This window comes from Camelus ferus, chromosome 12 (assembly GCF_009834535.1).
Source record: "Camelus ferus isolate YT-003-E chromosome 12, BCGSAC_Cfer_1.0, whole genome shotgun sequence".
In the NCBI taxonomy this organism is placed as follows: Eukaryota; Metazoa; Chordata; class Mammalia; order Artiodactyla; family Camelidae; genus Camelus; species Camelus ferus.
The window spans coordinates 23,549,889-23,694,067 of NC_045707.1; the positions used below are offsets into that span (position 1 = coordinate 23,549,889).

General features: G+C 42.7%; 2 long non-coding RNA genes across 4 annotated transcripts; one reads left to right on the plus strand and one right to left on the minus strand.

Annotated features, from left to right (window-relative positions):
• The first annotated feature begins 36,029 nt into the window (after positions 1-36,029).
• LOC106729320 lies at positions 36,030-91,498 on the plus strand. Of its 3 annotated transcripts, XR_004324562.1 has the most exons (11): positions 36,030-36,814; positions 40,312-40,420; positions 52,107-52,218; positions 54,498-54,636; positions 55,147-55,223; positions 57,907-57,979; positions 65,933-67,042; positions 68,684-68,849; positions 72,938-73,035; positions 81,866-82,332; positions 91,204-91,498. It is a non-coding gene; the product is annotated as an uncharacterized LOC106729320 (long non-coding RNA). The 3 variants fall into 3 exon arrangements; XR_004324561.1 differs by lacking the exon at positions 40,312-40,420 and having other exon boundaries at positions 36,031-36,814; XR_004324563.1 differs by lacking the exons at positions 36,030-36,814; positions 40,312-40,420; positions 52,107-52,218; ... (1 more) ...; positions 55,147-55,223; positions 57,907-57,979 and adding an exon at positions 58,151-58,203.
• Positions 78,582-85,407, minus strand: LOC116667638. Its single transcript, XR_004324564.1, has 3 exons — positions 85,395-85,407; positions 83,557-83,559; positions 78,582-78,665 (listed from the first exon to the last, which is right to left on the minus strand). It is a non-coding gene; the product is annotated as an uncharacterized LOC116667638 (long non-coding RNA).
• Positions 91,499-144,179: the final 52,681 nt, after the last annotated feature.

Below are 144,179 nucleotides of genomic sequence, written 5' to 3' on the forward strand. Positions count from 1 at the left end.
TGGTACACTTTTTTGTGTGTGGCTGTGTTTTCATTTCTCCTGGGTGTATACCTTGAAGTGGCATTGCAGGGTCATATGGCCAACCCCATGCTTAACTTTCTGAAGAACTGCCAAAGTGTTCTCTAAAGTTCTTGTGCCATTTTACATTCCTACCAACAGGGGATTAGGGTTCCAATTTCTCCACATCCTCCTACATCCACACTTCTTATTACATGTCTTTTTTGTTGTGGCCATGCTTGTGATTATAAAGTGGTATCTCATTGTGGAAATTTGTGACTTTTACTCAAATAAACATTTGCCACACACTGTGCTCAGAAAATTCTGAAAGTGGAGAGTCAAGAACCCCGTCTCCTACGGGGGTGGCAAACACACGGCGTTTGAGCTGGGTCTTCTTGTCCCATTTCGGTTCTTGCACTACCCAAGGAAACATCCGACTCCAGCTGAATTGAGGTCACAGCCCCGCTGCAGCCCCTTGTCTTCTTTTGCTCCTTTTTCCCCCTTTTTGTTCATAGCTAAATCCAGTCTTTATTAGACTGAGGAGGATGAGCCGTGCTAGTGAAATCTCTGTATTAAGCAAAAAGGGAAGCTCCACATTCTTAAGTGAAATGAGACATAATTAGTCCCCGAGAGTGTGCAAATTCTCATCAGAATGGCCTCCGCGCATTTCTCTCTGTTTTCCTGGAGGGACATTCCTTTCTTCATCTTCCTGTCAAACTCCTGCTCATCCTTTGAGGACAGAATCAGAAGTCACCTCCTCTACAAGGACCCTCTTGATCTCCCCAGGTGTGTTCCTCAGCACTTAGGGCATATCTCTAACCTTTTCATAGTCTTTGTTTTCGTGTCCCTTCCAGGCTTCTGTAGCTTGTTGGGGGCACACAGTCAATCTGGTGGTAGCCAGTATGTTCTCATTAAATGAATACTTATTAAAACTGCTTTTCTTTATGCATCAGCATTCAAGAAACTGAACCCTGATACTTTACTTTGGAATGGGTTGCTTTTATATTTTTTCTTAATTGTAAGAATTGCAAAAGTATTGCTGTTGACTATATTTTCTGTAATACCTGTGGCATTGAAGTTTGATCCTAATTTAAATACATTTCTCTAAGTTGTTTTGGCCCCAACCCACTGTTTCTAATATTGTTTCTATGGGAAAAGTAGAGTTCAAGTTCTAAACCACGGATTTACAAAGATTTTGAATACAACTTGGTTGTAACTGCAGAGGTCCTTATCAGTTAAACCAGGGTAAAGAGTGTAATATCCTTTCAGTCGAAAAAGGAGAACCAGTCTTCCAGAGGCTGCACTGGAAATGGCATTTCACTCAGCGAGTTTCCATCTGAGGTCACTGCCGGTCATATAGTGGAAAGAGTATCTCTAAGGACAGGGGTGACCTTGGGCAAGTCACCAGTGCTCTTTGGAGCCCCTCTTCCCTGGCTGTACACGGAAAAAACAGGCTGAGGTGATGTCAAAGCTTCTAGCTCTTCTGGTTCCCACCGGCTACTGTACATAAAAGCCAGAATCACTGTGTTAACTTGTGAGTTTTCATCCCCAGCTCAAGACCTTTTGTTTTAATAATTGATTCTTCATTCCTCAAACAGACTCATAAAAACACTACCCAAGGAAACATCCGACTCCAGCTGAATTGAGGTCACAGCCCCGCTGCAGAAAGTTGGAGCATGTTGGAGATTTTCCATTTATCTGCTGGAAGTGCTTCCTCCAGGTTTATCCTTGAAGTCATCGGACTGCTGACCAAAGTAATTAAATCCAAGTGTACAACTCACCCAGTCTGCTTTTGCATAATAAAAATCAATAGTTCCTTGCCCCATGGATGGACTACTCTGATATATTTACCTCATCCAGGAAAGGGCACTTTACGGATGTTAAGTAAATAAATCCCCAATTTGCAGCCAAGACTGGGGCTCCAGAGCGCCTAAGTACAGTGTGTCAACTTGGGGTGTGGGCTGCTGGTCTTCCTCTGACACTGTGGGTGTTTTCAGGACCTGGTAGAAATTTCCTTTAATATCGTAACCTCGGGAGTAGGAGCCTTTGGGATAAGTTTCAGCTGCACCTGCTTTCCTGTGATGGATGGTGAGGGGATTAGACTTAAGGCGGCTCTCTGTGTTGCAGCTGTGTTTTGTTAACCTTCTGATCATACTCAACTTCTTCCCCGATGAAGTTCCTGGATTTTGGCCTGGCAGGTGACAGTTAGTTTGTCCAAATGTTTGGATGCTTTATGTAAGTGAGGCTGTCTATACACAGATCACATTTCTTGAAAAAGGTGGCATTCAGTCAAACACTAGGCTCTTTGGTGAAATACTTGTTTGTGACCATTCGCATTTTGGTTCTTTGACTCAGTGCATCCATTTCTATAGAGTGTCCTGAAGCAGTGTTTTTGAATTTTCGCAGATGGTCATTCTTGGGGCCTTTTCATTTTCTGGAGTCTTTAGCTCTGGGCACTTGCAGAAAAGCCACGGCGCAGTGGGATATTATGCTTGGCGCTGACCTCCAGTCACTGTCGGAGGAGTTCGGGAACCTAAGGGTTAGATGAGGCCCCGCCCACAGGGCAAGTACAGGCCCCATAGTCCTTGTTTGTTTTAAACAGAGTCGTTGCCCCACTTCTCCAGCCAAATTGTCTAGTCCTGACCCTCCTGTGCAGCTGGCTCCTGCCGCCCTACCCCTGTGACCTACGATGCCCCCACCCTTCCCAGGGAGGCGGGCTCATTCCGCCCACCAGCCTCTGCAGCTATGTGTACCCTGGACGTCTCAAGCCCGTGACATCCTTAAGGTGCTCCAACAATAAAATAGGGCGGTGTGAGCTGTGCTTTGGCAACACTACTCTAGTAAGTGGTATTTGGCCTGTGTGTGTGTGTGTGATCAAAGCGCAGTCTTCTCTGAAACACGTACATCTGCTTTTCACATTCTGAGAATCAGACTTCAGTTACCTTGGCCTTTTCCAGGCCTGCACTCTCGGTGCCAGATCCCCACAAAAGTCAATTCTCACTCCTTTCTCCGTTCCCCTTCCCACACAAGTGGGCTTGATTTCCAACTCTCCCCTGGGATGTTGTTGAGGTACTCAGCACAGGGCTCTGGGAGGGTTCTTCCTTATTAAAAAACCCAGACAATTTGAGGGTGAAATTTTCTGGTTTTCTCTTACACACACACACACACACACACACACACACACACACACACACACACACACACCCTGGGGTAGGGAGGGCTTGTGTCTTCCCGTCTCTGAATGCGGTACAGAGCAGTATAGCTGAACTCGATTTCCACATCAGTGTCATTGTAAAATTATAGGTGATAGTAGAAGTCCTCTCCAGGGCTCACGGGGCTAAATTCTTTATCCTTTTTATCTGCATCACCTCATTTCTTCTCTCCAAGAACCCTGCAAGTCAGGTACTACTAGCATTCCCAGTTTACAGACAAGAAAACTGAGGGCCGGAGAGGTTGTAACTTGCCCCAGGTCACACAGCCAATAAGTGTGTACACAAACTGGCAGAGGACTCCAAACATGTGTGTTTACATTGTGCTCACTGCCTATGAGTCCGCTGAATCCCTAAGAAACCTGGTGCCTCCTTTTTCCTCACCAGTTGACCTTCACCTTCTGCAGGGGAGCATGAGGGGTGGGGGCAGGGAGATGGCGGGGTGTGCAGACTTCTTCCCATTTTCAAGATCCATTGATCCTTTCTCTTGGCCAAGCTCCTGCTACTAACACTTCCTGCCACCACATCATTTTCATTCTTTATTCCTCTGTTTATTTGACTTTGAATGTATCAGCAATTAAATCTTCCAAGGAGGCTGGGTAGGGAGAAAATGACCTGTCAGGTATTGAATCAAGTTTCAGATGTTGGCAGCAGCCTGTGAAGAGGGAAGCAAAGAGTGGGAGGATTGGCCGCTGCATTCATGAACGCAGATCACACTCTGCGGTTTAATTTTGGACCTTTCCACTCAATGGAAACAGCTCTTTCAAAGGTCACCTGTGGGACACAGAATCCTCACCGTGGTGTGCCAGGCCCTCCACAGTGTGGCACCAATCAACAGGATTTCAACCTGCAGCCCCGGAATCCAAATGCCTGTTCTGGAGGATGCCCACCCTTTTATGCCTTTGCTGGCTCCCCGTCTCTTCCTGTTGACATTCCACCCCGTCAGCCTATCCCAGATGGTCCCACAGGGTCCTTGTTGTTACTCTGAGCACGTCAGAATCCTCCTTTGACATGGATGGTGTTACCTACAGATGCAGCGACAAGTGTACTTGCCGTATCTCCCGCCTCCTCTCCCCGACTAGGCTGTGAGCTCTCGGAAGGCCGTGCCTGTCGCCGAGTCGACTGCAGAACTCCAGTGCACCGTACAGGGCTTCGCACTTGCCTCGTGCTCTGGGGCTGGAGGCAGGGAATCAGATGGGGAAGCAGCGCGTTGTCACACGCGTCTGGCGACCTTTTCTTCTGGGACCACGCCCCTTCATTCTCCGTGTGTCCCCTTTCTGCTGGTTTTCGGGGAAAGAACAGGTGTGCAGGTATCGAAATGATGCCCGCGCTCTGTCTCTAAATTTCAGTGCCTGGCTCACCGTCACAGAGAAGGTGGCGCTGTATCAGTCTCAACAGAGACTTCTTTTATTCTATTTTTTCTGTTGCTTCTGCTAGTTGTTCTCAGTAGATAATTGTTCTGGAAAATGCCCTAGAGCTCATCCTATAGTTGGACGAAAAAGTACTGTAAGTCACTTTGTGACTCTGTAATTCCGTGCTAAACTGGATGTTTCGCACATTTTTATCTATGGCATCGTGACTAGGTTGAAGGCTCTAGGATCTTTGTGGGACAAGTGTGGGAAAAGGCGCTGATGATGGCGTCCTGGCTCCTCCCTTCCCCCTCCCGGTGTCACAGTATCTCTGTCCTCACAAACTGGTCAACAAGGGAGGCTTCGTTTAGGGGGGCCACATGGCATGGTGAAAAGACCGTGGCCTTTAGAGTCAGACTCACTATAAACTCCCGCTAAGCCGCTTAGAAAGTCATTCTGAGCCTCAGTTTCTTAATCTGTAAAATAGAAAGAAAAATACTCCCTGCATGTGGTTATGCAATAAGATAACTTGTTAAAAGTGAGTAACAAAATGAGGGCAGTGCTTAGTATCAGTCCTCTTCCTCCTAATCAAAACGAATGTCACTCAGTATCTAAAATGTGAGAAATTCATCTGCTACATTTAAATAGTAACATTCATATGGCCCATCGTGATACTGAGGAGGATTTATATGAGGATAATACAATTTTTTTTTAAAACCCAAGCTTATCTTATGAAGATAGTGTTTAAACCTTTAATAAACGTTTTCTGTGGATGTGCATAAAGCCGTAAATGTGCTGCTCTTTCCCATAGAAAGTGTTGAATATCATGAGTTGCTTGTTCTTAGTATAGAGTAAACTTAAAAAATTGTAATTGTTTATTTTGCAAAGATTTAGCATTTTTTTTTTTTACTGCTTTTCAGATTAATGTCGTCAATCGACATCTGCAACCATTAAGAAGCATTATGGTAGGAATCAGAGACTTGAGAAAATTTTTTTAAAAAAGGGAGAAGCTAATTTAAGTAGCTGGCTGATGTGACTGTAGATAATGAGGTAACATACTGAATTCATTATTTTGGGTGCTTTTGAAGGTGAACACTACACACATTAATCTTTTAATAGATTATAGATGAGAGAAATCTAATCTTCTGGAACTAAACCAAATCAGAAACATTCAAAAAATAGCTATCTTACTGTTCAAAAAATAGTGTAATACAGAAATGATGTTAATTACTTTCATTTGATAACTACATATATTTTCTGAGTCTGAAATGAATTTTTAAGGAAAAATATAGGAAACAAGCGACCTTAGCTCTTTCATTGGAAATATTTGGTAGTGTAGCAACGAAGGAGAAAGCAGTAAAGCTGGCGCACCAGCCACGTGGACACAGCAGAATGGGGCGGACTGCAGCAGTGCCCCAGTGCAGAAGAGTCACTTCTCAGTTAGGAGGAAGCAGCCTCATTCTCATGCTGCCCCAAATTATTTGCGATCATTAGTTCCAGGCTGAAGTCCTTTCTTTAGATCTGTGGAATGTTAGGATGCTGGAAAACCATTCCTTGGGGGAATAAGTTGGAGATGGAGATCTAACGTACAATGCACGGAGTGCCTTAGCTCAGTTTATCCTTGGAACTGGGCTGGGTGTACCCTCTGCTCCTCCTGCCTAGCCAACCTGGGCATCCAGAAGTCAGGCAGCATACACAGTCTGTGCAGTGTCGATGTGTGTGACACACACACACATGCACACACTCTGTGATTTATATAAACACGCTGTGGAGGTTCTGAAGGGGAACGTTTCACCCGTTAGTGAGGGTGTTTACAGAGGAGATGATATAAGAGTTGGGTCTTGAATGGTGGGGACTATTTAGCCAAGCTGTTACGTAAAAGGAAACAAAATCAACAAAGGTAAGGAGATGGGAAAACACTTGGATATTTGGCACAAAAGGTATTTAGAAATGAGAAAGCCACAATTTCATAGAATAAGGTTAGAATTTGTGAGCTGAGTCCTAGAGTGTGTGTGGGGTCGGTGGTTACAGGAACCTTGCGTAGATGCAGGGAAAGCGGTGGGCTCCATGTTTACTGGCTGCACATCCAGAGACTTCTGACGCCTTCTCCTCACCCTCAGGCTCCGGCTTCAGCCCTCAGAGCTGTAAGTTCAGGCAAAGTTGTAAAATAGGTTAAGATTATCAATAGTGAGCCCCGTGTCCTTTCTTTCCAGAGCCTCCTTTTTTCCTTCCTCCCTTGCAGACAGACACCCACTGTTCTGTGGTGACTGTCCAGACCCTCACTCCAGCTAACCCTGCCCTCATGAGCAGTACCGTGTCTTGGATGTTTGGTTGCGGGCAAAGCCATCACTCAGTGACTCGTGTGCGGCAGGCACTGGGGGAGGCAGCTCTGGCTGGTGCGGAGGAAGCCTGTGGGCCCTGGCGTCTTTCACAGGACACCATCCTGGGGCCAGTCATACATTCAGGGGGGTGTCGGGCACCACCCCGGGAGGAAATCATGGTCACAGCCGGTGCTGCTGGCCTCTCCAGGCCACGGGAAGGAGGTCTTGCCTTCCTGAGGGAGAAGATACTCCTCCTCCTGGGTACGGTTAGTGTTCGTGCCTCCCACGTGCAGTCCTCTGAGCCTGGTGGTGGGAGGGGAAAGCCGAGAGCCTGGAACGGAACTTGTCACCTCGAACACCCCATCGTAATTGATAACCGGAGCGCACTTTGTGTTTGAGACCTATTTGATGTTTGAGAGATTTTGGAATAGAAATGTTTTCCAGCTCTTTGTCTTGACAGACTGAGATGATTAATGATGTGTGATGTCTAAGGAGATGAAATGAGCGAGGCTGCGACGTGTGGCATTTTCCTGACAGCGGGCTTTTAGAAGGCATTAGAGAAGCATGGATATGTTTCTTTACCTGACACCTTGGCTTTCTCTCTTTCACCCTGACTGACAAACAAGAGGCCTCCCAGCCCCCCGCTCTCAGGGGGGTGAACCGACGGTGCTGCAGTGGCCGGGGCTTAGGGTCGAATCCTGCTTGCTTACTTTTAAATCAAGTGGAGCTTTAGTTTCAGTTACTTCACTGTGAAAAACTGAAAAAATCATGTTTGAAAAAGATTTCCTCCCTTCCATTGAGATGCCCTTTCTCCTTAAAAGTTCAGCCTGTTATTTTAAAAAGAGATGATTTTCGAGCTTCTTAAAATGAATGCTGATGTTTGCGATGCTATGACTACTTTTGCTGGGGATTAAAATCTTTCATCTTGCAAGGACTTGATTAACCAAAGTAATCTTGGTGGAAAGCTTTTGAGGCACCAGGTGAGTTCATGATGATCAGCAAGAAATTTCCTTTCAAGGCATCAGTCACTGTGGGTGTAGCTGGGGAGAGGAGCGACAACCCCTGTTCATTTTGGGGTTCTTCCAGCTATAAACTGGGCTCCCCATCTCAGATTCGGGAGACTATTACAATATCCTATTTGAGTCTGTTGCTTCTGAGTGGGACGTATGAGGTTCCTGACGGCCTCTGTTCACCACATCTCTTGGTTATATTAGTTATAACCTCTACTCCCCCACTACCCTCTGCCCAAAAAGAATGCTTTAGTGCTGTTTCCCCAGGGAGACTATAAAATTCCTGCGGAAGCTTTCACAGATTCATTCACTCACTGGAGAAATTGTTGGGTGCTTCTGTTTGCTTGGCACTGCATCAAGGGCTGGGGGAAAGAAAGAGGGGCTGGGCACAGATTTGCCTTCAGACTCCTCAAAGACTGGTAGGCGAGGCAGGAGACACACACACACACACACACACACACACACACAGGTGTATCGTATTTACGTAGCCCTCTACTTTATCCTGCACTGAGTCGGACTTAAAGTAGGTGCTCAGTCAATGCTTTCTGGCTGAGAGTTAACTAGAATTTATAGTAATTGGAGTGAAAGCCTGTCCAATTCATCCACATCACTGGGGAGGGAAACACTCAGAATGGTTTAGTGACGTGCCCGAGGCAACACAGCCAATTAGAGGCCAAACCAAAGAGGTCTGTTTCCGAGTCTGCGGCATTTCTGCCTTCTAGAGAAGCTGTGTTTCCTGATTTCGCTGCATCCAAGTTCATACTGCAGATTCATAATCAGCCTTAACTCACTGACTTCCCTTGACAATTTTGCCACACCCAAAGTTAAGTTAGAAGTTAGGAACTCTGGATTGAGTTAACACAAAGAGATCACATTTGGCTTTTGTATGTTACAAAATCTCATTCAAATATGTAATAGATTCTCCATTTCTTCAATTTTTTTTTTTTTGTGTGCCTCTCACCTTTTTGTCTTTAGAGATGGAATTGGTAAGAAGATTGAAGATGTCAGTTTCAGGGCCTGCCAGCCCTGCTACCAAAGCGAATTATTTTTCAGTGTGCAAATAATATGGTTGAGGCAGGGGGAGTATGGAGAGAAGAGGTGGAAAGCATCTCAGGAAATATATTTGTGATCATTTCTACATTTTTTTGCCTTTAATGAAAAATCAGGTAGAAATTATTCCTGGTTTGCAATCAGTCTTTTTCATTGAGCAGTTATTGATAAATTCTCTGGTTTCAACTTATTTTGCTTATGGCTGTCATAGTTGGTCTGATGCTAGACTAATGTGTGTGAAATAGATTTCTGACAACCAGAATACCCAGATCTATTTGGGATAATGTATGTTCTGTATATGCCTGCTTCCCCAAATGTAACACAAAACTTGTATATTTAAAATACATAAAAGACAGCTCAAAAGCACATTGCAAATGTGGAAAGGGGGAAAATCAATACTCTATTAGCCATAACATTACACAGAATTTCTATTCATAGGTAAGGAAAAAAATGCCTCTTGGACTTCATCTTTTGTCAAAATAAATAACTAGCTTTATTTCAAAATCAATTTCTCCCTTTTAAATTTAAGTTCTCGAGCCTTTAAAACTATATACAAGATGACAAAACAGGAACTTAAATAATTAATACCATCAATAAGCTGCAATTATCATGTGCTGCAATTAAAAAAAAATCCATTCTCTAATGCTGTCTCTGGTGGCGTGAAATGCAGAACACAAATGAGCACATTAAATTCAACACAGCCTCGCTATGTGAGAAGTTAATATTATAAGAACTACTTTTCTTTCATTGTCAAAAGAAAGTGGCTACCTAATTAGAGAAGAGGGGACCCAGGGAGTATTGCCAAATTATTGGCTAAATAGGCCTTTGTCTCCTTCTGTCTTAACTCAGATTGTCTTCACAGAGAGGGATGAGGTTTGCGTGTCGGAGGGTAGGAGGGAAATGGTCTTCGGTCCACTTGCATTTGTCCCTGCCCCCTGCTTCCCTCCTGCTCTCTTTTCCCCAGTGTGACCTGGATTAGCAGAGGGACTGCGCTCGGCAGGGAGGGAGAAACAGACGGAACAGCTCGTGGTCCACCTCGTCCTTGGCTTTTCAGCTTTGGGAGGAATGTATTAAAGTAGCTTCTGAAATCAGTTATAAACTTAGAGAAACTCAGTTTTCAGCATATTTCTGCTGCTGATTTCTGCCAAGGCAAACTACCTACAATATATTTGCATGTTTGATGATTTGGAGAGAGAAGTCTTTTAAATAATCATATTTTACTCTTGATAACACTTTTCCAGCAAATGTCTTTCAAAATGTATAGTAATTGGACTGAAAGCCCGTGGATGACAAGCTGTACCCCAGGCCTCAGCTGGACCACTTAGAAGGCCCTGCAGGGAGGTCTGATAACAGGACAGAGGTGCCCAAGGCCGCCGGCTGCGCACGCACCCCACCCCGCGCCCGAGTGCCTTAGAATCCCGTGCAGGAGGAGAGGGGCCGCCCCACCCCCAGGGCCAGCGAGGTAATCAGTCCCCAGCATCGTGGAGTTCCATGCCTACTGCTGCATGAGGACCAGAGAGCCCATGAGAGGGACCACTTAAAATAAACACAGATGCTTCCAGTGTCAGGGAAAAAGATCGGCAGAAATATCCTGAAAGCACTAATAACGCTTTATGTTTTTCTCTGAGTCGGGATCTGTTGCTGGGACTATTTAATCCATCAGTTATTGAGAAAGTGCTTAATGGACTAACAAGCTTTTCAAGGATCTACAATGTTTGAAATTAAAAAATTTTTTCTTGTCTCCAAAATTAAAAAAAAGCAATTTTACAAAATCAAAATTAATTTTTAATTTAAATATCTTTAGAACATAACATGACACCATCTAGTCTACTGCAACTCAACCAAAGTTGTATGTCATTTGCATGATTTAATTTAATATGTTTGATATATTCTGGTGGTGTGCCTCTGAAGTGAGAACTCCTAAATCTTTGAAAGGCCTTAAAATTCTGTGTGTGTGTGTGTGTGTGTGTGTTGAGGGGTGGTGGTGGTGGAGGAGGATGGGTGGGAGTGAGGGTGGCATAGGGTGCAGGGAGGAGAAGAGATTTTCGATGGAGGGAAAGCTCCTTGAAAACTGTGGCCGAAATTAAAAGCAATGGTATTAAATAAGATAATTTCTGAGAAACTCATATGTGACTTCCAAAGATGCTTCTTAAAGACCAAATTGTTTCCTTTTGAACAAAGACGACAACTTAATTTTGAAATGATAAACAGGAGTAAGTAGAAGTTGTGATGTACGACTCAAGTTCCGGAGCTGGCAGTCATCATTCCCGGAGCAGTGGGTCAGAAAATCTGTTCTTAATGACCAGAATGAGCGTGCGGGCAGATGCGCTTTTCTTGGAGGAAAACCTGTTATGCTGAGATTGGAATTCACAAAACAGACATGCCAAGGAGTTGCTCTGTCAAACGATTCTGTGCTTTATAAAACGGGTTTCTTGCAAATTAGGTCATTTTAAGGACATGCACATGCTTGAAACATTTGTTTAGAGACCACTCACTGCCTGCTTGGGGAGATGATTAGAGAGTCGTAAAGCCAAACCCAACCCGCCTGCCTCAGTCTGCTTGGGCGGCTGTGACAGACCAGCGCAGCCGGGGCGGCTTGTCACCAGGAGCAATGTATTGCTCCCAGTCTGTAGGCTGGAAGTCCAAGATCAGGGTGACAGCATCGTCAGGGTTCTGGTGACACTTTGGTGCATTTCCCTGAGTCCTCACGTGGTGGAAGGGGCTAAGGTGCTCTGTGGGGTCTCTTTTATGAGAGCCCTCATGACCTACACAAATTCACCCCACAAAGGTCCCACCTCCTAATGCTTTCAACTTGAGGACTAGGATTTCAACGTATGAATTTTGTGGGGGGTGCAAGCATTCAGGCCACAGCTCAGTCCATCACCATCCAGGATTAAACCGCTTGTCATCCTTCCTCATAGCCTCTGCTCTTCCTGGCCTCCACCTTGCCTTTCCCAGTTCAAGGCACCTTTGGTCACTCAGTTGCTTAAACCAGAAGACTCTCTCCCCCTTCAGCCAGCGCTCTTCTTCTCCCCTTGCAGTTACCAAGTAACTCTGTTACCTGTGACTCCTCCACGGGCTCTGTCTCGGCAGGAGATCTCTTAGTTACATATTTTTCTTTCGGCAATCCGTTTGCCTGTGGGAGGATTTTTGCAATGAGTCAGATGCTCCAGACATTTTCTCTACATCATCCTAAAATCAGTCCTATGGTTCTCTTGCAATATAGGTTATCCAGATTAGGAACCAAGGCAGAGAGATTAGGGAGGTGGAGGGCAGAGATGTGTGAGGAGCTAATAAACTAGCATTCGCCCAGCCCCCGGGGTGAGTCTGGCGTTCTGCTGGGCGCCTCGTATGTTACCTAGTTTCTTACATCCACTCTTGCGGTAGGAATTCTACTCATTTTTAACTAATGAGGTGGAAACTGAGGCCCAGGGGTTAAAGCACGCGTTCTAGCTCACACGAGCAGTAGCTGGTGAAGCCAGACTTGAGAGCCAGGCTGCGTTTTCAGCATTATACCATTCTTCTGTCTCTGCTTTCCCCAGCAAGGGAAAAAATGCTTAAAATTGAAGTGTTTTGATTTCTCTTCTAGTTTCCAAATTTCTTTCTGCTAGTATATCCTTTTAACAAGTTAACATAGCAGACAGAAATGAATAAAATACATGTTTACAATTAGTAGTAGTTTCAATGATAGAGGATTCAGGCATTTTGAAGTGACCTGCTGGCTTTACTTTTTAAAGATCGATCTGTCTATCTATCTATCTATCTATCTATCTATCTATCTATCTATCTATCTATTTTAGTTACTTTTTAAAGGAATCTTGCTTCTCCAAAAAGTGCCCTAATAACTCCCCAGAAACTGCAATTGTTTTTAAACACTTAGTGGAATGTCAATGGATTTTCAGTGGAATTTTTAAACCTAGGAGTTAAATATATGAGGACACAGCCAAAGCTGAGCAGCCCGGACACTTTTCCTTGTTAATCATGGTGCTGAAAACCTGTACAAAAAGGCTGATTCATAATTTTGGACAACATTAATGGAGCTGAGAACTGTTTGACAGTGGGATTTGTATGGCATACAAATAGACAAAAAGTAGATAAATACCAAAAAGTGGCCGAGCTCACAATAGGTAATCAAAAGTCATTTATATTTAGTTTAAGGTCCCATGTTAAGTGTGTTGAAGAGGCCTCTTGATTGTTTAGAAAACCTGGAATTCGGAGAAAATTTTTTGCCCCTCTTTGAGTCAATGAAAAGATCCCTGATTTTGGGAGTTCAAGGGTCTGTACCATCTTTGCAATTAATGCACCAGTAAAGGAGGTTGATTCTCCTAAAAATGGAAGGGTTGGACGAACTCTCTGGGGCCTTTGGCTCCCACATCCCAGTACACACCAAGGCTCACATTTGTTGTGACACCTCATAAAGAGAAAGCTAACAACCCTTTCCATCATGTTCATGGAGTGGTAATGTCATAACAGCTCTCAGTCTTCATGTCTGTTCTCTTTATGAATTGCAACCCCAGAACTTATGCTGCACTGGATTCGTGGAAAAATAAATGACTTTCATGCATAGTGAGCCTCGTACCCTGCTAATCTGTCCTGTAGAGACGAAGTCCCCGACGTATAGCAATCATTCTTAACGACACATTTGTTTACGATTCCTGACATGCAACTGTAGGTATTTAAGAAGAGGCTTATGCTTTTATAATTCTGGAATAAGTCAGTGATTTGTTATTATTACTTCTCTGGAAATGATTCCGTCTATTTGCAACACCACAGTGGAATGGAAAATCACCTGAAGTCGTATCAGTAGGTATCACGGATGAAGGCAACAGTTCAAACTGCCCCCTAGAACATGCCTTCTTTTGCTAGTAAATTGATATTCATATGCCAATTGAGATTCGAGGTCAGAATTGATTTCATAACCCTGGAAAAGAGCTGAGGCATTGCTAGGAGGGCCGACTGCGAAAGGTGAGTCCTGACAGGGACGTGCAGCAGCCTGCCCGCCCCCCCCACCGCCGCCCCCCATCTCGGTCCCCAGGCGGGTCACTGCCGCCCTCCTCGCTCTCCGCGGGGGAGGAGACGGAAGCGTCCCAAGGCCCAGGCAGCCCTGTGGAGGCTGCTTCACAGGACATTTCTGAGGAGATTTTGTTTTTGAGCCACAAAATTGGATCCATCCCAAAGCAGGTGACTGAAGGCAGACAAAAGCCAGACATTTACAGGGCGGACTGAAGTGCTGGAAAATTCTCCGTTGAGGGAGAATATTTTATGAAGTTGCAGGAAGCAGGCTGTAGAAGATCGGTCCATGCAAGACGTTTGAAGCATAACTTGGCCTTATTCAATTTTTAAGACAAACTGATCCCTTTAAGTGTTGGGCAACTAAAAAGAAAGCTTCTCTATAGGCAGGTGAGCCGTTGGCAGCTCCGTCCCAGGGCGGTGAGGCTGGGTCTCTGCGCTGAGGTGCTGGCGGGGTTTCCCATCTCCAGCCCCTCGGCCCTGCCCCGCCGGGCTCTAACGTCCCATCTTCAATTGTTCTGCAGTCTCCTTACTGTCCTGTTTTTCACTGTCGCCCTCTGTGAACATTCCTGATGTTTTACAGTGTATCAAGGAACACTTCATGTCGCTTGCCTGACCGCATGGCGGCCGTGTTATCACCAAGGGAATCTGTTACACCGTCATTGTTTTTTTATGAGGATGACGTGCGGCGTGCAGTCTGTGGAGCAGAAGATAAAGGTCCCTTGAAACTGAGCTCAAGAAGCCTTCTCTGGTAATTTCTCTGGCCTCCCCAGGGAGAGGAGCAGTAAACGTTAACATTTATTAAGGAGCTTACGGTGTGCCAGGCACCATAATTTAAATGCATTAAGTCATCGAATCCTGATGGTGGCCTCCCGGGAGCACTGCAGGTGTAGCTCCTTTTATTGCACTTCACAGACAGTGCTTTTTTTTTTTTCTTTCCAAATCAAAGATTTGTAACTTGGCAACTTGGCATCAAGCAAGTCTATTGATGTCATTTTTCCAACAGCATTTGCTCAATTCACAGTCTCTGTGTCACATTTTGGTAATTCTTGCGGTATTTCAAATCCTCCACCAGCAAAAAGATTATGGCTTGCTAAAGGCTCAGACAATGGTTAGCATTTTTTAACAAGAAAGTTTTTTTTAAAATGAAGGTATGTACTTTACTTTCAGACATAATGCTTTTGCATTCTTAATAGACTGCAGTATAGTGTAAACATAACTTCTCGGGGGGAGAAGCAAGATGGCAGAGTAGAAGGACACTTGTAGCTCACCCTCTCCCACAAACACACCAAAACCCACATCTACGGACCCACCCAGCCAACCAGAGCAGCTGCCAAACTCCGACAGAACATCGCCCTCTTTGAAAGACAAAGACGCCATGAATCTAGTAGGAGAAAAGGAAAAAAGAAAGAAGAAAAAGCAAAACAGTGTGGGACAGGTCCCGCGGGGAGGGAGCGGCAAAGGAGGACTTGCGCTCGCTCGCTGAGTCTCCCCCCTCCAACAGAGAGGCCAGTGGGATGGAGGGGGAGCCTCCAAGGCTCAGATCTGCCCCAAGCATCCCTTGACCGACAGAACTGAGTTAAACACATGCACAGAGGGCTGTGACACCCAGCCTGAGACGTGAGCCGGCAGCTGGGGGCCGGGACAGGCCGCCCGAGCCGGGCGGAGGACGGGGGTGGCTGCGCTGAGGCAGCCCCGGGGGACTGCAGGGGGCTGTGCGCTGGGGCTGGGAGGGGATACGGGCAGAACAACCTCGGTCCCCCATAAATTGTGGGAAAAAAGGCTAAGCAACATGGCTGGTGTGCCCTGGGGTGAGGGGCGCCGTAGCCTTTGTCTCCTCAGACCCGTGGCGCCATTACTGGTGCTTCTCGCGAGAAGAGAGGCAGGCGCGGCCACAGCCGCCACCTCCTCCTGTGCCAAGCACCCGGGCGGCACCCGGGTGCTCTGCAACCTCCTAGATAAGACTGAGACTTGTTTACAGCCCGAGGCAGAGAGGATCTTTCTGCCCTGGCACCTCAGAGAACTCACACTGTCAAGACAAACAAGGAGCTGAGATTTGGAACAGAGCAGGGGCAGGGCCGTTCCACGGTTTTCTCCGAGCCCGCCTTTGGAGCGCCGACCAGAGGTGGAGCGGGCAGCAGCACAGAGCATCAGAGCAACTGGTGCCGGGAGAGGGCAGGCAGCTACCCACCTTCCTGGCAGGAACGCAGCACCTGACCGCGGTGCTGGGATGGGGCGAGATCCACCCACCTGCCTCGCACGAGTGCAGCATCTGACTGCGGCATCGGGAGGGGGAGTGACCCGCCTGCCCACTGGGTAAGAGCTCAGCTCCTGACCCAGTGTTGGGAGGGGGTGCGATCTGCTAGCCGACAGCCACTGGGAGCAGCAAAGACAAGGGTGCCAATAGAGGGCCTCTGGAAACAGCAAGCTGAGTTCGCAAAACAGGACGAAGGCACAAAGACCTCTCGATAAAATCATTAAGAGCACATCCTCTCCAGGAGAACTAGATAACTGATACTCCGTAAGCCACAGTGCCAGAGAGATGTGAGCAATATGAAGAAGCAGAGGAACCACTCCCAATTAAAAGATCAAGAGAAATCCCCTGAAAGCACGAGCAAGGAAATAGACATTGATGGCCTACTAGATCAAGATTTCAAAAAAAGAAGTGATCAAAGTACTGAAGGAACTAAAAGAAATAGAGTTTAGAGATATAAAATATGTCAAAATGAAATAGAAGCTATAAAGAAGAACCAAGCAGAATTAGTAAACTCATTTGCTGAGATGAGAGCTGACCTAAAGGCTGTGCAAAGCAGGCTAGATAATGCAGAGGAACGAATAAGTGACCTAGAAGACAGGACAACAGAAAGCACCCAATCAGAACAGCTGAGAGAAAAACAAATAAAAAAACAATATAAGGGACCTATGGGATAATATAAAGTGTGCCCGTCTATGCATAATAGGGGTTCCAGAAGGGGAAGAAAGAACAAAGGGGATTGAAAAGGTATTTGAAGAAATCATGACTGCAAACTTCACAAACCTAAAGAAGGAATCAGATATCCAAGTACAGGAGGCTCAGAGGGTCCCAAACAGGAAGAACCCAAACAGACCCACACCAAGACATATCATCATCAAGATGGCCAGAGTCAAGGATAAAGAAATGATCCTAAAGGCAGCAAGAGAAAAACAGAGAGTGAGTTACAAGGGAACCCCCATAAGGCTCTCAGCTGATTTCTCAACACAAACACTACAGGCCAGAAGGGAGTGGCAAGATATATTCAAAGTCCTGAATGAAAAAAAGATGAAGCCTAGGATACTCTATCCAGCAAGACTGTCCTTTAGAATAGAAGGAGAGATAAAGAACTTCACAGAGAAGCAAAAACTAAAAGCGTTCAGCAACACTAAACCCATGACAAAAGAAATACTGACAGGTCTACTCTAAATAGAAAAGCAGCAGGATGCTACAGAAATGAGAAACTCATAACTGGAAAGGTGATTACTACCATGAATTCTGAATAGAATAAACACAGAATTGTAAAAGAAGACATCTAAATCATTAAGTGTGGGAGACGGAAGCACGTAAACCACTGTGGAAAGCAGTATGGAGATTCCTCAAAAGACTAGGAATAGACTTACCATGTGACCCAGGAATCCCGCTCCTGGGCATAAATCCAGAAGGAAGCCTACTTCAAAATGATACCTGCACCGTAGTGTTCATAGCAGCACTATTTACAATGGCCAAGACATGGAAACAGCCTAAATGTCCATCAACAGATGACTGGATAAAGAAGAGGTGGTATATTTATACGATGGAATACTATTCAGCCACAAAAACTGACAACATAACGCCATTTGCAGCAACATGGATGTTCCTGGAGAATGTCACTCTAAGTGACGTTAGCCAGAAAGAGAAAGAAAAATACCATATGAGATCACTCATATGAGGAATCTAAAAGAACATAAATACAAAACAGAAACAGACTCATAGACATAGAATACAAACTTATGGTTGCCAAGGGGGTGGGGCGTGGGAAGAGATACACTGGGATTTTAAAATGCAGAATAGATAAACAAGATTATACTGTCTAGCACAGGGAAATATATACAAGATCTTGTGGTAGTTCATTGTGAAAAAAAATGTGACAATGAATATATATATATGTTCATATATAACTGAAAAATTGTGCTCTACAGTAGAATTTGACACAACATTGTAAAATGACTATTACTCAATAAAAATGTGAAATGAAAAAAAAAAAAACTTCTCTAGGCACTAAGAAACCAAAAAATTTGTGTGACTTGCTTTACTGTGGTATTTGCTTTATTGTGGTGGTCTGGAGCCAAACCCGCAATATGTCTGTGGTGTGCCTGTCATTTTGGTTCCATTTTACAGATGAAGAAGCTGAGACACATGGCTGGTAAGAGGTAGAGTCTGGTTGTTCCACTGTGCTGGTCTAGACTCCCTCCCTCTCCTCTGCCACCTGCTTGGTGGACTTAACTCTTACCTCTAGCCCAGTGTCAGCCTGGTGTTAGTGGAAGCTCTTCTTAGTTTTGGTGACCTAGATGAGTGAATTACTTGGCTCCTGGGTCCCATGCACCTTTGGATTTGTCTTCAGATCACTCTCTTGTCTTGGTGACACACTTTCTCCATAACTTGAATGGCCCCATCTTTTCCCCTCCCTCTGCTGCAGTTTATTGCCTGGCCACAGCTGTATAAGGGAGCAAGTTGGGACAGCATCCAGTGATGCCACCTCCTCTGCTCCAGAATACTGGCAGGAGCCTGGCTTCTGAGTTGACCTGAATGACTTAGATTTGAGGACAGCAGCTCCAGTTCTAGAAACTATGTGCCTGACTGAAGGCTCCTTGAGGACTGAGCAGCACACGTCCCCCCCCCCCCCCCCCATATTCCTGGCACCAGCTTGGTGCTTGGCACATGCTAAGAGTTCAGTATGGAAGGAAGGAAGACATGAATCTAAGGAAGGAAGGAACCATACTGAAGGAAGACATGAAGGAATGGCTTAGTAGGAGGAGGCGTCCTGCGTTCTGAGGTCCTTGGGCATTTTCCTGAGCCAGCCTCTATCAACATGCTGTTCAAAGCCCTCACAGCCACTGTGCTTGCAGTCCTGGGGCCTCTCACACTCTCCCCAGGTGTCTTACCTTGTATTTGGTATCCTCAGTGTCTAACGCGGTGCCCAGAGTAGGGCTGGTACTCAAGACATGCTTCCTGAATGAATACGTGAGACATACGACTTCAGCACATACTGAAAAGGTCAGCAGGGCAGGTGCCCAGCATCCTGTAGCTCTGACATCAAGCTGTTGCACACAAAGATCTATCTTTATTTTTAATCGATTCTCCATTTCAGATTTTTCTCAATTGAGTTCTTAGGACTTTTCACTTCTTGTACTTCGTTACTATGGATATATTGTTTTGTGCTTGAATAAGGCAGACATTTAAGGTTTTCACAAGCATTTAAAATTTTGAACTACAATTTTTTAAATGAATAGTGAAGGCTTTGCATCTCACCTCAAGAAATAAACATCTTGAGAGAAAGTCTTGAATGAACAAGCAGAACGAACGGGTCATTTTGATTCTCTCAAAAATAAAAATACTAAACATTTTTATTGAACCTTATTCCCTTGACTTATAATGTTGAAATTATTACACTAAATATTAATTTGTGTTTATTACTATACATTTTTTTCTTTAATTCAGCCTGTATAATGAATTTGGATGATTAAATTGCATGTCTCAATATGAAACATACTCTTTTTTTGTTAAAGGTTTGTAGGCTGTTTTAAAAATTTTTTAATTTATTTTTAATTTTAATTTTTTATTTTTTGTGGGGAGGTAGTTAGGTTTATTTAGTTAGTTATTTTAATGGAGGTACTGGGGCTTGAACCCAGGACCTCCTGCATGCTAAGCATGTGCTCTAAACCACTGTGCTATACCCTCCCCCCCAAACCTACTCTTGAATGTAAAAAATATTGAAGGACAAGAATAGCAGAGGTAACTGAAATGCCCCACAAATCTACACATCTAATTTTAATAAATTTTTTTTCAATCTCACTAAGCTTTTTAGCAAATGGCAGGCAAGCAGAATGACTGAGGGCTTCCCTGCTCCCTGCTCCCTGTTCCCCGTCCCCCAGAAGTCCCGAGCTGCAGTGCAGGGGTCACGAGCCCTGAACGGGGGGGCATACGGAGAAGCAGAGATTCCAGTTAATTCATAGATTGCCCAGTCAGCTCCTGGAGTAATTGAGAGTCAACTGTAACAAATCTAGTTTCCATCCCGGGCACGAATAACGCTAGGCATCAACCCTATATTTTTATTTATTTATTTATTGTCTCAAAAGCATTCCCGGCCATAAGATGCCTTTTCTATTACTTTAAAAATAGTCCAGTAAAACATAAACATGTATCTTTTTTAGCCCCCAATACCTGGCATTTCATCTAGAGAAATAAAAATCTTAAGAGCTGTTCAGCATAAGAACAAATGAAACCTTTTAAAAAACATTTCAGTATGACAGCTGGGATGAGCATACGTATCTTTTTTTCTGATTTTTGTGTGTGTCTGAGAAATGAAGGAACTAGTTCTGATTCGTTACTTGCAAATGCATGGGAGATTTACTGCTCTGTCAGGAAAAAAATATATATACAAAGTCATGGGTATTTGCAATTGTATGTGCCCGTTACCTTCCACGGAGGAACGAGCCTTTGTCCTCTTGCCTTGTGACGGGGCGTCTGTTGGGCTGAATGAGGTGTGGGGTGGGGAGTGGGGAGGAGAAAGGCAGAATTGGAGAATAATTTAGGTTACTCTGTGTTAGAAAGGAGAGGTCAGGACAAGGAGGTTCAAGGGCATAGAGTGGGAGGGAGGGAGAAAGAGAGAGACCGAGTCAGAGAGACAGAGAATAGGAAAGAACACGTCTGGGGTTGGAGGGGAGAGGATGGTGAGCCCCTGGGACGGGAGGGACAGACCTGCTGTGCCCAGTGCTCAGGCTGGATGCCAGGGAGCCCAGTTTTATGCCGGTTACACTGTGAAACACAGAGGGCTCAGCTTTCATAAGTGTTACAGTTCTCACACCTTCATGACTTTGTCTTTGCCAGATATCTTCTCTGTAGCGTACGTTTGCGTTTTCTTTCATTTTTTTGAGCAGGACCAAAACAACATGATAGACATGTTGTTTCTATAACATACAGTTCTACTGAGGGTGAAATTTAATTTTTATAGTCTGGAACTGGAGTGGCTCCTCTCAGGAACTCTTAAGTATACTTTTTCCTTTAACATATTTTATATGCTTATAAATTTTTATCAGTTGAGAAAGCTTCATTGGGAAAATTGACTAAGTCAAGGTCTGTACTCCTAGAATGTTATTACATGTCAATATTAACACGACTTTGATATCATACCAACGTGAATGTCTTTTCCTGTTTTTTTAAAACAGAAACCAGTATTTTTGCACTGGTTCCTAATATAATTTAAAAAATTTATGTTTATCTATTTCTGAATTATTCTTTCCTTGTCATTAATTCTGTTTTATTCATTAGATATTTCTACTTTTGCTGGTGCCTCACATCTTATTCCTTTTTGTAGATTTCTGTGCAGTAAATTAACTTTCCTCTAGTGCATAGCATGGGGCTTTGCATAAAGTAAATGCTCAGGTATTGAATAAATGTAGATTAGTAGAGTTCCCCAATTAGTTTTAGGGGACAGTGGGTATGATGGCTTCTTGATGTGTCAGCTTGGCTGGGCTGAACAGCAGCCCTTAGCTATTCAATCAAGCACTAATTTAGATGCTACCACGAAGAGATCTGAAGTTTAAAGTCCTTAACCAGTTGACTTTAAGTTAATCAAAAGGAAGATTATTCTGGGTGGGCCTGGCCTAATCAGGTGAACCATTTCAAGGCGCTCTTCCCTCAGGTCAAGACTCCAACAGCTGCTGGATCTACATTTGCTGTGCCTCTTCCTTGGATCTTAGGGTGGCAGCTTGCTTATCATTTTCCCCTTCTTAATTACCTGGGGACAATAAACTTCAGCTTTTGCCTATGGGGCTCCAGCCTGCTTGTAATCTTTCTTTGAGATTGCCTGTGGACAGGAGCTTCCACCTATGCCCACAGGGAACAGCTTTCTCATTTCCTCCCTTTTGAGTGCCAGCCCTGGGGACTTCGGGCTTGTGTAACTGGCCTTCACAATTGCACAAACCAATTCCTTGTTAACACATGCAAACAGTCTCCTACTGGTTCTGCTTCCTTGATTGAACTCTAACTGAGTGGATATCTGATTTTTCCTCTTTTATCCCCAGTGATACCCGTTAAGGTTAGTTCTCGTAAATCTTGGCTGAATGATTCCTGGAATCCTTAAGATCTAAAATGGACTTGATTTGAAGTATAATTTTAATAAACATGTAGGTTTTGGACAAACTAGTGTACCTTGAGAAGTCAGTGTTTCCTTTTTTATTTCAAATATTTTCCCTTTTATTATTTATTATTTTTTGCTTTCCCTTTTATTTTGGGGAAAGGAAAATAGCTGAAAACTTTGGAACACATTCAGAGAACAAAGAAACTAATCATAGACCCAACCCAGAAAAGACTGCCCTGTTGGAGCGACTAACAGCTCCATCCCAATTAGCGAAAGACGCTTGAGGCTGAGGGCTGGTTTTATCTGAGGACGCTGAGCCAGGAGGGTATTCAGCACATGCTCTCATTTCCCTCCCTCCCTCTTTTGATTCCTCCCCCCGACCCCCTCCCTCCCTCTTTTTCTTCCCTCTCTTCTTCTCTTCCCTTCCACAAGCACTTACGGTGAGGTAAAATTGAGATAAGATAGGTCAGGAAATACTTCTCATTGGCAGGTTATCAGGGACTTTGGAAGACCAAGCCAGGCCCGGTCGGGGTGGAGGTTGGGGGTCAAGACGTGAAGAAAAGAAGCAGGAAGTGGACAGTTTGATCCTGATTTGATCAGGGGCTGGGCTAAAGGCATTACTTATCTGTATTTCTGCTTGTTTTTCTCTCGGGAAGCTGGTGTTAGGAGTGCCTCGAGCCTGGAGGCACCCTGGGGGAGAAGCAGGACCACAGTGGGGCCCAGGTGGAAGAGGGCGGGGGGCTGGCCATCATCCAGACTAGTGCCAAAGGCAAGGGAGAGTCTGAGGCCCACCGCTGGCCTGGCCCAGGCACCACGGCTGGAGGGAGGCAAGTTCGGGTGTCAGGCCACAACGCACATTTTCCTGGAATGCCTTCTTGCTTGTGTCTGGGGAAATACACACGTGGACTGACCATGGTGCTGGAGAAGGTCACTGCTGTGTGGCTGTCGGGGCAGGCAGGTGGTCCTGGATTTAGGGACTCAGAATCCTGTCTTTTGGACACACAACTAACGGAAAGGTGTCCTGCTTCTGGCTGATGGGCTGGAAGGGTAGGAAAGCCTCTTCAAAGATGTCTTATTTTACTCAGCGTTTGCTTTGTAGAAGCCAACTAAATAGAGGAATAAGAGAAAGAAAAGCTTACTTAGACTTCTTCTGAGGACTTGTTTAATTTGTCTTGTGATAAAGCGTAATTTTGAGGACCATCATGCTAGAGAGATTTAAGGGAGATTATGGAGATTATTAAAATGTTCTTTCTTGGATACAGGAGAGGTTTGTAACACTTTTAAATCACTGTTGAGAAAACAAAAGGACATGTTATTAGGGAGCATTGCATAAAATACACAGAGCAGGATATTTTAATATTAGTCTATGTTTTACCTCCAGGAGTAGCAAATGACGGAACAATTGTATTATGGACCCCCAAATTATAGTTTATCATAAAAGGGTCACATGCTGTATTACAAGAGAAATTTTATTTGAATTATAGTGCATTTCTAAACCTCATGAATGATTTGTAAGAGGTTTAGTCTTTGGTAACTCAGAAGGCTGCTGACTAGAATTACAGCTCCCATTAACAGGAGTATAAGTGAAATAATTTTGTTTCAACAGTCATATCCTAAGGGCAAATGGGTCATAGGGAGTGATTAAATTGAAAACATGAACCCACTAATATTCACTATGTATGTATCCCCTGTGGATGACCTCACTTTTTTTCCCTCAGGACTTTAGCTTTCTCAGACATTTACCATTGGATCAAGATATACTGGTAACAATAATAGGGTGATTGAATATGCCATTAGATTTTTCCCTATAAAAGTATTCTCGGCACAAGAGACAACATATTGATAGTCCTTTCTAAATTGAAATATTATACAGAGGGCAAGAGGACTACATAGATTTAGCAAATAATTTGATGGCCAGAAAAATACCATAGATCAGCAACAATGAGCTTTTGCAGTAAAAACCCAGAACCCTAATGATAAGAACAGTGCTTTGCAAAGTTATAGGGCATATATTTGAATCAGAACAGCTCTTCACTCATAAAATAATGAAAACATTATGAATGTTTACTTAAAGTAGTTCTTCTGACCCCATAATTCTGAACAATTGGCAAGAATCGGAATTTATATTTTAGTTCATAAAAGGGATATATTCTGCTTCAGGAAATTATGTATATCTTCAGAGCAGTATGACTCTCTGAAGACTGAGTATATCTAATGTATTTTTGGCGTTCCCTTGGCTTGGACCACAATGTCGCTCTGAATTTTTAATTCGAGGATTTATATGCACATTAACTGCTCGATACACCCTCTTTGCAGCTGGTGGAGGAGGAACACCTCGCCTGGCAGACTTGGCTGGCTGATTTGTGTAGGTTTCACGCGTGGTAATGGTGCACGAGACCTCTCGTGTGCTTTTGAGGATCAACGTAGGTGTGCAAGAAAAAGCGAGAGCAGGAGCTGGGCATGAGTGGAGAGACAGGCAGAGGCAAGGCACAGAGTGGCTTTTCTGGAGATGGCCATTCAGATTCACGAAGAAACACAAGGCGTGAGATGCAGCAGAATTAAGCCCCAGTCCTTTACTTTGAGTAGTTTTACTGTTCTAAACTGGTAGATACCCTCCTCGACCCGAAAGACACCTGATGTTTTGATCTGAGCTTTGCTGGCCTTTGGAAGAAGGCTCTGGAAGACAAGAAGAGGGTGAGAGGTGGTGGTGGGGCAGCCACAGTGGGGTAGTGCCGGGAGGTGGGGCGCCGCCTTACCTCATCCTTGTGCTCAGCCTTGTTTCCAGCCCTCCCTGTGCAGGGGCTTCCAGTGCACCCCCCGCAGGCCGTGCTGCGCTCACTGAGCGCCTCCACCTGTGGCTGTTTGGCAGCCCCTCTTTTCCATCCTGCACCATTCTCACAGCAGGACAAGGAGCTCTGCAGCATCTCCTCCCAACCCACCTATCCACCAGACAAACTCTCCGCAGAGTAGAAGGGAGAGGTGGTTTCATTCCTGCTGTTTGTTGAATGAATGACTGAGTGAATGAGTGGATGGCTTGTCTTCTCCTGACTACTCATTGCACGTGGCCATTTCCAGACTTCTAACCTCAGTTCTCCCCATACTGTTTTCCTCGGGGGATCTCCTGTTCCTCCCCGGGTGGAACTTATGGTACCACATACACGGCCCCAGATCTTATTCTTCAGGACTTGCTTCTCTCTCTCGAACTTCAGATCTGAATTTCCAACTGTCTGTTGTATGTGCTAAAAGTTTTTCAAACCCAACATGTTCACCTGAAATTCACTTCCGCCCTTTAGTCTGATCTTCCTTCTCCTTTCTTCAGTCAGCCTAAAAATTTTGTCATGCTCCTTACTTCCTGCATTAAGAAACCACACTCATTTTGCGTCTTCAAGATTTCTTGACTCATCCCCTCTTTGCCATTCCCAGGGATACTGCCCTAGTTCAGAACCTCATTATTTCTACATCAGTCATTTGAATTATTTTCTAACACCCATGTCATTTCCCCCCTGAAGTGCTTAGCAGACATGCAGTAGGAGAGAACTTGTCTCTGGTCCCCTGACTCTTTGAAAGGTCCAGAAGAGCCCAGTCTCTGAGGAGAGAGTCATGCTTTACATTTGAAGGTGTTCTACAAAACGCACAACTGAAAAATCCTTTTAAAAATTCAATACATTCTAGAGATGGAAGTTCCTCTGACTTGATTCAGCCGTGACCTAATTGTCTTGGTGAGAGCTATTAATATGTTGAAAGGAATTCCTTCAGGTCTTCTTCCCATAATGATTTTTTAAGGGCAACACTCAAAATCAAGGTCAACTCACAAAGGCATCATTTACCGTATAACAGATAGAAATTTTAAGCCAGTCTGATTCTGAGGTTTAAGAACTTTTTTTTCATGTTAAAACTAAAAGTTGATTAATTTCATTAAAAATCACAGTGCATATCATACAGAGAGGCCTAGTGACATTCATTTTTCCTGTACAAGTACCCACAGGTGTCTGAAATGGAGGTGGCCAGGCACTGGGCACGAGAGAAGGGCTTTCCAGACCATCAAAGAGCTGTCTTCCACCTTTATAATATGTGACAGTTTTTTCTGCTTTTCTCCATTGCCACCGTGGTCCTCTTTGCTTTACCGACATTTTCTTCTTTGTTGGGCTTTCTAGCTCAGATGAGCTTTCCAAACGTGTTTGTTTCAGTGAATTAAAATATTGAGTTGCATTTGACTAGGGCTTTTGAGTTAAGCGAATGTTATTGTGTTTTAATTTTAAGGATATGATACACACTATATATATATATCATATATATATATATATGATTTCAGCAACTCAGTCTGGCATCCAACCCTCAAATTGACAGACATCTAAAAATGTTTGCTTTATGCCTAACAGAGGGTAGACATAGCTTTTTTTTTTTTTTAATGAGAGGAGTTTTGGTTTTGATAAATGGCTTGCTTGTCTTTAATAATTGAAAATACGAATTTAAGAGTAGTAAGGGAACCAGTTTTAAAAAAGCAAGGTGTCCGGGTTCTCATCAGAGTGAGACTGACTCCATTACGGGGTCTGGTTTCGGGTGTGTGAGGTACAGAAACAGGAAGGTTTGCAGAGTTTCCTCAAGCACTAGGGAGGGTGGCGTGGGCTTGAAGAAGGGACCCATCTCTGCCCTTAATTAGGCGTGTAAAACTCTATTCACGTAGTCCCTTAATCCAAGGCATGAGGATGCATATCTCATGGAATCACGAACGTTGATGCTTGCCGTCTCAGAAGAGTACACATTTTATAAAGCAGAATTCTGGGTTCATCCCACCCTAAACATGTCATACATCAAAATCCAGTTTTACAAAACAAGAAAACTACGAGTTAATAATTTGCTTTACAGAAAGATTCATCGTAAGATTATTTAAAATTCAAACTCCCCTAGCCAATTTCAAATGTGTTAGATTTACATAATGCAACTGCCCAGAACTATCAGAAGTCTGCACAGAGTGTGGGGGTCTCTCTAGTAGCGCATATGAACTTGGTGCAAACTTGCGTCTGTGTAACCACAATCTGAACGAAGGGCGTCTGCAGATGATCCTTCAGTCCCACTTGGCTGTCAGTTTAGGTCAAGTTTTGGAAACCTTCAGTTTCCTAGAGGCATGATTTCCATGGTTATAACAGAGCCAAAGGCTGGGAATTAGGGTTCTATCAGCTAGATTTCTCTCTCTTTCTGACATCCAGGAAGGAAATCTTCTTCACTCTTAAAATGAGTGAAAACAGAGGATTTCTTTCCTTTGTCCACTCTCTAGTAAAGATGTGCTAAAAGGAGATAGAGTAGAAGAAAATTTTTAAAAATTAAGGATATATAGTGAGACTGTATAAGGTAATGTGTTTGAGAGCTGCACCTGTTTTCCCTGGGGTATTGAAATATCATTGACCTATAACAGTGCATAAGCTTAAGATGTACAGTGTGTTGATTGGATACACTTCTACATCGCAAAGTGATGATCGCCACAGCATTAGCTAACACGTCTGTCAAGCAACATAATTACTATTTTTTTTTTTTTGGTCTGTGTGTGGTGAAAACATTTAAGATCTACTCTCTTAGCAACTTTCAAGTACATAATAAAGTATTATTAACTGGAATCACCATGCTGTGTATTAGATGCCCAGAACATATTCATCTCATAACTAGAATTTTATGCCCTTTGACCAACATCTCCCCCATTTCCCCAGCTCCTAGCTCCTGGCAACCACCGTTCTAGTCAGTTTCTATGAATTTTGGATTTTTCAGATTCTGTATTAAGTGAGATCATAAGGTATTTGTCTTTTTCTGTCTAACTTATCTCACAGCATAATATCCTCAAGTTCCATCCATGCTGTTGAAAATGGTAGAGTTTTCTCCTTTCTTATGGCTGAATAATACTCGTGTGTGTGTGTGTGTGTGTGTGTGTGTGTGTGTGTGTGTATTAAGTAGCTTGCTCAGAGTTACACAGCTAGTTAAGTGGGGTTTCTGGGTGTGGACCATGACAGTTTGCTGTAGCATCTGTATTCTTAAGCTTTGCATTAAGCAGTGAAAGTTTATCCCTTGCTCAGATCACCAGTCCTATTCCATTTCTTAGAGGCACTTTTCTGTCAACTGGGAAGGTTATAAGCTTCAGACCTCCCTGGATGCAAACATATATTCTGCTACTAGAATCAGACCGTGCCATATGTATTGAATTTTTATATTTTGGCCATCATGTGTTTCATCTCCAAGCACTCTTTCTTGTTCCTGGTTGTTCAGTCTTCTTCGTAGTCAATTGAGAATGCTAACGTAATCTCTCTGAGGATGCTAATTAGACCACTGCCACTGAATAATACATTTCTTCTCTTCCCTGACTTGTTCCTCTTCTGTGCTCCAAACCGTCCCCAAATGCCTGCTGAGCTTTGGTATTCAGCGCGTGGTGAGCTGGCGTGATCAGTTTGGGCAGCAAGCTGGCTTCCCTCCGTGGCTCTGTGGATGTGTCCATTTTACTTGCTTTTTCAATGAGTAGCTTTTAGCTATAAATACTAGCGTTGGTTGTCTTCCCCTTTTCTAATTGGTCAGTTTATACCTTTACCTTTGAATCCCCTCTTCCTGCTTTCCCCGGGTTTATTTCGTTCTTTCATTCTTGCTTCAGAGCTCACTGCTTGTTCTGGCATACAGGCAAAGCACCGGCAAAGTCATTCGGGGCTTTTTCCAAGTGCATCTGTTTTTCTCAAAGACTGTAAAGAAAAAATAAATTTAGTTCTTTGCAACTAGCAGCTGGTATTGTGAAGTAGCATGCAGAATTTACAAATATATTAATGATGGAAGAGGGCCTTAAGGAGGATGAGGGGTTGGCAGATGGGGAGGGGCAGCTCTGGGCTGTATCCCATCTCCGGAAGTGGTCATGTTCCTCACTTATGCCTCTGTGGGCTTTTTGGTCCATACATCAAAACATCTGAAACCAAGTCATTTCACTGGCAGGGCGGAAGGGTCTGGTCCAGCCAAGGACTTGCCTGAATGGTGTGTGTGTGGTGGGATGGCTGGGGGCTGTTTGCTGCAGCTTCTTGGGGACTGTGGAATCTCCCACCGCAGCACCCAGAACTAGAGGATCAACCTTCTCTCCTTTGGTGAGCCTGCTCCTTCCTTCTTGGAAAAAAGCCTTCCTGCTTTCCTCTAAATAGGCTCTCTCCAGGGTCCTACCCCCCTGCTTAGCCAAACTTCATTCGCTTGCAAGATAAATACGGTGTGCTTTTCCTCTCTTGCTGTTAGACTTTGCTTCAGAGCCCCTTTTAACCTGTGTAAGCCTTGGATTTGCAGGAAAAAAATCTCAGAAGCAGCATGTTCATAGGGAACATCGGCCCCCTGCAGAATGAGCTCAGACTTAAGAGGTTCATCTTTCTAGACTGTTAAACTTTTCCTCCAAAGTACGTTCACCCCAAAGAGCAGAGCAGAGAGACCATGTTATGTGCCACCCGCTTCTGGTGGAGCCCAAAGCAGTTAATACGATGTCTGCGTGTGTTTCAGCATAAAAATCCTATTTTGCTTCCCCAGTCTTTGCATAAAATACTTAATAAAGATGTATCTCATGGTTTCTTCTCTTCCCCAGGCTCATTACCCTGGTTTGAGAGGGAGAGCTAATTATAAACCCTTTATATAATAATTTTTATTTTCATTTAGTCTTTCGAACAGACAAATAAAAACCTTAGGGGACCAACTGAGGGGGAGCTTAAGGAGACTGGGGACATTTAGGAGAGGAGGAAGCTGACATTTACTGAGTGCCTGCTGGGCGCCAAGTTCTATGCTTGTGGCTCCATAAGCATCATAAGATGCCTCCGTTTTTACAGACATCAGTGGCTGATGGTGCTCACTTTTCCCCATGCCTCTGGGTAGCACCCTCTCATCTGGCTCTGTACTGGGGTGTCACTCGCTTTGGCCATTTGGAGGTAAGCAAATGCGATGCAAGCAAGGGCTCGAACAAAATCTTACGCCACCAGGTTTTTGCTCTTCTAGTACCTTCACCACATCATGAGAATGAGCCCTGGCTGGCTGGAGGATGGGAGACACACGAAGTGGGGCAAAATTGCCCTAACTGTGTAAGCCGGGGTCACCCTAGATCAGCCAGTGGCAAGTCACAGCCTAGCAGAGCCAACCCACAGACGTGAGCAGGCCAGCCCCACTGCAGACACACACGTGTGCACAGCTAAAGCGACTGAAGCCCACAGACTTACTAGCTAAATACATGTTCACCATTGCCTGCTGTGGAGGTTTTGTGGTTATTCCTTACACAGCATTATTGGGGCAATAAATAACCCATACTGCAAGGTTTTGTTACCAAACATCTTTTTATTGATAAGAAAAATGAAGCTCAGAAAGGTTAATTAATGCACCAGAGGCGGGGCCAGGACTGGGACCAGGTCCTCCTGAATGCCTTGAATTGCACTGAATGGGGATCAGAGCCAGGCAAGGTGACATGTTAAGTTTATAATCTTTAAAGTAACAAGCTTAGGCTCCTCCTGGCCCCAATGCTGATCCTTTAAAAACATGGCCAAATAGGAAAAGAAACCTGAAAGTAGATTAGTTTTGAGGAAAGTAAAGACATTAAAAATGTATTTCTTGCATTTACTAAATTTGTTTTCCTTTTTTACATATTTTAAGCTGAAACTCACTCAAGTGTTCTTCCCTTTCTATGTATATGATATATGCCGTGAAGACTGTAAAAACATAAAAGGAACTCTTACTTTTCTTAGGCGAAGAGAATAAAAGTATTTATGTGGTTTTCTCTGTTGGCATAGATGAGCAGATTAACCATAAGTGGGAGATTCAGCAGATCTCTGTTTCCCCGACACATAAAATAGTGCGTTTGGCCCCTTTTTTGTGTTTATGTACATTTTTGTCAACAATTTTTTATTATATAAAAAAACCCATCTCTACTCCGTACAGAAGTTTTAAAATCATTTCACAGCTGAGTGGAACCCTAAACAGAGCTATCTTAGTGTAATGAAGCAGAAAACGATTGCTTCTTAACAAGGCTGCTATATGGTGACAAACAGCTCATAAAAATCCCATCTGCCACAAAACGCCTCTATTTTAGTTGCCTTAGAATCTAAATAGTATATTTCCTATTTCTTTTCAGAAACAACAGAGGACGTATAAAGCCTTCACCACCATCAAATTATACCCTGACAAGAAAAGCACTTGGTTCCTGATGTGCTGGCGTGGTCCATTCCCGGGCCCACACGTGTCTGGCATTGCCCTTCAGACCTGCAGGGCTTCTGACCACCCCCTCCCAGCGCCCGTTACCGGCTCCCGGAGGGTCGTGCAGTAACGAACGCGATGCCGCTTCTGATGCTTCAGCGTCAGAAGATGGCTTGTGTACCAACTGGCTGTAGGTTTTGTTTAGTAAAGATGAAAGACAGCTCCAGGGCTGGCAGAGACAAAGAAATGGGACTATTTGTAGAGTCACTGATCCTATGAAAACCTGCATTTTGTGGGGGGAGGCATTGCTGCCAACTTCGACTTATGGTTTTAGGTGACAACCTTATCTATCTATCTATCTGTGTGTGTATATATTTATCTACTTTATTTGGGTGGTCTTTTCAAAGTGTTTTCCCACCCGCTACGAATTCCACATACCCGTCTCAACCAAACAGCCTTCCATTTTCAAAACATTTCAGCCTAATAACTTGATAAAAGTATAAATTCCATCTATCTCTAGGTAATCTAGTATGCCTTTAAAATGCAAATATATTCTTTAGTAAAAGAAAGACGCCAACTCCTTCAGTTAGAATATAAAATATAATATTTACAAACGTATTCAAAGACATTTGCTTTTAGAAGATGGTGGGATATCTTCTTGGAAAGGGCCAATGAAAACTGATGTTTAAATACATTTAACTTTCAAGTAGAACGTTATGGAATTTTCTGGTCTGAGGATACGACGGGCTTCTGTGAACTGGCTGCGACCCAGCTCCCTGTCGTTTGATACCAGGTGGAATTTTACCTTAAAGGATGTAACTCTCTTGATTTTCATTGAGCGATTACAGTGCCACCGTCTCCGCTGTCTCTTGCGTGATTTCTTTTACCCTTTCAGCGAATCTCCGGTGTGCGTTCTGTTACGTCTTCACAACACAGAGGGAGGGCCACGGGCTAAGAGAGGTGAGGCCACACAGAGGTCACACGGCTGGTCAGTGGTGGAACCAAGGATTGATTCCAGAGCTCTTCCCATTATGTTGCATTGCCTCATGGAGCAGCAGAGGGACCAGTGCAGTAAAAGAGGGCTGAATTCGGAGTCAGGACGCCGGGGTACTTGCCTGGACTCTGCTGACAGCTGTGTAGCTCCAGGCATGTTGCTTCGTGTTGATGGGAGTTTTGTAGCAAGTGTTGCTGGGGCTTCATCAGGCCCATAATTCTGGGATCTAACTGGACATTTGGACACGAAAAGGTGCAGACCAAAGTGAAGGACTTCAGTACTGCGTGCCATGTACATCAATTAAAATGCTCCAGTTCTTTGCCTGCTTATAATGCACAAAATATTACTCTAACACTTAAAAATCCAAATAGTTTATCTAGTCTCCTGTTGATGGATATATAGGTTGATTCCGGTTTTTGGCTTTTCTGAATAAAGGTGCCAAGTACGTTCTTGTGGAAATCCTTTGCGGAAGTGTGCACTCATTTCTCGTTGGTTTATAAGTGGATGTGACATTTGCTCATTCAATAAGGGTTTATTGAACAGCTTCTCTGCGAGACACGTATGAAGTACTTTACTCCATTGTCTTACTTACACTTTGCAATATTTTATGATATGAACAGTATTGTGTGTATTTTAATTATTAGCAAACAAAGCCATAGAGGAGTTTAGTAAAGTTGCATAGTTTAGTAAGTCATGCCCACTCTGATCAGCTCCAAAGTCTGAGCCTTTTTCTACTGGGCTGCACTGTCTTGCTAATATGTTTTTATGTACCTGTAAACTTAAGTTGGTTTGGTTTGGGTTTTTCAAGCCAAGCCACTCAGTCTCCTTACTTGACCCTGCAATACACCTTTCTCTGCTCAAAAAAAAAAAAAAAAGTTGGCTTGCACATTTTATATTTTATTAGGTGAAAAAATACCTCTAGACATAACTTCAATTTTACAGGGTCATCAGAGTGTTGAATAAAATGACAACCCGTAAAAGAAGGGAGAGCACAATGCAGATAATGATTAAAATTGCCTTCTTACAATAGGCTTAGCCACTAAAGGGTTAAAAGAAGCCAAGCTGTGAAATGTGAACTTGTCGATTCTGTTTAGTAGAGTACATATTTTGATACAGAATATTTAATTCGTCTTGCCTCGCCAATTAGACTATAACTTCTAAAATTAATGTTCTGCACACTGGAAAGGAGAAAGAAGAGTTGTTAGGTGACCACAGGCTGAACACAGACGGGGAGGATCTCATTGGAAAGGAATGAGCGGGGGTAAAAGATGCTTATTTTTGCAAGAACCACCATATGTTCACAAAAATGAATCCAGCTATTCCTTATGTTATGTTTCTTGTTCTCTTTAAAAAAATAAGGAGAGGGATTTTGATCCACAGAGCTCAAATTCCCACTAAGTTTTGTCCCTTTTGCCATAAGAATCTGGCATATCCATAGACACATATGCATATTTTTTCATTTGCTTGCTTGCAGATTTTAGCTCTAATAGTTGCCGTCTTGGAGAGGAGAGCCGGCAGCTGCTGGCCTCTGTAATTTTTAATGATATAATGGGACAGGATGCATAATGTGCTGTGTCTCTTGACGGGTTCCAACCTTGGACTGTTTTCCCAATTTTCTAAAATGGAAAATGTCGTAGGCCCAGAATGCTCAAAAATAAGGCCCAAGTAAATGTCCACACAGATCACAGCCGCTCATGTGGCCGCAGCACCGGCAGCCGAGAAATCGTCGTGGCTCGGAAGCCTGTGTTTTCACCCTTTGTTCAGGGACTGTCTGTGATGCATCCTTCCGGATCTCCCTTCCCGTCACTTCCATCCCCGATCCGCGCTTTCCCTCCGCCTTCCCTTTTGGTGTGTGAAGGCACATTGTTCAGTTCCCCTCGTAATGAACAGGAGGCCGTGTGGTATTAAAACCATTCTTTTTAAGAAAAGAAGGACACCAGATTTCCCTCCCAATTCCTTTGTTCTGTCTGCCGGCTCCCATTCTCGTCTGATTCTCGGTTCCACCTGCCATTTGGAATGACAGGCAGGGTTGGAAGCGTTCACTCTTTTTTCAGAGGCTGCCATTATTTTGATGGGTGTCTTTGGTGGTGTGAAGATTGAGGCATCCATGGTTCGTATTCTGCTGCTTAAACCTAATGTCTTGGAGGCGAAGGAAGCGTCACGCTACCTTCCATCTTTTGTTGGCCCCCAGTATGATTAACTGCCGTATTATATCGCAATACTCTTATGCTGTATTTCTGCCAAAGTTACATGAGTGAGGCAGAAAAGTATTCAAGAGGGTAAAAATGAGGCTTCTTGGATCCAGCTTCCTGCTCTCTGTAAGTGGCAGGAGTTTCCTATGTGTGGCGGTAGTGATAGAAACTGACAGCACATGCTTCAGGTGTAAGGAAGAAGAGGGAAAACAGATCACACTGAATTAATAAAGTGAATTTCTGGCTTTGACACCTCCCCGACAGGAAGGAAACGGGACTGAATGACGCACACAGAATATAGTGGACGGTGCTGGCTACGTTCTCCCGCCCCCCAGTCTCGGGACGTCCTGGGCCTCTCGCTGTGACATCTAGCACCAATTCTTGTTTCTCTCATGGTGAACTCGGGGGGAAGTCTGCAAACTTGGACGTAGATAGCAACGAGGAGGCGGCTTTTAAAGGCTGATTTTGGCTGTATAAGTAAGCAGCTGTTATCCAGATAGGAAAAAATTCAGCCTGCCTGGAGGTGCTTAGTGGCTTTAGTCTGTCTGAAGTGGATTAAACCAAGAAGTAACAGGGTCTTCTCACCGTCCCCTGCTCATGGAATCTGCCAGAAACTCTTCACCTCCACTGTTATTTACAGTGGAATCTGCCAGAAACTTGTCTTTCTTTTCCTTAATAAGCCACCCCTTTTCTCTCCAGAATGAAGACAAATAAACAGCAAGCTCAGAACTCAAATGAGTGGCTTTCATAAGAGCTTAAATCAAAGAAAGGAGGCGTCCTTTCCCGAGAGGACCGCTAAGCGGTGGGAAGACGGCACACTCTGACGCAAAACGCAGAGAGCGCGGTGCTTAAGCAAAGCCCGTGAGAGCAGCTGGTACGTTTCGCATGACATTTAGCTTCGTTTGGGCAAAATGCTGAAGCTGATGGAAATATTCAGTTTAATTTCCATTTTTGTTTCCACAGATGAAGATGTCATCTGGTGTGCGTGCGGTTCAGACACAGGCATCGTCGGTGAGGGGTGGCACTGTGGAGACCAACCAGACCTTGGTACCAGTCAAGGTTATTTGGACGCGAGCCACAGAAACTGACTTTGGCTAAAAGGAGAATTTGTTGGAAGGATGAGGAGAGGCAGCCGAACTGGAAAATTAGGTTCAGAGCAGGAAAAGGACTGAGGGGGGCTCCAGGAATCCATGCGTGCTGCTTATGCATGAGTAGGGGCTCAGCACTCAAGCCCCCAGGAGGGGTATCTGGCTGGATCAGTATGATTATACCTTCTACTGCTTTCCCCCCAGGGTTTGCCAGCAGGGCTCCTTACTCAGCGATCTTGTTCTGCTGAACCCAGTGCAGGAGAGGTAATTCCTTAAAAAGAACACCATGGTGCTGTTATTAAAAGAAGGGAGGAACTCATGCTCATCTACCCAAAGACATAACTGTCCAGGGCACAGTGTAATGTGCTGTTGATTTTATGCCATATTTTCTATGGCTTTTAGTTCGTGGTCTGTGTAGTGTGTCAGAAGAAAGGGAGGGGATAGGGGAGAATGGGAAAATATTTTTCTCATTGTGCATTATATAACCTGATGTGGCGTAAGCAGTGCATGTGGGCACTGGCATAAAGGGTTACACTCTCAAACCTCTGATCTGTTGCCATCAGCAAAGATGTTGAGTTTTAATCCATGGGAAGTATCCTGCCCGTGACTTTCTGCTCCATGGAGAAATCTGTCTTAGCCGGCATCCGAGTTTTAAGATTTTCTTTTTACCAAATAGAGAAATTAACATCCTCTCCCTCCTTGACAAGGATGGGGCAGGACACAAAGGGAACTGAACAGGAGGACCCCCACCCCAACCCCAGGGGCAAAGCCACAGTGTCACAGACTGAAGGGGTACAAGTCCCCGGGTGAGAGTGGTGATTAGTGTCAAGTCTGTCTTGCAAAGCATGTGGGAAGGACAATATTGACGCATACCATGGACTTACAACTGCAGAGGTAAAGACTACCCATTTTATACAAATAGTGCCAAGGCCCAGATACTAAGGTGTGACTGTCCCAGAGCAGGTCGGCAAACGTCAGGAGCAGAAAAGGCTCAAGCAAAACCCCAGCAAAAAAGAAAAGAGGAGGAACCCAGAACACTTCATCCTGGAGACAGTTTATCTCAGGCAACTGTGTAAGAGTTTTTGGGGACTGAGAAAAAAGCATTAATTATACATGCATCTGTCTCTATTCTGCTTATTGTGTTTAGTTTTGCATGGATTAACTATGCAGTAAACAGCTCAAGGTGTTCATTTCATGGTGGTAGCTCAGTCTATCCCAAGTTAGCTTCGTGGTATTTCCAGGTAATTCCTGCAGGATCAGGCAAGAGCTTGGCAGATCTCCAAACGGACCCCGAGGTCTCTGCACTGTCGCTCAATGGGGTCAGAGGAAACGAGCAGCAGCAACTGCAAAACAGAATATGTTTGAGGACAGCATTGTTGAGACACAGAAAGAACAGGATTAGTGAAGCTTCTGGGGCTTTGACACAACTGGGTTTAAATCCTGGCTTTGCTGTTTACTAGCACCGTGACCTTGGAAAACTCATTCAATCTCTTGGAGCCTGACTTTCCTCATCTGAAAAACGGGTATGATGAGACAGTTGTTATCCTGTGGGGACGCCGGGAGGTCAGGCGTGTAAGGGGTCGGCACAGCTCCTGCGCGTAGTAAGAGCTCAATATATGGTAGCTGTTAGTTTTGTACAGAGTCAAGAGTCTGGTTATTCTTAGGGCAAAATAATGGGAAAGTAAATTTTGAGTAAAGCTTTGGCTGTAGAGCTGGAGGATGCTTCGGTCATTGACAGGGTACACGACAAATGTAATAAAGGAACTGTAAGCACATTAACGTGAATTCATGATCAGCGCTTTGTGAGCTCAATGCTTGAGCCGTGCGACTTGTCTGCCCCAAACTCAATGCAATCTTAGTTTGCGTCCATGACAGAATGATGTCCCGACTATAAGGTGGCATTCGCTCCACTGTGCTTGGCACTCCCTAGATGATGTCTGTGGCATTCTGAGCAGTTCTGGGGGCGGAATGCGTTTTAAGATGGTCGCTGACAGAACAGGTTGACAACCGGTAGAGGGTCTGGCTTTCCATGCCAAATGAGACATGTTTGGAGGAATTGGGGATGAGTTGGAGCATTTGAGACTGAAAGGAGATTTTGACTGCTGTCTTCGGAAGTTGAAAGGTTGACTGTGAAACTGCATACAGAGGTTGGAAATGAAAGAGAAGCAAGCTATGGCTGAGAATGAGGAGGCTAATAATTATAGCTGTTCTGTGTTCGGACGGCCCTCTGTGTAAGCTGACTTGGCTCCTGGAAGGTTCACACATGCTGGGACACACTGCCCAGAGATGCTGAGGGGGACATTTTTACCTGGAGTTGGAGTTGTTCATCAGAAAACCTTGGTAGGCTGTTCCAGCTTTTTGACTCCAAAATTAAATAACCATTCTCCATGGACAGAAGGAAAAAAGTAACAGCCGTGAAGCCACAGGAATCCTTAGTGCTTCTTAAGACTAAAGGAAAATTTCCTCAGAAGAGGGCCTGCTTTCCCTGAATCTCAGGGATCAGTGTCCCCGTGTCCAGCTGGACGGTTAGGGGCTCTGAGCATCAGGGGCTCAAAGTAGAACACTTATGAGCAGAAGTGGCTACACTTTCCTCACTGCATCCTATTGACTGTCAGCCTTTTTTATTGTTACTGTTGACTTCTAAAGTCAAGAGCGTTCACGGTGTTAAGATCAAGTTTCTCGATGCTAATTGGATCAGATCTGTAAGGGGCCCTATGTCGTCATGTTTAACCAATTTCTAAATTTCTGAACAACCGTCAGATATGTCGTGTTTTTTTTTTTTTTTTTTTTTAATGGCTAAAGAAGAATTGGGAGAGCATACTGTCTGTGTTCTTAACTACCACGTGGTCCTGCCTGGAGAAGAGAAAGGGGAGGGTCAAGGAGCAACAGTCCTTGGGGTCAGGCAGGCATGGCCTTCTGGAGACCGTGGGCAAACTGCTCCTACGAACGCGCAGGTCCCTCATCTCTCCAGGGGGCGCTGTAATGGTGTCTACTTCATAGGTTAGTTACGAGGACTGATGAAGGCATAATAAAGTGCTCAGAGTACTGCCTAGCACACTGCAAGCCCTCAATGAACGCTGCCTACTGTAATTAACTTTCACCCATTTCTCGTGCTCTGTCATGGTAAGAGTGACACAGATGGTCCACAATTTTAATACAACTTCAAATACTTATTTTTGTTTTTAACCACCTTCTAATTATTTGGGGAGAAATCAATTCAGAATCTGGCAATCTTTCTTTACCCAGAAATATTTACTAAATACTAATTGTTTCTAGCCTTCATAGAGCTCTTCAAGTCTTTGACATCTTTATTAAATCTTAGCACTCCAAATAGTAAATGCAATATTTATTTGCAGACTTTCCTGGAGTGTAATTCCATGTATAGAGCTAAACTGCATAAAGTAATAATTGAGAATTAGTTAGAAATTATTGAAGCTACAGTGGTTACAGCCACCCTAATAATTAGTCATGTAAGCCTGAAAATAAAATGCCTTAAGAATTTCATATGCCCTTAAACACTTACAAGTGAGGAAGGAAAGCACTGAATTTCTTTAATAGCTATTGAAAAATTTGTGTCAGAAAGACCTGTCTCAAAAGACTGATAGAAAAGGGGTCCAGTGGAATCCAATTACGTTTATGTTAAAAATTTCTTGCTTCCTCTCAATAATGTAAATTACTTCTTATAAATGTTATAAAGCAGCTGTTCTTTGGCCTTAAATTCATTATGTCCTTAATTATTACAGAAGAACATATTTCACAACCAAATGGAAATTTCAAGAACTTTCACAGATTATGTTGTATTTTTAAAAATTTGATTATTATTATGCTAAAATTTCTAAGCTTCCATCAAAAAGAATGAATTATACTCAGGCCTGACTGAAACATTTATAATCAAGCAATATGAAGAATTAAAGACAAAAGTTGATTGTTGTGAAATTCCACACCCAAAGTTACTTTGCGTGAGTCATTAATATTTACAACTAAACTGTCCTTTGATTTGCATTCATCATGTACCTTGGGATTACATAAAGACTAGTTTATAAATATTCTGAAAAAGGAGAAGATGCCATAATTAAATCACAGTAATTAACTTGGATATTGGGTTACTATTTGAATGAACCACAGATTCTTACTGTGCAGGTTGATTTTCCATGGTATTCGGAAGGTTAAGATTCAGCACGTGGAAGATATATGAAAGTAACTTTTTAGAAAAATAGCTCTTTTTCAGACCTATACTCACAGTGAATGTGAACTTGTCATTAAGAAAACATAACATGCAACAAAGTTTCATATCCATTTGTTAAATATTTAAGTGGTTTCTTATGGAGCACAATGTTAATTTCTTTAGTGAGAGTTGCAAAATATTGGTCCAGTCAAGTTTCACTGATGTTATGCTTTTTAACTGATTTTTAAAATGCAAATTTAAAAACCGGATATTGACTCATCTATCAAGAAACTGAAACAACGTATTTTAATATTTAATCTTTATTGTGTTTGGGAGTCCTTTAATCTTCAGGCAAAGCAATTTTGTTGAGACCAAATTTATTAATAATTTAATTTTTCTTCTAGACTTGAAAACCTTCTTTGTGTGCTGTTGTTATAGGGAAACTGTGTCAAGCCGCTGAAATGTATTATCGACATTCAAACTATAAACCGTAGCTGGAATTTTGATATATAGGTATTAATTTTGATCACTTCTGTGATATATTTGTATCATACTGGTGAGGGGACTTGGCAGCAGCTGAGATGGTTCCCAGAGCAGCTCCTCCGTCTCTTCCCCCCTTTTACTAGCACCTGCCTCGGCCACCTGACCTTGACGCCATGACTCCTTCCTCACTCCCACCTCCCGCCAGCAAACACAAAGCCCTTCTGCTGTCTCAGCATCTCCTGACAGCTTCCACTTCCTTCCACCTTTCCTCCTGCCAGTCTTGATCTGAACCCCCATGCCCTCGCAGGGTTTCAGCAATGGCCTCCCTTTCTCCAGCCTCCATCCCTCCCAGTCCTTCCTCCTCATTGTGGCTGGAAATTTCTAAAATACGGACCTGATCACAGTGTTTTATCTACTCCTTCTCAGTTCTGAGCACCTTCAACACCCTGTAGATGGCTTAACCAACCCTCTCAGTGTCTTGGCCGTCCCACCCCCACCTAGTGTTCCCTCCACTCCAACTCAGCTGTGCGTTCCCCTCACTCCTCCAATTTTAACATAGACATTTCAGAGTAAATTCGTGTGTCTCATTCTCTGAGCAGGGCCTTACCATTCCTGTTTACCTCCTCAGTCACCTATGAAGACCCTGTGAGCTTTGGCCGACTCTCTCTCTATCCCTCTGCCCTCTTTTGTCTTCATACCCCTCCTCCCCATCCACTCTGAACCCATGATAATTTAATCATATACCTTTTTATATAATGGCATTGTCACATTATCCCCTGGCAAGGCCATGCTCCTGGAAGGCCCAGGCTTCCGCCATCTCCCTGTGTCTGCCCACACAACCAAGTGTTGCTACATGACCGGAAGTTTGGAAAAGTGTCACTTCATGATCACCACCGTCAGTGCAGGCTGAGCCCTGGCACCCTCTCCTGCTGCTTCTCTCTGAAGCTTGATCTTTGATGTGCCCTCTGTGGACTCACATCTAGTTTCTCGAACTTGCACTGAAGACCTTGCTTCAGATTCGTTGGGAAAACAAAAATCAACAAAGGGGACCATCGTCAACCTTTCCTCCTAAACTTCCATGTCTGTATCATTTTATTCTTTTTTGAAACAATAGAAGTTTGTTTCTCCTTCCCTCAAGGACTTGTTTTTCCACATGTGCTGTGAGCCCTTATTCCTTATCAAAGCCCTTTCCTTACCAGAGACTGTTTTTAGGCTATTTCCTCTCTTTCCTATACCGTCCATCTTCCCTCTCATTTGGTTCATTTTCATTAGGTTACAAACACACCCAATGAGCTCCCTTTTTAAATAAAACCTCCTGGACCCCAATGAGTTTTTGACTCCATTGAGTTTTCTTTGCTTTTCATAGCCAGACTTCTCCAAAGAGTGATTTATACACTCTCTCTCTCCAGTTTCTCATCTTCCAGGTATTACTTAATAAAATTCTCAACTGAAGAGAGGTTAAGATTGATTTCTTGAGTGGCTCCAATGTACCAGGCACTGTTCTAGTGTTTTACATGCTTTAACTTATATTATCTAAGCCCAAACAGCCCTATTAGGTAGGAAATATTAATCACTAAAATTTACAGATAAGGACACTGGGACACAGAGAGTGGTGTGCTCAAGATTTGAACCCAGGCCGTCCAGCCCCTGAGGTTGTAGTCTTAATCGTGGTCCATTACTGTCTCTCTAGAAATAGAACATACGTATAAAGCCTTTTCCCAGTCCCCGGCCTCTTCCTCCACTGCCAGAGGCCACCATTATCATTATTTTGGCAAACATCCTTTCAATTTATGTTTTGACATTTTAAGGCATATATATCCAACTATAAATGATATATACAGTTTTTCATGTGTTTTCAGTATTTATGTAAATAAACATAAATTTGTTATACTTATAATTCAACCTCTTTTGTTACTCATTGTACTTTGGAGGGCTGTCATGCTGACATATAGTTCTCAATATTTTATTTTAGCTTTTCTGTAGTATTCTGTTACACATATTTATCACAATTTATCAATTTGTTCTTTTATTTGGGGACATGTAAGTTGTTTGCAGTTTTTATGACATCATAAAGGTGGATCAGTGAACACCCCACTAAGTGTTTATTTCTGCTTTCATAGCACTGTGTTCAGATCAATTTTTTTTCTATCATCAATTATTTGGACTTTGTTAACACTTCTTTTGATTTTTATTACCTGGTCAGTTTAGGTAAATGTATCATGCACCCCTGAAAAGAATACATATTTGATACCTGTGGATGAAGGAGTTCACTGTGTTCTTTCAAACTTCTACACTTGTTTAACCTTTTCTGCTTAATCTGTTACTTTCTATAAGCAATATATTAAAAAGCTATGATGTCAGGTACTTATTAATTCATAATTTTCCCCTTTGATCATTATAGGGTCTCTTCTTACCCTTGTTAATGCCTTTTTCCCTAGCTAATATTAAAATTCTACCTCATCTTTCTTTTGACTCTTAGTATTTTCCTGGTATGTAATTTTCCTTTTTCTGTTAATTTTACTTTAAAGATGTCTCTTATTAGAAGCTTATGCCTGGCTTTGTTTATGTTTTAATTTATCTTGTTTATTACCTTTTAATAGACAGATGTAGTTCACTTCCTCCAGCTGTTGTTAACGCTGTGTGTGTATGTATGTGTGCCATGGACTTGACCACGCTCCTTCCTTGTTTACTCCCTCCCCTGCTCTTTTCTGCCTTTTGTAGTGTGATTCCGGTTTCTTTATTCCTTTCTCTCCATTTGCTGTTTTGGAAGTCATATATTCTGTTTTTACACTTGTTTTCCTTAAATTTGATATTTATCCTTAACTTTATAATATTTAAAACTAATCAGTATCTCTATTTTCCTCTGGAACAATTTTGACGGGGGGGTTAGAAAGTTTTCACTCCATTCCTTAGCTTCCCCCAACAATCATACTCCATTTAAGTTTTGTTTGTTACGTTAGTTCAATCTTGTTTTTTATACTCTGCTTAAATTAGTCAGTTATTATTATAAATAAGTCAGGGCTTGCTTATATTTTCCCACATCTTCATAAAAATTTTTTTCTCAATATTGCTTCATTCTCTTTTTTTCCTTCCTTCTGGCCTTAATTTCCTTTTTGCTGAAATACATCCTTTTGTAGTTCTCTCATAGAAGGTCCTGAATACAAATGCTCTCAGCCTCTAATATTCTGAAAATGATTTTATTGTGCATTAACTCCTTTGTCCTAATTTAGACGAGAATAGCACTTTAGGTTGAGTTAATTTCTGTGAGTTCTTTTACACTATTATTTCCCATTTTCCCCTGGCATCTATTGTTGCAGATTCTCAGTCTAATTATCATTTCATAAGCTGTTTCTTTAGATTCCTCTTAACATCTTTTTTTTAAATATCTTTCAACTACTGCAGTGCCAAAAAGAAATTTCTAATTGTAAAGTTTCCTTTGTTCTTTTTTCTTTTCTTAAAAAGTGTAACTGACTTAATATAATAGTTTCAGATGTACAACATCGTGTTATGATATTTTTATACATTACAAAATAATCACCATGAGAAGTCTAGTTACCATCTGTCATCATACAAAGTTATTACAATATTATTGACTATATTCCCCAGGCTGTGATTTATTTATTTTATAACTGGAAGTTCGTACTTAATCTTCCTCACTCATTTCACACATCCCCCCAACCGCTTCCCCTTTGGCAACCACCAGTTAGTTCTCTGTATCTGTGAGTCTGTTTCTGTTTTGATATGTTTGTTTGTCTGTTTCGGTTTTAGATACCACATGTAAGTGAAGTCAACGGCATTTGTCTTTCTCTGCCTCCCTTAACTCACTTAGCATAATACCCTCTAGGTCTGTCCATGCTTTTGCAAATGGATAGATTTTATTTTTTCTTTTATGGCTGAGTAATATTCCATTGCATAGATAGATAGATAGATAGGTAGGCAGACCGTATCTTCTTTATCCATTTACCTATCGATGGACACTTAGGTGGTTTCAATATGTTGGCTATTGTAAATAATGCCACAGTGAACATAGGAGTGCATATATCTTTTTGAATTAGTGTTTTCATTTTCTTTGGGTAAATACCCAGAAGTGGAATTGCTGGATCATATGGTAGTTCTATTTTTAATTTTTTGAGGGATCTCCATATTGTTTTCCACAGTAGTTGTAGCAATTTACAATTCCACAAACAGTGCGAGGGTTCCCTTTTCTCCACAACCTTGCCAATTCTTGTTATTTCTTGTTTTTTTGATAATAGACATTTTGACAGGTGTGAAGTGATATCCCATTGTGTTTTTGACTTGCATTTCCCTGATGATTAGTGATGCTGAGCATCTTTTCATGTGCCTGTTGGCCATCTGTATGTGTTCTTTGGAAAAATGTCTATTCAGGTCCTCAATCCATCTTTAATAGGCTTTTAAAATGTTGAGTCCTTTGTGTATTTTGGATGCTAACCTCTTATTAGGTATATTGTTTGCAAATATCTTCTCCCATTCAGTTGGCTGCCTTTTCATTTTGTGGATAGTTTCCTTCACTGTGCAAAAGCTTTTTAGTTGGATTTAGTCCCACTTGTTTATTTTTGCTTTTGTTTTCCTTGCCTGAGGAGACGTGTCCAAAAAAACTTTTCTGAGACTGAAGCCAAAGAGCACATACTGCTTATGTTTTCTTCTAGAGGTTTTATGGTTTTAGGTCTTACATTTAAATCTTTAATCCATTTTGAGTTTAATTTTGTGTGTGGTGTGAGACAGCAGTCCAGTTTGATTCTTTTACATGAAGCCGTCCAGTTTCCCCAACACTGTTTATTGAAGAGGCTGTCTTTTCCCCCATTATATATTCTTGCCTCCTTTGTTATAGATTAGTTGACCACATAAGTGTGGGATCATTTCTGGGCTCTGTGTTCTGTTCCGTTGCTCTGTGGGTCTGCTTTTGTGCCTGTGCCATAGTGCTTTGATTACTGTAGCTCTGTAGTAATAGATTACTGTAGCATAGTTTGTAATCAGGGACTATGAATCTTCCAGCTTTCTTCTTCGTTTTCAAGGTTGTTTTGGCTATTTGGGATGTCATGGGCTTTCACACCAATTTTAGATTTGTTGTACTTCTGTGAAAAATGCCACTGGTATTTTGATAGAAACTACATTGAATCTGTAGATTGCTGTAGGTTGTATGGTCATTTTAACAATATTAATCTTCCAATACGTGAACATGGAATATTTTTCCAGTTGTTTGTATCATCTTCAATTCTCTCATCAATGTCTTAGGGTTTTTTGAGTACAATTTTTTCCCTCCTTTATTAGGTTTAGTCCCAGTTATTTTATTCTTTTTGGTAAAATTGTAAATGGGATTGGTTTCTTCATTTCTCTTTCTGATAGTTCATTGTTAGTGCATAGAAATGCAACTTATTTCTGTATGCTAACTTTACTGAATTTATTAGTTCTAATAGATTTTGGTGGCATCTTGAGGATTTTCTATATATAATGTCATCTGCAAACAGTGACAGTTGTATGTCTCTCTTTCCAAGTTAGATTCTTTTTATTTCTTCTTCTTGCCTTATTACTGTGTGGTTAGGACTCCCAATACTATGTTGAATAAAAGTGGTGAGAGTGGGCATCCTTGTCTTGTTTCTGATCTTAGAGGAGAAACTTTCAGATTTTCACCATTGAGTCTGATGTTAGCTGTGGGCGCGTCACACGTGGCCTTTCGTGTGTTGAGGAGAATTCCCGCCACGCCCACTTTGGTGAGAATTTACATCACAGATGAGTGTTGAATTCTGTCAAATGCTTCTTCTGCATCTATTGAGAAGATTATATGATTTTTGATCTTTGATTTGTTAATGTGTATGTCACATTGATTGCTTTGCAGTTATTGAACTATGTGCATCCCTGGGGCTAATCTCCACTTGACCATGGTGTGTGGTTCTTTTGATGTATTGTTGAATTTGGTTTGTCAATATTTTGCTGAGGATTTTTGCATTTATGTTGATCAGTGATATTGGCATATAATTTTCTCTTTTTTTGTGGTGTCTTTGCTTCATTTCGGTATCAGGGTGATGCTGGCTTTGTAGAATGAATTCAGAAACATTCCTTCCTCTTTAATTTTTTGGAATAATTTAAGAAAATAAGCATTAACTCTTTTTTAAATGTTTGGTAGAATTTACCTGTGAAACTGTCTGGTCCTGTACTTTTGTTTGTTTTAATTTTTTTTAATTAATTGATTTTTAAATTTTATTACTGATAATCATTTTGTACATATTTTCTGTTTCTTCCCAATTCAGTTTTGGGAGATTGTACATTTTTAAGAATTTGTCCATTTCCTCTAGATTGCCCATTTTATTGGTGTATAATTGTTTGTAGTAATTTCTTATGATCCTTTGTGTTACTGTGATGTTGATTTAACATTTCTCATTTCTGATTTTATTTATTTGAGCCCTCTCTTTTTTTCTTAATGAATCTGTTTAAAGCTTTATCAGTATTGTGTATCTTGTCAAAGAATCAGCTCTTAGTTTGATCATTTCTGTTTATTTTTAGTCTCTATTTCATTATTTCTGCTCTGATGTTTATTATTTCTTTCCCTCTACCAACTCCTCTGTTAGATGTTGGAGATATAACTGTGAGCAAAGACACAAATAGCTGCTACCTTTGTAGAGCTTTCAGTCTTGTGAGGAATACAAGCAACTGCAAAGTAATGTAAGTGTTTTATTGAGGAAGTGCAGGGTGCTATGGGAGCTCACAGAATGGAAACCATCGCCAATCTTGGTATTGGTGGGAAGGGTCAGACAGCGCCTTCTGGAGGAAGTGACATTGCAGATGAAGCCTGTTGGATCAATAGGAACTTGCCAGATAAAATGTGAAGGGAAAAGTATGTTGAAGATAGAGGTAACAGTATACACACGAGTCGGAGGTGCAATTGAGGAACTTAAAGGAGTTCGTTGAAGCTAGAACGTGAAGTGTAAAGGTGAGGAGGGGTGAGAGGTAAGTTTGGAGAGGTATCAGTCATGCAGTACCTTGAACTGTGTTAAAAAAAATTGACCTATTTTTCACAGAACAGTGAAGAGGATTGAATGATTTTTCAGGAGGTAATGGGTATGATTATATTTGTGTTAAAAGTCTCTGAGGATAAGCTCGATGGCTAAAGACAGGAGATTTCTGCTCAAAAATGGGCAAGATATTATAGGATGAATAATAGGGCAATAAGCATTATCCTCAGGTGGCTAATACAATTTAAAATGCTTACTTAAAATATAGTTATTCACTGGTATTACGTAGAAGTAATAGATTCACTGAAATAAATGAAATTCCGATCTTCATGGACTCCTTCGTTGGGAATAAGCTTGGAGGAAGGGAGAAAGAAGTAGAAGAAGCAGGGAACAAAGAGAGAGACGTTCATAATTTATCCACATGTGAATTTTGGCTCATAACGGGTGACTGCTCAGATTTCAGGTCCCAGGTTAAATGTCTTGCTTCAGCACAGCATCTTTATAGTTTGAAGCATGTGGATAACCAACATTTAGTTGTACTGATAAAGATTAGTCTCTGTCAACCCAGTGAAACACGAGGGCAAGTCATCTATGACTAGAAGGTTTTGTACTAACGACCTGCATCCCGTGATTATCATCCCTGTCTCCAAGCTACCCTGGCTGTCTCAGGGTGGCGGTGGCAGGTAGAGAGAACAGTGGAGGAGCACCGGGGTGGCACCGCTCGCGGTAAGGGACCTGGCTAGAGTGGTGAGGGGAGGTGATGTTGGTGGCGGTAGCAACGCAGGAGAAAATTCCCAAGCAGTGATAGGCTTGGAGGGATGTTCTTGATGAGCTGAAAAATTCTGTATCACTTTATAGTTACATGATGCTTTATAGTTTGAATGTCCTTTCTTATTTACTACTTATTTGAATGTCACAGTGACACTTTGACAGATAGGATTATCTCCATTTCCCTGGTGAGGAAACTAAGATTTCAGCTATGCAAGTGATTTGCCTTAATCCCACAGTTGTGAATGACGGTGTGGGGATTATGTCTTATTCTTTTCTTCATTTTTACCTCGAGAGAGTTTATCTCCATCTTTTTTTTTTTAATTGAAGTATAGTTGATGTACAATTTTATATAAGTTTCAGGTGTACAATATGGTGATTCACAATTTTTAAAGGTTATTCTCCATTTACAGTTATTATAAAATATTGGCTGTTATCTCCATTTTAAAATCTGCTCATAGTCTTTACTCAGATTAACCATATTTGATTAAAGGATCTTGAAAGAAAAACAGAAAGAAAATTACTTTACAAATTTTCATTGTAAGGGAATGAAGCATTCTGCCTAAGCTAATCATCCAAATAAAGGCATTAGAAAATCATTTTAAAGGAAATTTTCCAAATATGCATTTTATCACTTCCTGGTTAATTTATCCTTTTATCTGTGGGGACACAGTGCCCAGCAGATAGAAGGAACTCAGTGAATATCGTCATCGTAAACAACTGCTGTTGTACACCAAGGTCTCCCTGCTGAGATTGCAAGCCTTTCTGCTGAATAACTTCAAGTGACTGTGTTTTTATCTGCTTACTTGTCTCTGTGTTTGCTCTTTTGTTAAGTTGTTACCTGTTACATCTTTGCATTTATAGCAGTATTCCTCAATCCCCTACTGATTTGCTATTTCCAATCTTCTGTGGTCTAGGAAACCAAGTATTCAAATTTCTTGTAAGTAAACCTGCAACACGAATGAATGGGGTCCAAGTAAGAGCCCAGGTGTCTATTCTGCGGTTACAGGGCGTGGATTTATGATAAGCACAGGAAAGGACTCCTTGCCCTGGAGTCTTAAGCTCCTGGATCCACCTTCCCAAAAGTGGCCAAAGCAACGCGTCTGAAATGGAGGTTTGCACATGTCACCTCTGTTACTAAACACCTCTGGTGGCATCCTGTGACCTTTCTGATCAGAGTGAACTCTCTTATTTGCCATTCGAAGGCTTTGATGACTTTCCCTCTCCTCCTCTTTATCTTGTCACCTCGTTCCCCCAGGCCAGCTTATGCTTCACTTAAGCTAAATTGTATGCAAACCGTCTATAGCAGTGACCTGCTAGCTCCTGATGTATCTTTCAAGCTATTTATTTATTTATTTATTTATTTATTTATTTATTTATTTATTTATTTATTTATTTTTGATAGAGGGACTGAGGATGGAGCCCAGGACCCCATGCATGCTAAGCATATGCTCTACCACTGAGCTATACCCTCCCCACCATTTGATATTTTTAAAAATGAATTTCCGATCACAATGATTTATTTTTGCTATGTCTTTGAGTAGTTCTTGTTACTGTCCTTCCTTCTAGCATTATTTATTATTTTAACTTACTTTATTTCCTCTGCTTTTACTGTGCTTGCTGCTCTCATTCTGAACGAGTTTAAAATTTTTGCCTGAGTGTTAGGATGTGGTGATCCAATAAAAGACTCACTCAAATTAGGTCTTGGTATTTAGGCTCCCTGATGGATGCTTAATATGCTGGGTCTGGTTTCTCCTCCGGGGCTGAAGGTTTGGGACCAGAACGTGAGATAAACTTAACCCTAAATTATGTGCTGTCAGTATATTTTAATCAGAAGCCTAAAATCCCTGCAGACTTTGCTTCTGCAAGTCACCGATTTCGAACTCTGTCGCTGTGTTTGATTGCTCATGTAATATTAAATCCTAGCTGAGCCTTAATTTCAAGAAATAGGAACCAAACTCTGTAAATGAAGATTTCAAGAACTGCTGAACTATGGAAACTCATTTCTTTACAGCTGCTGTAATATACAAATAATGAGCGGTTTCTGATAGATGTTTTTGAATTCACTGGTCATATTTAAAAAATGGACAGGAGTTGGTCGTGGTCAGTATACTATTCCACACACTCCATTTATTTCATGATTCTCCATCTGCATGTCTGCTAGGCATCTCAAACATAATGCCAAAACTTCATTTTCACCTTTCCGCCCCCAACCTATTCTCCACAAGTCTTACATCTTAACAGGATCATCAGCCGCCACCCATTACTCCAGCCCCAAACCTGGAAGTCATTTTCAATTTCTTCCTTTCCTTCAGCTCCCATAAGCAATCCATCAGCAAGTTCTATTGTTTCAATCTCCCCCGCCAAAAAAAGTATATGTTCTCAGTCTTTCTTTCCAGCTCCTCCGCCACAGCCTTGGAGCCAGTCGGCACCACTCCTCTCCCGCCTGCTGCCTCGGCCCTCTCTGCAGCTGCTCTTCTGCTTCCCCGGGGCCGTCTGGCTGCGAAGTGTGTGTTTCTCACCACCACAGTTGGCTGCCTGCTGTCTGCTTCTCCCTGATCTTAGAACGAAATGCAAACTCCTTCCCAAGCCATTGCCCTTGGCACCATGGCGCTCTCTAGAAGCCCTGTGAGAACTTTAGTGAGGTTGGGCATGTGAGTGGAAGACTGCTGAGGGAGGAAGAGTGAGGGGTGGTGAGAAACTGTGGCTGGCAAGCCATCTTTTGGGGAATTTTGATGTGAAGAGGAGGAGAGAGCGAGGGGCGCAGTAAGAGAGGTCAGAAGGGATGAAAGAGTGGTTTTTGTTTATTTTTTGAGAAAAAGGAGACTTGAGCAATTTCATATAGGGAGGGAGGTGGAATAGAAAAAGTTGAAATATGGGGTGCAAGAGATGAACTGGCAAAACCTCTGAAGGGGCAAGGAGAGGTGGGTGGTTTAATCTTAGACTCTGCACTAGTAATCTGCTGCTGTGTAACAAATTACCTTAAAATGCAGCAGCTTATATGAGAGACATTTATCATCTCACAGTTTCTGGGGTGTAGGAATCTGGGAGCTGCCTAGCTGGTGGTTCTGGCTCAAGATCTCTCGGGAGATTGCACTTGAGCTGGTGGCCAGAGCTACCGTCTCTGAAGATTTGACTAGAGCTGGAGCAGCTGCTTCCATGCTGCTGGCAAGAAGCTTACGTGGCCTCCCCACAGAGTGCTTGTGACAAGCTTTCACGTAGGGCAAGTGATCCGAGACAGAAAGGAAGTAAAAGCCCAAATAGAAGCTGCCATGCCTTTTGTAACCTAGTGTTGGAGTAAAGCCATCACTTACCACCCCTTCTGTTCATAGAGATGAATCCTGGTACAACATGGGAGGAGCTACAAAAGGGTGTGGGTACCAGGAGGCAGGGGTCATTGGGGTCCGTCTTAGAGGTGTGCTGCCACAGAACCCAAAAAGACTGGTTTGCTCTGTGAAAAAGAAGAAAAAGGGGAAGAGATTGAGAGAGAGGCTGACCTGTGGCTTGAGTTCTCTCAGTGAAGCTGGGGGCGAAGTCTTCTTCTGAGAGTGAAAGAGGGGGAAAAGGGAGTTTGGAAAGAGAAGCTGAGGTTTGGAATCACCACTCGGGAGAACGGGAGAGGTCCAGCAATCTGTGTTTTGACAACCTCTTTAGGTGATTTTGATACCCTCTAAAGTTTGGAAGATATTCGAATAATAATAAAACAAAGACAAAACCGAAAACTAGATAGGAGGATCCTTCACTCTGGATTTTAGTTTCTACTTCAGAATTACTGACGAAAGCTATTTTCTTTTCATTTTGTCACAAATAGCTCAGTGAAAACAATATAAAATCAGAAGATCGCTTGGTAAACTGACCAGTTTGATTTTTCTCTATTGAAGTTCTGTTTAAAACTTCATATATCATACATTTTATAACGTGTTTTTCCTCTAATTAAATAAATGTTTATTGAGCACCTACTGCTTTTCCTTCCTCCTCAGATTCACTGAATGTGAAGCTACACATGGATCAGTTTCCTCTGAGAGAAATCTAGGAACATGTTGACTGAACCCTACACAATGGGCAGCTGAGGAAATACCCACGTTGAACCAGGTAAGAAAGGCTGAGACACTCTCTCACCAGCAACGCCCCCTGCAGGCACGGTGCCTTGCAGTCAGGAGGGAACCAGCCAGTCCCCCTGAGGCCTCAAGGGTTTGGACCACGTGTACAGTGCCCCAACTTTTATGTGCCAGCTACTGCTACGGGGTTTACCTGAGTGCTTTGAACTTGTTACCGTTCATTTTACATGTGAACTATTCTTAGTTGAGAGGACCGATCCCTGACTTTTCCCCTTAAGCACGCTACTTGGCAGGGGTAGCGTTCTGGAATGAAGTGCGGAATTAGAGCCCGCTGCAACCACACTGGGTTTGCTGCTGAATGTCAGCTGCTCGCATTACTGATCCTGCAGGGCTGCATGTGGGTTTGCATAGACGATACCTGCATGTGAACCAGATTCTACATACATGACTTTAAAGGACCCTAACCCTGCTTATCTGCTTGGCTTCAATGCTTTCCCCTACCCGTGATACTATTATTAGCTTGAGACAACCCAGTGTTCTTGAACTTAGTCCAGACATTTTGCAGAACTTTTTAATTTTTTGCAAATTTGCATGATTAGTCAGACCTACTGGACCTGGAGCGGATATGGCAAATTCAGTGCTTCAGGAAAGCCAGGAAATGCCAAATTTCAATCTCCTTATCATCAGAGGAAATGGGGATGGGCTGAACAGATATTGCCAGTGGTGAGAGAGAGAGACATGAACGATGGAATCAGAATTTAAAATTCACAGCATGAGTCTGAATATTAGGGAATAACTTATACGTTGACCCTGCTGATGTTTACCAGAGAGAAGCATTCAATATGCATTTCATAAAATATTAGAAATCAGGTAGGATTTCTATTTCTATTTCTCTCCAGATTTATAATGCAACATATAATAAGTTTCTTATTTATAATGGCTCTAAGAAGTGATCATAAGGGATCAGCAAATGTTAAAACTAGTTTAGTGGATTTCATATGGCATTTTTCTTTCTCTTTCTGGCTTACTTTGCTTAGAATGACATTCTCACTTACATGTAGGATCTAAAAAAAAAAAAAAGAAGACAAATGAACTTAAATATAAAACAGAAACAGACTCACAGACATAGAATACAGACTTGTGGTTGCCAGGGGAGGTGGGTGGGAAGGGACAGACTGGGAGTTTGAGATCTGTAGATACTGACAGGTAGATATAGAATAGATAAACAAGTTTATGCTGTATAGCACAGGGAAATATATCCAAGATCTTGTAGTAGCTCACGGTGAAAAAGAATATGAAAATGAATATATATGTTCACGTATGACTGAAAAATTGTGCTGTACATCAGAAATTGACACAACATTGTAAACTGGCTATAACTCAATAAAAAAAAAAAAGATGATAGAAAAATGGGGGAAAAAAACTAGTTTAGTGGAAAGTTAGCCAGCTTTCATTATAGAGATATTTTACCTATCTTTAGCTCAAGAATGTGTTGAATTCTTGGTTCACAGTTCTTATTTAAGTAGACACATAAAAAAGCCATGTTGCCTGTGGCATGCAAGTAGAATATTGATAGCATTTATTTGTGGTTTCTGCCTGTTTGTTTTTTTTTTTCTTTTCTGTTTCCTCTATCGTTTTTAAAGACTAAGAGATGATTTAAGGATTGTGGAAGTTGTCCTAAATCATTTGCTGGTGAAACATTACTATTCTTGTAATTTTAGTTTTTGTTCTTCTGTTGACAACTTGGTACTGTAAATAAACTGACACTGATAAATTTTATAATTTTATATTTAAATTGACTATCAGAATTTAGATAAATTTGGAATATTTCATAATCATATTTTTATTTTTATATTTATGCTGTTAGCTATATTGTTTGGTGATTTCTTTCATCAAAACTTTCTTGTTCTGTGTACCTTAGCCTAATTCTTGGTCAGTTGACAGTAATACAGTATAATAAACAATTCTAATTTATGTTACTCCGTTAAAGGCCAGAAATTGCTTCTTATTCATCTGAGGCATCCGGTAGCATATGATTTGTTAATATTTTTCAAGATAAAATAACCTGGTTTTGTTGGATAATCCAAAGGATGTCTGCAGTAGGATTTTACAGACCAGTAGAAATGCAAGCTTGTAACACTGCCGATTGATTTAGGATATGTTTCTGTGCAGTGTAATCTCTCTAAGATTATAATATAATAAAGACTATTGTTTACAATAATAGCTATTCTTAGAAACATATTTGATAAATTGTTAGACATTATATAATCAATCCAGTGCCTTTTTTTTTTTTCCTCGCATGTGATGAACCAGACATCTAGGGAGATTAAAATGCCTTGCCCAAGGTTGGACAGCGCATTGGTATGAGAACCGAATCAGCAAAATCCTGAGTTTTCCTTCATTCTGTTTCCGGACAGTGTTCTTACATCTATGGGTTGATATTTTTCATCAGGTGTGGAAAGTTTGTGCTATTATGTTTTAACATTGTTTCTGCCCTTTCCCCTCCTTTCTTTCTGGGACTCCAACGAAATGCACGTTGAATATACGTATTCTCTCTGCTTCGTACACTTGCTTCTGCGTTTTCTATTCTTTTGTCTTCTGTGCTTTATTCTGGTTAGTTTCTTCTGACTTTTATTGCAGTTCACTAATTTTTGTTTGATTGTATCTAATAGGCTACTAAATCTGTTAGTTCATAATTTTGGTTATTGTTTAAATCTTTGCTGTATTCTCTGAGTTTCTTTCTGCTGAAAATGAAATTTTGTCTCTTAGCTCCTTGAACATGGCAAGCAGGTTTACTTTAAAAACTCTGATATCTGGAGCTTCTGTACATCTGTTTCACTCCGTTGTTTTTGCTGGGTTTTGTTCATGTGGTCTCCTAGCTTTGCATGTCTGGTCATCTTTGATTGTATGTACCCCAGGAGGGCTGGCTTACTTACAATTTTCCCTTATGCATACGGTGCAGGTCTTTGGAATTCCAGCCCAAGACACTACGGATTTATCTGAACTCAGCAGATCTGGACTCCTGATTTATCCCACTAGGTGAAGAGACTGTCGACAGTTCTGGGTTGCATTCAGCAGCCTCTTCTGGAATTTGTCCTCAGGCAAAAGTTGATCCAAAGGAAAAGCTCACTTCTTTACATTTACATGCTTTCCAAGATCGGAGTTCAGTTATTCTTCACTGTTTTGTCAAGTCTCTGATGCCTTCAAGCCAATGTTTTTATACTTGATTCAACTTTTTATTGTCCTCAGCAAAGGGGTTGGTTTTAATTACTGAGTTCTCCATTACTAGAACTAAAAGTGGCCTTTCCTTTCCTTTATTTTAAAAAAGATTTATAATTTTCAAATATCATAATTACAAAAAATTTAAATGCCTAAAAATAGAAGAATAGAAACTCTCTCATAAACTCACTCCTTAATTGTATTTTTGTCAATTGCCTCCCAATCTGTTCTCAGTAAGTTTTACATGATATTGTTTATATTATATTGCATTCTGTATGTATATTTTTGTATCTTTTAAAAACTTAATATATACCATATGCATTGCATGCTATTATGCAGTATACTTAAATTACCATTTTGCTTAACTACATGGTCTACTCATTAGATATATTAATTCAGTTTGTGGAATCATTGTTTTATGTTTTGTCGTTTAGGTTTTATTCAGTTTTCACTATTGTAAATAATACATTAGTAAACATTTATGCTCAAATAATTTTGTCTCAAAATTAGAATTATTAATTAGGATACATTCTTAGAAGTTGATTTGCTGGGTCAAGGGAATGAATATTTTTAAGGCTCCTGGAACATATCACTGAATTACCTTTCTTTTTTTTTTTTTAACATTTTTTATTGATTTATAATAATTTTACAATGTTGTGTCAAATTCCAGTGTAGAGCCCAATTTTTCAGTTATACATGAACATATATATATATTCATTGTCACATTTTTTTCTCTGTGAGCTACCATAAGATCTTGTGTATATTTCCCTGTGCTATACAGTATAATCTTGTTTATCTATTCTACATTTTGAAATCCCAGTCTATCCCTTCCCAACCCCTACCCCCTTGGCAACCACAAGTTTGTATTCTATGTCTATGAGTCTGTTTCTGTTTTGTATTTCTGTTTTGTTTATTTTGTTTGTTTGTTTTTGTTTTTTTCAGATTCCACATATGAGCGATCTCATATGGTATTTTTCTTTCTCTTTCTGGCTTACTTCACTTAGAATGACATTCTCCAGGAGCATCCATGTTGCTGCAAATGGCGTTATGTTGTCCGTGTTTATGGCTGAGTAGTATTCCATTGTATAAATATACCACCTCTTCTTTATCCAGTCATCCGTTGATGGACATTTAGGCTGTCTCCATGTCTTGGCTATTGTAGATAGTGCTGCTATGAACACTGGGATACAGGTGTCTTTTTGAAGTAGGGTTCCTTCTGGATATAAGCCCAGGAGCAGGATTCCTGGGTCATACAGTAAGTCTATTCCTAGGCTTTTGAGGAATCTCTGTACTGTTTTCCACAGTGGCTGCACCAAACTGCATTCCCACCAGCAGTGTAGGAGGGTCCCCTTTCTCCACAGCCTCTCCAGCATTTGTCATTTGTGGACTTTTGAATGATGGCCATTCTGACTGGTGTGAGGTGATACCTCATTATAGTTTTGATTTGCATTTCTCTGATAATTAGTGATATGGAGCATATTTTCACGTGCCTGTTGATCATTTGTATTTCTTCCTTGGAGAATTGCTTGTTTGGGTCTTCTGCCCATTTTTGGATTGGGTTGTTTATTTTCTTCTTATTGAGTCGTATGAGCTGCTTATATATTCTGGAGATCAAGCCTTTGTCAGTTTCATTTCCAAAAATGTTTTCCCATTCCATAGGTTGTCATTTTGTTTTTCTTATGGTTTCCTTTGCTGTGCAGAAGCTTGTAAGTTTCATTAGGTCCCATTTGTTTGTTCTTGCTTTTATTTCTATTGCTTGGGTAGACTGCCCTAGGAGAACGTTTTTGAGATGTATGTGAGATAATGTTTTGCCTATATTTTCTTCTAGGAGGTTTATTTTGTCTTGTCTTATGTGTAAGTCTTTGATCCATTTTGAGTTTATTTTTGTATATGGTGTAAGAGAGTGTTCTAGCTTCACTGATTTACATGCTGCTGTCCAGTTTTCCCAACATCATTTGCTGAAGAGACTGTCTATTCCATTGTATACACTCTTGCCTCCTTTGTCAAAGATTAGTTGACCAAAAGTTTGTGGGCTCATTTCTGGGCTCTCTATTCTGTTCCATTGGTCTATATGTCTGTTTTTGTACCAATACCATGCTGTCTTGATGACTATAGCTCTATAGTATTGTCTGAAGTCTGGGAGAGTTATTCCTCCAGCCTCTTTCTTTTTCTTGAATGACCTTTCTTAAGACATAGATATAAGAACCTTTTACTCCATCTCCATGTTCCCACTCCTTTGCCATATTGTTTTTGGGCCAAATTTGTTTTTAACATTCATGTCAAAATAAACATTGCCTTTAGGATAGTCTAATATAATTAAGAATGATATTGAAAGACTATTTTAATTTTTAACTACACTGTGAGGATGACCATAAATGTTTTTTCTTAGTAAGAAGGGAATCAGTTGGATGTTATAGCTTTTTGCAATGACAGTTTAGTGATGACCCTCTGGATACTATTTTATTAAAAATTTTTTTTGTTTTCACATTCTTTTTCTTTATAGGTTACTACAAAATACTGAATATAGTTCCCTGTGCCGTACAGAAGAAACTTGTTGTTTATCTGTTTTATATGTAGTAAGTATTTGCAAATCTCAAGCTCCCAATTTATCCCTTCCTACTCCCTTTGCCCCCGTAACCATAAGTTTGTTTACTGTAACTGTAATTCTGTTTCTATTTTGTAGATAAATTCATTTGTGTCTTTTTTTTTTTTTTGAGATTCAACAGATGAGTGATATTTTATGGTATTTTCTTTCTTTCTGGCTTACTTCACTTAGAATGATGGGATTATGGATCATATGGTAAGTCTTTTAGTTTTTTGAGGAATCTCCATACTGTTTTCTGTGGCGGCTGCACCAAAACTACATTCTCCCGAACAGTGTAGGAGGCTTTTCTCCACAGTCTCTCCAGCATTTGTCATTTGTGGACTTTTTAATGATGGCCATTCTGACTGTGTGAGATGATACCTCATTGTAGTTTTGATTTGCATTTCTCTGACAATTAGCAATATTGAGCGTTTTTTCATGTGTCTATTATTTGTATGTCTTCACTGGAGAGTTGCTTGTTTAGGTCTTCTGCCCATTTTTTGGATTGGGTTGCTTGTTTTTTTTGTATTAAGTTGTATGAGCTGCTTATAAATTCTGGAAATTAAGCCCTTGTCAGTGTCATCATTTGCAAATATTTTCTCCTGCTCCATAAGTTATTGCTATTGTTTTGCTTATGGTTTCCTTTGCTGTGCAAAAACTTATAAGTTTAATTAGGTCCCATTTGTTTATTTTTGCTCTTATTTCTATTCCCTGGGTAGACTGCCCTAGGAGGACATTGCTAAGATTTATGTCAGAAAGTGTTCTGCCTATGTTTTCTTCTAGGAGGTTTATAGTGTTTTATATTTTATGTCTATAAGCCATTTTGAGTTTATTTTTGTGTGTGGTGTGAGGGAGTCTTCTAACTTCATTGATTTACATGCTGCTGTCCAGTTTTCCCAACGCCACTTGCTGGAGAGGCTATTTTTTTTTCCATTGTATATTCTTGCCTTCTTTATCAAAATTAATTGACTGTAAGTGTGTGGGTTTATTTCTGGGCTCTCTGTTCTGTTCCATTGATCCATATGTCTGTTTTTTTGCCAATACCACGCTGTTTGATACTATTTTAGATGCTACATTTATTCGCATCTAGTAGAATTGACTTTGATTTTGACAAATTTCAGAATTCCAATTTTCTTTTAGAAATAATTGTTATGTTTTTGTATTTCCACATTTTTGGCTATTTTGCTTGACTGAACTGAGTAAAACAGGAGATCTTCTCTGTCTGTCTTAGCCATGTGATGGTAGAGAAATCATTTCTTCTCTCTGATCCTTAGTTTCCTCCTTTGTAAAATTGAGATAAACTGAGGTACCTTGTGCTTATAAGTATCTGGTGTTACTTAATGTGGGAAAATCATTAAACTTTCTTCTGACCATGTTTAAGGTGAAAAAAACCTGTTAAATATCTTAACAGCAACAATAACAAAGTATCTTAAGTATTGTGAAATATCTTATGCTCTTAGGATGACTTATTAGGATAAATGCAGGTTCGGGCATGTTAATTATTAAAGTGAATAATATAAAGATTTTGTGCAGAATTTGATGACAATATCCAGAAGTCATGACATTTCTGTTTGATGTGCTGGGTCTAATTTATATGTAAATATAGGCCCTGTAGTATGACCTAGACATTTGAGGACTGTTTTAATGGTTTATTCTGGGAAACCAGTGTATTTCTCTACTTGAACATTATGCTTGAAAGCACTCTGTAAAGGGTATTTTAATATGTACATTTTGAAAAATACAAAGAAGAGGCACAGCTTGGAAACTCTCTGGTCCAAATACGTTCTAAAAATATTGAGATGTGTAAGTATAATTAATTTTCAGTCAAGTCACTTTTGTGCCTATTCTGGAGTTTACAGGACAATGGTCAGCTAGAGGAACAGCAGAGGTCTGTGTTCCTTTGCCCTTTGCCTACCAAGTGAGTTTACAATTCTACACCCTGATTCCACAGTGTCTTGGGGTATGCTGAAGACATTCAGCTGAATTCTGGCCAATTTAAAACAGGAAAATAAAAAAGTAAATTAATAGAGCTTATCAGCTGGGATCCCTTGAGCAGACCCTCACATGCCTCCAAATGTAAAGCTTCAGCTCCGCCGTGCAGTATGACATTTTACCTCGTTCAGTGTTCCTAAACTATTTCATGGTGTGGGAAACTTGTGAGCTTGTCTAATGCTTTCAGTACTCATTATAGCCGGTTATCAGTTCATCCCCCATCTGCCGAAGCATCTGCCTTGTGCAGGGGTGAAAAGCCTGCCTACCAAGGGAGTATTTGGGGCAACTGGCAAAAAGTGTGATTCAGCTGAGGGTGGTTCTCTGCAGGCTTTGAAAGTGCCTCAGCACAAGAACACCTTTGTTTGGGATACACAGACCTGCCATCATAAATTTCAGAAATGCAGTTCTGTGCTAATAGACCACTAATTTTTATATTTTTAAGAAATAGAGCATAATATTATCTACAAATCTTCATTCTAGCAACCATATCCTGAACAAGGGCACCTGTACACGTTGAAAGAGGCCACATATAAAGTTGCAATTAAAGTTGTCTTTGTAGAGTCAAGAAATCTAAACCTGGGGATAAAAATGACACCTGTGCCCTTCGCATCCTTCAGATAGAAAGGAGCAAGTTTCAGAAGTTAGGGGGATAAAGACAGGTATTTCAAAAATAAAGTTTGGGAATATAAAAAACAGAAGGACATTGCGAGCCTGGATGGCCATATTTGACACACAAAGCCTTCCACAGTGACTGCCAAGGACGGTTCTTTTATCTGCAGGCTGCAGGCTGAAAGGAGACAGCTTTGGAGTGCAAATCTAATGATACAAATCTGTAATTTTGGGGACGGCTGAGGTGCTAATCACTCTAGGATTCTGATTGCCACCCGTGGGCTAACCAGGCTTGTTCTTGGTGTCATGCTCCCACAGAACACCTCTCTCTTTTTAGTAAACTTGGAATTTTCTTGGGAAATTGAAAATTGCTGGTGAAACCCCAGTCCTTGATACATGGCCACACAGATATGGAGCAGCTTTAAAAAAAAAGCCACATATAGCAAGCAGATAATCAAGGGCTGATTTTTATTAAAGGATTATTTAGTTTTATGAAAGTTTTACGGTGGAGTCCCTTGGGTTCGTCCACAATTTATCAGAGAGGCTAGAGGAGGGAGGGAAAAGACAGAGGAATTTAGAATTACAGTGTCAGGAATAGTTCTCATTGGAAGACCTATTGGAGATGAAAACAAAATATATCTGGAGCTAAGTGGAAGGACCAGGTTTGACGTGCGCCCAGTTTTCCAGGAGCTCATTTATTTATGAAACAGAGCTCCCCCTGTAGGAAAGGCAGCGCATAACTGACCAGATGACGGCACCTCCTGGGACCTGCCTCAGCCAATGTAGCTGGGGGCGATCATGATTCTTACACTAAGACTATTGTTTAGATTCAAATTTCGCTTTCAGAGTGAATTGTTTTAGGGCAGTAATTACTCATTTTCAGTTGCCTTTAAGTGACAAGGTGGTAGATGAGACTGTTGGTCTGACTGTCCATGACAACCTTTGGTTTGAAAAATCTAGCAAATCTCAAGTAATTTCTCTGAGTCCCACACTGGTGAAGACCAGTTTTTGATAAATCTTTAACAGGAATCAAACGCATAAATCTTTAAACCAAATGAGTATTTGCTTTGTCTTGAGGGCTTCATTACTTCTCTCGTTTGAGGACAGATAATGATCATACTATTTTTTGGAGGGAAGGGAGAAAGTTTTGGCTTTGCTTTTGTGCAAGATGAACAAAAGGCAGAAGCATTTCAAATCACTGTCTCATTCTCTTCATGAAAATACAAACAGAAACATCCTTGAACCAATACAAACACTAATGTCCTCATGCACTTTTGTTTCCCTTACAAATGTTGAAATAAAATGTGGATTGTTTTCTAATTTGACCCAATTTTCTTCACTACTCCTAAGAAGAACTCATATTTCTGTTCTTCCTGTCTTTCCTTTACTCTGTGAATAGCAAAGCAGGGTTTGCATACCTGGTTCTAGACAGTCTCTGGCTTTAGGAAAAAGTATAGAAAAGTTAGTACACAGGTCTTACGCTGTCCCAGATGCCATGGGTTAGTAAAGACAAGAACTTCTTTATTGTTCAACATAGACTTCTTTATTTAGAAGCGAATTTTATTCTTTATGCTGTCTTTTTTTCACTAATGTTCATTAATTGCTCTTCCCTGTACTGTTCATAACACAAAGCTGAAATCCCTCTTTTTATTTAATTGTTTAATTGATGTACAGTTCATTTACAACGTTGTGTTAGTTTCTTGTATGCAGCATATTGATTTAGTTATATATATATATTCATTTTCATATTCTTTATCACAAAATCTATCTTGATTAGATCTATCAGTGCCCATGTGCCCTGTCCACTGAGAACAGGATGTTGTAGGACCAGGGTGGATCCCAATAGCAAGCAAGTCTTTGGGTGATGGAGCTGAGTATCGTTTTAGAGTCTTGCAGGGACTGAGTGCTGATTTCAATGTTATATCCTGAGACCCGCAAGCTAGGATGCTCTGTCCCAGTGTTTGCAGAGGTGAGCCTGGTCTGCAAGTTCATAATCTCAGATCATGGACTGGAGTTAAGTATCAGTGCGTAGTGTTGTTGGGTGTCAAGACAGCACCAAATATTAAATAGCACATCAGGAGAAATGTATCTACACACACGCTGACAGTTCATTTCCAGGCGGGAGCCTCACGTCTGCTCCGTACACTGCAACTTCAATCTTCTGCTGTGAAATTTTAGACAGCTTGTCTTCAGAGGCTCTGCCAGACCTATTAATATTTATACATTCCATTCACACTCCAGTCAGAGTGTGTAAGTTGCAGATCTTTCTGATTTGGAAGCTATTAAGATTCATGACCCTTTAGCTATTTACTCCGTGTGGTCCAGGAGCCTTTGCAATCAGCTTACACTTAAGGAGAAAGCACAAATCATTACTGTTCAAATGTTGTCCTGTATTGTGACCATTTGTAGTCCATCAAAGGGGTGTTAAGGGCTTTAATGCATTCATTTATCTCAGAGACACAGGCTATTAGATGAGGCATTCTTCTCTTGGAAAGGGATAGAGTAAGTGTTACTTACACCAAAAATTGCTTTTTTAATTCCAAATTAGTGACTCTGACTGAAGCTTCATATGTTATTAAGAAGCAATAGCTAATCAGTTTTTCTTCTTGAGAGCAGATGTTGATTGAACCAATGATGGAGGTGATGTATCGAATAGGATAGAACAGAGACAATCCAATATCTAGCTGTGCATTAGACCTGTCTCTGAAGAAGTTCCGTTCTTTTAACATATTAAGTCTTATGTGTCTGTGGCTTACAAAGGGCTTTGCAATTGAAGATCGGTCTCATATTGAATTTGTTTGTGAGATTATTCAATATGGGCTTTAGTGTTTCCCAGACATTTAATCCTTGTATCAAAATAGTCCTATTCAACTGGAAAAAAAAAATGAGAATGCTCAAGGGAAAATGGAAGGGAGGAGAGGAAATTGATATTTATTCAGTGCTTCTTTGGGCTGAGTACTTTACATTTATTCATTATTTCAAACCTTCCAACAACCCTTGAGGTGCGTACTGTTACTCCCATTTGCTGAGTAGACAATGGATCTTAGAGGTCAAGTAGCTTGTCCAAGATCATACATTTAATAAATAAAATTGTAACACAGGTTCCGTTGTAATATTTCCAGGATTTTGTTCTTTGGATGCTGTTTCATCTATGTTTCTCATAGAAATATCATGTTCTAGCTCTCAACAGATCACATTCTGGCTAGACTACCTAGCTCTGCGAAGTGTTTCTAATGCAAAATTTGAGTCTTGTCAATTTCCACAGTAACCCAGGCCTGCTGCTTTTTTTCTGGTTCATTTTCTATTTCCTAACTTTCAAATAAAAAAAAGCCAACTCATTGTTTAAAAACCAGTATCACCACCACCATCACCACCTTTACCGTTATCTCCACCACCAGCTTTTCTGCACTCATCTTACTACTTACAGGGTAAATCATTAAATTCAATTAGACCAAAGCAGTTTTTATTTTCTATCCTTGAGTTGTCAAATAAAAATGTACCATGTATTTTGAAGTCAAAGACCAAAACAGTTTTGTGGCCTATAAAAAAACACCTGCAAACACAACCTTCTGAAAGATGTTTACCCTTGCCCATATTTCAAAATGTTGTTATACAAAATAAAATCAATGGCTTAATTGACATTATTTTTCTTGCTTTGGAGATGAGTCAGATTCAAGTATGTAATTTCTTTAGCCTCGAATTACCTTTGTGCTGATAAAAACAGCAGATGTGTGACATCCTGCTTTCCTGAAATGATTTACCACGCGAGGTGCATGGGGAGCTGCAGCCTCACGGAGGCTAGGCTGGCTTTTCTTTAGGAAGATCTGGGGAGGAGTCAATCCCCCCATGATGAGCACAAGGCCTTAGTACCTGTCATCTCAACTGTCGAAAATAGGACCCTCTGGTAACTCCTAGTTGAATTTATTCAGTGTTTAGTCAGTTTTACAGCACACTGAAATGGGTGAAATGAACTTGAGGGACAAAAGCTCAAGAAAACAAAACAATTCCTTTAATATGAAACAAACAAACAAAGAAAAAACCAAAAACAAAACTCCCCAAACCAAGAGCAAGAAAAGAAAGCCCGAATATCATTATATACCAAAATCAGAATGGGCTTTCAAAGGCTGTTTCTTTCGGGGAAAAGACAAATTATTGATTCTTTGCTGCTTTTTCTTTTGTCCATCTCGTTTTCTGAAAAGTGGGCAGAGGATGAAGGACTGACAAGATTAAACTCTTACAGCCTTGATTTTCCTTTTCATGTTTGCTCGTTCTCTGGCATTCCCTGGTTTGATGAGCAGTAGCTATTTGATGAGGACAAACTTTATTCTTGAGAACCATTCTCTCTCCTTCAAGCCTCAAGTTTAAAGACTCCAGGTGGTTCTGCTTCATTTACATGCTGGCATTCACAGCCCAGGGGGTCCCTTCAAGACAACTCAGGCTTTGTTGTGATAAAGGAAAAACATGCCAGGAATTGTGCACTGCTTGGTCCAAAACTAATTTGGCCATACTTTAGATTTCTCGTCAGTAGGAGGTTAAAGAGGGTAAATGTTTACTCTCTGTTTAATCCTCAAAGTATCTGCTAAGAAAGAATTTCATTTCATAGTCAAGCTTTTCCTCGCATATTTTCACCAGAAAAAGGTTTAAGTGGGATTTTGAAATATCTTCAGTCATCCCTTTATCCGTCTCTGCTGCTCTCATCTCTGGTACCATGTGCAGCTTGTCAGATATGTTCAGGGGCAGAGGCAGGCTCACTGGAAATTTAAAAGTAAGAGAGACATGAGGCAGGCTTTTTCCTTAGTTGGATCATACTTGCGTCTTGAAAAGGTGGTGACACTTCGGAAACAGTAACATAAAGACAGATACCTAGCATATTATTATTAAGAATTGTAATATTGTTCATTTCTGCCACCCAGCTACCACGCAGCAAAGCCGTGATTCTGACTCCAGTCTTTCTGAGCCCAGAGCCCAAGCTGCCTCTTAAGCACCATGTTACACTGTGTCCCTGACTCTCTTCCTCCCTCACCTCTAAGCCACCACTCCAGGGCAGGTGGTGGCCCCATCTCAGCACCTGTCCCCCGGCTACGCATGTTTGTGCCCATTTGTAGCTCTGTGTTTATGTGATGGTCTCGCCCACTGGCCTGTCACCTCTTTGAGAACAGGTGCCTCATATGTTACTATATTTTAGACCATTAATTTATAGTTCCCATTAGCTTGGCACATGGTTGTCTCTTCATAAATATGTATCTAGTGGATGATTACTCTATTTTATCACTTTATGTTTTGATGCATTTGTTCACAGTACAAAATTTTCAGAAATAGAACCAACATCTTTAATGATTTTCAGGCTTGACACGGAAAGAGGAGACGAGTGAAAGTAGCCCATTTCCAGAATGAACGTTTATGGTTCCCCCATTCTGAACCATCATGAAAAACAGAAACAGTAATAGCTCACCGCAAGCATGAAGCCGACCCTGCAGTTTTATGAGACACCTACTGCTAAAAAAGACCACAGTTTGGGGTGGAAATAGTTTTGATACTCAGGTTAGTGTTATTCTGATTACAGCAGGATCGTATCGACAGTTTTTATTGAATTTGCTTTTAAGGAAATACACACATCCCTTTTGGTGCAGGTTCCCTGTAGTATTAAAGCAATAGTCCCATTAGACACCATATTATATTCACCCATTAAAAACATAAGCAGTAGCTTGAGCATGCCGATTTCCACGTGCACCTTTGTTAGCAATTGCAGAGTGGTTACTTGACTTGACGAAGGTCACATGGCTGAGAAGAGGATTCAGTGCCACACCCCAGGCCTTGGGGACCCTAAGCTGTGCACTTTTCATTACACCAGCTCTCTCTGGCTAGAAATACTGAGGTCATGTTTTCTGCTTTCCTTACTTCAAGGGGTGATGGTATCTCATGAGGTTAATATATACAAATGAGCAGTGTTAATACTGAATCTGTAAAAAGCTTTCCTCTCTGTAGGCTCAAGCAGAAAAATCTGGTTTAAGTTTCCTGAATAACTTCCCTCTAGGTAAATGCTACATTAAAAAAATTCCCAAATCCCAAAATCATAAAAATAAAAATCAGGAGAATGCGTGTCCTGTTGACATTCAAGAATAGATAAAATTTTAGAAAAGTCAGTATTGCTAGCAAAACAGAGATTGAAGAGAGATTTGTAAAGCTCAAATTTTTATGATCAACTTTTTTTTTTTTTTTTTTTTTTGCCTTTTAATTTTATCATCCCGCCTCTATCCACAATGGAGCTGTGCCTCTGGGTCCTGAAACAATGACTGTATTTCCAAGTCTCCCATTCAGCGAGGTGTGGCCACGTGACCAGGCACCGGCCAGTGAGACGCGAGGAGCTAGGATGCGTGTGACTCTAAAAATTACTTTTAAAGGGAGGAGGATGCTGCTGTTTCTCGCTCCCTTTCTTCATCTTGCTGCTCAGAAGGTGGGTTGGAGCTGAGCTTCCTTGAGCCATGTGACCGAGGGCGGAAACCTAGGCAAGGCGGAGAAATGGAAAGGGCTCTGGGTCTTCTGATGACTTTGCAAGGCCCTACCAGCCTTCCCCACCTGTGCCTGGAGAGAAGTGAACTTCTGCTTTACTAAGGACACTGCTGTTTTTGACCTCTGGAACATGTAACAGAATCTATATATTCCCTAATACAAAGGCAGAGAAGGTGGGAGATTATCTTCAGACCAGTAATTAGTTTGGACGATGCTTATAATAAACTAATGATAAAATAAGATCAGAAAACTCTCTTGTCCATAGACCAAATATTCTATGGTGGGTAAACTCACAATATGGGCTTGAACATTGGCTGATGGACCAAAGCAAAGAGAGATAGTGTGCAGAGCTCTATAAATTAAGGTTTATTTTATTACATATCAGCACAGAACATATTAGGTACTCTAGTCTTTTACAGTGACGACAGCCAGCTCTCAGGTCTGTGCTTCAAGAAACTGGCGTTGCTGATAGATTGTGTCATCAGCACAGCACTCAGCTCCCCAGCTTCTCTCACTTTCGAGGGGAGAACACTTGCTGGTACTGGGGGATGCTGCCTTCCCAAGACTGAGGCCTTTAGAAGGAAGATCTGACTCATTAATAGTTTGAAAATATCTTAAACCAACGTCAAAGAAGTTGCAGTAGATTTCTCATGTATTATTCAAATTAACAAATGTTCATGCATTAATTTTAATGTGGGTTGTACTGAGAGGTTTAGGGAATGAAAACGACCTGAGGAGATTAGGAGCCAGAGTGGGCACCTGGACCCCACGGAGAGGGAGAGAGCCAAAGCGTGATGATGAAGTCAGGAGGAAGATGCTATAAAGGTGAAAAAATGAAAGCAGGCTTTCTGCTAGATGGTGGCCACTGCACAGCTTCCCAGGGCATTGCTTACAATGCAATGAAATAGGATCTTTCTTTAAAATTTTCTATTTTTAGTGAAGTATAGTCAGTTTACAATGTTGTGTCAGTTTCTGGTGTACAGCACAGTGCTTCGGTCATACATGAACATACATATATTCGTTTTCCGTATTCTCTTTCACCATAAGTTACTACAAGATATTGGATATAGTTTCCTGTGCTATACAGTATAAACTTGTTGTTTATCCATTTTATGTATATTAGTTAGTATCTGCAAATCTTGAACTCCTAGGATCTTATCAGGTTATATCAACCAGGTAGACTGTGGGACATGTGGCAAACCAGCTTTTTAATTTTGTGCATTTCCCAACGTAGCAATTTAGTTCTTTCCCAGTCTGTATAACGGTTCGGGAAGTAAAATCAAATAAACATACTCACTTTGGCAGACACACGTGCACGCCCGTGAATGCACACACGCACGTGCATTTACCTGTAGCATTTACCTGTCTCACCATCTGCTGGACCTCAGGTGCGGTGCCTGTGCACGTCCTCAGGCATTCATCAGTGCGGCTCTACAAAGCCTGGGAGGTGGGTGGTTTGTTACCCTCAACGTATCAGCGAAGAACGAGCAACCATTTCTGAATGCCCTCCCTGCTGCAAAATGCTTCAAATACGTTATCCCATTTGGTATTTACCTCTGCAGTAGTGTTTATACCCACTTTACAGGTGAAAGAAAGCTGCGTCCAGGAGAAGTTAAGGAAGGTTCCCAAGGGTGCACAAAGGGATTCACCTCCACTGTGCTGTGCTCCAAGCTGGTGCCGCTTCGCAACCTCTCTCCTGCCCCCTCCGCAGTCTCCCACGCCCCACCACCCAACACACCAGCTTCACAAAGGTAAGGAACCAGCCCGTCTCGGATTTATCTGACAGTTGAACGCAGGAGTCTGACTTTACCCTGTATCTCCTTTTAAAGACTGTATTGAACTATTTGAAAGCAAGATTCCACTATTGGTTTCAAAAATAACTCAAAATAGAGGATGAAAATAAAGAATCAGTAAATGCTTTGGTAGACTTTGCATACTGAAGGCAGCCTTTGGGAACAATTTTTTTAGTAAAATGAAAATTTATTTTATCATTTATTTTCCATCATTTATTCTTCACTAAGGATTGTACATACATTTGGTCTCTAATAATAGGCACATCCTGAAGAAGTAGGTAAGAAATAAATGAAAAGAATGCAATAGGCATTTAACCCTTGTCCAGTCTTTCTTTGAAATGCAATAGTGTGTGTGTCAATACTGATCTACATATTTCAGGGGAATTACATCATTGGTCCACTTTTTATTTAATTTAGTATACATTAGAATTGAGTACATATTTTGTACATCACATTACATAAACTTGCTGGGCTAAGATCCTATATGACTCACGACTGTAGTTTCCAAGGTGCCCGGCAGAGACCCTTGCAGACTTGCTGGTACCGAGTGAGTAAAGGAAGGGAGGAGGAGAGATGTTCAACTTGCAGAGTATTGGTTCGTTTTTCTTGTTACCGTTAGTTACATATGTGATGTGCTAGAGATATTTGAAATAATTATCTAAAAAATAAATGTTAAATGTTTCTCCTCCCACTTTTATCATAATAGCTAAATTATTAAAGCAGAACGTTTGTTCAACTCTAGTTTTTTTTTTTAGTGGAGGGACTGGGAATTGAACCCATGACCACGTGCACGCTAAGCATGTGCTCTACCACTGAGCTATACCCTCCCCACAACTCTTTTTTATAGAAGAAAATATTTTGCGGGTTCTGCTTTGGTTTTATCTGATCGTTGTGGCAATAGCCTCACGTCTTTGTGTAGATTTCTCGGATGATTCTGAGCATTCCTTTAGCTTGGTTTTGACCAGTGGTAATGTTAGGAGTGAAAAGGAGTTTTGACGAGAGTAAAGGAACACTGAATCATTGCTTTTTGCACACTGGTGAAAATTAAGCACAATTTTTTTTTAACCTATGTTAAAAGCTGCAAAGTAAGGCTCCTGGTACTCCCTTCTTGCCTCGAATTGCATTTGGCAAAGCTAAAACTCATGCATGTCAACACTGTGCTCTATTAATGGCTTTCCGTTCTGAAGTGCAAAATTCTTAAAATTTCAGTCGTGGTACATCCCAGAGCAGACATGGTCCTACATATCATTGTCAACTTGCCAGATATTCCTGAGAAATAGGACTTATGCTGGCAGATTACATTGTGAAGAATAAATTATTCATTTATTTATTCTTGCTGTGGCCCATAGTTGAATTTAACCAGGAAAATCTTGTCAGTGATTTCTTGATAAAGGGCTGCATTGCCTGGACACCCAGGCTTAACCTCTTTGAGAACCTCCTCGGTAGATTTATGCAGAAAATATACACATGCTAAGGAGGTGGAGCTGCAGACACACTCAGTAGAAATCCATTTATGCTTGAGCTCAGGGCCATCAGCCTGACTTAAGTAAGATAAGTGGCGGGCATTGCAGACAAGGTGCTCTTCTGCTCTGAAAATCCTGTTTGCCTTTCTGAAAAATGCCCAAGCCAGGCCTTCGCAATTATTTTTAAGCCTCAGCGGTGTGTCTCAAGACTGCAGCAGGGGGTCTCAAGACCCAGGAGGAGGTGTACCAATTAGACTAATTTTTTTTTCTTTTTAAATAGTATTATTTCAGGTGCTGTGTTGACAACTTTGCACTAAAATCCCCAACGATGAATAAAATTGCAGTAAGATTATTCGTACTCTGTAGCCCCTTATGTATCCACCCCAGGCAAGACAGCAGTAGCTCAGGCACCTGTGTGTGGGGCACACCCTCAAGGTGAACCCTAGTGAGTCATGCCCTCGAGTGTGGGCGGAGTCTATGCCTCTCTTCTAACCAATAGAATATGGCAAAGGGGGTGGGGTGTCACTCCAGTGACTATGATTTGTTATACAAGACATCACCTTAACAAATCAAAGGAAGAGAATCTCCTCCTGGACTTGGAGAAGCAAAACCCACGCTGTGAGCAGCTTACTGAGAGGGCCATGTGGCAGGGCACTGTGCTGGCCTCTTGTCCTAAGGATGCGTGGCATGGTGTCCAGCTGACAGCCAGTAAGAAGCCGGGTCCCTTCGTCACACAGATGCAAGGAAATGAATTCCACCGACAACTAAATGAACTTATAAGCAGATTCTTCCCCCTTTGAACCCCTAGATGAAAATGCAGCCTGGTGGCACTTCGGCTGCAGCTCTGCCAGACCCTGAGTGGAGGATGCAGTCACGCTCTGCCCAGACTCCTATTCATGGTCGCTGTGGGATGATAACTGTGTGTTCTAAGCTGCAAGTTTGTGGTAACTTGTTATGCAGGAAGAAAAAAATGAGTACAGCCTACCACTAAGGTCAAAACATTAAGGATCTAGCTTCACCATATTGATTCTATAACATTAATAAAAAGTTTGATATATCTTGTTACTTGTCATGGAGAGGAATTAAATGTCTTAGGGGCTGACTGAGTTTTTCCTTCTCAGATAAATGCTTTGCAGTCATGTGGTCACGGTCCAAGTCTACTCACTTGAACGCCACGGAGCTGTGGAGAGTAATTCAAACAACTGCCATCGGAGTATTTGTGACATTCAGAGGGAGGCATGGGACTCATGAGGAGCAAAGTTTGAGTAGGGCAGCATTTTGTTGAGAAAGGATGGCTTTTAGGGACAGGTAGCAGTTGTAATGAGAGACTAGAAACAGACTCATAGCAAAGGACATTTAAATTTCATCTCTTGGTTTGGGAGCAGTTCTTTTCTGCACCTAACATGCACTGTTCTAGGAGGTATTCATAGTGTTCTGAGTTGTAAGGAACCTCCTTGGACAATTGTCTTGGCTTTGTAATGTAAAGATCTGTTCCAAAATATACAGGAACGGAAGTGAGAAGGCATCAAACATAGAATTACTAAATATATAAGGGAGAACTTGACCTAAGGGGTTAACTGCTCACGGGATTGAACCATGCGAGAATATTTTTTAAAAAGTACTTTACCCTATAATTTTAAGCCAGTTAAAATATCAGCTAAAACATTTTAAGACTTTGGAAAAGATTCATACTAATATAATTCATAACACTAATGGGAATTTTATTATCCATTATGAAATTATTTGACACCATTACCAATCTAAAGGAAGGAAAAGGTTACTTCTGAAATGTAATTAACCTGTTTTCACTTGGGAAGAACGGGAAGTTAAAAATAGAGTTATGATTCTCATCTGTATCTCTGGGCAGATTCACATCATGAATGAGGAAAATTTAATAGAACAATGAAGGCTGCCGCATTACTAATTTTCTAGTAGAGCTGATCACATATGGATGGTCTGACGTTCTCTTTAGCTGTAGCACTCATAGTGGGATCTGGAGTCCGCGTGTAGTGTTACAGCCATTCTTTTGAGGAAACTTCATTGAGGGTACTAAGGCTGGCTTGGTGGCAGAGCAAGGAGCGGGTCCCGGACAAAGCCGTACTGGGTGCGGTGACAACAGATAATGGGAAAGCACGTAGGGTGGTGGTTTCCTCTCCTTTTCTGCAGGTGTTGAAATTTGGAGCTGCCTGACACATGTTCAATTTCTATCCTAAGGCCATAACGATCTTTTCAAAATGCAAGTTATTCGGTGGAGCCTCTGACTTTATTGTTCAAGTCCACATCCCTTCAGGGTGGCATGTCATCATCAGCCCCTCGGGCTTCGGCCTCTCCCGCTGCGCTGGAGCTTTGGCCATTCCTCGGGCAGTTGTTCAGCCTTCTGCCTCCAGGCTTTCGTGATGCCATCTCTGGCTGTGATGTCTTCTCCATGCTTTTTGTTTGGTCCCTGTAGAAATTCTCCCAAGGCTTTCAGCCTAATTTAAACATTTTGCTCTGTCTGTGCTTCCCCCCTCCCTTTTTTTTTGCAAGATTTTTGTTTTATTTTTGATCGGGGAGGTAATTAAGTTTATTTATTTATTTTTCAAGGGGCTACTGGGGACTGAACCCGGGACCTCGTGCATGCTAAGCACGCGCTCTGAGCTACATCCTCCCCCGGTGCTTCCCTTTGTCATAACACCTGTGCTGTAAGTAACGGCTTCCAGTCTGCTTTCCTTACTAGACTGGGATTTCCCTGAGGGTAGGTTACTTAATCAGTTTTGTATCCCCAAGACGAGCACTATTTATTGAGCATTGTCTGTGCGCTAGGTGCTATCCTAAAAGATGCATGTTAGCTGTTCTAATCCTTAAAATACCCTTGTGAAGTAGGTACTAAGTTAGTCTCCATTGTATCAATGAGGAAACTGAGGTCCAGAGAGGTTAAGTAACTTTTTCCATGCCCCCCAGCTAGTAGCAGGTGGAGCTAGGATATGGTCACATAAGTAGTCTGGCTTCACAGTCTGTTCTCTTAACCACAGTGCTCTGCTGCCTTACCGGTGCTTGGCATATGGTGGGTCCTTAATGCATGATGGTGGATGCATGACTGGTTAACAGAGGCGGGTGACAATGAGGCAGTGACACCTCATTGTGGGCCAGCACACAGGCTCAGAGAGCCGTGACACCAGGTCAGTTAGAGTAGAGACAGTGGAGGAAGAGGAGGTTACCTGGGGAAGCCGCTTTATTCTCTACCAGACTCATAATTTTAGTATCCCGTGGCTCACCAGGGAATGTCCTTGGGTTCAGGAAACCATCTGATTTGTAGAAGGACGTGAATGAAAAACATTTGGAAGAGGGCAGTGTTATCAAGTCAAGAATCACTCGTTTTTCAGATGCAAAGTGTTTTTTACCAGCGTACACACGCTGACGCATCTTGCTGAGCAACAAGAAAATGTTAGATGCCTTTTTGGACCCCAGACTCTTCTAAGTTCTCTGGGAGATGTGCAGAAAAGTAGAGGCAGTGCCCAAGTCTGAGTGCAGGTGTGTCACAGTGTATGAAGAAAATCGTGTTTTCACACAGAGAAAACGCTGTACGTGGATACATGCTTCACAGTCAGCTCTGGGCGCCCCAGCACTGTTAACATTAGTAACAATCCGATGATGCTACAGCCACCATAAACATTTATAATCATTTAAAATAATAAAATTCTGATCCAAATGCTGTAAAAATGGACATAAATGTCCCACGTACTTTGATTGTAGTTGAGGCACTGCTGTTGGATCAAGTATACACATAACACTTAAAAATGTAATTCCACGCTCTCATAAATGTGATTGAAAACAAATATGCCAGTTTTAATTAACACTAAACATTTAAGTAGCGGCAATTTTCTGTGCCTCCTTGGAGTTCAGAAGGGCTTTGCTGGAGTGAGTTGGATGGCCCAAGTTTTTTAGAAGTCCGGTCCTGAGGAAGTTCTGCTAATAACTTCTTTTTTCCTTCGTGATTTTGCTGAAGCAAGCAGAGGCGTTGAAAATGATTCGACGCTTTTAAATTGACCTTAAAGTACTATAGAAGCTACTGAAATGTTGCTGGAGATTCTCTGGTAATAAAGCTGTGGTTTTTTTTCCCACTGACAAGCATTTAGGAAGAAGTTAGGGTTAACCCTCACGTTCTTTCTCCTCTTCGCCCTTTCTCATTGTTTCTACTTCATCAGTGTCATGAGTGCAGTTGCCCTGGTTCAGTTAAGGCAGTCAACAAACAGTGAGAGCTGCTCCCTTCCTGCTGACATGTCCCTAGCCACAGAGTACTGAAGGCAGCTCTGGACCCCTGTCCTTCACTGCAGAGCCTAGATTCCACTGTCTGTTGGTTATCGCCACCTGGAGAACCTACAAGCGTGTTATCGCAACCAAACATCATTATCTTTCCTTTGAGACATTCTTTTCTTCTCTACTTACCTGTTCACTCAGAAAATGTCCATTCTGAGTTGCGAATGAGTGAATAAAATTTAAAAAAGTAACGGTTGGTCAGCAGAGGCTTAAAGAAAGAAAGCTGCATGGTACATACACCAGTCATGGTTCTATGCAGGCAACAGAGACCTACGGGGCATCCTACCCCGGAAGGGAGTTACTGCTTACAAAATCATTGAAAGGCCTGGAGGCGGGGCTGCCTCTGGACTTTTGGACCATGCCTGAGCCGTGACCTGAGGCCAGAAAACTGCTGCTACTGCCATCATTACTGCCTTTGTGACTTCCTTGCAGCCTTGAAGCTGGTGGGCTGCCAGTGCTCATGTTGGCTGGGGCCTGTTTCTCCCCAATCACAAGTGAAAAAACAAGTATTCCACTTCTTGTCTACCTTCCAGATCTCATATGTCTTACTAGCAGAACCTAAAGTATATCCAGAATCATAGCTGCAAGGGAGTCTGGGAACTACAGTTTTCAGCCTTGGTGACCCAGAATCCAGGGGGGGGACCTGGGAAGAGACTGAAAATTGATGATGACTGTCAGATACAGTATCTAGCATAGAGCACACCTGAGAATTGCTAAAATGGTCGTGAGAGAGGGTCCTGTTGCTAATAAATGAATATCAGGAAATAAGGATGGGGGTGAAGTGAGAAGTAGAGGATTATTTTAAAAAACATGCTCTGTTCTCAAAGTACTTTGGGAGATTGAACTAATTCCTCGTTAGTAGCCCTACTCTGTGGTATAGAATCCAGTGCAATAGATGTTGAGAAAGATAGAGCCATGCTGGTGCTGGTGAGGTTTGAAAAAGTTTTGGGAAGGAATTGAGCTGGGCCATGAAGAACGAATGAAGTCTACACGTTGACCTAGGTAGAAGGAAGGAAGAAGGAAGATGGGATTTCAGGGCCAGGACATGGCCTGAGCAGGAAGTATAGCCTCAAATTTTGGTTACTTGAGCTCACATTCACGGGTGATGGCTGGACCTCGTCAGTGGGGCACCTTTCAGGGTCTGGTTGTAATACCTGAAGAGACTTTTATTTCTTGTCTGCTTTTGAGCATGATCGGTCTTTTCTATACTGACTGCAGATGAATCACAATCTGTTTTTATGTAAACCACTTTGCATATTAGATGTCAGTGAGTCTGTGTAACAAATTACTCCATTGGTTAGTGTATTAAAGTAACAAACATCTGTTATCTCACATATTTCTCAGCTGGGTGGTTCTGGCCCTGGGTCTCTCAGGAGGTTGCAGTCAAACCACTGACCAGACTCCAGTCTTCTGAGGATGTGGATGTTGGCAGGAGGCTCAGTGCCTCACCCCTGGGGCCCCTTCACAACAAGGTCATGATTTGACAGTGGACACACTGAGCAAGTAAGCTAAGAGTAGAACCAGACGGAGCAACCAAGATAGAGGCTGCAGTGTCTTTCAGAACGTAATTTCAGAAGTTACGTGCCATCACTTGTGCTTTGTTTTGTTGGTCACACAGCCTAGCCCTGGTACAAGGTGGGAAGGGACGACGCCAGGTGGTGGGGCTCATTGGAGACTGTCTTGGAGACTGGCTACTACAGTCTTGGGGATGGGCTGTGACCCCCAAATTTGTGAGCACTGATACACAAGTAGTGTTTCAGTAGGGAAGAGTTCCAACACCTCATTCAAGAATCACACACTCAGAGAATCTGAGACCCTGTTCCATTCCTGTGATTCTGCTGTTGTAGGAATTTTAGGATTCCAGTCTGAAGCACTCACTTGTGTTTTTGTTTTGTTTTGTTTTGTTTTGTTTTTTAAACATTTTTTATTGATTTATAATCATTTTACAATGTTGTGTCAAATTCCAGTGTTCAGCACAATTTTTCAGTCATACATGGACATATACACACTCATTGTCACATTTTTTTCTCTGTCAGCTACCATAACATTTTGTGTATATTTCCCTGTGCTATACAGTATAATCTTGTTTATCTATTCTACAATTTTGAAATCCCAGTCTATCCCTTCCCACCCTCCGCCCCCCTGGCAACCACAAGTCTGTATTCTCTGTCAATGAGTCTATTTCTGTCCTGTATTTATGCTTTGTTTTTGTTTGTTTGTTTGTTTGTTTTGTTTTTGTTTTTGTTTTTAGATTCCACATATGAGCGATCTCATATGGTATTTTTCTTTCTCTTTCTGGCTTACTTCACTTAGAATGACATTCTCCAGGAGCATCCATGTTGCTGCAAATGGCATTATGTTGTCGGTTTTTATGGCTGAGTAGTATTCCATTGTATAAATATACCACCCCTTCTTTATCCAGTCACCTGTTGATGGACATTTAGGCTGTTTCCATTCACTGGTGTTTTAAGTCCTTATCTATGGTCACTAAAATTTGAATATCTGTTTTAAAATCCCCAAATACTATTTCTAGCATCTCTTTTTTACAGGCTAAGAATATTGTGGTTGAGCAAAACTGTAGCATGTAGGTAAATTCCTCAAATTTGGAAATCTGTTTTAAATATAGCGGTTGTATTTGTTATTCTGACAGAAGATATCATAAACATATGCTTTTTTTGTTTGTTTTCTTTGTATGAGGTTTCTTGTTGGATACTCCACACTGTTTGGGTAAATGATTTTTTTGGCCCATGGTAGGCTATTAGTAGGACTATTTATTTACTATAAATGATTTTACTGGTGTTTCTTATTTAATAGTCTCTCATCTGTAACTTTAATTTATCCAGAATTTATAAATAAGCAGTCAGTTCAGTATATGTTTTCTGAAGACTCAGAGTTTTGTATCTGTGGAAGTAAGGATAAAACAGCCTTAGTCAGGCCTAAGCTCTAGAGGTGGGGTCAGTAAACTATGGCCTGCAGGCCAAATCCAGCCCTCTGCCTGGTTTTGTGAATGATGTTTCATTGGACCACAGCCACGCTCATTTATTTACAGAGTATCTCATGGCTGGGCTCTGGTGCTGCAATGGCAGAGCTGAGCAGTTGTCACAGAGTTTATGGCTCATAAAGCCTACAGTGTGTCCTACCTGGCACTTTACAGAAAAACTTGCTGAACTCTGCTCCAGGAGTCATGTCTTCTTAAATAAGAAGAAAATCAGGGTAAGTTAGAAAGATATATTTTACTTACATGTAGGGGTGTTTTTTGAGTGAGCTTGTTAAATATGTTTCCTTATGTTTTTAATTAATTGAGAATGGGAGTAGAGAAGTTTCAGTTTACAAATCAAGCAAAAGGCATTATTTTGGCCAGAACAGACTACTTCTGACTCCAAGTCCAGGAAGAATTCTTGCCTTTGTATAGCAGGGCCGATTCCTGAGTGGGTGGTGTGCTGTGTCTAATCAATGTAAGACAGACAGAAACCTCAATTTTTGCAAAAATCAATAGAAAATAGTGGTTCTAATATTGGTTTATTGACTCCTTAATAGTATCTTAGTCTGGTGTGGAGTGAGTCTCCTCTTTAAAGTTTCATCTCAGGTAGATTAGGAGAGCTTTGGAAGAGAGGCTACAGATAGATTTCTGGATCGTCACATTTTTAAAGGGAAGCAAGTGTGCAGCCCAGATGACCAGAGACAGTCTTCTTAGATCTTAAAATAACAGTGTAGCAATAACGCATCCTAAATTTTAGAAGCTAGTTAAAAGAAATAAGATTTTATATTGAGGAAAGTGAGTTTATAGGCAACTTCTGATAACAATGCAAAATATGGCCAACTGGACGTTTCCAGTGCTGCTGTTGCAGCAAAGTGTGTTACAGCTCAGTGTCACAGCTCAGTTGTGACAGCAACCTGGATCCTGGCGAGAGTCCATGCAGCACTCAGAGGGTTGGAGAACTCAGGTTTATTATGCTGGTGGGACCAGAGGAGTTAACACCCCAAGCTCTGGACCCAGTCTGCAGGTTTACATAGGCTTATGTAAGCTTCCAGTCAAGACTTTGCAACATTTATGCAAATAAGGTTTTAGAAATGGACCAATTAGGAGTGAGCCTTATGGACCAATCAGGAGTTAGGGATAAGCTAGTTGTTTTACAGAAGCACAAAAGCAAGATAATGCCTCTGGTTCAGGGCTTCCCACCTCACCACAGCAATGAAATGTGCAGAATGTCTCACAAAATTACCATAAGGAAAGTCACAAATTAAATTCTGTAATATTTCTGCCAGAGAATTCCTTAGTTTTTTCTTTTCAAAGAGTCTCCTTCAAGGTTCTTTCGTGATTAATGGAGAAAACCTTTAAAACTCTGGTTCTAGAAATACTTGAACAGTAATAATTTCCTTTTCCAGTTGCTCACTTGAGTCCTGAAATAAGACATTTCTGCAAGAAGACAAACACTGAATGACAATTCTGTAGGAGTAGAGCTTCCTTTATTCAAAGGGTGTGAAGGAATAAACAAGTTCTGAACATGAGGAGACAGCATGGAAGTGGGGTCAGCAGGGGGAGAACTTTTTATTAGTGAGTGACGTTTGTATCTCTAGCCCAATCTCTTCCTCCAGTTCTAGACCTGCATGTCCAGGTCCTTACACCCAGCATTTTTATTTGAACATTTGAGAAGCAACTCAAGATTTAACACACCCCACACTGAACTTCTGATCATCTGTTGTTGCTTCTCTTTGTGTTTTGCATTTCAGTTCATCCTTCCAGCTATTTAGGTTCATAACCTTGAAGTCTTTGACTTCTTTCTTTTACATCCAATTTATCTGCCAATCTTACTGACTTGATCTGCAGACATATCCACAACCCATCATTCTCTCTGTCACTACTGCTCCCCTCGTGGTCTGAGTCACAATCATGCAATAGCTTCCCACTCGGTCTCCCTACCCTACCTCCACTCCCCTCTTCTTCAGCCCCTATTCAGTCTATTTTCAACACAGCAGCCAGAATAAACCTTTTAAAATGTAAGTCAGATCATGTCACTCAGAGTAAAAGTCTTTCCTCTGATTTCCAAGACCCCGCAGTTTCTCTCTCTGTCCTCACCACCTACTAAATCTCCTCTCTTCTCCACCATTCCAGCCACACCGGCTTCCTTGCAATTCCTCCGGCATGTCGGGTCTGCTCCTGCCTCAGGGCCTTTGAACTTGCTCTTTCCCCTGCTGTTGTCCCAGATGGTTGTCTGGTTCACTCACCCACATCCTACAGGGCTTGACTCAAATGTCACCTTTTTACTAAGGCTTTCCTTGGACACCTTATTTAAAATTACAAACTGGCTCGTCCTCCCAAGTCCCTGTCTCTCTCTCTCTCACTTTATTTCTTTTCTTTCCGTAGTAATTTTTATCCTCTGACATACTTGATATTTGCTCAGTTTCCTGGTCTGTTTGTTCACTGCTGTCGCTCTCGCACCTAGAACAGTGCCTGGCTTGGAGTAGCCACTCAATAAATACTTCCTGACCAGATGAATAAATGACCACTATTGTTACTTGATCTGGTTGGAAAATTCTGAGGTTGAGCTTTGTCATCTCCCTTTCCCTGCAAATTTGGAGCGTTCAGAAACCTTATTCCTGCCATCGTGAGGGTTCTCACCTGGTTTATATAGAAACTGCCTTGGAGGAGTACCCTGTTGCTAGGAGAAAAGCCAATCTTTCTTTGGAATTTGGTGCCCAAGTGTCCCAGTGAGGAAGACCACCCACAGGGAGCAGTTTCTTCTGCTTGACCCCATTATCACATCTGTAACTAGTCTCGGAGTTGACAATATTTTGGAAAACCTAAAATTTGAGGGGAGTGTGGGGGGGTAAATATTTTGTAGCTGGATGTTAAATTTTTTTTTTTTGGTGGGGGGATGTAATTAGGTTTATTTATTTATTCTTGGAGGAGGTACGGGGGATTGAACCCAAGACCTCATGCATGCTAAACATGTGCTCTACCACTTGAGCTATACCCTCCCTGCTGGATGTTAAATTTGTAATGAATTCTCTTATTCTGCATACAAAAAATTCCACCTGTCTTGCTGAAAAATTTGGCATCCTAACCTTTACTGGATGCTACAAAGGAGACAACAGATCATAGTAAATCCACTAACAAATAGACTTCATCAGCACAATCATTATACTGGTACCCTAGCAAATGCCTATCCTGTAGGACCCCAATACTGTGTTCAGAATAGAAAAGCCAAATCGGGCCTGCGGTGAAATTCCGATGAAATGGGAAAAAAGAACATTTTGAAAATTGAGCTTTTAAAAATATTTTTTGAATGTGACTGAGTGCATTTATGTTCCCTATATTTCTGTGTTCGTGGGCTAAATATCATGGAATAAATATTCTAACAGCATTCCTTTCCCCAAATAGTTGCCGCATCTCTCCCGGCTTTAGCTTTGGGCAGCCTTTCTTGGAGGTTGGCTCAAGTCCTACACACCTTCCGTCACTGACCCGTAAGCTCCTCTTGGGCAAGACTAAGGGATCTGACAGGTGCGGTTTGGTGGGAGGTATCGTGCCGAGACCTGAGGGCATCGCACGAGAGACATTCCTTGGGGATGTGGTTTTATAATTCCTCACACTTTGTGAGGCTCTGTCCCCAGCTCAGCCTCTCACTAGCTGTGGGGTCCTGGACAAATCACTTCACCTTATTAGCCCTCAGTTTCCTCATTTTCCAGATGAACTGGGCTGGATTAATTTTCTCTGTTGTCCTTTGCAGTAAAGTGCAGTTACCAAGCCGCCCACCGGTAACGACCATTCACCTTCCTTATTCATCGTAATAACATTAATACAATACCTTTGACGTGTACAATGCTTTATTAGCTTTTAACATCCGCAGAAACCACTGCAGCTCACTTTAGCTAGGAATCATTCAGCACTTCTACACATAGATTTCCCCTTTCAAGCAGTGGTGTTTAGGAAAGCTTTATAAATGAAATGATCTCAGAGCAAGTGCTTGGAAGACATTTAAGAAGAGAAAGGAGGAAAGAAAGCACAGGGAAGAGGCAAACCATTTTCCCTTCGACGAGGAATGAAAGTCAGCTTGTGTACATGCTCCTTTACATCCCTAACACTTTAAAAAGCTTTGTTGCTTAAACTGTAATTTCACAGTCAATTAATCTACCATGTATTATATGCTGTTTTCTGTAGGTGGCTGTTCTAATGCACCTAAATCCCACAAACGGCAGGTTTTCTCTATGTTTTAGGCTGATTTGAATGTGACTGGTGAGAGTGAGCACCACCTGGTTTGTAGGGGGAGAAAAAAGCTTTTAAAATGGACTCAAGAAACAGAAAAGCCTTCTGTCAAAGATGGCTCCATGTTAAATCTGGCCAAGTTTTGATTCTGCGCTATTGGAATCTAGGATTTGGACCTTAGGAGGTGGCCTCTGATCTCCTTCCCTGATGCTGTTGTCACAGTGCAGCACAATGTGGATGACTCTCAGAGGAAACAGTGTACAGGAGTCACACGGTTTCCATGAAAATCAACGAGGAAATCAACAAATGGAACTTCTGAGCGAATTTGCTTCTGGTGGAGGAACGGGGAGGAGAACGAACTGTGCCTTGTTCTCATGTGCAAGTTCCAGTGACGGTAATTGGTGGAATGACCTTGTGGCAATGACCTTGTGGGAACGACTTCACCTTCACCTTGCTGGTCATCAGTGCCATCTGAAAAGTGAGTTGGTTGGGCCACTTGATTGCTATGGTTCTACCATCCTTATTCTGTGATCTGAGTCTTTTAATAAATTCCAATTGTTATCAGAGAAGTAACAATGAAAATAAACCCATTTTCTTTTCCCAAATATTTCAGAATGTATATGCAACACAGATAAAGAGGACTTGGTAAGTAACCCCCGTCTGTAACAAGGTTTTCTACTGGGGTTGTGCACCGGCATGTGTGAAAGAAACATCGATCCATTGTTTGGCCGTGCTCACGTCTTCTCTGATCGCTTTGGCTGGAGAAAATATTTCAGGGTCATCATCCAGTGTTTTAGTTTATGTCTGAAAGAGACTATAAACTTCACAGGACAGGAATTCTGTCTTTTGTGCTTTATGTTCTATAAAGTACCATATACGTTTACACAGCTCTATAAATTATAAGAATAAAAATAAGTGCTGATCCAACACATTCATCCATTTAATATTTAGCAGATTTTAGTGATGACTCCAATATTTTATCCTCAGATACTTTACAGTGTTTGGAGTTTTTACGGCGGCCTCTCGGAGACGGACTTTAAGCTTTAATTTTGCGGTTTGGAGAGGCATCAATCCTGAATGCCCCATCTGGGGCCCATTCTTTAGCCATTGGAAGACTCACAGCTGACTTACCTCGGGATCCTCTTTAGGGCCATTTTCTGTTGCATTAGTCGGTTCCCTCTGGGTGACATCCAGCACTTCTCATTGCTATGTATACTTTTCCAATTTTACACAATTTATGAGCAGCTCTTTCCAGACGAATCTTCCTAAAACACTGACTTCATCATGTCATCTCCTGGCTTAAAAACTTGCAATGCCTCCAAAATCAAATCTCAGCCTCTCGACTTGGAATTCAAGGTCTTTCAATAGCAGAGAAGCATATTCTAGTGTCTCCCATTTACAGAGCAAGCAGGAAAGCAAGCCGACCAGCAACAACTCTTGAAGTCACGTAGCCTTTGTTATCGCTTTATCTCCTTTTTTTTTTTTTTTTTTTTTTTTAGCAAAACTTCTTAGTTATAATTGTCTATACTCAGCCTCCCTTTCTTGCTTTCTGGCCACTATTTAATCCTCTCCAACCTGGCCCTTGGATTCATTACTGCAATGAAACTACTCTTTTCCTGGTTACCAACAACCTCTGTGTTGCCAAATCCAGTGGCGCCTCCTCTGACCTCACTGACGTGACTTCTCAGCAGCAGTCCAGCACATTCTTCTGGTTTTCTCTCTGTCTTTCTGACTTCTCCTTTCAGTTGTCTTTGCTGCCTCCTTTATTGGACTTGAGAATGTTGAAAGGTTTCCAGGCTCAGTCTGTAGTCCTCTTCTCTTTCTTGACTTTTTGCCTAACTCATTTCACTGAGTCCCATGGCACTAAATTCCCTCTGCAGGCTGATGACTATTTGTGGTATCTGTAACTGCTGCCCGGACTCCAGACACCTAATACCAGCTGTCTTCTTTGTACTTGGATTTTGTGGCTCACACAGCTGGCTACCTTCCCAGTATCCACTTTCCCCAATGGAACCCCAATATTATTTGGGGTAACAATATGCCCAGCTAAGAACTACATTTTTTACAGACTCCCTTGCAGCTATGGGTTGTCATGGGAGATGTCAATCAAAGTCTGCTGGAGATTTCTGGGAAACTTCCAGTCTTGATATAGACACACGTCCTCCCTCATTTGGTGTCCTTCTTATTCCTGCCAGAAACATGGACCAGAAGCTCCAGATAGAGCACACATTGTAATCACGGGGTGGCCATGAGAATGAAAGGCAGTTCTTTTTTGGTACTTGAGCAGAACAGGAAAGGGGGCTTTGAGTAGCTCTGCCAGCCCCCAGCTTCCAACCCCTCCCTGGGCTCTTTGCTACATGAGAAAAATAAACACCTGAGTGGTTAATCCCTTGCTATCACATTTCCTATGCATGAGCCATGCAAACATAGAACAGGCACAAAAAATTATCATGTCTAATAAGAAACTCCTGGTTTCCCCCCCACCCTTTCCTCCCCCAATTCTCCTTTTTCAAGTCTTCCCCAGGTTCACCACCCCCAGAACTGCATGAGTAAAAAGACTAGATGTTATCCTTGTTCTTCGTCTTCCCTCCTCCCTCCTCTGCCGTCACAGTTCCTTGCCAGTCCTGGAGGTGTTTTTTGTCTGGAGGCATTTTTGCTTCGCTTAGTCTTGCTGCTGCCTCCCTGGCCCCAGCCTGTATCAGGACCCTCCTAGCCATCTCCCTGCTTCTGTTCCTGCCTCTTCCGTCACCACCCATTCTTCTCAGGGCCACCACAGGGATCTTTTAAAAATATACATGACATCGCTTAACTTCCCTGTCTGAATCCCTTATCCAAATCTAAAGTAGTTCACTGACTTTCTACTGGAACTAAAATAAAAGGCCGATCCCTTACTGTGGTGGAAGACAGTTGTCTGAATCCATCCCTGCCTGCTTTTTCAGCTTCACCCTACACCCCTCTCCCTGCCTGACTGTGCACCTGCCATACTGGCCTCCTTTCTGTCTTTGAAAATGAACATGAACTCTTTTTCTCCTAAGGTCATACATATACCCTTGCTGTTCCCTCTGCCTGGCGCCTGCAGGTTGACTCCTCGTAATTTAGGTCTCAGCTCGAACGCCATCTGCTCAGAGCAGTTTCCCTTAGCATCCTAACTAAAGTAAGCAACCTCCTTTGACCTGGAGTACCTGTTCCTTTATTTACCTCAGAATCAAATCAAGTCTACCTCATCTCCAGGAAGCTTTTCTTTGATTACTTTAGTCCACAAAGATCCTTATGCTTCATCATCTGCATAGTACTTATCTGTGCTATCTTTTCCAGAACACGATGAAGCACTTTCTCTGCTGTTCACAAGGTGTTTTGGTACACATGCCTCACTTTTCTAAGCAGAGTGTAAGCTTTTTGAAAAAAGCACATTTTGAATTTCCTTTAGTAACTTGAGTGCTTGGCTCATGGCTAGAGCTTAAAAATATATATTAATTTAGTGATGTTCATATTTTCAGTAAATGGTGCCTTCATATTAATCACCTGCTTTTGTCTTTACACTGTAGGGCTTTTGGCAGAAGTATTTCTCTGCTTGATTATAAAAAGAATCTCCTAATGTTTTAATTTTCTCTTTTGTCTCTCTGGCCAAAATCAAGATACAACCCTAGTAGATTAGAAAAAAAAACATTTTTTTTTTTTTTTTTGCAATAAACTTCTTTCAGTTGGATTTAGAACTGAAAGTGAAGATAGTCATGGCATTGAGTGACTTTACTCTGTTCCGCGAATATGCGTAAACGTGGTGGGTAAGGCAGGCTCCGACACGTGACGGTGAGCTTCAGCGTTCAGAATTTTTATTGCAATGTAGGAGGAAGGCACATTTGTTCCTATTCAAAATGATGCTATGGATCACTTTCAGTATGGCTTGAAGTTCTGGTTGATTTTTCCAGAAGTGATAAGTGATTATGGACTCGTGCAGATCCACCCATACTTCTCTGGTATCCATGGCAACAAAAAAATGTTACATCTTTGAGAGGCTTAACAGGGGCAATCAAGGGAGGTTTTCTTGGTGCAAAGCAAGCTGGTCCATTTGAGTTCAAATCCCCACTGCAGGCCTCATTAGGACCAGACATTATCCGGCTGAATGAACCAACCCAGGAAATGAACGATTACTCTAGGAAAGTATCATATTCCTGTTTTTATTTGAGATTCTGTTAGAGAAGTAATAACTTGCTTAAATCTAGTCAAGATTCAGTAGACCTAGGACTAACCATCTCTTCCCAATTTGTTCCTTTTTTGGGTCAGCTAGGTCAGCAGTCCCACAAATGCACGCTGCTCAACCTTATTTAGATCAGCCTTTGCTTTACATTCAGAAAAGTTCAGCTGAAATTTAAATCAAATCTATAATGAAAGGGATGAATCTTTAATAATATGAAAGATCAAAACCCAGAGAAGCGTACATTTAAATTGGGGTTATCACAGAACACTCTCGGTAGAGTTACCGTATTTTAAGGGGATTGTAGAATTCTCTGCATGTTTACAAGAAGGATGTAATGAGCAGTAATCTCAAAGCAGGCACTCAGGAAGCATGAAGTAAATTAATACTCTTTCTTACTGGTAAAAGTAAAGAAATCTTCGACATAACAATTTGAAAATTGTGAAGGGCATGTATCCAGGCTAAATATTGTAAATCAGTAGAAATTGCTCTGAAATATCATAGTTATATTTCTTATAAGAAAGATGTCTTTTAAAAAACATCCCAGTTATGCATTTTTACATTTTTTATTTTAATTGAGGTCTAGGAGAAAAATGGTTTTCTCCGTCGGATGTGTGCACTGATTTGGCGTCCTGTCTAATCTAGGGCATTCCGGCGTCTAAGCAAGGAAAGGTCGTCTACTGCTAATAGTTGCCAAACGTCTGCTGGTGTTTACTGCCTGGGTGGTGGGAGCCTACAGGACAGTGTGCATGTATGTGCTGGTGCTGACGGTTTTCCATGAACAGATGGCAAAACGATAAACGAAAAACGTATGGACTACATTGTAAACATTTCATCCCCAGTGGTTTGGCAGACTGACAGTGATCAGACAAGAACGGTAAGGGTGTTCAGAGCCTTGGGAAAAATTTAACCCTAGAACGTAAGGGGCGGGACAGGAGGTTATTTGCATGTTTAACTCTTAAAACCAAGAAGGGAACTCTTGTAGCTAAGAGATGTTATTTTTGAACCCAACTGCGGAGGACTGATGATCTGTATCTGGGGCTTGGTACACTCTGTTGGTTGTAATTACTTGCGAGTCTCCTACACAGATTTTTGGGAGGATTTCATTACGTAGCTTATTTTAAGTTCTGTCCTGTTTCAGAAAATCCTGAGTACGGTTGTTCCTCAGTATCCGCGGGGGACTGATTCCAGGACCCGCCTCCCTGCAGGGATACCCAGCCCACGGACGCTCAAGTCCCTTATGAAGTGGCCCAGTGTTTGCATACAACCTGTGCACGTGCACCTTCTCCCGTACACTTTACAGCATCTCTAGATTACTTCTATTACCTAGCCCAATGTAAATGCTTCATAACTAGTTGTGAAACAATGTAAATACTATGTAAATAGTTGCCAGTAGGTGGCAAATTCACGTTTTGCTTTTCGGAACTTTCTGGAATTTTTTTCTGAATAGTTTCGATCCCTGGTTGGTTGAATTCACAGATGTGGAACCCATGGATGTGGAGGGCCGACTACACTTTAATGTGGACTGCTTTCAGGGATTGCCCAAGTAGATTTTTCCTAATGGACCTTTCTGAATAAGACTCAAGAAGGTCTGGAGAGACCTGGACTCTGAGTGTCATTTTTGTGACAAAACCTTCACAAAGGAGGAAACGAAGGGACAGGTTCAGAAGAACAATTTCTCTGGACAATCAGTCAAAGCAGGGAGGGTCATTTTCCCTCAAGGCCCACCTTGCCCCTGGTTTCTGTTCAGGTCAGGCCTTCGTCTGGACGCCTGGAGACCCTGCAGTCAGTTCTGAGCTCTTTTGCAAGGTATCCTTTTGGGAACACTGTCATCACCTTCAGGTCATCATTTTCCCGTGGAGCAGCCTCTGTCACCTGCTAGGATGTTCTGCTGAAGTTCTCCGTGAAGATCCCCACTTGGGGATGAGAGGACTGTCTGTGTTCTGGGCCTCTCACGAGGCCACCTAATTTCCCACATAGCACAGGGCTCTGTGACGTGGGCAGAAGAATAACCAGAGGGAAAGGGTGGAAATTAACCCCAAGTAAACAGAATGATGGCCAGGAAGAAAGAGAGAGGGTCACAATCCACGTGGGGAGGACAAGGACACATCTTTCCTGGCCTTCTGGTCCTCTGGCACCCACAACTGCCGTAGGGGTTCGGGGTGGGGGTGCTGCCAGTGGCCACTTCTATGTGGAATGGAAAGTAATTTTTAAAAACATTTATAGACTATATGTGATTGAGCAGTTTTAGGTTTGTAGGGAAAATAAGGAGAATGAACAGAGTTCCCACATACTCCACCCCCTTCTCCGAGTCTCCCCTGTTATTGACTTCTGGCACTGGTGGGCGCCTTTACGACAACTGAGAATCCAATCCTGATACTCTGACCAAGATCCATAGTTTACATTAGAGTCATTCTTTGTTTTGCAAAGTCCTGTGGGTTTTGCCAAATGCACACTGTCGTGTATCCACCATCACGGTATCATACAGAATAGTTCCATTGCCCTAAACACGCACTCTGCTCCAGGTCTTTATCCTTCCTCCCCCTCCGCCTGCCACTCCTTGGAAACCATGGGGCTTCCTACTGTCTCTGTAAGTTTTGCCTTTTCCAGAATGTCATATAGTCAGAATCATACAGTACGTAGCCTTTTCAGACTGGCTTTTCTCACTTAGCAGCGTGCCTTTAAGGTTCCTCTACATCTTTTGGTGGCTTGGTAGCTCATTCCTTTACATCGCTGAGTCATGCTCAGTTGTACCGCTACTTAACTCATTCACCTGTGGATGATCGAGTTGATTCTAATTTTTGGCAATTATGAGTAAAGCGGCTATAAATCTCTGTGTGTAGGGGTGTTTAGGGGGATGCAATTTTTTGACTCATTTGGATAAATATCAAGGATTGTGATTGCTGGATTGTATGGTAAGAGTATGTTTAGTTTTGTAAAAAACCGCCAAACACTCTTCCAAAGCAGTCCACACTGTTTTGCATTCTCACCAGCGATGAACGAAAGTTCCTGTTTCTCCCTATCTTCGCATACACTTGGTATTGTCAGTGTTTTGGATTTTAGCCATTCAGATTGGTGTGTAGTGGTAGCTTTCTGTTTTAATTTGCAGCTAAATTTGCAATGTAATGTTGAGCATCTTTTCATACACGTATTTGCCATCTGTATATATATTTTTGGTGAGGTGTCTGTTCAGATTTTTTGTCCACTTTTTAATTCAGTTGTTTGTTTTCCTGTGCTGGATTTTAAGAGTTCCTTGTATATTTTGGATACAAGTCCTTTATCAGGTATGTGCTTGGCAAATATTTCTTCCCAGTGGATGCATTTCTCCCAGTCTATGGCTTATCTTTTTATCCTCTTAACAGTGTCTTTGGAGTAGAAATTTTTAATTGGGAAAAACAATTGTCTTTGTGCAAGATGAGAATTTTGCGAGATGAGAGGTGCTGAAATAGGTGTGGTTGGTGAGGGAAGTAAAGGAGAGAGGGAAAAAGGGTTTTAAAGAGTGCTGCTGTGACCTACACGCTCCCAGCAGAATATTTGAGAAATCCAGGTAGAGAGTTTAGTTCATCGGAACCAACTTTGTGTTGTCAGACTTGACGTCTTGGATGGGAGAACGCTGTGCCCCTGAGCCGCACAGCCACAGCTTCCAGTTCCCTGTGACCTGGGCATGAGCACTAAACGGGTGGCATCTGTGAGGGGCATGTGGCCATCGGTGGGGGTCCTGTGGATGTTCGTTCTCTCCTGTAGACGAATATCACGGGCACGTGTGGCTGCTGGAGAGCAGGTCCAACGCCCCAAATGCCATCCCAAGAGGCCACGCTGCCGTTCTTGCTCTTACGTCCCTCTTTCCATCCCTCTGCTCTGGGAGGGGAAGAGAGGGACTGCCCTGCCTGCAGTTTTACAGAGTATTTAGCATCCTTACTCTCAGTGTCATAGTTTCCAGCTTCCACAAATTCCACATGCAAGAGAGGATTGTGGTTTGAGAAGTCGGAAAGAGTTTGGGTCATTTAATTGCAATCATGAGGTGCTCAGAAGCTATATGTTTTACATTTGTGATCACTGAGACACAAACTTGATTGAAATGCACCACCATTCTTTCCACGAGGAAACGGTTTTCTTTTTCTTAATAAGTGAATAGAGGAAACATGATGGCAAAGGAAAAGATTTTCTCACTTTAAAAAATACAGTCCGCACAGGACAACTGATTGGGTTCAGATCTTGTCTTATCTACTTATTGGCCAAGAATCTTCCCCTTTGAGACGTTCAGCTTCCTCATCTTCAAATGAGGTCAATGGCACCTGTAATCTCAGGGTTGTGAGAGTGAGATGGGCATGTAAACCTGCCGATGTGGTGACTGGGACATGGAACGATGCTCGGCATGTCCTTTCTGCCCTCTTCCCTTGTGTGACAGGAAACCCTAAACCCTCTGCTGGAACCATCTCCTCTCGGTCCTTTGGGAGAACCGTTTGAGCTCCTGCCTCTGTAATTTGCTTCTGTTATTCACTCTGTCTTGAATATATCTTTCCTCTCGTCTGCAGCTGCCATTCTCTTTGACGGCTCTCCTGATTGCTTTCCTAGAGGGCTGGCTGCTTCCACCCTTAGGATTTCCTTAGACCATTGTGTTATTTACTTCAGTGCACCGTCTTGCATCGTTTGTACTCGCATCGTTTGTACTTGCATCAGTTTGCGCTTTTAAATTACCTTGATCATGTCCCTCCAGCATCCCTTCTTTTGTTGGCTCCTTCACAGAGTGTATTTAACATTAAGTTTGAATAGAGTAGGGATCATTGAATAATTGATATTTTGATTACAAATCATCTCTATGAGTTTCTTTTTTTTTTTTTTTAACATTTTTTGATTTATAATCATTTTACAATGTTGTGTCAAATTACAGACTAAAGCACAATTTTTCAGTTATACATGAACATACATACATTCATTGTCACATTTTTTTCTCTGTGCGCTACCACAAGATCTTGTGTATATTTCCCTGTGCTATACAGTATAATCTTGTTTATCTATTCTACAATTTTGAAATCCCGTCTATCCCTTCCCACCCTCCGCCCCCTTGGCAACCACAAGTTTGTATTCTATGTCTATGAGTCTATTTCTGTTTTGTATTTATGCTTTGTTTTTTTGTTTTTGTTTTTGTTTTTTTAGATTCCACATATGAGCGATCTCACATGGTATTTTAATGGAATACTACTCAGCCATAAAAACTGACAACATAACGCCATTTGCAGCAACATGGATGCTCCTGGAGAATGTCATTCTAAGTGAAGTAAGCCAGAAAGTATGAGTTTCTTAAAGTAACTGCCCAAGGACTTCCCTTACCTTGAAATGCTGCACGAATCCTATTTGGATTCCTTTGTAAAATGTTTGTTTCTTTTAAAATATTTTTAATTCTTTGAAAGTTTCTTAGAAAATGAAAAAGTTAAATAAATCATAGCACATCACAAAAAAATGTTTATGAAGATTTTTGAATAATGTGAGGAAATGCCTGAGTTGTCATGTTTAAGGTCATCACGCAAAATCATGCACATGGCACAATTACAAACACATAAACTATCACTTAAAAACATAAAACTGCTAGTAAGAAAGCAAGTTGGGTCCAGGCATGAATATTATATTATTTTTTGTAAGCAACAATACTATTATTTCTTCCTATTTCATTTGTAGAAAGAGAATGTTTTTGCCCTCAAATGCTCTTAGCAGTTAACTAGTTACTGCGTATGAGGAACAATCCTGCTTCTTCCCAGTAGGGGTCACTGTGGTTCTTTAATATTTTTCCCATTTGGCATCCATGTTAGCAGGGGCAAAAGCATTCTGTCACGGTTATTATTTTTAGCAAAGTTAAGAGAAATGTTAAAATGATAGCCTCCTTTTTTAAATACAAAGAAACATTTTCCAGAGATTGTACTTATTTTTCAGATTCCAAATTCCAGGCCATAACTATCAGAAATGTTTCTATTTTACATCGGCGACTCAAATTTAATTTATTAGTGTGAAACATTAGCACTATACCATTTATTCTGCTATTAAAACAGGATTGCTACCGTGCTTTCTGTGGTGAGAGAATAATAGAGGACTAACCGTTTTCTACTTCTGGTTCAGCTTTTTTTTTTTTTTTTTTTTTTGATTGTTTCCCAGCGGTACAGAAATATGGCTTCTAGAAGAACTCATTAGTATTGAAGTATTAAAATTAATTAATGACACATGAAATGTACATGTATAAGGACCATTTTACAGTTAACTGCAGAAGATCCAACAGATTCGAGGGATACACTGCTGTGTCTTTGAAAGAATTTCTCCCTGGTAAATTCAGTGGGGATAAAGACTGTTTTTCTGTCTGAAAAATGATCAAATATTAAGAATTAGAAAAGGACATGTAGACCCCAGTATTAATAGGCTGCATGCTTCGTACAGCATCGTCTGAAATGCCTAAGTGACCTGATGGTCCAGGTCCTTAGCTTTCCCACTGGTCTTACATTCATTTGACTATAAACCAGGAAGCTCTAAATTGTATGTTGCTTCAAAAACCTCATCTTTTTCTCTCATCCTCTTTTTACTATTTTTGGCCTTGAAAAGTGGTGTCACAGCCGCCTCTCAAGAGCGCGTTTACCTTCCACACCCCGGGTCACGTGGTTCCCTGGGTGTTCTTATTCCTCTAGCATTCTGGCCGGATTCACCAAAATTTCCCCCAACTCAGCGCGTCTCTCAGTGAAGCTCAAAGTTGATTGCCCATTATTTATCATGGACCCTGAATTTATCAGGAGTAGAAGACAGGGTATGCGATGCATGTTGGAAACCCACGGACCACACCAGCAGTCTACAGTACCCTTAAAAACTCTGCAGGATTCTTGCTCTGCCTAAAGCGTCCAGCTCCGTTTCCCTAATTTTGCTGAACGCTCGGCGGGCAGAGGCTGCGCGCAGCAGGCAGGGCTGAGCGTCGTGCGGGGAGTCCTGCTGCGCTTGGCAGCCGTTTTCTCTCAGTCAGTGCATTTCTTGCAAACCCACCCCCTGTCCCGGCTTTGGGAGGCCACATTCACCACTGGGTCTCCCGGAAGTGGGGTGACTGACGAGTGTCCTGACACACCGTGAACAGGGGACGACCTGCTGGCTAAGGCTTTTCTTTTTTGGAAAAGCGCTATCCATTTTGCCTTCAAAGGGTGCATTCACCTTCCTGCCTGTAATCCAGAATCCTCCACAGCTGTTTAGAAATGTTTTCTTCACGCAGTTGGGGTTTCCATTGTTTAGTTCAGTGTTTCTCAGACGTTTAAATGAGACGCTTGGAAATGCTTTTGACAGGGGAGGGAGGATGTCACGGTGGTGTTTAGGAGTCAGACAAAACTGGATTCGGGCTCTGGTCCTACCACTTACTAGCTGTCTGACTTTTAAGCCCTATAACCTCATTAAATTAATTCTGGGATCCTCTTCTTTAAAATAAAGATCGAAACAGTGGTAAATGGAATAATGTGTATCAAATGGTTAGTACCTGGTGTACAGCAAGCACGTAACATGTGATAGGCACCAGCAGTGGACATAACAGAAGTATACGCCAGTGCGATTGACGTGCTGCCGCAACGAGGGTGCGTCTGGCTCGGGACGGTGCTCCCCGAAGACAGCCGGTGCACCAGGGGCTGCGTGGTGCAGTGGACTGATGCACCCAGTGGCCACCCGAGGGCGGCCGAGGAGCCAGGCGCCGTGCCAGGTCCCAGGGCTCAGGAGGCGGACATCCTGGTAGGGGAGACAGGTGGTAACTAAGAAAACTGCTGATGGCGAGAAGCGCTCCGTGCGAGACGGGCAGGGTGCTGGGGTCCAGGGGCAGGAGTGCGGGACTGGGGTGGTCAGCCAAGGCCTCTTTGAGGAAGTGGAGATGGCTCAGAATCGCACCTACAGCCCTTGAGAAGGAGCCAAGGGCCCTTGACTGTAATGGCTAAACTGTTATTATTTTGTCTCGCTTGGCTCTTTTCCTGTTTCTACATTTTCTCCCTTCTCTGATTACATCTTGCTCTTTGGAACTCAGGGAAGACATCGGAGGCTCCAGTTTCCCTGCAGACAAGAAGCAGGCGGAGGACATGGAGGTCTGTCCGGGGAAGGCCCCTCGGGGTCCCCTGCTCGGTCACAAACGCAGTGGAGAGTGTAAGCACAGGCTCTGCATTTGATTGAACTGGGGTAAAATTCCAGCTGTTATTTGGTAGTTTGGGCTTATTAACTTGTTAATCATGAGATTCTTAAGAGGATTAAAGAAAACAGCATCTGTAAAAGAGCTACTATTAGCGAACCTTTCTAACTTGGAGCGCTGAGCGCATCGGTCCCTCATGACGACCCAGTGAGACAATCACCCCTCCAGGAACGTCGGTGTGACTGGGACAGCCATGCGTGGCCTCGGGTGTTGTGCTTGGTCCCTGACACTGACCTTCTTGTCGGTGTTCATTAAAAGGCAACCAGTAATGAACAGGCAAATGTTGTCTCGAGGACATTGACCCGCATTTTCCCGCCGGGGGTGTGACGAAGCCTCGGAATGAATGTGGAGCATTAGCTCGTACGTGTAGAGGTCAGTGGGGCAGGGGTGAGGTTGGAGCGTCTGTTCTCATAATTGTTTTCGTGACAAAAATGCACAGAATGCACACGGACATCCACTAAACCCACCTTTTCTGTGTTGGCCAGCTTCATCCTTTCTTGCCAACTCAAAGAGTACATGGTTGGAAGAGCTGGTACTTACTTCTTTTGTGTTATCAAGAAACTGGGCTATGAGAGAATCGGTTACATCAAAATGAACCAGACATTTTGTTCTGGAAGAACGTATGCTAATTTTATGGGTCCCAAGGGCTGGTACGAACTTTCCAGAGCTGAGGGGATAGACTGGCCTTGGCCGAACCCCACAGCCAGTCTTTGAAAAATGAGTTTTGTCACCTTATGAACCGGTGTTTTTGAACTTCTAATTATTCCAAATTAAAAAAACCAATAAAATAAATACCAATTGGCTCCCGCGTATCGGTGTGGCTTCTTGTCACACTGGCACTGGATCAAATATTTTGTTTATGCCTGGAGAAAAACGAGAACGTAGATAACATATTTTGTTCTTGCTATAAGTAACTTGACATATTACAGTTCCTTAAAAATATGAAAATAGACACAAGTATATTATCGCCTGGAGGGTAGAATTCACCTAGATGTTTACGATGAAAGAACCCACATTAAATTAAACTTTGGACTTACCTGATTCCACTTTAGGCTGTTCTCCGAGGCCCTGGAGGGTTGGATTTGATCTTTTCTTTCCTTTTAAGGGAACCAGTTTAGAAAGAATAGATTTAGGTGTTGCGACGTGATTAGCCCTTACCACCAGAGCTCGCATCAGCCTCATCAATTTTGCAGCCCAGAGAGTGGGAATAGAGAGAGACACAGGCCACAGGCTGAGACGCAGGGTCCTGGGGCGCGGGCAGTGCTGAGAAGAGAGGGCTCGTCCTGGCGCGCTCTCAGGGGCTGGTGGCTGAGGACCGACTGGAGGTACTAGGGAAGAGGGACCTCCGCAGAGGGGTGGCCGGGCGCTGCACCTACTTTGCAGGCGTCCCCGTGCTCGCCCCTCAGCCAGACCCTCCCACGGCTGCAGGGCGGATCGGCATGTTCTCTTCTGTCCTCCCCTCCTCGCGAAGCCCTTCTCCCACCACCATGACCTCACGAACCTGCTTGGTCCATGCTTGGTCCATTGTTTGACAGGTTCTTAAGGGATCTTGGAGGCCACGTGGTCCAGCCTCCTTGTTCTCTGCACCTTAGCAGCCTGAGCCATCAGGGCCAGGGCCACCCGCGGGTGTGTGACCTGTGCCGCTGCCCCGGGCTCTGCGTTTAGAAGGGCCTCTTGTTGGTTTTAGTGCTCTGCTTTTGCTGCCTTGAAATCCTTACTTTTTGAACGAGGGGCTCTCTGTTTTCAGTTCATCCCGGGCCTCGCAAATTATGTTGCTGATCCTGTGAGCCATACTGATACGCCTGTGACTTAGTGCATCACAAAACTATTTGATTTTAAAAGAGAGTGTTAGGGAGTGTGGGAAGGATGAGTGATGGAGGAGACTGGGAGCTCTCTAAAGGCCAGCAGAGAGGAGAAGCCTGTGGCGGAGCCGGGGCCCTCCTGGGAACCTGCAGAGCACCACATGCACCAGGGATCTGTCCCCTCTGCACGCTGCCCCGGTCCTGTCTCTAGATTGTAATTCATTCCTTATCTCTGTTCAGAATCTCCACGTTCCCTCTTGAAACCTATTTCCTTTTGTTCTGTTCTCCCTGAAGTTGCCGACAACCAGCCATTATCTCCTGTGTGCTTAAAAGCCATGGTAGTCACCCCTCCACACTTTTCCAGGCTAAGAGATCCTGATTCTTTTATCCACCAGCTTGAATGCTTTTTCTTTTTTTTAATTGATGCTTCCTCAAAGAAGAACAGCTAGCCAGCTCAGGCGGCACTGCTACAATCAGGGCACGATTCATTTCACGTCTGGCTGTCATGTCGCCAAGGAAAGGAACAAAGACGAAGATGGCACCGGTGAAAGTCGCTTTTTGGAATAAAGCTAACATTAGCTAAACATTTCATAATTACAAAGTAATTTGAAAGTCAAGTAGCTAGACTAAAACACTGATCAGGAAAGGGACCATGGGAAAGAACAGAAAAATTCACTGGAAACAGCCTCCCCTGCAGACCAGAGGGAGTTTTTGAGAGCAAGCAGACTGCTGCTGATAGGCATACCAAAGCCTGTTAGTTAGGTGAAGGCTTGGAGAACAAAAACTGTGGCCTTCACAGACCAGGGGACTAAGTTCTACCCAGTCAAGGGTACAGCTGAGCCTGTGTGTGAATAACTTCCTTACACATACCCACCAGGAGACGTAAAAAGACCTATTATATTTTATGTTTCAATGCTAGTGTTTGAATACCGAATGCAAACAGGTGACCTGACTGGATACGCAGAAAGGGGAAGAATAACGAAGTAGTAACACAAGGAGTAGGGGCTTGACTTGTGCAATAGCATGTGTTCCTCTGGCAAGTCACTTCAGAAAGACGGTGATTTAATTTCCGCAAAACAGGGGCCCAAATATGCATTCAAGGTAGATGCATCAGAAAGCCTTTATTTTTTTTCCCTAAAAGAATAGTTAATATTTCATATCTCTCTGGGGTTGACAGTCCAGTGGCGACTGAGTGAAATAAAGGGAAGTGACTCAGTGCGGACGACCAAGCCCCTCGCGGAGATGCTGGCAGGGCCCCCGGTGTCAGGTGGAGTGAGGTCGGCGCACGGTGGGGTGAGATGTTTGAGATGCTGGAAGCCTGTTCCTTGCCGGATCCTACCTGAGCACTGTTGTGAAAATAAAATAAATTAATAGGTGAGGAGAGGGCTAGGAATAATGACAACATAATATTTTTATACATTTGAAATAGTCCTTCTTTTGAGAGGAAGGTAATTAGGTTTGTTTATTTATTTTAATGGAAGTGCTAGGGACTGAACCCAGGACCTTGTGCATGCTAGTAAAATAGTCCTTTAATAATACAAAAAAAAAAAAAAAATCAAGCCCTTTATTGGGGGTTGGGCATTCCCTGTGCTCCCGGATGGGAACTGGACTGGTGTTTGCTCTGAGAGAACTTCCCATGTGTGGAGGCGCAAAAACGGTATCGGTGGCAGCAAGCTGTGACGTTAGGGTTCCATTTTCTATGCATGAAAATTCAGCTGACTCTGCCTAGTCAAGAAGGGCGGATCACAAGCCCTGCCTGGATTTGAATCCTAGTTTACAGATAAGAAAATTGAGGCTTAAGGGGGTCAAATACCTCAACTTGCCTATTTTTCTCTGTAGACCAGATATGAATAGTACCTCTTAGGGCTGTTCTGAGTGCTGGGGCTCAGGGCAGTCTCCCCAGAATACACCAAAGTGCCACATTGATTTTTCTGGATTAAAGTTATTCAAGAAACAGCCAGTGCAAGAGAGCTGCTCTGACCCTCCCCGTCTGCCCCTCTGAAAACAGGAAGTAAATCTCCCGTGTGAAAGGTACCCTCGCTGTGCCAGGAGGCAGAGACACAGCCTTGTCATCAGACACACAGCCTTGTCATCAGACACAGGAAATTGAGGGCTGAGAAGGCTGTGCAAACAAACCTGGTTACTTCTTTACTAATTTACTACCCCAAGCCCAACCTTCTTTGTCTTTTCAGTTCTTCACAGATTTATTGTTTCTTCACCTAAAACATATAAAAGCTGTCTGCTTTGGTCATTTCTTTAGGTCCTCCATCTACGAGACCTTCATGCATATGCCCTTAGCACATATGAAATGAGATTTGATTCTCTCCTGTTAATCCATCTTGTGTCAATTTAATTATTAGACCAACCAGAAGAACTCAAGAAGGGTAGGGGGAAAATTTCCCCCTCCCCGACATGAGGATTCATTGGAACGACAATAGATGTAAAGCTAATGGCTGGTACACACCTTCAAAAGTTGTTCATTGTTGTCATTTTATATACAGACATAGATACAGGTATAGATATCCATCCCCCAAACTTAACAAACTTATTTGATGCCACTAAGTTGTTCCTTCATTTTTTCTTGTGAGGGACACTCTTAGAGGACGGTTGTGGGTGATGAGTACATTAGAATTTCAGAGAATGGAGTGAGCGGCTGGGACTTGGTCATGAGGAAAGTCTTCATGGGGTGAGGGAATTCAAACTGGTGCTTTAAAAAGTGCAGGGTGTGGCTGGGCAGAAGAAACGCAGCAGGCACATTTGGGGGTACAGGGAGCAGCACACCCCAGTTTGATGTAAGGAATATGGAAACTAAACTGGGAAAGACAGGACCAGAGACCACTGAGCTCCTGCACTCGGGTTTTATCTCATGGGTAGAGGGGAAGCTGCTGGTGGGATTTTTAGCAAGAATAAGCTGATGTTTTTACCCACAGTGAACGGATGTTAAGAGGTATTAAAAGTGCCTGGAGGTCGGGACCCTGGCTGGGAAGTTACTGAATGAGATTCAAGGCCCAGCCTTGACTGGATCAGTGGGGGTGGAGACATAAACCAGGAGAAATGTGAGGGATTAGAAGAAAGAAGGAAGACAGACGGGGGGGTTAACTCTGGGTTTGATGGGAGGGGCAATGACTCTCAGGGTTCACAGTGTGGTGATCTGAGGAATCACGTCCCTTAACATTGCTTTATTCTTTCAGTGATTCATTGACCAAGTACTTTCTGAGTGTGTACTATGTTGAGGACACTGTTTAGGTGCTGAGATTGTTAAAAAAAAAAGTGTGAGCCATGGTCTCTGTATTTAGAGTGTTCAAAGACTTGTTTCCTTTTCCTGTACCCGTAATTGTGCGTTGGGTGTTATAATGTAGACACGAAAAAAACAGAAGAGGGTGAACTGGGAAGACTTGGTGGTGGGCTGCCATTTGAGCAGGGCCTTGCCCGTGGCCGGGGGCTCACCAGGGGATGGGGAAGTGCCACTTCAGAAGTGAAGAAGAAGTCAAGAAAGTAAACTGGTGCGGGTTGGGGAGGACCTGACTGAACTCCATTTTGGAGGGACTAAGTACAGAGTGGCCATGGAACACCAGAGTGGACGTGGCTAGCAGGCCCCTGGAGACAAGGACTGGGAGGGAATCTCATTTATAACAAATCTGCCAAATTGGCGATAGCTTGAACGCTCCTCGTGGCAGAACGCTCCTCACTCACAGGTCGGCTCATTGACCTGCCAGACATTCCCAGCGCCAGAGCGTGAACTTGGTCCTTGAGTGGGTTGCAGGCTGTTAGAGGTGTTCATACCGGGGATGCCTGGATTGCAGGGCTGTTGCCTAAGGAAGATTCTGCGAGTCCTGTGCAGGATGGACCTGAGAGGGGAGCCGGCCGCCGGGACTCGGGCCGGCAGCGAGGCGGCTCTGGTTGTTGAGCATTTCCTGAGCTCCTGGTTGGGTTAGAGTCTGCCTCCTTGTCACTTTCATTTATGGGTCTAGTTTAACTTGACTGGAGCAACACAAAATCTCCTCTTCCTTCCACGTGACAAGCTCCACATTGTTTCAAGGTCCTTCTTTTTAAAAGCAAATCTTGCCCTGGGTCTTGATGTACCATCTGTAGACTTTCAACATCCTTATCCGTTCATTCAAGTATTGGTCAAAGCTTACGTGTATAGGGAGCAGAGGCGAGGGATGGGGGAGCCACACAAGGGAGGGGGGAGAGTCAGTAAAAGATGCGTTTTCAGGTTGGCCATTGCCAGGGGGGACAGGGTGCAAGCATTCTATGGCGGGGCCCAAGGAGCTGTATGGGAAGTGTCTCCAGGCTGTCTGTCCAAGGGAAGCATTTACTCATTGGCTCCCATCCCAGTGGGGCCTTAACTCTCCCTCACTGTCGGCGGAGTTCCGCCAGCCTCCCCTCTATCTCAGCAGTGAAGCCCTGAGGGGGAAATGAAAGGCAGGGGGCTGTTTCTGAGGCAAGTGCAGACAGGTACACCTCTGGGAAGTCGATCTGGTCCTGGGGCAGTGGCTGGAATTGGCAACAGGTGGGACCAGAAGAATCTGAAATGCGGCACAAGAGGTATCTGACACATCTGCTACCCACCAGGCTCTCTGCTGGGCTCTGGACATGCTCCAGTCTCTCCACCTACCTTTTAAGAGCTGGTGCTCGGAATTAAATAAACCCTCTAAATACAGTCGGTCCAGGGAAGATTTTAGGGCAGAGAGTAAGAGAAGTGTGAGGGTTGTGGAAAAATGATTTCAGATGAACATTGCACATATACTTGACACATGCACTCTCCCTAATTCTCCAGACATACCTTGTCACTGGTGAGTTTCACCAGCAAACACCAGGATTTGGCAGACTCTGTGCCAGGGGCTGGAGGTAGGGAGCATCCAGGTGAATACAGTATCTTCCTGACTTTAAAGAACGCCAGCCAGCCTGACTGGGGAGGCTGAAGACGTAGCCGAGCAATCCTAAGGCGGTGTGGGCTGCGATGGATGGAGAAAGGGTCCAGAGAAGAGTGTGATCAGCGTTCCGTCAGGCGGAGGAGTCAGAGAAGGCTTCAGGGCACTTTGAGGTGGTCTGGTTCCCATCACATGTGCCGAGATGGAGAGGCAGAGCGCTGCGAGGGACCCCCGAGCCTCGACTGAGGGGCAACCTGAACTGGCAAAATTTAAGCATCCTAGGATTCCTGCTTTCAAGTCAACTGTGACAGTACGGGACACTCTTAATGTTAGAAGCTACATTCAATGCAATTTCATTTTAAACAAATATTCCTAGCTTAAAAACTGCAGCCTTTTACTGGTGTGTGCTTTAGAGTATTTGGAGCCCACTGTTCCATTTCTTATGACTCAGTGTCTTTCCCATATGAATCGTATTTTCCTGGTGTACTGAAAGAGAGCTTGATTGTAAAAGGTTAAATTGAAGATGAAGTGGGTGGTTTTCCCCTCGTCTTCCCTTGTCAAGGAACACCGCAGAGTCTCTATAAACAAAGGCAGAATGTAGACAGTCTAAGGGCGGTTTCAGCTGAAAAAATTGTACTCTGTGTGTGTGTGCATGTGCGTGTGTGTGTTTTAGCATGGTGAACTGAAGAACAGTTCAGGAAAATAAGGAGCAGGTGGCTGCCACAGCCTGGAGGGCAGAAGGCCTCGCAAGAAGAGAGAGCACGTGTCCGCGGCAGGGCACTTGCGGCTGGTCAGTGGTTCCACGCAGGCCTTAGCCCTTGGGCAGAGGGTAGCTCGGAGCCTCCTGTCTCCTGCCCTTCACTCCAGGCCCCCACGACTGACAGATGGGAAGGATTTAGGGACAAGGGAAAAGCCCAGAATTCATATGTGGAGAGAAATTATGGGGCTAACAGCTGGAATTCATGAAGTTCCATATTAAGTGAAGGATTGATAGCAAGAAATCCAAAATACCCTTTCCCCAAAGACAGACACGTTAATAGCTCGAGGACAGGAAAGGCTTCTCAGGGTTCTTGGCTTCTCTTTAAATATAACTGTTTAAGCTTACGTTTGTTTATATAAGGGATAGCTATGGCTATATTTATCGTAAATTTGGAATTATTGGATTCAGAGATGAATGTGGTGTGATGTGCGATGTGCCAGAAATGAATCTGAAATTGGACCACATGCCTGTTTTGAGCCTTTTTTATTGAGATGTGTTAATGTGAAATGAAAATAATTATTTATGAATATTTTCACCTAAGTTATCTCATTTAGTTCTCTCTGCTACATACCAAGACGTAAGAATTTTATAACCTCTCTCTGCTTAAGAGGAAACCGGTGCTCCGAGGGACTAATTTGCCCAACGCCACACACTGGCAGACAAGAACTTAAACCCAGGTCTCCTGCCCTCGGCACCCATGGGTGTGCCCCCTGCCGGGACTCCTAAACCTCGGTGAGTTTCCAAACTAGCAGGGGGGCTTTTTCAATGTACCGATTCCTGGAGTGGGCTCTGGAATGTGTGCTTAAAAATCTCTGAAGTGATTCTGATGATCAACCTGGTTTGGGACTAACTGTTCAGATAAATGAAACAGCATTCTCTCACCAATCAGTACAAATTCTTCCTTACTCTGGGGATGTCGGCGGAGCAGATATTTTGAAGGTCAACAGAGCCACACCGGGAAGAATTAGAATCCGCTTGACCACATGGCTGGTAACAATCAGGGATGAGCTGGTTCAGTGCGATTACTGGCACCTGGGAGCACGTGATGAGGGAAACTGGATCATAACAAGTGAAGTTTCTCAATCTGTAACCGAGCAGGACCCTGCGGGGCCTTCCAGGGTCAGACCCGTCCCTGATACCCTCTGCTGCAGCCCCTCTCTGAAGTGCCCAGGTAACAATATCTCACGTATATATATTTTCTGAGTTTTTCAGATACTAAGAATCTCCACCAAAGGGAGGAAATTAACTACTGGATAATTGGGACCTGGCGCCTGGGGGTTGATTATGTTGACCTGTGACCTCAACAGCGGCCAATCAGAATTGTGCTCAAGCCTTTAAATACGCTTTGCTGAAACCCTTCCTCGTTCGGGGTTTTCTTCGGCGTGAACCGCTTCGCCCTCCTTGCTTGGCTCTGCCGTAAACATTTCTCTGCTCCAAACTTGGATGTTTGAGTCTGTTTGGCCTCAGGGTGCGGAGAAGAGCACACGAACTTGCCGTCGGTAACAGTTTTGGGGACCCAGTGCAGGAGTCTGTGCCCGTGGCAGGGGGACCCCAGCAGCCCCTTCCCTGGGTCCCAACAGCTGCAGGAGCGCGCTCGGCTCCGGGGATCCGGGACAGACTCCCCGACAGGCGCCGGCCCCCCCACCGCACGAGGCTGCCTGGAGCCCAGGACTGCCCGGAGCTGCGCCCACACCCGAAGTCGCCCGTGGGTGAGTCGCTCCCGCTCGCGCCGGCGGGGAGTTCTCTCCATTCTGTCTGGGCTCCTTCCCGCCGGGAACGGAGCCGCTCTGCGTCCGTTCTCCGGGCCCATCTGTTTAGAGGCCCCCGTGTGGGAGTGGAAGTTGAATTTTTAGACCACATCTCCTCTGATTTTCTGTCTGTGCGACCGTAGCTTACTTAGTGTTTGTGTTTTTGTGTGTGTGGTTTCAGATGAGCCACTCCGGCTTGAGCAGGATGAGAAAATTCTACCCGCTTCGCCCTGTGGGGAGTGAGCATTCTGGGCTCACTGTGAGCCAGTCTGGTTCCATTCTCTTTGGAGAGCTGGGGCAGTCTGTTTGGAGGCCTCTGTGTGGAAGTGGAAATTTTGGGCCACACCTGTAAGATCTTTTACTTGTGAGACCGTGTTTGTTGTCAGTACGTGTGTGTATCAGGACTTGAATTGGCCAAATGAGGTGTCATTGAGTAACAGGGCTCACGTGTGATGACACCAGGGCATCCTTCCCTGTGGCTTTGGCCTCCTCTGTGGCAGAGTGTTGGTAGGGTTTTTCCTTTCTAGGCTTGGTCTTTCGTTCAGCTTCTGGTCGGGCATTGGTTGTTGGGGGGGGTCTTCCCTTGTGGATTGATGGGGCATTGGTTGGGAATCCCTCTTCTGGGGCTGGGGGACTGTGACCTTGAGAGACCGCTTTGAATTGTCTGCTTGGTATTTGATAACATTCGCTGTAAATAATTAAATATGAATGATCAGAGTTCTGTTCCATCATATATACAGTCCTCCTGGAGTATATTTTATAAAACTGGGAGCTCTTCAGTGATGCTCCCATAAATTAAAGAAAATGATATTTTTACTGTCACACTGAGACCTCAGTGCTCCCTGAGGTGTGTAGAACGATGGCCCTGATGCATCTGCTGTTATGTCAAAGTGGGCCTTTTGCTACTTGCCTTTTGTCTTGGTGGGGCCTGGGGTGTGTGTCTTGGTACCTGACTCCAAATCCTATTCTCTCTCCCTAGTTTTGCTGAAAGGGAGGCTTCTGAATGTGACTGAATGACATATCATTGTCTATTACTGTTATTTTTTTAAACTGAAGTGGAAATTTGGAAACTGGGGGGGGAGGGAAAAATCACTGAAAATGGCCAAGATGATTGGGCTTTTGTATAAACCATTAGAGGAGGAATTGGTGTATCTCTTCCTGTGGCTTTTTGAGATGTAAACGACTTACCTGGGTTCTCAAAGAAAAAGGTTTTCTTTTTAAACTCAGGCAGAAAAACTGAGATCTCCAGTTCTGTTTGTCTCTAGGTAAAAATTAACATGTAAAAAGCTTTACTTAATTGACTTAAAAGTAAGCACTTACAAATTTAATACTTCTAAGTATGAAAGAAGCTAGACAAGAGATTTTTGGCTCATGTGATCTAGGAAATATTCAGTATTAAATTAATATGGATATTAAAGCTAGCTTAAGCTTGTTGGTATAATCCACACAGACATGTCTTTTATTGTATCTGGGTTTCCTGAAATTTCCTTAAAATGTCGGTAAGTTCATGTTGTTGTTGCAGAGTTTGTCGGAAAGAAAAAAACTCAGTTAACTTGGTATGACAAAATTCTTGTCAGTGAATTAAATGCAAATAACATAGGAGCTTTTGGGCGAACTCTTTGGAAATAATTCTGTTTTAGGAATGTCTACTTAAAAATGATCTCTCCAGATATTTGGTAACGTGAAATTTTAGAGTGGTACCAAAGTTAAGTGATGGAAGTTTGTTGAATAACTAGATCATTACCAAACAAAGTGAGATCCTGGAACATGATGTACTGAACACCAGCTTCCTGTTACGGAGCAGCTAAAGGTGTTTAGGACTATTATTAAATGTTTGCCACCTGAGAGATTTTCTATAAAAGCACATATTTTTAGAAACAATTATTGGTACTTACATTTGCCAGTCTACAGAACGCCAACGTAAAAAGATGGTTCATGCTTGCTTACTGCTTTGCTTTCACTAGAAATTAAAGTTTTTAAGAGTTGAGGATTCTAATTTATATATGTCATTAAAGCTATTAAAGATAATAAAGGAAACATTTCAGTTTATAGTAGAAAAATAGGTTATATATTTTGAGTTGAAAAGAAATGTTTTTGTCCTAAAGCTGGCTATTTCTAGATGAAAAAAAAAATAAGGGAGAAACTACAGAAATAGAGGATACAGAAAGTATTGTGGAAAGTTTGCAGAAAGGGAGCCCTAAAAAAGGAGTTCTGTGCACGGTCGGGCTGAGGTTCAGGTTAAGTTTAAGGAGGGACTGGTGCGGGACTGGATTTGCCTCCTCTGTTAAGAGAAAAAGTTTGTGGTAACAGATGCTTCTGATGACAGAGTGTATGAAACTTTCTGATGTTGTTGACAAACTTCCTGTCAGATTCTAATCAAAGTTCTTTGGACTTCAGCTAACTCTGGGAGGCTTCAGAGGGCCCCTGAGACAGCTCAGAAAAAGATGAAACTTGCTAGGACGGGTTGGTATGCTAAGTTACACAGCATTGTCCAGTGAGTGATAAGCCTCCTCAGACTGTACGGTAGAGATACATGTTGTTGCTATAGACATTCTGGAAATTATTTAAGGTTTCTGAAATTTAGGTATGTCCTGGTATAACGCTTTCAGTCACAATTCTAATTGTTCTGGACATAATTCTAGTGATCTTAAAATGTCATTTGCCACAGCAACATCATTACGCTTCTTTGTCAAAAGCGTTGTAACCAGATCTTTAACCTCGCCTTTTCGAGTCTTTCATCGTTCATAGACAGTTAAGCTGGTGCTTTGCAAACCTTTGCTTTGCTTCATCTTCAGTAAGATTCACAAAAAGGGCTTTTTGACAAGTACAGGTTTCTTTTAAATCATCCTGCTCAACTGGGAAAGATGTTTAAAAGGTCTAATGAAAACTCTGATTTCATAAAACTAGTAGTAAAAAGGATTAATTACTATCCTATGTAAACTGGTGAATATTGTTATAACTTTTTGATTTTGTCTGAAATATTAGTGGCTTTTAATCTATTTTCTAATTGAATTATTTATCAGGTGTTTGTCTGCTTGTCAATATTAAGTTATTGTTTTACTTCCAACCACGCTGTTGCCCCTAGTGTTTAGGATGGAAGGAGAATTGTCTGATGGTGTCGTCGCACAGTATAACTACTCACAATGTGTAACAGTGCTGGCTCTAAGTCTGCTGGTAAAAGCACGTGGAGAATGCTTGTGTAACGATTGGGTGTAAGTGATAAAATGTGTGCCTAATAATGTGTTGCCCCATTAACATACCTCTCACCCTGTTCATGAGATCTGATTAGTTCCTCCCGGTGTGGATGACTAGGCAAATACAAAGGAGGCCCAGCAGGAGGGACGTGATCTGACCCTGGGGCAGGAGCTGCCACCCCAGCATTGAGGGACGAATATTTTGATCATCAGTGCTTTGTTGAAAGATTTGCAATCAAAAGGGGGAAATGATGGGAAAATCTGCACTTACTGAGGTATGGGGAAGTCATTCTGGCTTGTACATAGTTTAACTTAAACTTCACTTACTGAAATGGCCTATTTTATGGCCTTTGGACATGAATTGTACCTCTGCTTTGGCCATGAGGAGGGGAATGTGTTTGAAATTCAGAATGGAGTCGTTGTGGTTCAGACATTCAAGGTAAACTAGGTGGCCGTCGTGTGTGGGGGGTGATTTCAGACACGTTCTTGTATGTTGAGAACTTGAGTTATCCTTAATTTCCTTAACCAGTGTTTTATAGTTCTCCACGTATAAGTCTTTCACCCCCTTGGTCGGATTTATTCCTAAGTATTTTATTGTTTTGGGTGCAATTTTTAAAAGGATTGTTTCTTTACTTTTCCTGCTAATTCATTGTTAGTGTAAAGGAATGCAACTGATTTTCATGTCAGTCTTGTACCCTGCTACCTTGCCGAATTCTTTTATCAGCTCTAGTAGTTTTCATGTGGAGCTTTTAGGATTTTCTATATACAGTATCATGTCATCTGCATATAGAGACACTTTTACCTCTTCTCTTCCAATTTGAATCCCTTTTATCTTTTTCTGAGCTGTGTCATATGTGGGTGACCACCAACCATTCTCAAAGCAGTGTCTGATGGAAGCTGCAACCTATGACTTCAAGGTCTCCTCTTGTAACTGTTAAACTTTTAGACAATAAAATTGTTTTAGATCAGATGTTAGTAGAAAGAAGATGTGTCATGGCCAGTAGCTCCCATTATGGGTGTGTTACTCCCACATCAGAAGTTGAAGCCTCCTTAGATAAAAGCAGACAACTGGCTGCACGTCTCCCCTGAAGTGTCAGGTCCACACTGGTTTTCAGGCTCATTCTCCTGAATTCCTCTAGGGGTGGGGAAAGAGATCTATCTTGTCTGCTAAAGTTCTGGTTGTCACTCCCCCAACTACTTCTAATTGGGTCCGGTGGCACCAACAGTGTGGACTAAATAAAGGACTGGGATCTGAATCATACAAGACTTGGATCCAGGACTTCAAACGTGGGGATGTTTTCAGTTTGGTGTCCATCCCCCAAGTTGGAGCAGGCCTGCACCCCATTTCAGCAGGAAGTAGCCAGAGCAGTTGTGCCTTATTCCTGAAAGACTTGGGGAGGATGGATAGGACTGGAGATCGAAACCAAGTCCCTCTAGAACCGGGTTCCTCTGCTGAGTTTGTGGTTAACCTCTCTGTCCAAAACTGTATTCTCTTTCTTGCCCAACACCTTCTCAAGATTGAGGAGTATCAAAGAAAAGAGGGGAATTATAACCGAGCAGGACCCTGTGGGGCTTTCTAGGGTCAAATCTGTCCCCCATATCCTCTGCTGCAGCTCCTCTCTGAAGTACTCAGATAATAGTATCTCATGTATATACATTTCCTGAGGTTTTCAGTTGCTAAAAAATCCCCACCAAAGGAAAGAAATTAACTACTTCATTGAGAGCACGTGGTCCCTGGACCTGGCACCTAGGGGTTAGTAGTATTGACCCATTACCTCAACATCAACTAATCAGAATTGTGCACGAGCTGACGATGTACCTGCTACCAGCCCTCTCCCCTCACCTGGCCCTTAAATATGTTTTACTGAGACCCTTCAGGGAGTTTGGGGTTTTCTTGGGCGTGAACCACTTCGCCCTCCTTGCTTGGCTCTGCAGTAAACATTTCTCTGCTCCAAGCTTCGATGTTTCAGCTTGTTTGGCCTCAGGATGCAGCGGGCACAGGAACTTGCCTTTGGCAACAAATCTTTCCTTGGACAATGATACACCCGTAAAAGTGGCTGAGACACACCGCGGGGCGGCCGACGTCAGGGAGGTAGAGCCGCTCTGCAGGTTGGGAACACTTGGACAGACCCCAAATCGAGCAGCCAGATAGGCTACCTTCAACATCGGCATGCTCACCCTTTCAGTTTCTGGACAGACTTGAAGTGCAGTGAATATGGGAAAGCTGGGTTCCGCTCTCAGAGTAGCCAGGCTGGTTCTCCTCTAGTGCTTGTCAACACCGGAGGGGGTCTACATGCTTTGTTTGGTGGGCCTACTTTTGAGTCCCAGCTGTGTCACTTGGTGCCCTCAGGTGACCACGTTTCTTCCAGCCCCAGTTTCCCCGAACATAAAGGGAGGGTAATGATGCTTTCATCAGAGTATTTAGAGGCTCCAAAGAAATACTGTGTGTTAAGTCACTAGTCCAGTGCCTGTGAATAGTGAGCACTGTGGTGAGTTGCAATGTTAATTTCTGTCTCTTCCATCCAAGAGCTCTTAAAATGTAATCAGTAAAGGATATAAATGCTTTAATGGGATCTTAAGCAAACAAGGCTTCAAATGCAGAAAAATCACTCTAGTAAAAAGCAAGGAAAGTACATGATGCACTAGGTCCTATCTTAAGTCCTGAGTCCAGCTTCTAGATATAGTGGGGGCAGGGGACAAGCCTTTGAACATTAGGAACTGTATCTGCACAGGGAAGCAAGAGGAAAGTGCATTGAAGAATTTGGAAACCAGGGGATAAAAGCACCTAGCAGGCACAAACACATGAAAGTCACTTTGGAGAATGACTTTAAATGAAGTCAGCAAGGCTGGACTGTAACCTGATTAACTCTATTAACATATCCAAAGAGAGAGCTTATCATTCAGAACTGCAGTCTGACAGCAGCAGAAGAACAGAAAATGGAAAGTCAGAGAGGCAAATGTGGGCACCTGCCCTCCTGGAGCTACCCAGGGTGGGGGGAGCCTTAGCTGAGGGACTTTGAATACTTCCACATCGGCAAGACCATCTGCACTGTGGGGTGTCTGTCCCAGGCTGTCAACTCAATGTCACTACACAGTCAAAGCATATAACTAATTTATTTTGTGTAAGTTCTGTACATCTCCTGAAATGTTATGATTATAACTTAGCTTCCAAGAGGCTCATAGGGAAAAGTACACACTGGACCTAAGATGCTGCTAACCTTTCTGCTGCTTATGTTCATCCTTGTAAAATAAGAAGCTGGTTTATGCTTCAGTCTCTTGTGAACTTAGCAAGCCTGACTCAGCCTCCCCGAGTCTGCTGATCTCTAGGACCTGAGATGGGCATGTGCAGGGTTCGTGCCAGACCTTGGGCAGTGAGGAGGGGAGCAAGAGGGTGTGTGCCCCCCGTCCCGCCTCCCGCCAGTGGCTCCGCTGGCCTTGCTGGTGACCCGTGGCTTTGCTGCACACCTTCTACTCGCCGTGGGGAAAGAGGGAAGTCTAGGAACAGAAACCACACGTTGGGTTTGAGCTTCAGACGAACGGGAGGAGTTCTGTCCTGAATCATGAATCGGCTTTAGGTGAAAGCGGTTTTCAGAGAAGGTAAAGCGTTCCTTTCCCCTCGCTGACCAGTTGCCTGGACCTTCTGAGGTGTGTACTTAAGAGCTGCAGTTACTCTAACAGTAACTTCAGATGCCGCAGGCTCTGCTGACGCCGCGTTCCTGCCCGCTGCGTGGCTGCAGCCCGTCTGTCCGCCGCGTTGCCCTCCCGCCCCTCCTGCGCTTTGGCGTAATCACTTGTCGTGCATCAGCCTGAGGGGCACAGATGCCCAGGGCCCTGAAACCACTCCCGCGAGGGGACCTGGGCTTTGCTTACTCCTCGAGGGGGAGGCGTGCTTGTGCCGCTCTGCAGGGTCTCTGCACTGCGTGCCCATTGGCCCTGGGCCCCTGGCCCGCCAGTCTCCACGCCACGGCCACGCTGTCTTCCTACAGCGTGCATCTAAACACGTCCCACTCAACCCTGAAAGCTGTCAGTGGCTCCCCGTTCAAGTCCCCACTCAGCAGCGTGTCTTAATAGATAGACCCTGCGAGGTCTGCCCTTTCTTAACTGTTCCAGCCCCGTTCTTCACCCTTCCTGCCTGTCACCCTATGATCTCCCGATCTCTTGTATTGAAAATACCCCACGGATTCACTGGCCTCTTGGCCTTTGCACATACACTTCCTCCCCCATCCACTACCTTTTCCTAGTTGCCTAGAAAGTTCTTAAATTTTTTGTTTAGACACCCTATCCTTTGGGAAATTCATTACAAAATACCTTTTGAACATCTCCGTTGTGCCAGACACTATTCTGGGTGCTGGGGATACAAGTGCACGAAACAAGGAAAGATCTTCCCTCATTCTATGTTCATGGCCTGCTGGTCCTGTCTTTCCTAAACTGCCAGCTCCCTGAAGACAGGGCATGCGCATTAGTTACGGTGTTCTCAAAGCCTAGAAGAACGCTTTGGTGCACAGGCAGCACTCAGCATAAGTGAACAGCCCTTAGAGGTCCGAGAACTTTCTGCAAAGAGAAGAATTTTCTGTAAAGGCAATATTTTCAGATTTTTTTGCTCTTTATGGCCTCTTTCATAGCGATTCAATTTTGTGGTTGTGATGCTAGCAGTCAGGGACAGGAGGTAAGCGAATGAGCATGGGTGTGTCCCAGTCAAACTTAGAAAATCCCTGAAGTGTCTTGCAGGTTTGCAGCACTTGATTTTATCTCTTTTGCTTATTGTTACTCTCAGCATCCAGAACCTCTTCTGGAACATACACTGTGCATAGCAGATGCATGATATATCCTTGTTGACTGAGGGATTAAAGTGGATTTCAGGCCATTTGGAATTGAACCCAGTCTTTGTGACTTCACAGTCAGCGGTCGTGTATGTCACATCCTGCTGGTTGTTTAACTGAATAAGGACATTGGGGATCAGAATTCCCAGGACACAGGGACCCACAGTGCTGGTCAGTTGATCTAGAGCTGCTATGCTTTTTCTAATCTTGAGAGGTCGTGTGCAGCTGGGTTCCTGCCAAGAGTCCTTTGTTAGCCCTAAACAGGGATGGACCCCTCTTCATAACATCTGAAGAACTGGGTAGTGAACAGGCAGATAGGACCAGCTGGTAAACCACTAGCACAAACAGGTAAGTGCAAATGGGGTTATACCGATGGGATGAGGCTGTGCAGAGAGTTGAGTAACTTACTCTCCAACAAGGGCAAGGGTCCGAGAAGCCTTCAGGAATGTAGTCAGGTGCATCTGAGTATTTTAGGTCGTTGTTCTCTCTCTCTCTCAGAAGTTATTTCCCCAGAAATCCCTCTCCCTTTGTTCTAGTTTGCTAACAGAGGCCTGGATTGTAAGAGGCTAACTGGAAGTTGAAACAGAGGGAAGCACCTGGGCTGCTCGCTCTGCAAACTCTGGAAGTGATGAGTTGGCTGCTTGAGCTGTTCAGTGGGGCCCGGGCAGCCTGTTCCTCTGCAGCCTGAATCTGTTCCCTGTGTCTCTGGTTCCGTGTTGGCTTATGACCAATGACTAATGCTTCATCCATGAGTCATTAAACCCATTCTGCACTTTCCTGGTTCCCTAATCTTGGAATTCATCCTTGAGTCCAATGGTCCAACGCTCTAGCTTGGTATTCGGATGACTGAGTGAACAGAAATAGCAATAAAAATGTATATGTTCATGTAACAGTTTAAAATGCAGTTCCCTTTAGAGAAGGCTTCTGAGCAAATAAAAATCCTCCCAAACCATTTCAAGTCCTTTGACATATTTGAAGCTTTCCATTTCCTTTGCACCCTCATGAGAGGTCAGCCAATCTAGCGAGGGTACCTGCTAGCTCTGCACACACTTTGCCACAAAATTCAGACTTCATGAGGTAGCTCTCCTTTCTAATGCTTTTGATTAACTGCCCTAATGGAAGAAGGCAGAAGCATGGATAATCTAATAGAGATGGCAGCTGATGAATATGTATGTGTTTGATGTTCTAGAAAACAACTTTAAAGGGAGCGGTGAAATGCCATGGATGGCTAAACTTAGGATGAGAAGAAAAGATGTCCAACTTCTTGACTGCTGCTCACTTCTCTGAAATCTGTGTCATTTTAAGAGCAGCTGTTTTCACGGGGAGAGCCAGGAATGGCCTGGTAACTGTGAAAGGATGTGGCAGACTTAAGTGGAAGGGAGGCGACGTGGGGTGGGGGAGGAAGAAGGTTTCAGTGAGACATGGGAATGTCCTATTCATACAAGTCGGGTGGGTGCTGGGGGTGGGGGAGCAGGGAAGGGGTAGATTTAGCTGCTAATGCTGGCCAGCATTCAGCTTTGCCTGTCCAGACGTAAGATCCAAAGGTCACAGCCTACGCAGGAAGCCCGAAGTACCTGACGAGGATCCTATAAGCAGGCAGATGGAGCACAGTGGTGGAGAATCCGAGCAAATGTGATTGAAATGCAGGAGTGCAGGCAGGAAATGTGTGGTTTTCCTCTTCTGGAGGGACGGCGGAGAGAGGGCGCCAGCCTGCACAGCCAGGGGTGAGGCTGAGTGGGACAGAGTAGGGTATCCCTTAGTACGAGGGTACGAAGTCATGTAAGAGGGTTCAAACTGGTTGCAGAGAGGAGCTCTTGATATTGATGCTGAGAACCTGATTGTGAAGCCAGGAGAATCATGGAACCCGGGTCCAGACGGGAGGGTGGTCCTGGGGTATACCTGACACAGAATGTGGCCCCCATGACTCTTGTCTGTTCTCTTTAGAGTGACATTCAGGGTCTTCAGCCACAATTAAGGGCAGAGGATATGGACAGACAAGTGATTAATTGTCACCAACAAAAGTCTGTTCTCCCATCCGGCATACCTAAGTGCCGCTGCCTAGATCTGAGTCCCAGGTGCTCTGGGTGGGTTACCTCTGGTGGGCCTGGAGTGGTCATGGATCGTGCTCAGCCAGACATTTTGATCTCCTCCTTCCTCTTTAGTACGCGGCGTGGATGGGCAGTGATGGTACCAGAGGGGATGACCACGGTGGAGGAGCTGACCAGAGGAGAATGACTGGGAAGAAGATCGGGCAGGCAGATTGTATCGATTTCTCAGTGATTCAGATAAGAGAGTCTATAAAAATATCCCATAATGGAAAATTAACAGTTACTGAATAGTCACATATTCTCGACTTCCTAAAAACGTGCCACTAAAAAATTTGGCTTTCAACATTTGTTGACACATAAAATAAATGCATAAACTGCACGGCATTTCTCTCTGGAACCTTATGCTACTCTTTATGTTTACTTAATGAGGGTTAGTCCTTCAATATTTTCTTATTTTTCAAGTAGAAAATAAAATAAGAGTTCTATCCATCATACCTCCATTTCTAAAGGGGCTGCTCCTGGGGAGGCCTGGTTAAGAGAGGTTCTGTGACTGTGGGGCCACCAGGCTTAAATTAATTGGTAAAATCCAGTTCAAAAAGATGCCAGCGTCAATGCAGGAGAGTTTAACATCCATTTACTGACACCCACCATGGGGAGCAGTTAGCCTCGGGGCTTACAGGTGAAGTGGGCTAGTGATATCAACAAATAGAGCATAGCGTTTGAGACTGGACGTGTTGGAACGGTGACAGGCATGAGAACGTGAGAGTAAGATTGAGATTATGTGAGTTAAGGGATAATGTTTCTTGTAGGATTTCACAAAGTCAGGTCACTTCTGTCTAGTGATGCTCAGTCATCTTGAGCTTCTAGGACTCATTTGCAAGGTGAGCACCACTGACACGTGATAAAACCATCCATTCACTATTTACCCACAGTTCTCTGCGTGGTTTCTCACTAGCACACTGTACTAACTCCGCTGTCAAAACCCAGTTTCACAAGTGCCCAAGCAGATCAGTCTAGGGTACTGATCGTTCAGTGGCTGCTAATTGCTGTAGTTTAGAATTGGATTCAGTAGTGGAGGGGAAAAAAACCCCAGAGGTCCATTTGTTCCATCCTTGCTATGTGTTTTTCTAGGAAGATGCTTGCTTTTGTTATATTAGCCATTCATTTTTTAAATGTAAAAAAATCAGCTGGAAAAAATTTGTAAAGATGTTATGATTTGTTGGCATTAAAGCTGTGGTTGCCTTCAGGGCGCATTAACTTCCATATCCTCTTTTACTTAATTCCTCTGTTTTGTTTTAATTTATCAGCTGTCGCTTGCAAGATAGAAGACCTATTTTTCAAGCAAGATTACCTTTTCTGATAATAGGCAACCCATCTTATTCTCTCCAGAGCACATTTTTGTAGGAGGAGAAAGATAGATTTTTCTTAAAAGTCATCAACTGTGTCTCCAGATGTACAGGTGCAGTGAAAGTCTGCAGAAGGAAGGGCGAGAAACTGATTTGTTGATGTAGATTTTGATGACAACGTCTTTCCATTGTTGGCTCATCTTTTACTAGCATAAATCTGAAAATTATTTCCTGGGTCGAGAAGATGAATTTTCCTTGGTAATTTATGGGACCAGCCTTTGCATGCCCACTGAGACAGAGGATGACAGTCGAGTTGTAGTGATTTGCTCTCAGGAGCAGAGGTCACTTTGTGGCCAGTGCATTCATGTGAACCCAGAAGTGCAGTAAGGGAAGGGGGAGGTTTACTCGAGAGAGGCCAACCTGGAATGTGTAAGAGCTGGAGACTTTAAAATGCAGCTCTGAGTGACCAGGTTTGTGATATTCTAAAAGGAAAGTTTTTTTTTTTGGTGGGGGGGACCCTAGAATGAAACCTGCGATATAAGGGTAAATCGTGGCTGTAGATTAATAATACCATCTCCTGTGCAAGATAACATTATCCACATTTGGGTTCAGGAGTAATGTCTTCAAAGTTTACATCCCCTGAATAAAACATTTCCCAACGGCAGCACATATGCGCGCGCGCGCACACACACACACACACACACACACACACAAACACAAACACAACATCCACGTTTCCCACCGTATCCAGATTACTGCCTATAACTTAAGACTGCATTGTTTAATGTCATGACCACTAGCCACATGTGGCTAGTCTGACCTGAGCTTTGTTTTAAGTGTAAAATAAACAGTAGGTTTCAAAGACAGTATCAAAATAGAAAAAAAAATCTTAATTTTCTATATGGATTAAATGTTGAAACAGTAACACTTTGGATATATTGGATTACTAAAATATATTTTTGCAAGTCATTTCACCTGTCAACTTATAGTCTTTTGATGAAGCTACAAGAAAGTTCTCTTATGTGGCTTGCAGTGTGTACAGGGTGGGTCTAGGAGCATAGGTCATGATGGTGATCCTCTGGCATTCCACAGTGGGCTCCGAAAAGTTACTGGAACTTGGGTTACCAGGTCCTGACATGCAGGGATCCTGTCCCTGGTGTCTCCTCTGGGCTCTTCAGGAGCATCCAGTCTGCCTTGAGCCATGACTACAGGCAGAATCCATTCTCCTGCCTTCACTCCAGGCTCGCTCTGCTCTCCCAGCTGTAGCCTAACGACCTTAGGCTGTCATGTTGTGAGCAAAGTCTGGGGACATGATGCCTCCAGGGTCAGGCAAGAGAAGGTTCTGGGTTCCGACGACAATGATAAGTCACTCGCGTTGGGCAGGACGACCTCCGCCCCGGCTGTTCCTAAGGATGCACTCCTGCTTCTGGTTACTCTTTATTGAAGACTGAGCCGTTGAGGTGGCTGCCTGGTTTGAATCTGTTTTCTCCTCCTCTAAAGGTGACAAGCTCTGATTTTATTTTATTCTTGGTAAACTTAAATGAAAGGTCTTGCCTGGGCTGTGGGGGAGAAGCTGTGTGTGCCTTTGCATTCAAGGTGAGCAGCATATAAATGTTTTCTTAATGTGCTTCAGACACGTTAGGAGGCATAAAGAAGGGAACAGACCTGGCAGGTTAGTGACCCCCTCTCGCTTCCTTTGCATTGATTGAAACCGCCTTACTCGAGCTTGCCTTTTGGAATTTTGAGCAAACTAATTTTCTATGTCCCCAGGAGCTGATACTTGTCACAATTCTATTTCAGAATGTTTTTTTCCTAACATGGCAGACCTCATTGTCAAGATATTTTCCTGCATCTTTTCTCTCTCTCTCTCTTTTTTTTTAATCTTGGCTCTCCAGGCCCGTCCATGAGACCAGACCCCATCCTAGAGCTGAGGTGAGAGACCAAAGCCTGGAGAATGACTGTGTTACGTTAGAATTTTACTCTATGAAGTCACATTTCAAGAGATGTGATTTAACACTTAATAGCCTCCAAACCCACTTAATAAGAAGTTAAATTATATTTTGTATTTTGACTGCATTTATTAGCATTTTTCCTTTTTTATATGCCTGGGGTTTCCCCACATGCTGAATATTTTGGTTACTTTCTTTTACACACTTATACTGTTTTCCACATTTTTAAAGCCCCAAACAATATTGTCATTTCAAATTAATTTGATTCACATATGTAAAAAATACTGTTAGCTACCACGGAGCTCCAGCTTTCAAAGAGCTGATGATGGAAAGATACCCTAGGTTAATTTAATAGAGCACGAGAAAGACGCAATAGATCAGAGATTCCATTTTTACCAAAAGACTAAATAGTAGAATGAGAGCCCTCAGACAGCAAAACCAAAGGGGAGAGGGAGGTGGGGGGAACTCAAGCGAGCACAGTGTTGTGACAACAAGCAAATAGAAGGAAAAACCAGCCCTAGGGGAATAAAGAAAGGACATAGTTGGCATTTTGGAAGTTACTAATAAAAGAATCCCTCCTTACAAGTGCCATTAATAAAGGCTGCATTTATAATGCACACTGAACAAGTGCACAAGGAGAAACTATTTCTCTGTTATTGGTAACATCGGCCCTGAAATGCTAAGAAGCAATTTTTTTTTTTGATCCAGAACAATGTGGGACACATGGATCAGCTGAAACTGAGAGGAGAGAATATCTAACTAAAAGAAAGACTATCTTTTAGCTTCTGTCAAAGCTTTTTTCCTTCCACTATTTCCAGTGTGAGGAGTTATAAATTAATTTCTTTAACACTACTGTAAATGATCTATTGTTTCTATGTACAATTGTTTAAGTGAAAGGTGACTATTTCTGAAGTTATTTCACTTGAATACTATTCCTTTGTTAACTTATTAATTTTGCCATTCATTCATTTGTTCATACATCAGTCACTCACTGAATAAATAAAAATGACATTGTGAGGCCAGTCATTGTCTGTGTATCACACCATAGTTTTCATGGGAACACATAGATACACTGGCCAGGCAGCCAGCAAACATAGACTTCAAGTACTTTTACTAATTTATTTTTAATGATCGTATCTACAGCCAATGTGAAACATGACAATGACGGCTGATTCTGAAAAACAGTAACCAGACAGACACTGCCATTTTTAAAACTTATAAGCCACCATGAAATATCAGAAAGTTTCCATGGAAAGGAATTAAATTCAGTGTATTTTCATTCCTTCAACCCAAAAGAGATAATGAGAAATTTGCAACAGGCATAGGTCTGAAAAGTGTTTACCTGAATGTAAATGACAGCGTAGATTCTATCTGCGGGGAGAGGTGTGTTGACTCAGGTAGATGTGAAAACATTTGACAACTTGTTAATTGTTTTAGTCACTCTATCTAAACCTTTAAACACGGCTCCTTGGCGTATCTTATTAGGCAGAACTCTAATAAGTAACTGGTATGGAGTAAAAGATCACATCCTTCCAATGGGCTAAGAATGCATCAATTCAGTCAATGTAGTCACTTTTTAAATTTGATGGGGAGCAGATTGATTAACGGAATCTTTCACTTTGTCATCATATTTTGACCCAGTTGTTTGCTGAAACAGAGAGCTGCTCAAGTTGCCCCTGGAAGAGGGGGACTTGGTCACAGAGATACGCAGATAGCTACGGGAGCAGAGCAGCTCTGCGGACTGACTGCCACGTTCCACGTTTCCAGCTCCAGTGGGGCCTGGGGAGGGAACCCAATCACTCCAGCTCAGCTTTTCCCACCAGGCCGTAAACAAGCCCATGGATAATGGTCAACCAGTCTGATGAACTCTGGCTAGGGAGCCGAGGACGGAGGGGAGGCTGTGTTAACAGCAGAGTGAGGATGCTTTGGTAGTGATTGTGGAGGGGGAAGTAATGCCCTGGAAGTGGCATTCTGAGGGGGTGCCAGTAGCGTCTCGTTGGCATTGCAAGAACGGGCAAATTCACGATGTGTATGTCAAAACAGACCCATTACTTACTTTTAGTTTTTTCTATACTTTATAACTATTTATCACTTTTATAATTATAAAATTGAAACAACTTTATTGAAATCAATTTTGAAACTAAAAAGCACAATGAAGAAACCTTTATTGGATTTTTTTATTGGGCCTTAAAGAAGTTTAATTCATTTATATTGATCACAAATGATGGATTTGGTTCGGTGTAATTTTTCTATTTTTGGCTTTTGGGCTTCCTTAAATTTTTTGTTTGTTTGTTTGCTATAAGAGATTTTTCTTTGCTATTCAATAATTGAAAAGTTCTTATTCTATTTTTATTCAATGTAATTAATGTATATATTGTTAATTGAAATATATTTAAATCGGTTTTTCTTATTTAGTATTTAATTTCCCTCTTTTCTTTCTTCTAGGTATCCTTGATATAATCTGGTATATTATATTCAAATTTTTATTTTACATTTTTCTTTTTACATCATAGCTATTTTATTTAAAGAATTATTTTTTAAAACACATATTTTATTACACTGTTTTATACAGTTATTTAGATGGAATTCTATATTTAAATGTTCTCATTACTGATTACAATTTTTTTAATACCACAACTTACCAATGTGAGTTTTTAATTTTCACTTTTAAAGTAATTATTTTTAGAAAGAGTATATGGGTGTTACACATTCTGCACTTTTTATGTCTGAGAACGTCTCTGTTATCCTGGTTGTATATAGATTCTCTAGGTCGAATCTTTTTTTCCCCGGAAAACTGCAGACTTCTCGCAGGGAAAACATCTGGGGCTCAGCCATGTAGATGAGGACTCTAAACTGGCTTGATTTTATTGTTGTTACTTTGTTATTTTTTCCTACTGATAATGTAATTTTTCAGTCCTTAAAATGAAAAGAAATGACCACAAGGATCTTGGTTTTGGTATCTGCTATGAGCTGAATGGTGTCCCTCTGCGCCCCCCCCCCCCCAACATTCATTCACTGAGACCGTAACCCGTGGAACCTTAGAGCATGAGCATTTGGAGACAGGGTCTTTAAATATGTGATTAAGTGTAAATGAGACTGGTAGGGTGGACTGCACTCCAATCTGACTGGTGTCCTTATAAACAGAGGGGATTTCCACACGCTGTGAGGCCCCAGGTGTGTGTGCACACAGAGGGAGGACCGTGAGAGGACGCTGTCTGCGAGCCGAGGGGAGATCCTCAGAGGAAACCAAGCTGTGGCACCTTGACCTTGGACCTCCAGCCTTCAGAACTATGAGAACAAATTTCTCTTACGTCCCCAGGCTGTGATTTTTTTGTTACCAGAGCCCTAGCAGACGACTGCAGAGTCCGTTACCAGTTTATGTCCTGCTGCTTGTTAAGCCCTTTTAAAATGAATGCCTTGTGTCTCGTCAGCTTAGGAAAATTCTGTTATTTCTGATCTTTGCTCTTTCTCTGTTCTCACCTTCTGGAGTTCTTACCGTAATGAACTGCATCTCTAGGATCTGTTCTCGTTGCCTCCATCTTTTTGACCTGTTGGTCTCTTTCTTTTCTTACTTTTGCTTTTTTGAAACAGTGGATCTGTTGTTCACATACCTTCATTGTAGTATTTGATTTGGACTTTATGGTTGTCATTTCATGAGGTCTCATTATCTCAGATCCCCCCCTATCTGTCCTTCTTTCTTGGATGTAATGTCTCTTTGATTATTAAGAGCACAAATTACAAAGTTTTCTTTTAGTTTTCCTGGTTTAGTGGAGGACAGTTCTTTGGTTTCTTAGCACGATGTCCTCCCTTTGAACTGCCACATGATTGCAGGCTCCCTGTGACTTCTGTTCGTCCTTACGTGGTGTTGGTCTGTGCTTGTCAGAATTCCAAGTCCTCATGGATGCCTGTCCACTAATTTTCCCATCCCATCCAGCACTTCCCCCTCGTACAAGGAGCTGTGGGTCAGGTAGCCCCTGCTCCAGTCTGCTCTCATCCGCACCATATCCAGCAGATATTCCCCAGTGTTCATCATGTGGAGTTTGCTCTCCTCTAGTTTCTACCAACTCTGCAAATTTCCCCTAGTTTGGTATTCTGTTGGTCATTTAGATGGAATTTTGGGCAAATGAAGAATTAAAAGTAGGTATAAATGGAATGTTCCCCTAGTTAAGAGGACAGCTGCAGCTGGCTGTTTGCACAGGGTGGAAGTGGGGGTGACGGAACCAGGATTTTACCAGCTACTTGGAAATTTTCTTTGAAACATTCCCTAGCAATGATCGGCTTGTGTGTGTCTCTCCGTCACTGCACTCCCATAGCAGACTAGGTGCTCGGAAATGTTTGGTGGATCTGCACTGAGTCCTCCATGTGCCCAGAGCCTCAGTCTCCAGGACACCAATGACTGATGTTCATCAAGACACCCCTGGGGAAGATGTCTGACTCTTTGTTGCCATCCTGATGGCTTCTTTAAGCTTTTGGCTTAAGTTCTTTACTTGGGATTTTGAACATGGTTTGAGTACTTGTTTTAGTGCCTTTCTGGGAACCGAAATAAACTGACAAGCTTGTGTGCTAGTCCTGGACGTTACCTGCGCCTCTTCTAATCTTAGGGGAAATTTTATTTACATTCCGGGAGGTGTAAATGGTTGTCTGATCTATATTCCAAGTACTCTGGATGTGCTTTCTGAGACTTTGCTTTAAAAAAACAAAACAAAACAAACAAACAAAAGCTTTGAGCTTTTAAAGGTATTCCTTTACCTCTCACCTTGTATCTCTCTCTGCAGCCAGTCTTCTGCCTTATATTAATCAACTACTTACATGCCTGCTCTCTGTTTTTGGACTGTGATAACTGGAGGACGGGAGCTATGTGTCGCTCTACTAATGTCTAGCACAGTGCTTTGCTCTTTAGGTATTTAAATATTTTCCAGTAAATTAAAGTAGCTTGGTAAATTGCTCCCTTCCTGTCCTGCTTCTTCTGTGTATTGTGGACATTGCTTATTATCTGCCAACCATCCTTTTCCTTTTCTTGCCAGTACTCCTACTTTTATTTTGGTTATCTGCCCTGCCCCTTGTGGCCTGTATGCATCTGGGGAAGGTTTTCCTATCCTGAGCTTCACTGGCCCTCACTGACATAGGCCAAACAACGCTCCCTACAACCTGGCTCTGGTGTTTGGTTGAGACCCAGCCTGGACCAATTGCAGTGAATCGCAGGACTTGTCCTTGAAAGGCTGAGCTAGAGATGCTCTTTCTCTCATGTTGGATATGGGCGAAATAGCAGGTAGCCCTGGGATTTGTTGGCAGCCATGGTGCAACCATGAGGAAAGTAACTTTAGGATGAAGTAGACCTTATAGAAGGCAGAGCATAGAGACAGAGGTTGAGTTTCCTTGTGGACATTTCTGTGCTACTGGCTTAAATTAAACCTCAAACCCACATTATGCCTGAACTTTCCAGAGATGAAAACTAATACATTTAATTTTTTAGGTGGTTTGTGCTGGGTTTCTTTTGTTTACAACCCAAATCCTTATGACTGATACACTATATTTTCAGCCTATTTAATCATGAAAGCATTTTGGTGGCTTGCTTCATTGATTTTCCTCCTTGCCTAATTCCTTGCCTGAATTCAGTTTCATCTTCTCTCTTTAGGTTTTCCAGGTCATATTTGTTAGTGATGGTCAATTGCTTATAGCCTTATAGAATCACAGAATGACCGGGGATCAGTTGTTCCTACTCCCTTATTTTTAGACAGTAAAACTAAACACTAATGAGGCTAAATGATGCACCCAAGATCATTACAGTTTTAATATTTTATTCATGACTTAGGCTCATCATCAGCATTAATTATTAGGTTGTCCTGTGACACATAGGGGGTGAATTGCTCAGTGAAGACTATTCACCCCACCATGAATGGAGGTGTTTTTCTAGACAGGTTTCCATCTGTCTTTTTCAGTTAATTGTCACTTCCTTACCGCTGCTTTTGGGAGTCTTTGATCGCTCTTGTTGCCTCTAATCTTATGTCTACTGCATGATAGGAAAGGAATGAAGGCCACTAAGGCTAATCATGTTCCATAAGCTGATAACCTCAATTTTACACACAGTATTAAGTCAGTAGTCACCTGAGGGTGACAGTCACTGTCCTGTAACCTAGATGACCATTGAAGTTCTTTTCACCGATAGTCTTAAGCCTTCTTCTGCTTGCTTCTAGTTTTGGGCCGTATAACTTAGTTGACAGAAAAGAGAAAGATGAACAAGCATTAGTTCTCTTGTCATTTTTGAAGGTTGTTTTATGTTCAGTGTCACTGAATCTCATTTAAAAAGTAAAACAGGTAAACCCGAGTGAGACGGCACATTGGGAAGTTAACTCTGGTTAATTGAATTGTCCGGCTTACTGAAAGGGTGTTCTGAACATCCTTCCCGTTGCTGAGATCTTTCTGTAATATGCTGGCCCCCTTAGCTCTCCTCCTAAGTCTGCAGTATGGAAGAAAACCTTTTTCCCGATCAATTTGCATCTTGCAGTGCTTCATCCTGAATAACGCTAGGTGAAGCCCGAGAGGGCGGTGGCTTTGAGCTGTGCTAGTGTTGCTATATGTCAGACAGGATTACCCTCCTGGAAGGACTTGTCCTTCCCACCCCCTTACGATTAGGCCTGGCCCCATACTTTTTCTGGTCAAGGAAGTAGAAACAGAAGTGCTGAGTGTCATTCTGGGTAGAAGTCTTCAGCTGCCAGGCTTTAGGGTCTACTTCCCTCTTCTGTGGTTATGATAGAGGCATGTGTCCAGATGGAGCCTCCGTAGCCTAGAAGGGTAAGAACAAACCTTTGCTATTTGAAGCCACTGAGATTTGGGGTTTTCTTGATACCACAACATATCCCAACCTTATCTGGCTGATCCGCAGGGTAGAAGTGGACAGAGCTCTGGACTGAACTCCTGCCCGCCTCCCACCCTCATGCCTCCATTGTAATAATTCTGCCTTTTTTGTTTTATTTGGAAAAAAAGTCTATTGCTTAAAAAATGATTAAAACCCGTTGATGTAGGAGTTTGGTCTTAATGTGCACGGGGACCCTAGGGTTGAATGGATTTTCAAACGTTCACCCCTTGAGTGTTCTTGTGATTGGCTTCCCCCATAAAAGTAGGATGCGGTGCAAGTTTAGTTAACAGAGGGCTTGTGTGTTCTGCTTTTCCCTAATGGTATACCCAGGCTGTGCTTCTAAATTCACATGTCTGATGATGGCATGTGGTTTGTGAAATGAGGCTCATTGGTTGATAGTATATATTATAAAGCACAGCGTGACACATATTAAACACAGTAGAGAGGATCACTGAGTGGTAATTTCGAGGACCATAGAGTATCATTTCATATTATTTTATCATTTAAGACATCAATCAATGCACACACTGCCTTCCATTTAAGGCTGACTTTGAACTGAACCATGTGATTTGAGGGTCTTCGGAGACTCTTCAAGGATGGACTGAGAGGGACAGTCACATTTTTTACACAATAGACCCTGAAGGGAAATATCAGAGTCTGAATTGATTATTGGAAAAAAAAAATACCTTTTGAGAGTCTTTTCTCTCTGAGACTTGAGCATAAAATTCCTGAAAACAGAACTCATTCATGTGTTAACCATTTATTTAAAATCATGCAAGCTCATTTTCAGATGGAGACAATTTTGGATTACTCAAATGAAGGGGAAGAGACACATGAAATATGCCAAAGAATGGATAATTCCCAAACCACGTATAAAGTATTACAATGGTCCATAAAAATGAGGGAATGAGCTCTTGGTTAATTAACATGTTTACTTCATAGGAGATTTAAAAAAGCCCAGGTGTTTTTACTTTGACGGTTTTAAAAATTCTTGGTTTAGCAAGCAGAGCTTCGTGACTAATGTTGGATCTTTTTTTGAAGACTGAAGATCTTGCACCATTTCGGTGTCATGAATGTGAACATAAATGATCAACGTGAAAATAAGAATTGGCAGGGGACTGGGCTGAAGGTGCACCAGCCTCTGAATGTGCTCCCTGATGTGCTGGTTTCAAAAGCTAAATTCTTTCTTTTGTTGTTGAAATATAGTTGATTGACAATATTGTGTTAGTTTGAACTGCACAGCAAAATGATTTCTATAAACATAAATTTTTAAGTTACAGGTTATTATAAGATACTAAATACTGTTCCCTGTGCTATCCAGTAAATGCTTGTTGCTTATCTATTTTACATATAGTAGCGTATGTCTATTAATATCCTAAGTTATCTGCCCTCCCCTTTCCTTTTTGGTCACCATAAGTTTGTTTTCTATGTCTGTGAGTTGGTTTTGTAAATGGACTCATTTGTATTTTTTAGATCCCACATATCAGTGATACCATGTAGTATGTTTTTGTCTGGCTGACCTCACTTCGTATGATCTCTAGCGGCATCTATGTTGCTGCAAATGGCAATATTTCATTCTTTTTTATGACTGAGTAATACCCTGTTGTGTATATATGTATAGACACACCACAGCTTCTTTACCTGGTCATCTGCTGATGGACACTTCAGTTGCTTCCATGTCTTGGGTACTGTGAACAGCTAAAAAGCTACATTCTTGCTGTGAGGGTACTTACTGCTCTTGTGCTTAAAGTGGTTGCTGAGGTGACTGTGGGACCAGGAAGTGGAGAAAAACTGGAAAGTGAGGGATCACGCAAATGGGTTCCAGTTAATTGAAGTTTTATGTTGTGTGTTTCACTCTCATCATTCACGTGGCTCCCATGCACTTGGTTCTGAAGAACACGTGACAAAGAGTTATCCTGCAGTCAGTCAGGCTGCCGTATTGAACCCAGTGGAGACTGGATCCACACACTTCCTGTCAGTTCTGTACCAGCGGCGCTGTGTCCCCGCTTCCTGGTCTTGTGTATTACAAACACGTTTCGAGGGTGAACTCATTGGTTCTGACAGGATCCATATTTTCGATCTATACATGTCCAAAGGACATTAAATCTAACTGTGGGAAATGTTATCACATTACAATTATTATATTGACAAGCAAATTTCCCTGAGTAATCAGTCATGGAAATGGAAAGAATGTTCATTTTCTGAAATGCGTGATGGTCATGAAGAGGGCAGTGCGAGCTAATGGAAAGAATGCTAGATGGATGGTGTTGATTCTTATGATGACAGAAATCCATTCATTAGATGTCTCTTTACATGTGTTATCCTGCTAACCTCCACACAGAGGGACATACTCAGACTTTTTTTTTTTGGCCTTTGTAAAATATCCAAACTATGATATCTGGATACAAATATTTATAGATAGCAGGGGTAAATGCTATTAAATTCACCACATGGTCCTTAGAAATACTATAAAATCATTCAAATCAATAATTTATTTTGGGAAAGGTGAGAAATGATGGGGTAAGAAGACAAACTCACGATGTTTAGAAGAAAATCAAGAAAAGCAGCCATTGGGATTCTGCATCCCTGCTGGGTAGGTTGTGGGGGAGCAGCTGGGACATTTCTGGCTCATGCAGAGGGTTTGGATTTTTTTTGTTTTTGGAAACTTACCAGTGAAATGGATTAAAGGATGTGAAAGGAAACATGCACATAGTATAATTTTTTGTGACTTCTGTTCTACTCAGGTTTAGGTAGGTATGTTGATCTACCAATCAGATCTGAATTCATTAGAAAACATGAAGAAATGTATTCCAGTGACTCAGTGACTCAGATCTTCATAGGTTGATGGGAGGTTCAGGGGCCCAGAGTTAGGAGGAGGAACCCAGAAGTTCCCGTTGAGAAGAGGTGATTGTATTTGGTTTGGAGCAGGTGAAAGGGCAGAAGAACAGAGCACACCTCTAAAAATGACCAAAGAGCAGAGTTTCGGGGCAGGGCTTTGCACCCTTCTAAGCAACGACTGGGCGCACGTTGTCAGAAAGTGGTTGAAAGTGCCCTCCAGGTGGCTTGTGATGAGGGTTGGAGGAGGTGTGCGTGGTACTTCAGGAATAAGCCTCAGTGAATGCAGAGGTGCTCCCACTCCGAAGTGAACATGGAACTGAGGGCCTTGTTCTTGGGAAGAGATGAAACCATGACTGGATGAAGTTCCACAGTGACTAAAGTTAATTTCTATTAATATGCTAAGCGTATGTACTATGCCTTGGTTATTTTGTTTCTTTAAACCTTCCTTCCGGTTCTGTGCTCTTATGATGCTAGTAAGTAGTAGATTATGGTAGTTCTCTATCAGCAGAGAGCTACCATTAGATGATGAGTTGTGCTTAAATGAGGAATAGCGGAAGTGCCTTCTAGCTGACCCTGGTGCCCTGTGAACAGCTGCTGCGTCCTAGCTCTTGTGAGGGGACGTGAGCTGGCGACTTGACCCAGGGCTTCATAAAGGCACACTTCCCAGGGAGGGGAAGGAGGGAAAGGGGTCTTCAAGGCAGAGGACACTGCCCTACTGTCTTGTTCCCTAGAAGGGCTGGTGGGATGGAGTGGAGGGTGCAGCATCTCCTAGCTCAAATGAAGGAGTGGCATATACATTTTCAAACCTACTGGGGAAGGAGGGAGGAGTTCCCTACTTAGCTTTTAAAAGGTCTAGAAAAAATTTTAAAAAGCTCTTGATTCCCGATTATCCTTCAGACAGGTCACGTGACTTTTTTTTCTGAAAATGTAGCTCTGTTCTTTGGGAAATGGAGTTCAGAAATACGGAATAAAGATGATTCTTTTTGGGGGAGGGTATAGCTCGGTTGTAGAGCACATGCTTAGCAAGCACAAGGGCCTGGGTTCAATCCCCAGTACCTCCACTAAAACAATAAATAAAACCTAACTCCCCCCACCAACAAAAAATGAAAGTACACAGTGCTGTGTTGTATGTCAATTACATCTCAATAAAACTAGAAGGATAATTAAAAATTAGTTTTAAAGAAGATTCTTCGGGCTCCTCTTTCTTAGGCACGTAGGAGATCTAAGATGCGCTCTGGGTGAAACCTCGTTTCGCCCTCATGGCCAGGCCTTTCTCCTTGATGGAGCTGCCTTCAGGGTGCTCTGAGTCATTGATGTCAAGTAAATTGACAGTCACTGTAGGGTTAGAGACGAAACTTATCTGCAGGTTGGAAATCCTCTCAGGGTAAAATCTGTAAAGGGCAGAGGAGTGTCTGTCAGATGAGTAAGGGGCTGAGGCTGCCCCTGCCCGCCCAGCGCTTCCCCGTCTCACCCCTGCTCCTGTTCAGACGTTGCCTGGTACTCCCCGGGACTAAATTCAGGGTAACCTCTGGTGGGGGTTTCAGAAGGCTTCAAGTGGGTAACCCAGAGCCATACATTGACAGAAATTTGGGAATTGTCTTTCTTTAGGCAACTTATTTCTTTGTCCAAACAATGGGACAAAGGTTTACCACCTCTCTTGTTCCTTGACCTTATCAGTTTCCCAAAGGCTTACCTTTCAGGTTGTCCTTTCCGGTGTCTTTGTGGCCCCTTCGAGGCACCTGCTCCTTCTAGTATTTCTCTTCCTCACAGGATAGCACAGTCCTGTCCCCAGTTCCTTTTGGTGCCCTGTAAACCCTGTCTCCTTACGTTAGGTGGGTAATAAGTAGTGCTTTAGCCCCAGTTAACTCTTCACATGTGGCAGGTCTTCATTTACTTAAAACTCAATGCATAATGCAGTGAGAACTAACTTTCTTCTGGAGATTAGCTCATCTGGAGTGTGAAGGAGTGGCTATTCCTCCTGTGTCCTTGACCCTTTGGGCAATATCATAAATCTGACCCTGTTAAATTAAAGCATGTTTGCTGCTTCCTGATCTGGTTTTCGTTAGAAGGCTTTTATAGATTTTCCAGAAAATGCCTGAGGCGAAGCCACACAAGGTGATGGGTGGTTGGCACATCAGATTTCTCTCTGGTGCCCAAATTTCTCCTCCATTATCAGGGATGGGGATTTCATTCCATCCAACCACATATAAAAAGTCTGCAAGCCCTCAGCCATGATGTGAGCAGATTTTTCTCGCTTGTTCTTATGCAGCCTGATTGTGTATTTAGGGTAGATTTTTAGGGTAGTTCTCTTGCTGACAAAGGGAAATTAGGACGGAAGCAACGACTTAAGCTGTCCAGACCAGAGGAAGGACTCGTGTAGATTTTTTCAACTCATGATTTCTTTTTGGCTGGGTGTATCTGATCTTGGAGGAAATAAGCATGGTAGGATATTAGATTGGAATTACAAATTGTGTAATTAAGTTTATAGAATGAGATTAATACTATGAATATACAGTTACCAAAAATGTTAGGAAGTCAAAGACTGAGAAAATTATGAACATAATTTTGGCTAGATCTTTAATAACTGAAGGCCAGTGTTACGCAGCTTCCTTCTGTCTCTGTATCTGTCTCATGTATGTTTCATTTCAAAGCCAGCACCTTGTTCAGATCAGCTCCACGGGATACAAGGAGCAAGAGTGTGCGGCGCACACACACACACAATCACACGCACTCACACACACTCACACATACACTCCACCATGCGACAGTATAACAGTAAAATGTTTTTCTCTGTATCCAGCCTGCTTTCTTTCCTCTGAGTTCTTATTTTATGCATTTCATCTTGCTTATGCAATCCAAAGGGAAATGGGCTATATACGAATAAATGCTGAGACGACTAAAATCTGACTTTACAAACACATGCAAAGTTATTTCTAGTGACAACTGCAATAGACGCCCTATTGATGGGACTAAATTTGCTTTAATTTTTGTGAGATGAATGAATCCTAAACTGGGTTATGTAGTCAATTTGGTTAAATTTTATGGCTTTAGTTAAATGCTCAAAGAGGAAAACTTGAGCTTGCCGGTCACCCAAGAGGCTTTGAGTTTGTGTGTGTATCAGAGGGTAGGAATTTTTCTCCCTGCTTGTCTTGGGGAAGAGCATCAGTTACTCCTGGTGTATATTTGTGAAATCAGAGTGCTGGTTACTAGCCAAGCTTTCTTTTCAAAAACTGTAGAGAAGACTTGTGATAAAAGCTGAACCCTTTTGAAAAGGGACATTGGATATGACTCTTTCTGTGAATAAAAATAAAAGATGGTTTCCCCCTAAGCCTGTGTGACCAAAGGTAACGCATCTCATTCCAACGATAGGATTTCTCTCTCTCTCTCAGGTTCCATGTAAACAACAAGAAAAAACAGGAAGAGCTTAACATTCAAATGTAATTAACACCTCGAGCAAGTTGAGTTCATACATCTCATTAAGGCAGCCAAATATAGACTCTTAAAAAGGTGACCTTTAGGGTATTTTCATTCAACAGCTGTCACTGACCACACTGGATAATTCAGGCGCTGCTGGTGGTTGATGGGGTTGCACAGGATGCTGAAGGTAAGGAGCTCACCAGAGAAGGGAGGATTAGCGAGGATCAGAAACAACTGCAAGAGAGACCTGGCAGGTGCTGTGGCTGAGATGTGGGAAAGGCTCCAGAAGAAGGAAAGTCCAGGAAGCAGGTAGAGGAGGTGTAGGCACCGAAAGATGATGGACCTGGGTTTGAATACTGGCCGTGTTCCTTACTAACCTTGAGAGTTCTGAGTCTTTTTCCCTCTTTGTAAAATGGAGATGAAATGTCTGTATTAGGGGGTTGATGAGATCACTGGAAGTGCACGTAGAGCCCCTGGGACATGAAAGGTTTTTAATAAGCAGCAGCTGCAGTGATCACCATCCTTGTTAACATCACCAGGAGTTTTCTAGAGCAGCTGACACGTAAGCAGATCTTGTACAGGAAGGGTGCGGATAGGCAGCATTTGGATGTGAGGTCCTTCTAGACAGAAGGACTAGGTTAGTAAAAGCACTTTGAGGAAAACATGGAGAGTGTATGTGAATAAAGAACATCTCAAATGAAAGCTGGGGGTTAATGACGAATTTTGTTTCATTCGTTTTTGGCTTTGCCCCAGTCTATTTTAAGAATATGTTTGACAGCAGAACGCCTTTATTCAGCATTCTGATTCCAAGCTGCTCTCCATGCTGCTCCTTTTCACAAAACCTGCGTGGTTATTGCCTCAACTTTCCTTTTGTTTGAAATGCCTTCTCTCCAGATTCTATCTATCCTGCTAAGTTCATCACAAGTCACCAAGCCTTCTATAATTCTCCCAGGAGAATTAACCTATTGCTTTGATTCCCATAGCGCTCTCACTGCCCTTCCTCTCGGACCCCCTATGTATTCAGCACCATGGATGTGTCAGGTCCTCTGCTGGGCGTTGAGGAATCCCACCTGGAACACATCCCTAACCTGAAAGTTCTTTAGTCTAATGAGTGTCACAAACAAGGGAACAGATCACTGTAACACAGAAAGATACAAAAGGGGTAAACCAGAATGTCCTGGGGTCCCTGGGGAGGGGCACTGTGCCCAATAAGGGATGGCTTCCTGGAGGAAGTGTTGACCAATCTGAGATCTGAATGGTGAGTAGTTAAGCAGTCCGAATCAGGTGAAGCCTGGTGCGCAGAGGGAAGCTGTTCTGGGCCAGAGGTAAGAGCGTGGTGAGGAGAATGGCGCTCCTCCGGCCAGCGTCTCCCATGGATTACGCTCTCAATAGGTGTTTGTCAAATGAATGGGTTCTTCGGGAAAGGAACCAAGGCTGGCAGCTGGCTGTCAGATGGCACCTTTTCCTTTGATATAAGGAAGTGGTTGCTGAAAGGATGGAAAGAGTGTAGACAGGGAATGAAAGAAACTTACGGTTAACTTCACTTACTTCACAGAATCTGGCAGGCACATAACCGAAGTGGATTCATAGCGTCCCATAAAGCTTCCTCTGGAAGGAGTGATGAATAAATGAATACTGTATTCATTTTAAAACATTATTTTGCGGCCCGTTATCGGCTAAACATAATTCCTATGTAAAAACACGGAACAAAGCTTATCTTTTGGATCTCAATTTGGATCTCTTAGGGCTATTTTTGTGAAACTGTTAGAAAAGGGGGAAGAGAGGGAGAAAGCAAAAGCTAAAGCTAGAGGAGGAAGAAATTTAAGATATTTTAGGAAAGTAGAAAGAAGAAAATTCCCTGCCTTACTTACAGATAAAAGCAAAATATCAAAATTCTACTTATTTTAAGAATACACACCCTTAGGATCGAAAAACCACTAACTCTCAGATGACAAGGCTGCCCTGATGATGCAATGCTAATTATCTAATGTAATTGTAATTATTTAATGTATTTAATGTAAAACTAAAAATTCTTTAGTTTGACATTACTGGAAAAATGAATATAAAACAGGTAGAATTCATTAAAATGATATTATCTGCCTGCTTTCTGGATTCTTTGTGTCTGAAAAACGTAAAATTTAGAAGTGGTGCAGTTAGGAACATCTGTTGGGGGAAATGCAGCAAAGAGAGTTTGTTAGTACGTGACGAACACAGTAACGAAGAGCCGTCAACCTGACACACTTGACAAAATGTTTAGCTGTGTCTTTCACACTCCCAAGGACTGTAAACCATTACAACAATTTCATTATGCCCTTAGGAGCCACTGGCATTCTGACTAATCATACCTTAAGTCAAAGTTAGAACATCAGAGTGCATTTTCCACCAGATAACATGAAGACTATTATTGTTTCTGAAAGGAGAATAGAAAGCCCATGACATGACTTCTACTGGGACACAGGAGGGATTCTGGAGGCCCCATTTCCTGTGTTCCATTGAGCCAGACCTGTCAGGGATGGCTGAATGATTGTGTGCAGGGCTTAAAAATCATGGTTGAAATCGCATTACCTAAATCCTGAAGAAGTCATCCTCTTACGCGTTATTCTCCAGTGGAGAGAGTTCTCACTTAAATTTGCACCTAGCACTTTGTCAGTCACATTTTTATGTTCTTTGCAAATTTTATACACAATACTGACTATTGTCAAAGAAACAAATGTTTCTGTGCCTATGGATTTCCAGTGTGACCAGCTTGTACAGCTGAAGGGTTTTCTCAGTGACCACAAGGTAAGAATGGAGAAGGAAAACAGTTGAATTTATACAGGTTTGGGGATTTGCCAAGTATTTGCTGTGGAAGAAGATGGAACAGATGGTTGAGGATATTGGCAAGAAACTGGATGATGTGAAGGACCATGGATCCTCAGTTGACTATGGAAGGTTGTCCATCTAGAGAAAGTCAGCACATAGACAAGAAGAAGGGGCATCAGGGTCTGGAGGATTCTGTGAAGTCACATAGCTAAGGGGCAGAACTAGAAGAATAGGAGGTTTCAGAGAGATTTGGGTTGAAGATTTCAGAGGAAGATCTATGTCCTCGTTTTCTCATGCTGCATAACAAATTGGCCACAGTGACTTAAAGCAACACACATTGATTATCTTACAATTTCTGAGTGTTAGGAGTCTGGGCATGGCTCAGCTTGGTCACTCCTCAGGCTCCCACAAGGCCATAATGAAGGTGTCAGGCAGGCTGCCTTTTCATCTGGAGCTATGACAGGGAAAGAAGTCACTTCCAAGCTCACTCAGGTTCTTGGTGGAATTCGTTTCCTTGCAGCTGAGGGGCTGTAAGCCCACCTGGTTGATGGCTGTCAGCTGGGGGCCATCTTCACCTCGCAGAGGCAGCCATAGTTCCTAGACGTCCTTGCCATGTGGGCTTTCCGTCATGGCTGCTTGTTTTATGAAATGAGCAAGGAGAATTTTTAGGCTGCATGGCAAGATGGAGTCTTCTACAACTTAATGTAATCAAGGGTGTAACACCCCATGACTTTTGCTGTATCCTGTTGGTTAGAAGCAAGTCAGTGTTCCCGAGGGCAGGAGGTTCCACGGAGGCACGTGCACCAGGGGATGGAAATTGGCTGGGCGGAGGTGCATCTCAGAGTAAGTCTGCGGCAATGTGTAATGCCAGGAGATCAACCGATGGCTCTGCCCTTGTGCAGAGGCAGGAAGTGATGGGTCCTTATGGGCTGGAGTATCATCTAAGTTGTTAATACATGGGAACTGGCAGGATCTCAGGAAATAGAAATAGGATGAGGAGAGCTGAAGAAGAAATAGAGGGGAGGAATACTAGTGATTTGGAGGTCCATTAGAAATGAGTGCTGCTGGAGTGGACTTATTCTGATTAATTTTTATCGAAAAGGAGCATAAATTCACAAGTCCTTAACCTTACACCCGACTTGCTATTTTAGGTAAGTTCCACTGTAAAGAAAAATAGGTGTATGTGTGTGGGGTTTTCTCCTCTTTTCCTGAGAGGATTAGCTAGAAAATTTGATTTGAATAGAACGTAAAATGTTTATTTTTATAATTTTGTTTTTAACTGCACAGTAAAATACATGCACTAAAATATGGCAAGCTTTTAGAATCTAACTCTATAAACTGAATTTTATGGTTGAAATGAGTGATGTAGATTTGAAAAAAGGCACATAAGATAGTTTGAAATGCAGGCCCTCTGTTCTTAACATTCTCTCGTTCCCAAAGGCTGCAATACTCTCAAATCCATTTACAAACTCTTTGCCCCAAAGAGTGGCTGTCTTTTACAAAAGTGGGCCAGTTAATTGTTAGCTATCCTTTTTTTTTTTTCACAGTAATAAATTGCAGCTTTGCAGACAGAACCTGAAATCATGTTAATATTTTTATAATTAAACTGGAAGGTTTTTACCCCAGTTTTTTATTCTTCTGCTGGTTCCACCTATTACACTTGCAGACCATGATTCCTTCATCCTCAGATACAATCCTTAATCCTCCTGAAATGAGAGGAGACACTGAATCGTGGTTAAAGTGGTGACTCTGGTCAGACCTCTTGACTGCTTACTGGCTGGGTGATGCTGAGAAAGATACCTGAACTCTGGGCCTCAGTCTCCTCATCTGGAAAATGGGTTGTTGTCAATATAAAATGTGACTATAGACATTAACAGAGCTGGATATATAATAAAAGTTCAGCTAATGTTAGCTATTATAACCATAACTTCAAGGTTAGTTATTCTCTGCCGTTTAACTTGCCATCAATGAATTTTCTGATCATGCCGCCTGTGTAGGGGAAATGTTGGCACTCTGGTTCTCAGGCCTCCACACTTGGACTGACTTTCCAGAGGTCTCCAGTATTCATACCACTGGCTTTCCAGTTTGCAGACAGCAGATCATGGAACTTCTCAGCCTCCATAACTGTGTGGGCCAATTCCTTGTAATATAATCTCTCATCTCTCTCTATGTATATATAAAATCTTTAATGTTATATGTGAATCTCTCTCTCTCTATTTTATAGATATATATTTCTTTTGGTTCTGTTTCTCTGAAGAGCCCTAATACTTAATACAACTGCTGATTTAAAACCTATGTTTCTAGATTTTACACATATCATCCCTGCAATTGGATCTAGTCATCCAAAACTAATCAATTGTTGGGGTCTTTAAATTGCTCCATACCTCCACTCTGCTTATTATCTTAACTTCTGTTTGTCTGAGAAATAAGCTGGAAATTTGATTATCTCGAATAATGAGACTTAAAGTCTGGAATACGATGCTCAGAAAAAGTAATCGACCTTTAATGCTCTTTCTCATGATTCCTAAGGCTCTGTTTGGACCCAGTGGAAATGCCAGAGACACTTGGAAGTTTGTCTCTTAAAAGCTTTCATCATAATTGATTTTATTCAGAAAAATCACTCACTAACCCCACTTTATTCCCTAGGCTGGATATTGAAATATGAAGTTATTTCCTCTTAGTCACAGAGCAGACTGGGCCACTCATGCCTGTTCCAGCTATAGCAGCTGGCTTCTGCGGGGTCAAGTAGTTCTAAATGAAGTTGAATAAATATGGACTCTTCAGACACCATGGATTGTATTTATGTCGTAGACCTTACAATTTACATGGATTTGAGACATCCTTTATAAAGAATAACATAGCGGGAAGGCTTCCTCCTTCGATAACCTCAAAGTTAATGTTTTAGAATCTCATGGTACAGAGCTGACTAGTTTCTGAAAAGAAAGAATAAACCTGTAATTGTAATTTATCATTCTTGACATTTTCCTTTCAGTTTAATTATTGCTGAGCACCAGAACTGACATTTAATAAGAGTAAAAAGCATTTTAAACCCCTCATAGGCAATCCTCACCTTATAGGAGAATTGGAAAGCTGCAAAATACACCTGACCACACCCATCATTTTATTTTGTGGCTGAATTTTAAAGCACATCATTACAAAGCTTTAAAAGAGTGGTGCTCGGAAACCAGTAATGTGCCGACGGCCAGTAAGACACCTGCTTCAGAGACTCCACCGCGTCTTTAATTTTTTAAAGATATTTTTTTTATCTTACTCTCTTCTCTTCTCATTAGGAGAATATGGAACCCTGTGGCCAAAATTCAGAGGGAAGTTTCACTGTTCCCAAGTGTCTCATACAATTTCAAATATCCTGAAAAACTCAACTTTTTGATCTCTTTGTGCCTATCAGAGTGAGCCCAGAGGATGGACCCTTGTGGGAGGGCAGAAGCCACTGCCCCAAGCAGTGCAATGTGACAGGACCTGGAGATTTCCTGGCCTCAGAATTCTCCCCCGTTACCTCTCCTGGGGCCCCTGATTCATTTCTTCTAAACATTAACTTTTTTTCAGACATTCAGAGTCTCCTATTAAAAGTACCCTCTTACAGGATCATTAGCTAGTCTGAAAGTAAGGCCCTTAGGCTGAAGAACAGGAACAGGAGGAGAGGAGAACCTCCAAACAGATGATTAAGAAAGACAACAAGCCTTTATTTAACTCTATTATATGGTAGGTGCCTCTCCTGAAACTTTCCTAAACATTTTCTTATACAGATCTTCCAGCAACCCTGTGACTCAGGTACAGAGGAGGAAGCTGAAGTTCAGAGAGGACCAGTGATTTGCCCGAAGTCACACAGATGGTTAATGCAAGTAGAAGTGACCAAAGATAAGCACAGTCAAGCGTCTGTGCTGCACACGAGCGGCACTGGGGCCTGTTTTGCACACTTACCCATTTCTAGATCATTGCAGTAACTGGCAGCTGCACCAGAGACCCCCAAAGACCTGGGGCATAATGGGCATCTGAATGTTTGTTGAATGAGATTGTAATGAGCTTAATTGGGTTTCTGCTATTTAAAAAAAAAAAGTGAAAATCTCCTGAAATGGAAGCCTTCATTCATTGTAGATTAAACACCCTTGGAAAGATAATAAGGAATATTCTTCAAGTGTAAGAAGTATAAACCTAACTCACAAATGCAACGTCAGAAACAAGTGCATCAAAGCCTGTGAGTTAGCAACAAAGGATGTGGCGAGAAAATGATGCTTTGGAGAAAGAAATCAATTTCCATTAGTCAAATTTCATGGATTAAACGAATGAGCGTGCTAGATAAAAAGTAAAAGTTAATGGAATTTTGAAGCAATTCAATAACTATTTAAAGACACTCTAGCTACACGATGGCAAAACAGTCCATAAGGTTTTGGGGGAAAAATAATCAAAAGCACAATTATATTAGAATCAAATATTGTTGATGTCATGGATTTAAACATCAATTAAACAATGAAAAATATTTAGTGAGCTCTATTTAAATGCTTGACATTTCAATTCTCTTGACAGCCACCCTCCTCCAGAAAAATATCAAGAGATGTGAGGATGCAGTGCGCCAGGTGGCTGGACACTGTGCGGGACGCAGAGGTGGGAAGAGGTGGTCCCTGTCCACACTCTCGGAGTTCACAATTTGTTGTGGTGACAGATACATGGACTGATGTCTCTAATGTCAAGTAGAGCGTGGGAACTGTTCTGAGAGCTTTGGACCTTGTGCTGTGGCAGGCTTGTGAGGTGGTAGGTTAACATTCACTGGTGCTGTCGGTTGTGGTCTTTGAAGGAGAGAAGTGGGTGGGAGATAGCACCTGGGTCCCCACTCACCTGCAGGCTGGTTGGGACAGGGCTGACACACCGGGATGGAGACTGTGATTTAGCCAGACTCGTTCTGCCTGTGGGGGAGACAGCATCCAATCTAAAGCAATTTCGTTTCCTGCTTTCCTCAACTTCTCCCTGGTCTTGAGGGCCTCCCAACATTATAGTACTTGCTTCAGTTTTAAGGACAGGAGGCTGAGATGATTTGTCTGGGGACCACAATCATTTGGACTCCTCTTTGAAGACATGGTGGTGGTTGAATTCATACTAGATGTTTAAAATTGCCTTGGATGAAACCAGAGGTAACTGATCAGACAAAGATAAGGTAAGAATACATATAAACAAAAGAAACCAAGTCAGAACCCTTCCCTCAAACCTATAAAGAAACTCACGCCGACATGGTGATGAACCGCATACAGAATGACGCTCTGGCCTTCATCAGCTGATTGGTGAGTGGTTTCCCCGGTGGTGACGCTATCCTGTGAGTCACCTTTGTTCTCTTGCCTTCATCTGTATGTTCTCAGCAGCAGACTGAGTCCAGATACGTGAGCTGGAGAAAAATCTGGCAACAAGGCCTGAGTGGGGACACGAGGCTACCTGTCTGCACCTGCTTTTAGACACTTGTTCATTCAGTAGACTTCTACTGAGTGCCTGTGTTGTGCCACGCACAGTTACAGGCTCGAGGGATGCATGTGGATAAGGCAGGCAGAGCTTCTGCTCTCATGGAGTTTGCCATGGGATTGGGGAGGGGAGAGGATGGTACCAATGGGCAAGTGTGAGTTGGGCTAAATTGTGCATGTGATGAGGGCTTGATGAGGGAAACAGACAAAGCCCAGAGGTGAGATACCTAACCCGGAAGTGATGTCCAAGCTGTGTCCTGAAGAACAAATAGGAGTTACACAGAGGGCAAGAGTGGGATGGAGGCGTGTTCCAGGCAGGGGAGCAACACGCGTAAAATTAAGAGGTTAGAGAGAGCATGGCTTGATGGGGCAACAGCCCGAAGTGGGGAGCCCACAGGAGGTGAGGCTGGAGAGGAAAGGGGGACCGGATCCTGAAGGACCTGGAGTTTTCATTGAAATCTTCTTCCAGACCTCAGCTCGGGGAGGTGAGTATTTGAGAGTTGTTTTCTTGTTCTGTGAGATCTTTCTCATGATCCCACTCCAACCTGTCGTGGAGACACAGCTGGGAAGGAGGCTCAGGGTCTCTAGGCTTTATTCCCTGTCATCCTGAGAACGAGCTTGAAATGTGGATCGAGGGGGTCTAGGAGCTGAGGGTGTTGTTTGGTGCCTGGTTCAATAGAGTGAACAGAAGAATTATTTATGCTTTCGAGGAGCTATGAGTTCATACACCATGAGTCTGAAAGTTTTCTTTCGGATTGGGACCACGGCGTAACTTTTCAGAGAATTTAGAGGATTGGCGGAGGATGCGTTATGTCCCCCCCACCCCCCACCCCCGCAAGTGATTTCTTGAGGCCCATCCCTTGGCTGGTTCCTTCATGCGAGACTATAGCTGCTGCTCTAGGTGTATTTGCAAGCTGACCTGGGGACAGCAGCCCTGTTTGTTGGTCTTTTTTCCCATAGCCACGAGGTTGGTGCTCGGGAGCGGTGGGGGGAGGCGGGAGCACATCAGGAGACTTACTCGCTGGGAGGCAGCGTGGGTGTGGTGACCTTGTATGGATTTCACTGTGCAGATGGGCAGAGCTCAGGTGCCATCTTGATATTGAAGGTCATGAAAAACCACCGATCCAGTTTAATCTTTTGGTTTGGAGATGCCTTCTCATGAAGGGGGAGGGGTAGCTTTCCTTGGCAGGGCGTGAGACTGATTAAAAGCACCTTTCTCCAAGGTGAATGACATCACCGGCCTGACAGCAAGGGTCCAATTCAGTTCAGGAGGCTGAAGGGCAGTTGGGCTCTAGGTGGTCATTGAAAGACTTCCTGTTTTTGTAAATCTCTGGAGGGAGGTGATGCAGGATGAAGGTTTCAGCGAGAAGCCTTGGCTGTCATTCATTCCGAGTCTCAGGGAGTGAGCGGCCCAGGGCGGAGTGTTCCGGGTGCTTGCCCCGTCTCCGGTTTCCATCCTGCCTTACTCCCGGAGTTTTCTGAGAGCGGCATTATGTCTAGCTGAGGAAAAAAAAAAAAAAATCCGTACATTTGCAGACCTCTCTTGCGCCTCGGGGAGGCCGTGCGACAGAACATCGGCCAGTGACGCGTGAGCTAAATTGCGGGGTTTCTGGAAGCACTTGTGTTTTCCTGCTACCGATGCTGTGTTTCTCTGGCTTTTCCATTCCCTCCTTCCTCACGCCTGGGATGCAGGCTTGACTTTGGACCCTAGAGGCAAAGAGGAAAAGGCCAAGAGAATCGCAGAGACCTTGGCCCTGAAATCTCCGAGCTGCTGAGCCAGTGACAGTGGCTGCTCCCCTCAGGCTGCTGCTGCTTGATGACAACAAGCCGCGGGGCGTGTAAACTACTGTGGACACGTGTCTGTAGCTTGGAGACAAACCCCGCTCATAACCGACACCCGTGGCTTCAGAGGTGACGGTGACAGCTGGCAGAGGATCCCCCATGGGCAGAGGAGTCGCAGAGCACCCCCCCCCCCCGGACGCGGCTCTGCAGGTCTGCTCACCTCGGACGCCTGCGCTCAGGAAGGAGTGAAACCACGGCCGTGTGGCACACAGGCTGTGTGTGTGTCGGCCACCCCTGCTGGAGGGTCTGTCCTGCTCTCCCAGAACGGGCTCTGCATTCTCTACGCTCCCTGAGACTCTCATTTTGTCTGTCCAACAGCACATTGAGTCTTAGGACAACTTGGAGCAGGCTGGTTGGCTTGTCCTCTAGGCCGGGAGGAGACTCATTCCTCATGCTTAGGACTCTTTTTAAAAGAAAGCTTTCCCAGGCTAAATTGAGGTACTTCCGCGCCACCCTGTTCCAGGATCTTGACTCAGATTCTTGTGACCAGTGACATTAATGGGTGGGGATTATGTCCGCAGCCTTGACCCCAGGACCCTGCTCTGAGCTAATCCCTGTGGTGCGAGCATCACAGCAGCAGTCAGAGGAAAGGGGTAAAGAGCAGCTGCCAGCTCCTCAGGCACAACCGCGCTCACCGTCTTCTCTGCGGTTGGCTCGGCCAAGGGTCCTTTCCCCGGGGCGTTTCCAGGCAGGAGCCCATCCACCATGACGTTTTGCTAAGGACCGGCTTGGAGAAAACCAGCTTGTTGACTCCAAAAGGGGTCTGTGAAAGTGAGATTACACATTTCCTGTGCTCCTTAGAAAATGAAGGAGGGCATATTTTTAAACAGAGCTTGCTTTTTAAAAAGTTAAATCGAAAAAGCAGCTGTAAGGTCCATCTCTCGTAGACGCTAAAGAACACTCTCCTTGGAAACAGCCTGTTACGTCCTTATCCGCTTGTCATCTGTCTTCTTTTCTACAGATAATCTCTGTAGGTGACTAGGACAAACATCTCAGCCTTTTCCCTTTTATGTAGACAATCAATGAGATAATATTTCTCCTAGGTTCTTATCCTACCTTGGGAGTGACTGCCGTTCATCTCCAGATGTTTTGAGATAATGTCTTTCCTTTCCCCGTTTTCTGTTCTTTCAAAAAAATAGTACCTCTTATCCTTGTATAATTCAACAGATTATATCATATCTTTTCACATCGCATTCTTACACTTCCCTTTTCAAATTTAAGTCTTTGCTATCTCTTTTCAATGCTTTCATAATGATATTGAAATTTTAGAGGTAATTCACATCACTTTAGCTTGTAGCTTTGAAGCAGACACAGATTTCAAGGACACAGGAAGTTCTTGTGAACTATTTTTAAATATGCTCTAACTTTTCTGGTTTCTACTTAAAAAGTATTTAAAATATAATCTTCTATTTCTCTACAGTCTTAGAAAATGCTGACTCAATACTCATAAACTTAAATAAAATGTTTACTTCTGTTAGGAGTAAGACACTGAGTAATTTCTTTTTAAGCTGTCCGTCCCCTTTTTATGTTTTCATGTGAACTCTGGTTACAATGTGTCGCATTCTATAATATTAGAGATACTATATTCATGTCTATTAGGAAAAAAGGGTTTTATTTCTAATCTGTGGATATATTATTTTTCTTATAAGATGCTAATTGTTTTGGTGGAAAATTTCCGAAGAGAAGTTCCCGAGAGGAAGGTTTTATTATATTCATCAAACATTCACTAAGCAGAGACTATGTTCCTGGCTTTCAGGGAGAGAATCTAAGATGATTAAGACTCCAGCCCTTTTCTCAAGCTGCTTATGAGAGATTCGTAAGCAGAGTAAGATGTGAGCTATGAGAGGACGTGGGATGGGATTTTGGCTGAGGAAGTCAGGGAAGGTGGCACTTTAGGGGCTTAGAGCTCTGTGATGGATAGGGGAGGAGGGGAAGATCATTCTAGAAAGAGAGCAGAAGGTTGGGGACTTAAACACGCAGCCGGGAGTAGAATGGCCACATGTGCGGCCCTCCTGGAGCGCAAGGGGCAATGAGAGAGAGATTCGGAGGCCGGGTAAGCCAGACTCCGGGCGGCCTTGTACAGCACGCTAAAGGGACGGCATTCAGTCTGCAGTCAGTGAGGAGCTCTAGGGGAATTTGAGCAGGAGAGTGTCCTGGGCTTCCTGTGCTCTTACAGACAATGAGTTCAATAAGGCTGAGCCTGGAACCTGGGTCATTGCATAACTTTTGCAAAGAGAAAGATGTAGAGAAGTAGCATTTACTGACAGCCTGCTGCATTCCCAAAACCACATGGAGCATTTTCACAATGCATGGTCTTCACTACAAGAGGGCGCATTACAAGGAGGCAATTTGAACACAGATGGTCCACCTAAGGTGGCAGAGGTCACCAGTGTTTACTAATCTGCTCTTATTTTTGTGGACACAGAGCACCCGGCCTCCCAGGCCATTGCAGTTAGACGTGGCTGTCATTTCCAGGTGGCACTTAAGAGCTAGTGCATGATCCTCCATGCTCCCTCCCTGCTGCGGGGCCCGTGGTTGTACACGTGGAAATGGATGGGCCACGGAACGCAGTGGCCCATAATGCTGGACTCACATGTAGGGATGGTGCCCGGAGTCACCAGTGGACTCTGAGTGCACAAAGATAAACTTCTGACACTTTCACGTGGCTTGTTACCACGCACTCAGACCAGGTTGGTCTAATAAAACCTTGTGTAGTGTCAGAAATGTTCTGTGTCTGCACTAACCAACGTGGTATCCACTAGCCCCCCCCCCCCCCCGCGGCTATTGCGTACTTGAAATGTGGCCAATGCGACTGAGGAATTTAAATTCAAATTTTATTCAGATTTAATTAACTTAAATTTAAATAGGCAGCCTGACTGATGCTTAAAGTTTCTTTAACTGCTGGAGAAAACCTGCCAAAAGCCTTTCCATCTGGACAGAAAATACTGGAGTGGAAGAAGCTTTGAACCAAAGTGCATTGGAAGGGGATTTTTGGTTACAAAGATGTCATGTTCTTTCAGGAAAATACTTCATTGAAGAAGCTGTTGTTCAGTTTTAGAGTCAGGTATATAAAAATATGTGTTACAGAATAAAATTTAAAGTGAAGAAAACACGTAACGTGTGCCTACTACATGATACGCGTAATGTGAGGTGCTAGGATTTTATTCATCCACCCAGCCTTCCTCCACAACTTGGAGAGCATGCTGTGTACCAGGCATCTGTCCCCCAGGCCCTGGGATACTCCAGTGAGCAAAACAGACAGAAACCCCTGCCACTGCAGAGCTTCTATTCTAACTGATGCAAGAAAACAGATGTGGGGCATGAGGAGGGGAGGGCCGAGTCCCAGGCCTCAGTTGAGCCCCTGGGACGTGCCCTGCCAAGCGTGGGTCCTTGGCTTCATGCAGGAAAGAATTCAACAGCGAGCCACAGTTGAGTGAAGGTAGATTTATTCAGAGAGATACATTGAAAGGCAAGAGAAAGGCCACGAGGTGTGGGGGTTGGGTGCTTAGATTAAAAGTAGGTATATACTCCATAGACAGTGTGCGGGCCATCTCTAAAGAGGAGAGAGGGGCGGCAGCTGTGGGGTGCCGTGTTGCTGGATTTTATGGGCTTGGGGGCTTCATATGCTATTAAGTGGAAGGACCAGTCTAACTAGCCTGGGGATGGGGCTGGGATTCCCAGGGAGTCAGCCATTTCCCACTATTTGACCTTTTGTGGCTAGCCTTGGGACCGCCATGGTGCCTGTGGGCGTGTTATTCACCATGTTAATATATTACAATGGGCGTATAATGAAGCTCAAGGTCTGCTAGAAGTTAAATCTCCCATCATCTTGAGCCTCAAGGCCTCCTGGGGGTTGAATCTTCTACCATTTTGATGCTAATTGCTGTGGCATTCCTTGAATGGCTGTACCCCGCCCCCTTACTGTCCCACAACCACCTTGAGAGAGTATAAACGAACGAATAAAAATAATGTCAGACTCTGATAAATGCCGTGAATGCTAATAGTTAGCATTTATTGATCACTTCTACGTGGCAGGTGTGTTCCAGTCGTTTCGCATATAATAATTCATTTAATTCTCATAACCATCCTACAGGATAGGAATGCTTATCATTGTATTATAATGAGGAAATGGAGAGTCAGAGAGATCAAGTACAAATGCAAATTAGACAAAGTTTTGCCCCCTGGGCATTCCC